The sequence below is a fragment of the Trichomycterus rosablanca genome, chromosome 17 (assembly GCF_030014385.1).
Source record: "Trichomycterus rosablanca isolate fTriRos1 chromosome 17, fTriRos1.hap1, whole genome shotgun sequence".
NCBI classification, from domain to species: Eukaryota; Metazoa; Chordata; class Actinopteri; order Siluriformes; family Trichomycteridae; genus Trichomycterus; species Trichomycterus rosablanca.
Window position 1 is genome coordinate 7645307 of NC_086004.1, and position 111370 is coordinate 7756676.

Genomic DNA, 111370 nt, shown 5'->3' on the forward strand with positions numbered 1-111370 from the left:
CCTGAAACAGGGAAAAGCCTTCCCTACACAGTAGCCACAAAGTATAGTGTTAGAAATAGTTGTTTTTTTAGATAAAACTTCTGGAAAGAATACTTGATAGGGGCATATATTGTTCCCATTTACTGTAATGCCTCAATCCTTCTGTCCACATTACTGGTTTTGTTTACGTAGTCCGTTCACTTTACTGTTAGTTCTCCTCGTTTTGTTTATGAAGGGCTTTCTTAACCAATCAGCTTCCTCATTTGGAAGCGCAGCAGGTGTCTCACCCAATCAGAATTCAGCTCGGTGTAAGGACGCGCTGTCAGAACTGTTCCGCTAACAAAGAATGAGGGCGCTCCGAGTACAGGAGGGCGTGTGTTCTCTCCGTCTGTGTTGCCAGATTGTGTTGATTTAAGAGCGATTGTAATTCATATTCGATTGGCAGAATCAGTTTGGTTGTTTGCATATGGCTTGAAAATTTGATTTCTAATTTATCGTTCCTCTGAATCGCACAGAAGTGGACAGGTCCGACTGGGATTAGACCGCAAGATAAGGAAACAACCTGGCAACACCGCGCTTTCCGAGCTCTCTGCAGACGGGTTACTGGAGATACACGCTGCTGCACGCGTTAAGCTCTGTGGGTTAAACTGAACGAGACGTTCATTCCCCGCAGTCTTGTTTACAGAGCAGGGAGTGAAACATGTCGCGGATGGAGGAGTACACAGATGAGGAGTATGAACGTGCACCGAAGCGGCTGAAAACTGACGAGGTGGAGGAGGGAGAGGAGCTGGAGGAAGGCGAGGACTCGGACTCAGCATCCGCCGGGCTGCTAGGAGACGATGAGGAGGACACACGGCGCTCCGGGGGGCAGGACCGGGCCTGCTGGACCCCTTCATACACCTCCAAACCGGCCAAGAAGGTAAGAGCGAGTGTGGCTTTAAATAGATGAATGAACCTTTAACTACTTACAACATTCACATATTTCTGATAATTAAAAATTAATGAGTGATAATAATAATCTGGCTGATAACGACACAACACGATGTTATAATACAGTACATAAGTAATAGCCATATTATATCTCAATATAATATTATACACACAATTCCACAATACGTAGCATTCCTAAAGTTTTAAAGAATATCCACTTTTAGATTTCTCTTTTTGTCACCTGTCCACTTTCTTATGCAACATTTTGCTAATACACATGGCATTTAGAATTGTACTTGAATATATAAGAGTTGAAGGGCTCTGCTCAAGGGTCGGGCGGCATGGTGGCTCGGTGGGTAGCACTGTCAACTCACAGCAAGAAGGTCCTGGGTTCGATCCCCAGGCGGGGCGGTCCAGGTCCTTTCTGTGTGGAGTTTGCATGTTCTCCCCGTGTCTGTGTGGGTTTCCTCCGGGAGCTCTGGTTTCCTCCCACAGTCCAAAAACATGCAGTCAGGTTAATTGGAGACAATTGCAATTTACAATTGCGCCCATTGAAAAGCTGGGATAGGCTCCAGCACCCACCTGTGACCCTAATTGAATAAGCTAGTGAGTGAGTGAGTGCTCAAGGGCCCAACAATAGCAACCTGGCAGACCTTCTGATTACTAGGCCAGTACCTTTACCGCTGAGCTACCACTCAATACTTTGATCAAATATAGTCAAACTTCATCTTTAGGGAAAAAACATCTGCATTTTAATGCACAATTACTGGTTCTGTACAACAAATCCACCTCCAGTTGTTGGGACTGTAGGTAAAATGCCAAAAACAATTGAAAGCAATGGTTTGTAAGCAGTCTTCACAGGTATTTAACTAAAACAGCAATTACTTTAATAGATTTATGTAAATATGTGGGAATTTCTAATTTTATGCTAGCAAAACATTCCAAAAAATGCAAATTATGATCAGGAATGTTAAAATTTTTTTTACATCACTGAAGGCGATGTACTACAGCAGTTTAAGAATGTTTCTCAATGCACGATTGCGAGGAATTTAAGGATATCATCATCATCAAGGTCATCTAACCTCCATAACATTGATAAAAGATTCAAAGAATTTGTAAAAATCTTAGTGCTGTGATCTCTGAGTGTCTGTGATTCTCCGTATCTCACTAGAAATGGCTGTTTTCCTGATTTGTAATGAATCTAACCACATGGTCCTGATAATATATAATTTACCATTGCTACTAACACAAAGATCAGATGTCAGCAGTGGCATGGTATGAGGAATAGTCCTGATAGCATGGGTAACTTGGACTGTAAAGGCACCGTTAATGCGGTGGGGTACATACGTACACGTTTTAAAGGAGCGTATTCTTCAGTTTAGACAATGTATTTTTTAAAGAAGTACAAGCTTGTTTCGGCAAAACAATGCCAAACCACATTCTACAGGTGTTACATCAGAGTGGCAAGAGAAGGCAAGTGCTAGGCCGGCCTTCATTAAAAATGTAATATATAATATTTAATTTGAATTTAAAGCATTTTAATCTTGTGCTGTGTGACCCTTGAATATAAGTTTTGCAAAACTATGTTATATAATAATAATGATAATGATAATAATAACTGTACATTAAAGTTTACAGAATTCCTCTTCTGTAAAGAACGCACATAAATAAACGAAAGAAAAAGTTAAATAAAGAGAAATATCTTATTGTACACGATATTTGAATTAGTGAATAATTATTATTATTTTTTTCAGAATTTAATTTAATTTTAAAGACAAATATAGGATATATTTTGTACCTATCTATTCTATCTACTTGTGCACGGATTAATTTCAAGAGTCAAGTCAAGAGTCAAGAGAGGCTTTATTGTCATTTCAGCTATATACAAGTACATATTGAAACGAAACAACATTCCTCCAGAACCAGGGTGCAACATAGAACAAAGAGTGCAAGACAATACAGTACACAGTGCAGATAGTATAGCATTATTCAAACCAAATTTTTACTAGAACTGTCCCTTTTAACTTTTTAAATCAGCAAGCATCTTTATCTATATGTTAAACATATTTCCCAGTGATTATTTGTTAAACATAAAACGATTATGGGTTGGGAAGTCAGTTTATGCAGAAGAGTCTGCTATTGAATTAGGGCCCTAATTTACATTAAGGGATTGTGCATGATTTTATGGGCAAATAAGAAGGTTTGTGTACTTTAGGGACCTTGTGTTTCATAGCAGATATAACTAAACTTTTTTTGCTATACAGTTTATCTACTATGTACAATGCTTTTGCTGAAGCTATGCAGAAATCCTTTTTACTGCATGGCACACAAGTCAAGTTTCTGAATTATGTGATGGTATTTATGTAGATGGCACCTACCCAGCATGCAGAAATCTAAAGAGAAACTGGTAGAAAAGAAGTAAAAAATAGATGCATGTACAAACTGAAGACCAATAAAGGAAAAACCAACATAGTATCTAATTAAAGTGTTGTGCTGCTACACGCTGTCAGAACAACCAACTATGGGACTGTAGAACATTCTTCCAGAACATATTCCCTCAGTTAATGCTGAAAAGCCCTGTCCAACAAGATCTAGAATCTTCCATATAGGTGTTCAGTTGAGTTACCACAAAAGCTATAGCATGTTTTTTACATGATTTTTATACTCAAATTATTTAGTGAACCCTTATGATGTTGCTCTTCTGAACCAACATGGATCATTTGCCAATACCTTTGACAGGGTGACATTCTCAGTCACCTGAAGGACAGTTGCCCATATTTTTTTTACAGTCATTAAATGTGCAATTTTTTCTGTTGTTTTTGGTGTAGGTGCAGATGTGACCTACGTTACTGTTCATTTTAAGCCGTCTGTTTAACTGAAGCTCTTACCATTTGTGTTCTAATAGTATACCCTCTTTCAAAGTCACGTGGAGGTCAAGTTTGTAAATGTAGCATGTTTTCCATGTTACACAGCATGGCAGGATGTTGATTGAATCATGCAGTACATTGTCTGAAAGCATCTGATCTCACTATGTTTCATATGTGTTCAGTCCGTATATGACTCATTTATGTGAGGCTGATGATCTGCAGAGGTGCTGCAAAAACTGTGCAAATAAAACGTGGACGAACTTAAAGAGACACTTTTGTCTCATTACATACCACCCAGCACCGGTAAATCAGCAGTGGACACAGCCATTTTCTAATTCCATTTTTATTATTTAAGGAAAATGTCATTACATTTCATCATATACCTTCTGGCCACTTTGATAGGAACAGCATACTAATACAAGAAAAAACATCTATTGCTCAGTTATATGAGAACAGACTCAGTTCTTTGTGACATGTATTCCACAAGGTTGTAAAAAACATTCCTTTGAGATTTTGGTACATCTTCATTATGCACGGTGCAGAACTGTCAGTGGTACGTTAGTGCTGCAGGTCTTTCATTCTACCGCATCCCAAATGTGCTCTATTAAACTGGTTCTGGTTACTGGGGCAGCTATTGAAATTCACTGAACCTATTGCCATGTACATGGAAACAGATTAGGATGATTTGTGCTTTGTGACGTAGACATTATAATTAGTAAACTGCATGTGGCCAGGAGAAGCACTCACATAATACTCCAGTTGTGGAATTTAAACATTGCTCATTTGATAATGTGGAACCAAGTGTGTACCAAGAAAACATTTCTCATATTGTTACACCACCAGCTGCTGAAACAGTTGACACAACACAAGTTGGGTCCTGAATTCATTCTGTTTATTGCAAATTCTGACCTGATTGTTTGTGTGTTGCCACAGAAATCAAGATTCTTGATTTGACCAGGCGTTGTTTTTCCAACTCTAAATAGTTTCGTTTTGGTGAGCCTGTGCCCACTGTATTCTTAGATTTGTCTTAATGGCCGACAAGAGTGGAACCAAATGTGTTGTTCTGCTGTTGTAGCTAAGGTTTGACAAGTTGTGTATTTTTAATTGCTTTTTAAAATTTACCATGGTGGAAATTTTTCATCAGTAAGGTGTTTTGGCCCACAGAACTGCAGCTTGATAGATGACACCCAGCCCCCCACCACACACACACACACACACACACCACTATTTGTAAACTGGGAGATCAGCAGTTTGTAAAATAATCAGATTAGCCCGTCTGACACCAACAACTATGGCATAACCAAAGTCAATTAAATTATGTATTCTTATTATGTTTCTATCACATTATCAATAGCATAGTCATATCGCCCAGTGATTGTTTTGGGAGCGTAGTTATTATAGAGGTATTACAAAGCATAAAGGTTTGCATTTAAGATAATCATCCACATCCTCATTTACTCTCAGCCGTAACCAAACAGAGAAGAAATAAAACATAGGTCATTTTACTCCTTATAAAGAACTGAGAAACAAGACAAGCTGATTTATGATTAGTGACACTGTAGGTCATGAGTTCCACGAATAGGACGCAACTAGATTACTGCCTAATCAAATCGTCCATTGTCTGCCCCTGCCGACCCAGGACGTTTATGCTTCTCTTGGCAGCTAAAAAAGAAAGTACAGCAGATAAAGGATCAGGACGTGTGGTTTAAATTTTACATTAGACTTTGCATAGATTGTGGTCCTTGACATAAAGTTCAATAGATGTCATGTGATGTCTGTTCAAGGGCTCTATAGACAAAATGTGAGGGACACAAGGTGGGATGAGGCTGCTAGGCCTTGTTTCGGGTGAAGGCACTGACATGATCCATTGCTTATCAGTGAAAAGAAGCAACTGGTGAATTTACATGTGTTGAAGGAGGCGCGTGCTGCCCCTGCTTCACCAGCGTGGGTGTTGTGCATGCTGCAGAGGACGTGAGTGCAATGGGAAATTGGAAATGGCTACATGAAAAAATATATTTGTGATTTAAAAGGGCAAGCCCTGTTTTAATCATGTATTTCAATGAAATGAAACCAAATGTATTTATTCTGAAGCAAAAACGGACAAAAAAAATTAGAGGCACAGAAATTATTTTTTTGGATGACGTAAAGAAATTTAGGTACAGAGTTATATTTGGACTACATGTATTTCTATGTGTGTCTTCCAACAGAGACTGAGAGTCCAATTTTAATTAAGAGATGTATGTATTATTATGTGTCGACCACAATGGACAGTATGATAAACAGCATAGGGAAATGTGTGTGTGTGTTTTCATCTGTTTGTTAATTCCTACATGGCCCACAAATATAAAACTTGTCTTTTATAACAAACGTAATACACTTTTCCCTGTTTCCCTGTTCAGGACTCAAATCATGTTCGAACCCCTCCTGTTTTATCCTTGGTGGGAGCTTTCACCTTAACACTCGTCATTTCCTCTCCACCAACCTTGACATCTGCCAAAGTTACATTCCCGAAACTCAAGATAGGTAGTGGTCCTCACATCACTCCCGCCCATGCTTGGCATTGTGTGTGATCTTAGGTTTTAATGCACTGCTTAACCATGGGAACCCAATTCATCCTGAGGACCAATAATTGTGCTAATGTTGCTTTCAGAGGCAGTTTGGGATTCAGTAGTGAGTGTTGCAGAGTTGACCTAGTTTATGCACCTGCGATTGATGGTGCTGAATACACCAAAACACTAGTTAGAAAGAAGGTTTATATTGTGGCGAGCGGCCGGCAGACGTTCCTCCTGTTTACGTCATCGGCTGTGGGAGCGCGGTATCCCATGATGCAGTGCACCTGCGGCCGAAACATTGATAAGGGTTAAACGGGATTAATGGTCAAGTTGTGTTAGAAGTATTTGTGTTTATAGTTGTGTTCAAAATGAGGTACCGCATAGCGCATTTTCCTCCCAATCTAGTCATATCCAGTTACCCGATTGCATTATGCACCCTCTCTACTGATGCTGATCTTCACCCTCCGACGTGTGCATTAGCCGACTGCATCTTTTCACCTGCACTATGCGAGTTCATACGTGGATCAGCTTTGTGTACGGAGAGTCACACCCTGTCCACATTATCCCTTGTCTCTGTGCAGGCTTCATCAATCAGCCAGCAGAGGTCGTAATTGCATCAGTTAAGAGGAATCCCCTCTGGCGAACGAGCCAATCATTGTTCGTGTAGGCAAAGCTGAGATTCAACTCGACGAGTGCGAGATGTCAGCTGTGGTGTGCTAGCATGTTTTACAGCTGCGCCACCTAAGTGCCCCGTGTTCATGTTTATGTTGAATTTATAAAGTTACTGTTTTCATTAATTGTGTTGTTTTTGTTGATTGCATGTTAATTTTGCACTTTTCTGTTTAGTGGGAGGGATCTGCCGTATATCAGATCTGGTAAATCACACAAGAGTAATTCCAAATAAAAGAGATGCCTCTTACAGTAAAAGAGCAGAAATATTTCCTTACATCTCACTGACACCACAATATATTTAATCCATGTCACATGTTATCCATGTTAGACTTTAGATTGACAGTTCGAATGATAAATGGAGTCATTCACACATATTTTCTTTCACTCGTCTACAAGCACAGCAGAATGAAATCCATGCATACTGGAGAGCCAGTGATGGAACATGGCTTTGCTTAGGATTTACATCCTTTGTCTCCTTTCTTGCTTTAACTTTTTGAGACCCTGCTGTCACATATGAGGACATTACATTTTGGCTTTGTTATGCCTTATATCTCATTCTGCTTAACTTAGACCTGTTGTCCCCATAAGTAGACACTTTTGTCTGCCATCTAATGGTAGTAAATGTACTAGACAATAAATAAAGTAAAAACGAGAAGAAAAATGCATTTAAAAATCAAAGCTTGGGTCTCAAGAGGTTAACTCGATTTGTATTGTGCCCAGAGCATGGTACTTTAGCCTTTTTTAATGTCGTATTTATTGTCACTGAGGAAGAAAGCAAGAAGTTCAGGAGCAGAAATGCACATTTGTAAATCTATGTCAGACTGTATTCAAACAGACAACATTTTAAATGTATAATAAACTATTTAATTTTAATATAACTTGGTATAAATTAAAAAAAGTAGTTGATTTTAGATCTGATGCCTGCAACGTGTTCCAAACAGTTGGTGGTGGTGTAGTATGTCCTTCTATTTAAGATAAGGCAGACTTAAGGAAGGCGTAAGGAAGACTTCTGTTCATGCTGATAAAGTAGTACAGATGTCTGTCTATTCTAGTAACATTTTACACATATATGTTTAACTCCTCAGCAGAATTAAGTGGCTGATGTAGCCTATTGGTTAAGGTACTAGACTAGTAATCAGAATGTTGCTGGTTCAAGCCCCACCACTGCCAGATTGCTGCTGTTGGGCTCTTGAGCAAGGCCCTTAACCCTCAATTGCTCAGACTGTTTACTGTCACTGTACTGTAAGTTGCTTTGAATAAAGGCGTCTGCATAGTGGTTGTTGAAGATGACTCAGTAAAGTGTGTAAACAGGGAAATTTCTTTCTTAGTGGGTCAGTGAGTGCAGAAAGCACTAGGCTCAAGGACTGGACTGGACACAGTGGAAATGTAAAAATACACTACATCACTAACATACTCAAGGAAGAAAGGAAGCTCAAGGGAACTGGAAGTGTCAAAGCCATAATGTTGAACTACATTGTATTCATGTGCCAAAAGTACATTGTGAGACCATGAGAATTATGAGAATTATGACCATTAATATAGAGCCAGCCCCAAACAATGCATGAGAAGGCCTGGCTCACAATGGACATTCCAATTCATCCCATAGGCATTCCATGGAGTCAAGGTCAAAGCTTTCTGCTACACCAATTAAGTGTCTTTATGAACCGTCCACAGGGGCGCAGTCATGCTGGAACAAAACAGGCCTTTTCCAAAATGTTGCTACAAACTTAGAAGCATATTATTTATTTTATAGAATTGATTTCATGCACCTGTTGTCAATTGGTGTGGCTAAAACACCTAAACTGAATAATTAGGATGGGTGTCAAAATTAACCCACGACCGTATGTGATGTCATGTTCAATCTGCCTCAAAATAGCAGTAAAACAAATAAAACAGACAGCACGACCGTCTGCTTTAAGCTACATGAACTGGAATCTGCAAAACCAGAATGAATGAGATGTGGTTTAATGTACCAACACTATAAAGCACAGGAACCTGTAATAAGTCTGCACATACGCTGAAAGAAACAGGGCTGGACGGCCTAAGAAATTACCTATTGATTTTAATCCAGCGGCGTGTTTACATCAGATCCACGGATATGAGAAGCTGCGATGGGCTTTGACAGCTTTGCGACCTCGCTTTTCTGAGCAGCTTGTTATTGATTTTATGGTAAAAAATGAAATAATTTTAGTTTAGCTTGCAGTAGCAACTGGACTGAAATCAAATCCTGGGTAATATAGTTTTGCTTTGTACAAACACGATATTTTGGTCGTACTGTCTGATTAGGGGAGTGCACCAACATCAATAATACAAAACTATTATTTTTGACACACCATCCCTACACACACACACACACACACACACACTCAATATCAGGAAAAATAGTATTATAATATGATTATTTTTCATCTATGTTTGGCCTGCACCTTAACATTGCTTCAGGTTGTTTAAAATAAGACTGAAGATATGTGAGTGCACACTTCCACACATCCTGTTTAAGATATGTTATGTCAAGGGAACTGCTCTCGTGGTTTGCACGTGTGTGTTTTGCAAAAGCCATACACTTGCTACTGTACTGCTCATCTTCATGCACTTGCTTTGAGTTTTGAGTTTTGCTCATGTTTGGAAGCGTGTGTTTTATGTCGTGTACATGTGCTTTCATTTACATTCATTTTCATCACAGGAAGTCCTTTCAAATGATAAGCTTGAAGCACTGTGAGGCAGCAACATTTTAATATGTAAACATAACACTGTTATCACTGCTGATCTTAACATTCGTACTATCAGTGATTACTGACCTAACACCATCACACATGGTGGTGTTAAGTAATTCCTCAGTCATTTTTAACACTTATTATGATTACTGTCATAACACCATTGCTAGTTATAGTTATGTCATCAAGAGTGATGATTATGATCATTTTTATAACGAGAATGTCCTCAGTAGCAACAATTATGATCATGTTGCTAATATTTATTTAACTGAGCGCTCACACACAATGGCAGCTACTTTAAACTGAACCATTCTCTCTTTAATGTTATTACTAATAAATAATCTGTTTATCTACATGTGCTGCACTAGAATGTCAGTAAACAGTAAAATAGATTTGAAAAACATGAAAAATTTGAATCTTTAAATGAGAAAATTACATAGCTGATAATCTTGTGGATTATGTAATTCTGGTTTTAGATTTTTTGGATGGTCCGGGCAGGATAAAAGGGGGTGGTCTTGGCAGGAGTAGAGAGAAAGAGAGAGAGAGAGAGATGTGCTTTAGTGTTTTTTTTTCTGCAGGGCTGAAGCGGGACTGTAGCTTTACTATAGCTTTACTGTAGCTTTACTGTAGCTTTACTATAGCTTTACTGTAGCTGTAGTTGTTCACCCTCGGCTTGCTCAACAGGGGTTTTTGTGTCTGTTGGTCCTGGATTTTGTAAAGTTGCTTTGAGACAATGTCTATTGTAAAAAGCGCTATATAAATAAAGTTGACTTGACTTGACTTCTCCTTTAAGTGCAGTTTGCCAAAAGCCCAACTTTTACTCATGTTATCACACCTTGCATATTGGTATTACTTCCAGACATTTCTCCATTCATGCAATTATGGCTATGTTTTAACTGGATTATTAATTGCACTTATGTTGTCTTTAAAAGCTAAGTGATATTCAATAAGTAGACTACATAGTATACACAGAGAATAACACTATCATTAATTACTATCATGGTAAAAACCTTTGATAATTACAACAATATTGTGATTATTATTAGTAGTATGGTCATATAATTACACTGCTACTAATTATAGTAATGTTATCCCACTGTTACTCATTCATGGTAACATAGTCATGTTGTATTGCTGTTATTCATTATGGTGGTGTAACACTACTTTTATTAAGAACAGTGCAACATTACCATAGTTCTTACTAATGTTGTAATATATTCTTAGTAATCAATAGCACAAATTACACTGTTAATAATTATGGTAATGTAACACTGTTACTACTTATAGCAATGTCGTAACACTGTTACTACTTATAGCAATGTTATAACACTGTTACTACTTATAGCAATGTTATCACACTGTTACTACTTATAGCAATGTTATAACACTGTTACTGCTTATAGCAATGTCATAACACTGTTACTACTTATAGCAATTTCAAAACACTGTTACTACTTATAGCAATGTTATAACACTGTTACTGCTTATAGCAATGTCGAAACACTGTTACTACTTGTAGCAATTTCAAAACACTGTTACTATGTATAGCAATGTTTTAACACTGTTACTACTTATAGCAATGTTATAACACTGTTACTACTTATAGCAATGTTATAACACTGTTACTACTTATAGCAATGTTATAACACTGTTACTAATTATTGCAATGTTATAACATATAACTGCTACCAATTATTATCCCATTAGTATTATGGTCATATTGTAACACTATCACTTGTTATGGTCATGTTCTAACAGTATCAGTATGATCAAGCAGAACACAACTCAATTTCAGGAATCAAAACTAGTTGCGTGCAGTAACATATTTCTGGTAAACAGTTCGCTAAATGTTCTGTTGTCAAAATCCCACTCTCTCAGTAATAATGTAAAATAAATTAAATTGAAAGTAAATATGTGACTAGATATCCATGTGTAATGCCTTTTTGGCTGAAGTAACTTTCCTGCTGGATGTTTTTATATCACTCTTATCTCAATTATTTTTATTTGCCCTTCAAACACCATGTTACTAAAATGCACCATCAGCTGCCTCCAGCCAACGTTGAGTATCTCAACAGATTAGACTACAGATAAATGCTCTGCTTTTAGGGACACATACAAACCCCAAGTGGGCAGCACCTAAACAGTCCAAAACAGGCTTCATTAACTTATTTTGCCCTTAAACAATGTCAATATCAGGTTCTAATAAATCTGAGGGAAAAATAAATGGAGTGATTGCAAAAATCCAGTGGTTTTAAACAGCAACCACAGATTATAACACTTTAAAACCACAAACAGGGATTTCTGTAGCAGAAATGTGTGTGAAGCAGCAAAGGAAGGGTGGTGTATAGTCTAGCGTTGGCTTGGTGGTCTCCTAGTGTGCAGTGACATGGTTCAGATGCTATATACTAAAAATAACATTTATTTTTAAATGCTTTTTAAAAATAGCATAGTATAACTCAATAACTCAACGTCCCTCTGAACTCAAAATCTTTGAAACTCAACGCCCTTCATCGAAAAACTTGTACCCTTAAACTCGACATACCTTAAACTTGATGTGTGTGCGACCGCTGCTTTGCCCAGCGCTCGGCTTGAGCGGTGCGGTAAAACGTCAAGTGAACATAAGACAAATCAGCATTTGTGTAGAATAACCATCAAATCCAATCTGAAAGCTCCACATGTATCTGTGTTTATCTGGATTTTTCTCCTATTTCACTTTTAAACTTGTGTTATACCTCGAGGTGCTGAGAAATTGTGAGAATCAGCTCTTCCGAGAGAGTCTAAGATGCTTATCGTTAAAAAAATAATGTAATTTAATGTGTTAAAAGAACAACATAGAAACATTAAACCTCTCTTTTTAATTATTACTGCTCCTAAGTTATCTCCACTAATTAAGAAGCATAAGAAAACAATAAAGAAGTTAAAGGTAAATTGCAGGTTTTATTGTATTTTCGATTGATTTGAACTGTTTTTAATTGTATTTCAGTGTGTTTTATATTATACTTGTGTTATTTTTAGTGTATAAGTGTCAAAAACAACCCCATTTTTTACATTAGCCTAAAATATATGCTGTTCCACAGGACCATGGAACGCATTAACAGGTTTTTCACACATCCTTATGGGAAAAAATACCTTAAAACTCAACGCCTTTGAAACTCAGCGCCACTGCCAGAACCAATTGTCGTTGAGAACTGCTTTGTTTGTTACTTTTAAAACCACTTTTCTCTTGAAATTCTTCACTTCAACAAAAGGTACTCTGTTGTGTAGTTCAACTGAAAAAAGTATGTATGTCATGGTATGGTATTAAATTTATCCTTGTTCCTCATATGACTGGAAATGTATTACGAACAGACCCTACATAGTATATAAAACCATTCCAGACAGCTGCGTAATTGTCTGGAAACATTTTTAGAATTTATTGACTAGCGTGTGGCTGTGTAGTTCACATCACAACGTCTGGATTATTTAATGAATGCGCTGTACTGTCTGCAGTCATGACAGAGCCGTAAAAATACTACATACGAATGTAATTGAGTTTCGAGTGTCTGTATATAGTGCTGCGTTCGGACTAAAAAGAGCTATCGTGCATTCTAAAGTACTGATCTGCAGGAAATGTGCAGTGCGTCTGCAAACTGTGCTGTTATACAGAGTACAAGAATGCTTTTGAGTCATATATATAATATAAATATATATTTCTGCTTACTAGTTCAGTACCTTAACCTCTAGGCTACAACTGCTCTTATGAAGTCATACAGTTCAGGTATCGGCAATACCTGATAATCTACCTGTATTTTACCTCTACTGCTACAAATCCTCATTCCTGACCAGAGGAGGGTCGTAACTAACACACATTTCTCCGGCACGTGTAGCCGACCGCTTCTTTTCACTGTTACTAGGCGGGTTCACATAGAGATCCGTATCGCACACTGAGAGTCATGGTGGTGTATTGAAAAAAATTGATTGTTGCTTTTTAACTTTACATTCATTAATAGACTTGAAATGTAAAGCATTGTATTTGTAGCCCAACACCTGAACAAATAACATTATGTTCAGGTATAATGTTAGTATAATGTTTAATATTTAAAGCTTGGGTAGGGATTAAATGAAGTATATGGATGTTTTTCCTTTGATTTGATTTATCACCATAAATTTGTGAATATTTAGGTCTATGTAGCACATATAGGGTTCATTACCTATTATTACCTATTAAAACACATTTACTGTATGTGACTTGACACTCTGTATATAACAGTAACAACTCCTGACTGTATATTTTTGGTGTTAGGTACTTGTGTCTCTTGTCTCTCATACACTGGGTGGCATGGTGGCTAAGTGGGTAGCACTGTTGCCTCACAGCAAGAAGGTCCTGGGTTTGATCCCCAGGTGGGGCGGTCCGGGTCCTTTTTGTGTGAAGTTTGCATGTTCTCCCCGTGTCCCCGTAGGTTTCCTCCAGGTGCTCCGGTTTCCTCCCACAGTGAGGTGAATTGGAGACACAGAATTGTCCATGACTATGTTTGATATAACCTTGTGAACTGATAAACCGAGTAAGTACATGTCCTGGCATGAATGTAACCAAAAGTGTAAAACATGACGTTAAAATCCTAATAAACAAACTGTCATACACCTGTACACCAGGGCTTTAGCCTATCCAGACATGTTGGTATTAACCACCAGTGTCAGCGTAACTTCAATGTTTAATGATCCTGCTGCACTGACTCACAGCACAGGGACACACCGCATCAAATATTAGCTCTGATCTTAATAACTTTCTTCATGCAAGAATCTTGAAATCACAAAAGTCTGTTTGAAGATCTGAAGGCTCGGTGCCTACAGACTGCCCCACTTAGCTGCGATTTCTCAGACGGCTGCTATCGCTCAAACGGAATACGACATCAGAAGAATGACAGAGGCGTCGCGAAGTATTCTTCAGCTTTCATGAAGCGTCTGAGGAATTAAGGCAAACGGGCAAATATTTATACTTCTGTTGATTACATGAACTGAGTTGCTTGTTAGCCACACTGAAAACACAAACTATTTATTGGATTTATTTTTTAGGATTATTAAACTTTATTGGATTGTGGATTTGATTTTGAGTACATTTCAATGTTTATCCATTAATCCACAGTTAATCCCATAATGATGAGTTGTTTTTTAAATAATCGCTTATTCACAAAAATATTTAGACCCTTTATTCAGTACTTTTATTCAGCTCATTTGGCTGCAAGTCTTCATAGATCAGCTCCACAAACTTCACACACCTGAATTTCGGCAGTTTATTTCATTCTTAATGGCAGATTAGATTGGATGGTGAACATCTGTAAATGGCTATCTTGAGGTCTCTCAAGGCTTGTTTAGCCCAGTTTCTGCCAGCATGTCCACTTTGGCCAGACTGTCACTTTTATGAAGGCTCATAATTTTTTAGATCACTGTAGTTCTGGAAATACCTCAAAACCTTAGATCAGTGGTCCCCAACCACCAGGATGTGGACCGGTACCAGGTACTATTTATTACCAGGCTGCACAGAAAGAATAAATAATTTAAGTTTGCTACATCAGCAATGAAAACACTTCTTTTTTACGGGTGTTATTGTCTCTAAATCCCCCCACCCCTGCCGGTCTATAAAATTATATCTTATATGAAACCGGTCCGTGGTGCAAAAAAGGTTGGGGACCGCTACCTTAGATAATATTTTATATCTAAGTCCTGATCTATGCTTTGCCATTATTTAAATACACAGGTATATACATAAGTGTATTGGACTTCCTGGCTTGTTTTTTGTCCTTACAATGCGGTGTAAATTTTGGGTTCTTATAGGCTCTTTTGGGTTTCCTAACTATCCCATCCATCTCAGGATTCAATGTGTTGTGAGTTCTGAGATGCTTTTTGATTATAACACTTGTTAAAATTGTTTTGTAAAGAGTTATCTTAGCCTTACTGACTGGCCATTCACCTTAGGATTGTTCATCACCAGTGTATTTCTACCTGCAGAACTGCTGCTCACTGGATGCTTTTTACACTTAATCTAGGGCAGGGGTGTCAAACTGATTTTCACAGAGGGCCACATCTGCATTATGGTGGCCCTCAAAGGACTGATTGTAACGTGTCCTGCTGTGATTGCAGTCTGCCTTTTAAGTGTTGGACAATTTGTGGTTTTTCTTGGAGGCTAAATTCTGTGTTTGGTTTCAAAATGCATTTATAATGTATCTACATTTATATTGTACTCCTTTACTACAGACACGGCCTCATAACACAAGAGACGTACCGGTTTTTCTTCATGAAGCATAAACTTACATTTTGGGATTTTGTACATTTTGGGATTATTTGTAAATATTTCTCAATATCACTTGTTGGAAAACCCTCTCAGTTAAACGCTGATGTAGAAACACCACCATCTAGTGGCGGGATGCGATCATTTTGCGGGTCACAAAATCGGCATGCATTGTGGGAGATGCAGTTTACGTATGATTTTACAATGTATTTTAAGACAATTATATGTCTTTAAGCTCTCACCTGCGGGATTTGAGTTTGACACAGTTTTTAAATAATTGGTCTTGTCAATACAAATTCATTCTCCTTGACCTTTTGAAAACTGTTTATTTAATGATGTGGACAGTCCAACAGCAAAAGCAGCTAAATCAGCATTCCAAAGAGCAAAGATGTAAACTTCTAGCCTAGCCGACAAATGCAGCATCCCAAATTAACAAAACTCTAAAAAAGACATCTGTTAGGCAGAAGGAAATGAGGATGATTTGCGGCTTATGTTATGGCTCTGCAGTCATGAAATTAAAAATGTAATCTGTTGATTTGCTGCTTAGGTGAATCCCAGCCAGAAATCAAATATTCGGTCCTCCAGGTATGGATGATCATTTGCTTAATGCGCAAAAGAATAAAAATGTCGACATGTGGTCACAACACATTAAAAACTTGAGCATGCTCAAATGAAAAAAGAAACATCACTTAAATGAGTCTATTTGTAAATGTATGATTAGCTACAGAAACAAAATGATATTTAAGAGAGAAAACAGCTCACCAGATGGTCGTGCGATGGAACACTCCTTCACAAATAATTATGTATTATGAATATTTATAATCACATGAACGTAGAACAGCCAAATCAAGCTTATAGCAGTGGACCAAGTGCCGTCATTCTTATGACACTAAACACATTATGATTAATCAGAAATAAATCTTGAACACAAAGAAACACACAACTTAGCAATGAGACCAGAATGAACTCCAGCTTAGATTGATGTTTTTTTTTTTTTGCAGGACAAAAACATTAGCTGTGCTCAGATTGTAATTCAATCAGCCTCCACCAGACATCAATTAGATTAGTAAAATTACTGAAATTAATTATGGAGATTGGCACATTTCAAGCAGCGCTGTGCCGGCTTTGCCAGAGGGTTTTCATCTGCCCGGCCCTATGGAGTGCATCAGGATTGAAGGTGCACCCCAAAAGGCCAGTCGCCAAACTATGGGCAACTGACCATGAGCTTGTCAAACCTGTGTGCATTAATTTGGAGTTGCATCCCCTCACCTTCTTACAGCTCTGTTAAAGCTTTCTACAGAATGTTATAGTGTGATATCAAGTGTTGATGCTTTGATGAGAAGGCTTGGCTTGCAATCAAAGTTCCAGTTCATCCTAAAGTTGCTCAGTGTGGTTAAGTTTAGTGGTCAGGGTTCTGTGCAGGCCACTGGAGTTTCCTCACTCCAAACTTATACTGCACAGTCATGTTCAAACAGGAAATGGCCCAATACCCAAACTGTTGCCACATGGTTGATAGGAAGTGCTTCAAAAATCATTTGTTTTTGATGTTTTTTTTTGTTCGCTTTTCTTTTCTCTTAATTGCCCCTGTTGTTATTTAACATTATTCAACACTATTGTCAACCTTTTGAAAAAGTAATAATTGGTAAAAAAATTGACAAGTTAACAAACAATCAGGCTTGATTCCAGTGTGTTTCCATCAACTGTACTATCAAGCAGTCTCCTTAAAGTTTACACAGGAACACTATGCATTAATCTCAGGATAAAGAGAAGTTAAGGAGTTAAGGGACAAGTCACAAAAGATCAGAGGAAAACATCTAAAGAACTGCAGACGTCACTGTCTTCTGCTAATGTCAGTGTTCATGAATTCACAAAATTAAAAAAATGGCATAGACAAAAATGAATGGGAGAGTAACAAGAAGACAACTAATGTTAACCAAGAAAGAAACATCACTGACTATGTGACATTTGTAAAAAGCAGTGAGATAAACTCACAACCTTTTATCTAACATTCTATAAACAAAACAATCCAAGTTTTGTCTCACATGTCTAGTGAACAGTTTGATAAATTGTAAAATAATGGAATTCATATGCTGTGGCTTTTGCAGCCACCAGATTTAAACCTGGTTAATCACCTGTGGGAGATTTTGAACTGGAGTGTTAGACAACTCTCACATGACCTCAACATCAATTTCTGAAACTAAAGGGATGGAGTACAAGTCCTTTGAAAGATTTTTTCTTAATTGGTCTCGTCTTATAACAGAGCCACTGGGACCCTCACTCACTTATTCAGCTGTACCTGTTTTGTATTTCATAAATGCCCACATGACCACTTCTTGAAAATATGGTAAATGAGGACTCATTTGATCATATTACTTACTCTATGAACTAAAGTATTGATCACACCTCTTGAATAAAATTAAGCACATAGCCAAGGAGGCTTCCTTTACAATATTTGTGAAAGGATGGGTCATTCTGAAGACTTTTTTTCCCTTCTAGATGTTCCACAATCAACCGTGAGTGGTTTCATTGAAAACTGGAAGCGTTTAGGAACCACAGCAACTCAGCCATGAAGTGTCAGAGCATGTAAAGTCACAGACCGGGGTCGCATAGTGCTGACTCAATACCTGCAGAGTTCCAAACCTCCTCTGGCATTAACAGGAGCTTCATGGCATGGGTTTCCATGGCCAAGCAGCTGCATGTAAACTTTACATGACCAAGCATGATGCCAAGTGTAAAGTGCACTGCCAGTGGACTCTGGAGCAATCTAAATATGTTCTGTAGAGTGAGGAATTACTTTTCTCTGTCTGGTAGTCTAATGGACAAGTCTGGCTTTATGTTCTGTAGAGTGAGGAAGGACTTTTCTCTGTCTGGTAGTCTAATGGACGAGTCTGGCTTTGTGTGGGCCTAGAACTAGAGATTGCAAGCAAGTCGTTTTTTGTCCACCATCAGCATCTGACCTCAGAAATGCTCTTCTGAATGAATGGGCAAACATTCTAACAGAAACAAGCCAAACTCTTGTAGAAAGACTTCGCTGAAGAGTGAAAACTGTTTTAGCTGCAAACGGGGGACCAAACCCATATTAATGCCTATGGATTTAAAATATGACATCATTAAAGCTCAGGTTTCATGGTGGCTCTGTGGGTCTCCTTACAGCAAGAAGGTCCTAGATAGATAAAATCCTAATAAATAGATCAATAAATCATAAAAAAGCTCCTGTATGTCTAATGTGTAGGTGCCCCAATACTTTTGTTAATATCAAGTACTTATATTATTTAAACCTTTGTGGACCCGTTGGTGTGGTTTTCTAAGCTCTCTGGCTATCTTGATTTGAAAGCAGGGTCAAAAAGTCAGCGTTGTTGTCCATGTCTCAGGGCATAGTGGCACAGTAGAAGGTCAGCTCTTAATCATATCATACAAAACATCTGACTGAAACCATCTGTACATTTCTTTACTCCTTTATTTAGAGTTTTTTTTTGGTTTACCCTAAAATCTTTGTCTTAGATAACAAGCCGTCTGAAATTATCTTGACAGCATAAACTATATGGTCTAAACCGTAATATCCTTTTTTTAATATTTACACTGACAAGAGAGGATATTACAGTCTCTTCAGCAAGTATTACACAGTAGCATGAATAGAAAATCACTTATTAATATTTGATTTGAATAGTCTGTAAGATTTATGAAGCATTTCCTGTTTCAGAAATTTTTAACATGCTGTCTAAATTCTTTCGAAAGGTATTTCGAAATGATTCTTTCACTTACATTCATACGGCTTAATAGTGTCTGAATGTTAATAAGTGATGAACAGCAGAAAAGAACCGTTATTTCTTAATGCATGTGCAGTCACAGATACCTATTGTGGTTGTACTGTAAGCCGGTAAAGCAGTTTCATTCAACACGCCATCATCATCTCGGTTCAAAGTGTGGTTGAGCGCTGCTAAAATGAAGCTCGTCTTTAAAAAGCCAGTGAGCTTTGGGTGTACATTATGGCTTCAGTTGAAAGAGTGAATGGAAAAGAGACAGAAAAAATGTGCAGGTAAGAACTATATTGTGAGAACGCAAAGCTCAGGAAGTTAGAAGGTAAATGTGTGATTATAAAAGTAGGGCGGATAGTTCCGTTAATTCTTTTTTTTATATATATATATTTTTTTCTTTATGCATTTTCTCCCCTTTTCTCCCTTTTTAGCACGTCCAATTGCCCGATTGCATCATGCTTCCTCTCCACCAATGCCGATCCCTGCTCTGATTGAGGAGAACGAAGCTAACCCACGCCCCCTCCGACACGTGGGCAGCATGCCGTATGCATCTTATCACCTACACTTTAACGAGTGCAGTGAGCAGTGTGTACGGAGAGACACACCCTGAGAGCACTCTTTCTCATCCCTGTGCAGACGCCATCAATCAGCCAGCAGAGGTCGTAATTGCACCAGTCATGAGAGAGACCCCATCTGGCTTAGTCCCGCCCATCTGAACAACAGGCCAATCGTTGTTCATGTGGCCGCTTAGCCTTAGCCAGCAGGCAGAGCTGAGATTCGACACGATGTATTCGAGATCACAGCTCTGGTTCCAGCGTGTGTTTTTACCACTGCGCCACCTGAGCGGCTTTCAGTTCATTCTAATAACGACTTTCTCCGCTTTCTTACAGCTTTTACACATGCATGTTTACCACTAATTATGCTACTATGGGCTTATATTGTCTGTTTTATCACCGCTTTATCTTGTTCAGGGTCACAGGGTATACAGTTCACTGGCCAAAAAGTTGGAAACACCCCGGACAGGTTGCCAGTCCATCATAGGGCAAACACACATATTACACACTTAGGGCAATTTTGTATCTCCAATCAACATGCAACAGGGAGAACATGCAAACTCCACACAAAAAGGTCCCAGACCGCTTCACAGGGAAATCAAACCCAGGACCTTCTTGCTGTGGGGCGACAGTGCTACCCACCAAGCCACCGTGCCCAAAGGCGAGATTTTATGATTAATAATGCTGATATTGCTTTTATTAATTTAACTGTTTAATGATTAACATATGCCTAATTCTAACCATCTGTAATAATGATAAGGTGGCACCTTGGTATGGATGGTGGAATGGTGCTGCTCAGCTGTAAGGGTCTTGGACACCTGGGTTTCAATTCTTGTCAATGCCTGCAAGATTGAGTGCTTGAAATTGCCTCTGGCTGTGAGTGAATGAATAAAACAGCATACAACAGCATGTCCACAGAAGGAGAGAGTACGAACAAGTGCTGGCATTCTAAATGTCTCCTGTATAAAAGGGTGGTGCATTATGGAGTGCAGTAGGGTTCAAAACTAGATTAATTATTCTCTTTAATCCCCAAATCATTATTAATTCATTTGTTTATTGTCAGTTTTACTACTGCTTTATCATGGTCATGGTAGCGGTGGGTTCGTTTCTCTGGGGGAAAGGCAGGAAACACCCTGGACAGGTCGCCAGTTCATCACAGGACAAACTAACAATTAACCTCACTTGCATGTCTTTGGACTGTGGGAGGAAACCGGAGCACCCGGAGGAAACCCACACAGACACAGGGAGAACATGCAGACTCCACACAGAAAGGACCCAGACGGCTCAACCTGGGAATCAAACCCAGGACCTTCTTGCTGCAACATGACAGCACTACCCATTACGAAAATAAAAATGTTGTAGCTACGTGTTCATGCTTTTATACCCCCCCTCTTTTTTGCTTCTGTAAAGTGACCCTGTGTCTGAAAGGCACTATATTAATTAATCTTATTATAAATATTATAATTACTGTAATTATTATTAACTATAGTAATTAAAATGACCTTTATAAGAATTATTATTATAAGACAGTAGTAGCCTAGTAGGTAGAGCTTTGGTCTACCAATCTAAAGCTTGAGAGTTTAAATCTTAGCTGTGTCATGCAGCCACTGTTGGGCCCTTGAGCAAGGCCCTTAATCCTCTCTGCTCCAGGGGCACCTTACAAAGGCTGACCCTGCTTTTGAACAAGCTGAGATATGCAGAAAAAGAATTTCATTGTACTGTACTCGTGTATATGTATATATGACAAATTAAGGCATTCTGTTCTATTCTCAATTTTTTGTTTTCAATTTATTGCAAGATTTGCAAGTTAATTGCAAGGAATTACCACCTTCTATATTTATTAGCATTTTATGAACTGTCCCAACACTACTGCAGTGGATGGTTGTAAGATCTTTAATTGACTAGGACCCTAAATAGGATCTGTAGAGTGCGTTCGAAAGTCCTGGCCAGACTGCAGCTCCCTGCTGCTGTGAAGAATTGTGCCCTGCTCAGTATAAGTCATGAATGTTTCTTAAAGGTTTGGGTATTTTCGACAGCAGCCTTTAATCAATTTCTAGCACTTCGACTGCCCAGCGCGGCCTTCACTTTTTAAAAGACTTTGGAGAGATTCTGCCCGCTTCACCTTAAGCTGAGTTTGTTATCTGAGATTGAGATTGATGAACTGAGCATTTTTGTATCCCTCCCGGCCAGTGATGTCAGAATCCTTCAGCCGCCTCCCTTTAGTAGAGACGGATAGCTTGGCACCAGTGTTTACCAGCCAGCGGCACGTCAGGCCCTGTTGGCTTGATGCTGATACGGTCTGAACCGTGTTAGCTCTGATGACTGAGGTCATATTAGGGCCGGCTTTGAAGGCGGTTGTGTCCCGGGCGGGGTTTGTCAGCTCGGAGCTGCATTACTGCACTTCCCTGGGCATTGTGGCCCACTTTGATGTATCAGGGGAAATATTGCAGTGGCCAGTTCACTCACTGTGTTCACTGGGTTGAAGACTGTATAAGGATTTGGCCTCATTTATCAAGAATGAAATCAACAGATTTCTGTGTAGCTGCTGTAAGTGTAATACAGTGAAACAGTTCTTTCTTCTCTCTAGACTTTAATGAGTACCTCTGGGAGCATGATGTAGAAATGAGCTGATGAATCTTTTCTTGTAAACCACTTTAAAAGTGAGTGTGAAGATACTGGAAGCAATTTAAATTAAACCTTTGTTTTCCTTTAACTTTTGAGTTGAATTATCTCATGTATAAATACACTTTGTGTGTTTATTACAGCACTAACACATCATCACAAGGCGTTTAGAGCATAATCAGTGGAGTACAAGTACAGAGTTTAAAGTAGAGAACTTTATGAAAGTATAAAAGAAGATGTGAGAGCTATGTAGGTGTGTGCTTCTCGTCCAACTGTAGCATTAATCCTAACAAACGCTGCCATTAAGTATTGGTCAGCTTCCTTCAGCTTCCATCATTCTTGGAAGCTGACAATGAAATATGCATTGCATCAATGCACCAGTTGAACTGGGACAGGACAGAGTCCCTGACATCAGTCCCATTATACGCCTTTGGAATGCCAATTGCAAGCCAAGCCTTCTGGTAAACCAATAACCACCTATTAAATGTAAAAAAAGGGCCGCTCAGGTGGCGCAGCAATAAAAACACACGCTGGAACCAGAGCTGGGATCTCGAATACATTGTATCGAATCTCAGCTCTGCCTACCGGCTTAGGCTGAGCGGCCACATGAACAACAATTGGCCTATTGTTCAGATGGGCGGGACTAAGCCGGATGGGGTCTCTCTCTCATGACTGGTGCAATTATTACCTCTGCTGGCTGATTGATGGCGCCTGCACAAAGATGAGTAAAGAGTGCTCTCAGGGTGTTTTACTCCGTACACAATGCTAAGCTGCACTACACTCGTCAAAGTGTAGGTGATAAGATGCATACGGCATGCTGCCCACGTGTCAGAGGGGGTGTGGGTTAGCTTCGTTCTCCTCAATCAGAGCAGAGAAGCATGATGCAATCGGACAGTTGGTCTCCCTAAAAAGGGAGAAAAGGGGGAGAAAATGCATTAAAATTTTTTAAAAAAAAAGTTCTACAACCCCAAATCAGAAAAAGTTGGGACAGTATGGCAAAGTTTCTTTCCTTTTCTCACACATTTGTTGAAAAACTAGAGATCATCTGCCCATTTCTGCTATTTGCAATTTTTGTAAATACTGCTTTCATTACAAATCATGATTACAATCACCAGTTGACATCACCTTTTTGAAATCACATCATTATTTAAATTATTTTTGTTTTTTTCCCCTTATTACTAGGCCTAAATTTCCCCCATTCCAACTTTTTTGGAATGTGTTCCAGGCCTGAAATGCAGGAATGGAGGTATATTAACACATTAAATAAAGTTAACCAGACAAAACATGAAATATCCTGGGTTCATACTGTCTGCAATGAAAAAATGTCAAAGTAAATGTAGGAAACACATATCTCAAACTCAACTCTCGTGAGTTTGAATCTCAGCTCTGCTACTGTCAGGCTGGGCACCTACACGAACAATGATTGGCTCGTTCGTAGGGAGGGTGCCGGAGGGGATTCCTCACAGTCACAGCTCTCCACAGTTAGGAGTCAGGAGTCAGCATCAGTATAGAGGAAGCGTAATGAAATCAGGTAATTGGATATGGAGGACAATTTTGAAATTTTTAAAAAAAAATTGCATTGCTCTAATTTGGGGTTGTGCATCTGTTAGAATTTCCGAAAGGTGTTATATAGCTTTGTGGGCTGTGGGCAGCCTGCAGAAAGAAATGTTCTGCAACGTGTGAGAAGAGTAAATGTCGAGCGTCGGCACTTTATATACGAGGAAGAAAATGCAGGAACTTGTAAGAACAGTGCATGAGAAAACAGTCAACAAACTGTAAAAAGGGTGACAGTTGTGGAACCAGTTAAGATTGTCTGTGGATGGAACAGCATATATAATATATAATGATAAGTATATAATAACATCATAATAAGCTAATATAATGTATAACAATACACATTTAATCGGTAATAGTAATCCTAGCTAAAGTCATGTCATAACCAAACATTATTTTCTTTATTTGACTGCATTTAATCTCTGTTTATTTGGTATATATATATATATATTTTAATTTTTTATCAACATTGTGTGATGACGTTGATGATGAAGTCTAATTAAATTAAAAAAATAACGGCGCCCAGGTGGCGCAGTGGGATATTCAACAAACTAGCACACCAGTGCCGAGATTCTGAACTCCTCAGTTGCACTCTGCGTTGCCACTGGTCGGCCGGGCACCATCTAGTGGGATGACTGCCTGCAGCAGACATGTTTCTGCTATGGTGGGATGACCGGACTGGGTGGGGTCTTCAAACGCTGTGTAAGGACCCAGATTAGTAGATAGAGAGGCGCCTGTGCAGAGTGCATGGGTGAAAAAGGGTTCCGCTAAGGGCTGCACGCGGGTTGGAGGAGGCGTGAGCAGCAATATACCCACCTCAACTGCAATCAGGGATCCCCCAGCAGCGGAAGACAAATTGACTACGCTAAATTGGGAGAAATGGGAAGAAAATGCATAAATAAATAAATAGAAAAAAAAAACAAGCTTATGTACTGTATTGCTTATTTTAGCTTTAGTTTAGCTGTTAGTATGTTTTTACTTATTTAACTATAAATCATAAAGCTTTTTGATTTCACTGCTCATAACTTTGCCTAGAATTCCAGATTTTCATCTCTGTATCTTGTATCTCATGACTGTTTATTCAGAAAGCTCCAGAATTACACATTTTATGTAGTAATCAAGGACAAGCGCTCTGAAAAACCATTAAAAAGAATTCCAATTTACACTTGAAACCTCTCCTGATTTACCTTTCTTTGTATCGCACCTTCCCAATCTTGTAATATATGAAATAAATGGTAATTAATCCTGTAGCTGTGTTGCTCGTGCCCCCAGAACGAATTACCAGCTAATCTGTTTTTCTGACTCCTTACTGAAACGGTTCTATTATAAGCACTGAACATGAGTCATGGTGGTTGCAGTCCACACTCTTTCTTTAGAAGGATAAATATGTTTGCCATGTTTTTTTCTGGTTTGATGTAGGCGAGGTAAGACTGGGTAAGACTAATTACAATTGTCCAGCCTTATAATACCACCCACCTACACCACCCACACTGTCCTGTAGTCGATGCACTTTAGATGAAACACATGATGGAATAAAATAATGTATTTGGTACCTTTAGTGGGTTTGGTCTGTTTAGCCATACCAATTTCTAAAATGTACATAAAGGCATGTATACAGCTGTTTACTCAACAGATAATCACTGGCAGTATATGGTTCATAATAAAGATTATTTTAGTACTTCCAACGTGGAGCTGTTATAGGATGCCACTTATCCAACCATTCATTTTTTGGTATATGTAGAGAAGCACGGGTGGCTGACAAGGTTCAGCAGTCTTAAAAACTGATTACCAATTTTACTTCTGCGTTTAGGTTATGGCATACAACTTAGTAATGCAAAGTATTAGGAAATAGCTTTATGCCCAGTGAATTGTACCCACTGCTTCCCTGAATAGGTGGTACATCGGTGGTAAAACAGACAGTGAATGAATGAATGAAGTTTGGAGTCAAATAAAAAATACAAAGAGTCATAGAGCCTTTATTGCAAGTGATGAATGATACAAAAATTTGATTATTTGTCATGTTTAAAACCTGATACTTGCTGTGCAAGGCTACATCTAATTAGTAATTAACATTCTTACCAAGACCAAGTTATTAAATATAGAAAATTAGAGGAATAACTCAATTCAGTCACTTCATTTTAAGTGGGTCCTCCGGCAGCCCCTCATCCTTCTTCCTTAGTCACCCATCCTCTATCATTCTTTCCTTAAAGTCAGAAAGCTCTGTTTCCATAGTGACAAAAAATAAGTGGGGGTACTGGTGCCCTTTTGAGTGCTGGTGCCCTGAGTGCTTAACTGGAAGAGGCTGGGAAGACAATTTTGGGACAGGGCATGACTTCACACAGTTGTCAGATAGCCGTCACACATACACACGGCTGTCAGAACCTGCGTTGTTGATGATGAATGAAATTGAAAATTAAATTTTAAATTCTAAACCAAAGCTGGAAATACAATCAGAATTTGGCTGATTTACTTGTATGTTGTGAAAATAAAGCTTTCTTTATTTAAATATGTCATACATGTCTGAATTTATAAAATAAATCTATTAAAAATCTATTAAACATAAATATCAGAAACAGATCTTTATATAAACAACATATATCAACTTAATTTTACTGTACGTTTTTTGATTTATTGTGCTATCCAAGAGATTCACTGTATGCACATTTAAGCACAGAATTCAACTTATTGCTTTTAACTGCTAGAGCAGCTTGTTTGTTTACACCCCTCCTTTCGAACAGAAGTGGAATTTCTTTGCATTTGTTTGGTGTACAGAGTTGATTGGCAGATCAAGTGTAGAGTGTAGACTCTAATCTGTAGGTGTAGACTCAGTGGCTTGGTGGGTGTTGGTACTTAATGTAATATTGAATGGGCAGCACGGTGGCTCGGTGGGTAGCACTGTCACCTCACAGCCAGAAGGTCTTGGGTTCGATTCCCAGGCGGGGCCGTCCGGGTCCTTTCTGTGCTGGGTTTGCATGTTCTCCCCGTGGGTTTCCTCCGGGAGCTCCGGTTTGCTCCCACCATCCATGAACATACAGTCAGGTTAATTGGAGACACTGAATTGCCCTATAGGTGAATCGGTGTGTTTATGTTTGTCTGTGTGTGTGTGTGTGTCTGCCCTGCGATGGACTGGCGCCCCGTATGTGTGCCTTGCGCCCATTGAAAAGCTGGGAAAGGCTCCAGCACCCCCCTGCGACCCTCATGTGGCTTCTTAACTTCTTAAGGTCATTAAACATGGTCACAATTACACATTTAATGTTTTTTTCTTCTGGTGTCCCTAAAATTTGCAGGTGTAGTGGTGCCCAGTGGCAGGATCAAGTTACAATACTAATGCCCATCTAAAGATGGCATGACCTGCATTTCTTGTAGGTTATTTTTCTTTAGTGTTGAGAGTGTAGACTGACATGATGGACAGGATAAAAACCACCCTACACCCATTACCACTTACATCCTGTTAGTCATCTGTCAGTATTGCATAAACACACACACACACACACACACACACACACACACACACATACACACATCCTCTTTGAATTTATGAGTTTCCCTTTAACCTGACTATGTGACAGTAAAGGGGCTAAACTTTTTGGGCTCTTATGTAGGATCACATATTTATTGAGAATGTGTCGACACACGTCTTCCCTGAGCGCAGGAGAATTTCAGCACATTCGGTAGCGCGTTTGCTGGAAATAAGTTGACCTGTGTGCTGGTGCATGTCTGGTTTTGAAGCTTGCTATTGTCATTTTAGACTACAGTGAAATTCCCAACCACAACACGCCGCCATGATTCTGATTTAGCTATGCAGAGTAGCGAGCTGGTGTGACGTTTGCTGATTACTTTTGAATTCCCCAGAAGCTGAAATGCATAGAAACATCTCCACATCTTTTTTTCGTTTTTAACACCGGGAGCTATAAATATTAATGAACATGCATTTTGAAAATGCTTTTATGTTGTTGTCTGGTCATCAGTGACAGCAGGCTGGCGGGCTACTTTTCAGTGTCTTGAGTTTTATAGGCAACACAAATATGCAGCTAAAACTGTCACAATATGTTTACATTGATTTTTTTTCTGTTTTATTTATGCATTTTCTCCCATTTTTCTCCCAGTTTAGTGTAGTCAATTTGTCTTCTGCTGCTGGGGGATCCCTGATTGCAGTCGAGGTGGGTATATTGCTGCTCACGTCTTCTCCTACCCGCCTGCGGCCCTTTTTCACCTATGCACTCTGCACAGGCGCCTTTCTATCTGCCAGTCAGGGTCCTTACACAGCGTTTGACCCCACCCACATAGTCTGGTCAACCTGCCCTAGCAGAACCATGTCTGCTGCAGGCACTGGCAATTATGCTCGCTATATGGCGTCCAGCTGACCAGCTGACCAGTAGGAGTTCAGAATCTCGGCGCTGGTGTGCTAGCTCAATATCCTGCTGCGACACCTGGGCGCCTATATGTTTACATTTATAATAATTATTGACTCTTATTCATGTACACAAAGGTGACTGAAAAAACCAGAACAGACCATTTTTTTTAGATCAGTATGTTCAAATAAATCTTAAGCCACAGTTTAATAGTGGCCTCACATGTAAAAATCAAACATTATAATCATGACATCTTATGAATATTTGCATACAGCAGTTGCATTAGCAGGCTAGCCTAATGCTCTTATAAACTACTTCCTAATTTGTCACAAGTAAACATGAGTGGAATGTTAAGGCCAAAATCTTGATTTATATTTTTTCATGCTGTCCTTTGATAATGAAAATATTATATAAGAAATATAATGCTCACAACGGCCCTACCTAATTCATAGCCGTGAAAATCACAGCCGTTTTCCCTGTAATATGCAATTTGCTGTCAAATTAAAAATTCAAGGTTTGTGTTTTAGCGATTAAAAATTTTTTTATTCAAGTAGCATTCAAGAGCCTCACGTTAACTGGTTAATTTGCACTGTGAGGTGGTTCTAGCAATCCTACGGCAATTCAGTTAGCATTTGTTTTGTCAAAATGTACAAGATGTCGAAGTGTAAAGCAGCTAAAAACACTCGGCTGACTAAGTTTGGGAAACTCCCAACTAATACTGTGGATGCAGAGGGGGGTGTTAAAACACGGATGCGAATTTTGGATGTTCTAGGTTTATAATCAACTATTAAGGTACATTTTTTCATGAATTTAGTAGGGCCCTAGTCATAACATTGTTTTTTTAATCTATTAGTATTTGCTTTGTAAGCCTTGATATCAGCCAACCAAGATGAATAAAGCTGTGCTGCATAAACAAGTACAGAATATAATATTTACATTTATTTGGGGTATTGGGCAGTACATGAAGCCATTGCGTGTTGTACCGCAGAGGTTTTGAAGCCAGCTGCTGTTTGGAGTGTGGAGCAAGAGTGCTCATTTCTGTTTTTCCCATGTATCTTATTTATTGTGTTGTGTCACGTCAGACACACAGCGACAGAGGAAGTGAAACAGTAAGGAGTCATCTTAAGCCACAAGCTTTACAAACTTCCCTTTACTAATGCTCTTGAATTTGCCGTAGCTTATTACTTAGCAACTGACCGTGTTTTAACTTGTAATTTAGTGTTACAGGCTTCATTAATGCAATTTAAAGTCCCCAAATTAACTTACAGGACAGATCAGATCAGGTCCTACATGTACAATACAGAAAGTAAAAGTGGTGCAGTGCCTCGTCTGTCTAAGTCACTGTTAGCAAGATAAGCTAACAGCCCGAAACAACAAAATACATTTACACATTGTAATTCATTTACTTCAGCCTCCCAACTGAAAACAAATCATGTTGCTACATTTATATTGGATTTGTAGTTGGGTTGTTTAATTTTGTATTTAATTTTAGTGCACACACACACACACACCCTCACTCACAAGCACTTTATTAGGTACATATACACCGATCAGCCATAACATTAAAACCACCTCCTTGTTTCTACACTCACTGTCCATTTTATCAGCTCCACTTTCCATATAGAAGCACTTTGTAGTTCTACAATTACTGACTGTAGTCCATCTGTTTCAATGCATGCTTTTTTAGCCTGCTTTCCCCCTGTTCTTCTATGGTCAGGACCCCCACAGGACCACCACAGAGCAGGTAATATTTGGGTGGTGGATCATTCTCAGCACTGCAGTGACAATGACATGGTGGTGGTGTGTTTGTGTGTGCTGTGCTGGTATGAGTGGATCGACACAGCAGCGCTGCTGGAGTTTTTAAATACCGTGTCCACTCACTGTCCACTCCTACCTAGCTGGCCCACCTTGTAGATGTAAAGTCAGAGACTATCGCTTATCTATTGCTGCTGTTTGAGTTGGTCATCTTCTAGACCTTCATCAGTGGTCACAGGACGCTGCCCATGGGGCACTGTTGGCTGAATATTTTTGGTTGGTGGACTATTCTCAGTCCAGCAGTGACAGTGAGGTGTTTAAAAACTCCATCAGTGCTGCTGTGTTTTATCCACTCATACCAGCACAACACAACACGAATCTCACTGGTGGTGGGCTAGCGTAATAGACAGCGAAATAGAATAATTTAAAAGATATACATAATATAAGATAAAATTAGTTGGTATACAATCACTGATTGTAGTCCACCTGTTGCTCTATACACTTTAAAAGATGTTACAGTGGTCCCCACTGAGCAGATGTTATATGGGTGGTGGAATGTTCTCAGTACTGCAATGACACTAACACGATAACATGGTCTAAAAAATCAGTAATCTTTCGTTAAATCTGCTACCTTGTGCAGATGATGTTTACTTCCTGTCCTGATGTGCTGCAGGTTGTACTGTGGTTTGTTCTACATCACAGCCTGTTTCATATGGCCTTCTTTATACATTCTGTTGTACTTTATCAAACACAGAATGGAGCTAGAATACATTACCCACACCAGTACACCTCCACCAGCAGCCTGAACTGCCTACACAAGGTAGACTGGGTTCAAGGATTAGGCCAAAGTCTAATCGTAACATTTGCATGTCACAGCAACTGACCAGCTTGATGATTCCATGCCCACTGTGCCCCCAGATTTCTGTTCTTAGTTGACAGTAATGGAACTTGATGTGATCCTCCAGCCCATCAGCCTCAAAGTTCAACAAATTGTGTTTTTTCAGAGGACCTGACCGGGGTTTTAAACAGTGGGTTGACCAAGCTTTATTGGTTCTGTTCAAATAAAACCTCTGCTGTCTGGATATTCGGAGGGTTCACAGCATGTCTCTCCATATGTGGCAGGTTTCAACCAGCAATCTGTATCTGTATGATTTTTATGCATTGTACTGCTACCACAATGACGTATGGACTGGATGATTACTTAAATAAGGTGCTTTTTTTTTAAAGTGGCCGCCGAGTGTATGTTATGGATACCAGGATTTCAATTCAAGTGACTCAGTCAAGGTTTCAGTCAAAAAGATTGATGGATTTAGTCATTTTTACACTCTGAGTTATATAAAGTCGCAATTGATTTTCTCTACCCAGCAGAAAAAAAGTGTGTACATACTGCTGAAAAAGAAAATAATAATAAAAATAGGCAGTCAGGCAAAAAAATGTCAGGGAAAAATGCATTTGTAATTATTAGCTCAATTCCACACTGGAAATATTAATCTAACCTTTAATTCAGTTACATTTATTTATATCATTATTATAACATTGTCTTAGTAGTTGTACTTAGTTTTTTGTGCAACTGTTTTGGTCAGCATAGCAGCACTAAGAGCACATTTACATGAGAAGCAGCAAGTCTTAGCGCAAACCAGAGATGGGGACTCGAGTCTGCGACGTGTGCACGTAAGTCGCACACAACGACATCAGACTCGACTCTGACTCGTTTCAAATGACTCAGACTCGACTTGTGACTCACAAAAAAATGACTCGTAAACAACAAGAGTCCCTAGCATCAGCATGTGTTAACATTAGTTGCGTGTGACAATTATATATATTTTGAAGTTCACTTCATTTGAACATTTTCGTTACCTTTGAATTTTTAGTAAGAAATTCTGTTATTTGCATTTATTCAGTTTGCATCACACAGATGATGTGTCAATAAAACACTTGATTAGCTTTTTAACGAGTTAGCATTTTACTTCACAACAGGAAGAAAGTTTAGAGGTTTTTAATTATAAACACACATTTACAAAATAATGGATTATATTTCTTATGGGACAACACATGGTTATAAATTTAATAGCATCTGGAAGAAACAGTGGTTATAATTTTTTTTTGCTGTGTTTTGTGATTTGCTGTGCCGTGATTTATCGCGCATTTTTGTTTTGCGGTGAAAACCGGTGCGGTGTTTTGTGTCAGCTTTTCTGAGAGAGTCTAAAATGCTTATTGTTAACTTGGTTTAATTTATCTAATGAACAACATACGAACACTGAACCTCTTATTATTATTACTGCTCATAAGTTCTCTTCACTAATTTAATTCTTTGTGCATTGTTTGTACTGCCAAAATCACTTTTACTGTCATATCAAACAGGTCATCTCATTGGAGGCACTTTGAAAAGGTCAGAGCCAAACTGGGTCAAAGTTCAATCAGACAGCAAGCGCAAAAATCTTAAGCCAAACGTGGCAAAGCGGCGCTCAGGGAAGCTCAGTGGCAAGCTAAGCAGCACCGCCACACTCCATAGGAAACAACGGCAAAAGCGGTTATGCCTTTACATTTCCTTCACATTTCTCCATAGATCTACATTTCAATCCAACATTTACTGACTAGACATAAAAGCCTCTATCTGTTTGGTAGAAGATTTGTAATTTTAACACTTGATGCTGCCATCAGCCAAGTAGCGTTTCATAGTTCATAGTAAAATAGCATTCATGCTGTTAGCTTAAAAAACAATTTAAATTAAACTCTGCAGTGTACAGTGTGCCAGTGTGTAAACTCCATTTAAAAAGGGAGAAGTGATGCATTTCTCTTTACTGACGGCCCTTCAGCTGCAGCGGAACAGGCTGTTTGAGACTGTAGGAATAAATAACAGTGCTCGTAAAAACCAGAGGCGGCTGAAAAGATCTACTTGACTAGTGCACTGCTAAAATATAATTGGGCTATAGGCTTTGCATTAAACTGAAATGTTAAATGTCATTCTGCTATTGCACCACTGTCCACTTCTTTCCTCTCAGATTACACATTAAACTTGCTCTCTGAATATGTTCATAAAAGATGCTCAAAAATTAATGCATTAACATTTTATTTCTTGTCATTTTCAGTTGCAACACTTTAATCTGGTGCACATTTGCAGCAGTTCAGGTTTATATATATATACACTATAAATATATATATTTACACACATTTACACTATAACCATTATATATTATGTATAATTACAAATATAATTAATATATATGTATATATTGACATTTAGAATGTAACCATTATATGTTATATATAATTACAAATATAATTAATAGCTAATATATATATATATATATATATATATATATATATATATATATATACAGCATATGCATATACACACATTTAGACTATAACCATTCTATATTATATATAATTACAAATATAATTAATTACTGATATATATATATATATATATGTATATATATGTGTGTGTGTGTGTGTGTATATATATATATACAGTGTATCACAAAAGTGAGTACACCCCTCACATTTCTGCAGATATTTAAGTATATCTTTTCATGGGACAACACTGACAAAATGACACTTTGACACAATGAAAAGTAGTCTGTGTGCAGCTTATATAACAGTGTAAATTTATTCTTCCCTCAAAATAACTCAATATACAGCCATTAATGTCTAAACCACCGGCAACAAAAGTGAGTACACCCCTAAGAGACTACACCCCTAAATGTCCAAATTGAGCACTGCTTGTCATTTTCCCTCCAAAATGTCATGTGACTCGTTAGTGTTACTAGGTCTCAGGTGTGCATAGGGAGCAGGTGTGTTCAATTTAGTAGTACAGCTCTCACACTCTCTCATACTGGTCACTGAAAGTTCCAACATGGCACCTCATGGCAAAGTACTCTCTGAGGATCTTAAAAGACGAATTGTTGCGCTACATGAAGATGGCCAAGGCTACAAGAAGATTGCCAACACCCTGAAACTGAGCTGCAGCACAGTGGCCAAGATCATCCAGCGTTTTAAAAGAGCAGGGTCCACTCAGAAAAGACCTCACGTTGGTCGTCCAAAGAAGCTGAGTGCACGTGCTCAGCGTCACATCCAACTGCTGTCTTTGAAAGATAGGCGCAGGAGTGCTGTCAGCATTGCTGCAGAGATTGAAAAGGTGGGGGGTCAGCCTGTCAGTGCTCAGACCATACGCCGCACACTACATCAAATTGGTCTGCATGGCTTTCACCCCAGAAGGAAGCCTCTTCGGAAGTCTCTACACAAGAAAGCCCGCAAACAGTTTGCTAAAGACATGTCAACAAAGGACATGGATTACTGGAACCATGTCCTATGGTCTGATGAGACCAAGATTAATTTGTTTGGTTCAGATGGTCTCAAGCATGTGTGGCGGCAATCAGGTGAGGAGTACAAAGATAAGTGTGTCATGCCTACAGTCAAGCATGGTGGTGGGAATGCCATGGTCTGGGGCTGCATGAGTGCAGCAGGTGTTGGGGAGTTACATTTCATTGAAGGACACATGAACTCCAATATGTACTGTGAAATACTGAAGCAGAGCATGATCCCCTCCCTCCGGAAACTGGGTCGCAGGGCAGTGTTCCAGCATGATAATGACCCCAAACACACCTCTAAGACGACCACTGCTTTACTGAAGAGGCTGAGGGTAAAGGTGATGGACTGGCCAAGCATGTCTCCAGACCTAAACCCAATAGAACATCTTTGGGGCATCCTCAAGCGGAAGGTGGAGGAGCGCAAAGTCTCGAATATCCGCCAGCTCCGTGATGTTGTCATGGAGGAATGGAAAAGCATTCCAGTGGCAACCTGTGAAGCTCTGGTAAACTCCATGCCCAGGAGAGTTAAGGCAGTTCTGGGAAATAATGGTGGCCACACAAAATATTGACACTTCAGGAACTTTCACTAAGGGGTGTACTCACTTTTGTTGCCGGTGGTTTAGACATTAATGGCTGTATATTGAGTTATTTTGAGGGAAGAATAAATTTACACTGTTATATAAGCTGCACACAGACTACTTTTCATTGTGTCAAAGTGTCATTTTGTCAGTGTTGTCCCATGAAAAGATATACTTAAATATCTGCAGAAATGTGAGGGGTGTACTCACTTTTGTGATACACTGTATATATACAATATATATATATATATATAAAAAAATATATATATATATATATATATATATATATATATATATATATATATATATATATATATATATATATATATATATGTACACACATTTAGATTATAACCATTATATGTTATATATAATTACAAACATAATTAATAACTAATATATATATATAAGTATATTTTTCAAGAAAATAATAAATATAGCACATTTAGACTATGATCCCCATTACTGTTACTAGAAGAAGAGGAACTATATTTAATTCTATTTATATAAGGGCCAGTGATAGCTCAGTGGTTAAGGTACTGGACTAGTAAACAAAAGGTTGCCGGTTCAAGCCCCGCCACCACCAAGTTGCCACTGTTGGGTCCCTGAGCAAGGCCCTTAACCCTCAATTGCTCATTGTGTTCAGCTCATTGTGTAAGTCGCTTTGGATAAAAGCGACTACATATCACCCTCGTCGACATTCCCTCCACCCATCCCTCTTCCCCCTCCACCCTCATCCCTTCATCTCCTGCTCCAATTTGCAGGGGTAAAGCATTGAGGGAGGGTCTGTTAACCTCCTCTGACATTGCGCTTTATTGCTCATGTGGGCTGCAGTGGATTATATGGTGGATTAATAGGAAGAAACCCAGCGCTCACAGTGAGACGGCTAAAAAGAAAATATATAGATAGATATAAAAGGAAGCAAAGAGATTAATAAAGGTGTCAGTGGTACATAATCACTCGGTTCCTGATGTGGCAGTTTGGAAAGAAAATGTTAACACGGTGAGGTGCACCAAGATTCAAGGCGAGCATGGCACAGAATAACAAGACTGCGGTTTCCAGCTGCACAGGGATGCATGCATGCTTTTGCAAGCAAATATGCAAAGGATGCACTAAAAAACACGGGTATACAGCAGTGACATGAGAATACCAGTTTGTTTGGTACCATAGATGATAAAAAAGTGTTTCAGTATTACAGTATAATAATCAAAGAGCTCATAAAGTGGAAATGCTGACAACAATAGACCACAGACAAAAAATATCTATCCAACAGAATCGTGTGTTTTAGAGACTGATGAACACTGGGGATGATTTGTTATACATATGTAGTGAGGAGTTCCTAGTGAAATCACAGAGCTATATTTAGACTGCAGCTCTACTTAATGTTATGCATGGGTTAAATGTACTGGACAGGTTTTTTTCCCCCCAAAAATACTGGAAGGAATGCAGACAAACACAAATATCTAAACAACAGCGTTCTATGGTCATAAATTAAAACTGATAAAGTCTGGAAAAGGATTATCACACTATTTACTGTATTTAGAGTTACCAGCATGACTGGTTTTTAATCTACCCAAGCGCTGGCACAATATCCCTCTGCTGTGCCCTAATTACTGACTTTAAAACCAAGCTGCTCAAAACCATGATGCTTGTCTGAAGCCAAAAATAGACAAGCCCTTATGTACCTAAAAGCAATTATCATACTCAGTTTAGTTTCTCATAGTGTTTGAACCATTAGGCGATTTGTATAGACTTAGCCTCTAGGACTCAAGGAAAACAAGCATCAAAGCACTTATTTGTACTAGCATCCAACCTTTTTTGCTGAGTACTTAAGAAAGACTAACCTTGCACTTACGGTCACCAAAAACTCCACAAAAACACTTATCTTCACTTCCACTACTTATATTGTATTTCAGCAGACTTTTATCTAATGTAATAATGTATTGAAATGTCTGCCTAAACAAGTATTAGATATAATAATTTCCACATTAATTTAAGCTCTTTAAACTATCATGGGATCCTTCTCCAGTATTTACTTAGTACTTACATTAACACAATTTTATAAATCTACTCCTAACAATTATGGCACCAGTGAAAAACAGCATATACTTAAACGTAATATGTAGTATTACATATTATCTATCCATTGGGATAGAACAGCAGGGTATCACATTAAGCAACTGGCCTCACTTATTTGTTATTATTATTTACTGCCATGTGGATAGAAATAGGAAAAACTTGCCGCAGGTGGTGCAGCGGTAAAATACGCTAGCACACTGGGCTAAGCGGCTATACAAACGTTTGGCTGTTGTTCATCCAGGGAGGGAGCCAGATAGGGACCTCATCACTGATGCAGTTGCGACCTTTCCTGGCTGATTGATGCCGCCTGCACAGAGTCGAGGAATAATTCTGATCAGGGTGTGGCTCTCCGTGCACAAGGCTGATCCGCATATGAACTCACATTGTGCAGGTAAAGATGCAGTGGGCTACTGCACATGTGTCGGAGGAGATGTGTGTCAGTTTGCTCTCCTTAATCATGGCAGGGGTCAGCACCAGTAGAGAGGAAGCATAACACAATTGGGTAAAAATCGGACGCGCAAAAAATTGGGAGAAAAAGGGAGAAAATGCATTAAAAAAAATAAAAAATGAATAAATGGGAAAACTGTAATGTTACTGTAGCTATATATCTCTCCAACATAGAGCTTTAAATCTGCCACCCTAAGAATCATTTCATTAAAATCTTACATAAGGATATCACATTTAGCAAACTAGCTTTAAATTTATGTAATGTGGATATTTTAGACTATAGAATATGTATTACAGGCAAATAGACAGAATAACAGTGCGAGGCTGCTAGGTGACAGGGAGACAGAAACATAAAAGAATATTCAGATTTTGCCAGGCTTTTTTTAATGGGATCTCTGAGCTGTGGATGCTTATTTAAAACAGTAGGTATGTGATATTTGACTGAGAGAATTGGATGAAGCTGAACGAGATACATGCAATACTGAGAGTAACTTCTCCTCTACATAACAGAATTCAACTAGCATTTCAGACCCGGGAGTATGTTAAATGCATTTTTAAGAGAATCCTGTCCCTTTTGGCTATGAAAAAGCCCTTCAGGTTTATCTGTCTTAAAATCCCTAAACGAACAACATACAAAGCAGAAAAGCATCACAACATCCTAAATGTTTGCCTGCTAACTATGAAACTATGAACCAAACAGGGCCCTTTTACTAAATTCATTGTATTGCAGTGCATCCTGTTCTCCATCAGCTCTTCAATGTTTCACCTTCATGTGAATACAAAATGTTTTACTGGTTATAAAATTATGTTTCCAATCATGTTGCCACCATAAAACTCGCATATTATAGAAATGAAAATTCAGCCTCATTACAGGGGAGAGACCAGGTTATTATTTTAGGAAAGTAGGTGAACTATTTCCTCTTTCTCTAAATAGCACTCTGCATCAAATAAACTAGGTTCTTGTAACGGTTAGAAGATTAAATTAAATGTTCATATTCTGCAGAAATAAATGCCCCAAAAATAAATTCTCCATTACTCTTACATTGTGTACCTTTAACAGGAGTTCATATAGAAATGGGTCCCCATACCCACTGTGTTATTTGTTCTCTCTCCCTCTTCAACATGGGGACAGTACAAAAAACCCCAAATTTCTACAGGTTTCAACAACTTTATATCATGATTTATGACTGGATGTCTATATCTGTCTGTCTGTCTATGTTTTTTGTCTTTCTGTCTGTCTGTCTGTGTTTGTTTGTCTTTCTGTCTGTCTGTCTGTCTGTCTGTCTGTCTGTCTGTCTGTCTGTCTGTGTCCGTCTGTGTTTGTCTTTCTGTCTGTGTCCGTCTGTGTTTGTTTGTCTTTCTGTCTGTCTATCTGTGTTTGTTTGTCTTTTTGTCTGTGTCTGTCTGTCCGTTTGTCTTCCTGTCCATCTGTGTCTGTCTGTCTTTCTCTCTGTGCCTGTCTGTCTGTGTTTGTGTGTCTTATTGTCTGTGTTTTTCTGTCTGTTTGTGTCTGTGTCTTGCTGCCTGACTGGTTGGTCGTGCCTGTCTGTCTGTGTTTGTGTGTTTTTCTGTCTGTGTCTTTCTGTCTGTTTGTGTCTGCCTGTCTGTCTGTGTCTGTCAGTGTATTGCTGGCTGACTGGCTGGCCGTGTCTTTCTGTCTGTGTCTTTCTGTCTGTGTCTTTCTGTCTGTTTGTGTCTGTTGTATCTGTCTGGCTGTTTGCCTGACTGAATCTCTGTCTACCAGATTTTCTGTCTGCCTGTCTGATTGGCTGGCTGCATGTCTGTCTGTCAGTTGTTCCAATATGATTGGTCAAGAAAAGATTACAATGACACTCAACTTTGTGCCAGTGTCTCCTAATAACTTGTTTTTGAATGACTGTACATAACTGCTTTGTACCATATAAATACGGCTAGTTTGATTGCACCCTTTAAAATCACTGAGTTGCGAAAAGATAACTGGATTATGTAACTTACAGTAGCTGTTTAAGTCCAAAAATCTTGGTATGACAGCTTATGGTGAGGCAATGGGGCCCACAGCTTAAATTGTTACAAATAGAACTGATGAGGAACAGTAATGCATGGAATGAGTTTGTATCAATCAGCTGGTGTGAGCTCTCATTTGCAAACTCCTGATGTTAATCATGTAGCTTTGCCACGAGCTTGTAAATAACATAACATAAGGTGAGTGGAACTGGCTGAAACAGATTGTCTACATAAAATAGCATTAAAATCGTATTGATCCTGAAACACATCACCATCAGACCATCATCTATTTGCTTACTGTTGGTTGTCACTATTAGATCAGTATCAGTTAAAGAAACAAAATAGGATCAGGATTCCTCATTAGATTTTGCACAATCAGTTAAATAACAAACCTGTCATTTAATTTAGAAGCTGCACATATTTTCTACAACTAAATCATGTACAAAAATTGTTTACTGTGATTCAGAGATATAAATGAAGGACTAACATTGAATAGATTTTCTCTGTTTGCTTTTTCAGAACACTTAGTGTTATTTTGTCTGTTATTGACCTTTAGTTTTATTCGTCTGTGTGACTACAATTGTCTGTATTTTGTACTAGTTAAATTTATTGCAGCATCAAATTAAACTAATTGTTTCTTTACACACTATAAATGTGGATTTTGGCACATTCATGGTGTGTAAAAACTTTTTTTTCTGAGTTCTAAACCCAATAAAGGCTGGAACATTATTAATTTAGTATTATTTTAATCTTTCTTGTCCTCCTTTGATTTAGATTATTAGCACACTGGAGGCTGTTCTGTCCTCATCAATTTTCTGTCTCATCCTGTGCGGTCCAAATCATTTTAGTGGTTTTGACTTTTCCTTGCCCTTTAATAATGGCGGGATAATAACTTGAATCAATCATTTATGAAGCGCCATTTTTATATATCAGAATTATTAAAACGAATGGGTGCAGGTGGCACAGCCATAAATTACATCAGTCCACTATCGCTGGGATCCAGGGTTTAAATCCCTAACTGTGCTATTGGCCGGTCAGGGGAAGGGAGGTTGTTATGGGAGAGGATTGGCATCCTGAACCCTGTATGTTACTGCACTGTGCCCATTGAGTCAAACCAAACCCACAGTGACCCTGACCGAGATAAAGGTGGTAAAACAAAGATTTCCCTTACTTATTAGATGATTTTTTGATGATCTAAAGGCAGTTTAATGCAAAATCTCACACCGGTCAGTAGTTTAAAAACATTACAATATTAAAACTGGTCAGTGGCCGCTCAGGTGGCACAGCGGTAAAAAAAAATTACGCTGGAACCAGAGCTCGGATCTCAAATACATTGTATCAAATCTCAGCTCTGCTTGCCGTCTAAGGCTAAGCGGCCACATCAACAACGATTGGCCTGTTGTTCAGATATGGGCGGAATTAAGCCGGGTGGGGTCTCTCTCTCATGACTGGTGCAATTACGACTCTGCTGGCTGATTGATGGCACCTGCACAGAGATGAGAAAAGAGTGCTGTCAGGGTGTGTCCCTCCGTACACAATGCTGAGCTGCACTTCACTCATCAAAGTGTAGGTGATAAGATGCATATGGCATGCTGCCCACGTATCGGAGGGGGCGTGGGTTAGCTTCTTTCTCCTCAATCAGATCAGGGATCGGCATTGGTGGAGAGGAAACATGACGCAATCGGGCAATTACACGCGCCAAAACAGAGAAGAAGGGGAGAAAATGCATAAACAAACAAAAAAAAGCCTGGTACCTCGTTTGGTTTTGTTTTTAATTTTTTTAAACAATGTTTAAATGATTAATGGTCAACCTCAGTTGTCAAAAATACTTCCAAAAAGTACTTTTTGGAAGTCAAATCGTAAATATCTTTAGTGATCTCTGAACCTTTGGACTTTTAACTGAACCTTTCCCCTGTAATCTCTATGGTGTTATGATTTGATGAATACATATGCAGCAGTTGTCATTTACATAATGTGAGAGCTGTCAGTGGAGTAATGCCAAGTTCACACTACACAACTTTTCAAGTCGTCAGGTCGCTGTATAGTTCACACTACACAACTGGATCTCTTGTAATCAGTAATCTTTCAAGTCGGTGTGGTTTTCACACTATCGGCGATAGGGGGTTTCACACTACACTATCTATCACCAACTGGAATCGCAGACGAGATTCTCTGTTCTCCCAAACTACGTTTTTTTACGAAAACAAACACGAGAAGTGATGAAAGGTTTAATGATACCACGTCCAAAAATGCACGTCAACAAGTAGCGAGCAATCAAAGTTTGTGCGCTGATGTGCAGCGTAAAATCAAGGGAAAAAAATTAATGAATCTGATTGGATTTGGCTTGGATTGGAGAGCCGAGTTTTGATTGCCGAGCGAACGCCGAGTTGCTCCCGAGCCGGCAAATCTAGCGCCAACCAGCCGCCGAGCGAAAATCAGGGCAAAAATGTGTGAACTAGGCATAAATTGCATAGGATTGAAAACAAAATTAAGATTTTTTTATCTGGTCTTTTCAAATTTACTAGCTTTTGCTGGGTAACAGGTCAGATTTTACATAGTATTACCCAACCTGACTATAAAATATTTCAGAAAATGCAGTGATGTGGTGTGCCACACAACAAGCAACATGGTCCTGGTACGGTCCTGGTAATCTGGCTTTGATCCTCACCTCTGGTCAGTCTATGTGTGGATTGGGCATGTTGTCTTACTGACATGAGATTTCCTCCTAAAAAATTGCTACTGTTTAATGCTCCTAGATGTGACTAAAGACTGGGGACAGTGGTAGCCTAGTGGTTAGAGCTGTGGCTTACCAACTGTAAAGTTGTGGGTTTAAATCCCAGCTCTGCCATGCAGCTACTTTTGGGTCCTTCAGCAAGACCATTAATCATTTTTAACTCTACGGATGTTGTACAATGGCGTCTTCTGTGGCTATGCGAGTAAAGTATTTCATTGTACTATACTGTGTATGTGTATATATATGACAAATGAATGTGACCCATCTGCCCTAGAATATCATTATCCTTATTAATATGATGGGCTGGCCTCCAGTTCAGGCTGTGTTCCTGCTCAGTGTCTAGTTTTTCCAGGTTACCAGGATGAAGCGGTTAGTAAACCTAAAAAAAACTGAATAAATGACCCTCCTAGGTCAAAAATTCTCCGAATGCTCATTACTAGTCCTCTCTGTATATGTGGGTTAAATGTTCTTGTTGTGAAGTGTTTCTTCTCTGGCCACTGAGTCAGTGTTGTGTTGTTTAATAGCATGTGATGTGTGGGTGTTTCAGGATGGTGGTGGAGGGGGCAGGGGTATTGAGTGCTGACTAATTTAAGGCATGCAGGACTGTGTAGCTTATAGTGACAGAAATGGTGTGATGGTGCACTTCGCTCCTCTCTTAACTTGATGCTGCTTGTCCACAGATGATGGCTACAGAGCCTCTCATGTTTTTTTTGGCTGGGTAGAGAGTTGAAAGATGCTCTCGATGCCCTGTTTTTATTATGGAAACTGAGATACAGTCAGCTTCAGAATGTTTGGCGCCCTTTGTGAGGATGTGTACTATTAATAATGTGTATGTGATGTAATTGGGTTAATCTTACTCCGACATATTTTAATTTAACCAATAAATAATTACAATCCTAAAGTCACAATTATTGGGACTCTTGTATTTATGACATATGAGTCTTTTCTGCTAATCTTTGTTTAGATTAAGATCTAATCAAAGAGTTGAGGTCAGGACTAAGAAATCTAAAAGTTTCGCTCTACAGAATCCAGATCATTCAGGTTTCTCGGTCCATTCCAAGCAATACAGCTTATTAGAGGAGCTTATTAGAGGAGTTTGGGTCAGGGAGCTGGGATATTCACAGCAAAAGATAGATTTTCTGCTCATCAAGCAAATGCATTTGAGTTGATTTGGACATACGTTTCGGATCACTGTCCTGCTAAAAGATAAATGACACTGGTAGCCTAGTGGATAGAGCTTTGGTCTATCAGTTGGAAGATTGTCAGTTATTATCCAGGCTCTGCTATGCAGCCAGTTTTGGAGCTGTACAATAGCTGACCCTGCGCTCTGACTCCAGCTTCTAAACAAGCTGGGATATGTGGACAACATGTTTTGGGACAGTGGAAGTCTAGTGGGTAGAGCTTTGGGGCATCAATTGAAAGGTTGAGCGTTTGAATCCCAGCGTTTGAATCCTTTTGGCTCCAGGGGTGCTGTACAATGGCTGACCCTGCGCTCTGACCCCAGCTTCCAAACAAGCTTGGATATGCGGGGGAAAATAATTTTGTTGTACTGTACACCTGTATATGTCTAAATGACAAATAAAGGCATTCTATTCTTCTATTCTATTCTGTATGAGTGACCCAGTTAAGCTTCTTGACAGGGGCAGAAAGATTTACATTTAGAATTGTTTGGTACCATGGTGTCCGTGATGTCATGCATCCTAGCATGACATCATGCATCCTAGCATGACTGGCATGGGTGCCAGTCAAAGTTTTAGCAGCATCAGGTGAACTACAGACACTTGTACTTCTGGCACATTGTTGTATAGTTTGTTGGCATTGTGGTGATATTTAATTATAGATTTAGAGATGTGGTGATGCCAAAAATGCTGCCATTTTTTATTACAGATTTTCACCAGGTGCTTTGGTTTCCACCCACTTTGGAAAAACATGTAGAGGGTTTACTGGCTCTTAGTTTGCCCTAGGTCTGAGTATGTGTGTAAATGTGTGTGTTTGATGCCTGTGATTGATTGCTAGGGCGTATTTTCTTTTTGTGCCCAGACCCACAGTGAACTGGACCAGGTTAAATAGTTTAGTAGGAAGAAATATATGAACACATTATTTAAATGATATTTTGTGTAATTGACAAATGCAATCTTGTAGTGCTTGATGAAAAAACTAGTAAAATGGTAAAGTGCAGTGGGTAGTGGGGTGCTGCATAGCTCGAGGGGCTTGGAGACGGGTTTGATCCTTGCTTCCGGTCACTGTTTGTAAGAAGCTGTTCTTGTTTGGTTCTTTCCACCTCTCAGAACATGCCTGTAGGTAGGCTGGCATCACTACATTGCCTCTAGGTACATGTATGTGAGTAATATTGATGCCCTTGTGCCTAGTGTTATGAGTAGCCTGAAGATATCAAGACCCAAATCAGTAGGAGATGATCACTGAAGATAAATTTAGTTTGTGTTTTATCTGATGCCCATGTTTTTCGTTTCTTCCCTACTTGTTTACATAACCAGCTTTGAATCCCAGCAGTCTGCATGCCTAGGTGCTTGGTTTTATACACCTGTGACCATGGAAGTGATTGGAACACCTGAATTCAAATATTTGGATGGGTGAGTGAATACTTTTGGCAATATAGTGTAGCTTGAGGGGCTTGGAGACGGGTTTGATCCTTGCTTCTGGTCACTGTTTGCAAGAAGCTGTTCTAGTTTGGTTCTCTCCACCTCTCAGAACATGCCTGTAGGTAGGCTCGCATCACTGCATTGCCTGTAGGTACGTGTATGTGAGTAATATTGATGCCCTTGTGCCTAGTGTTCTGAGTAGCCTGAAGATACCAAGACCCTAATCAGTAGGAGATGATCACTGAAGATAAAGAATTGGCTGAATGCCTTTTTCCAGAGTTTGGTTTGTGTTTTATCTGATGTCCATGTCCTTCTTTTCTTCCCTACTTGTTTACATAACCAGATACTTTGCATTGCTTGAAAGGCTTCACACAACTGCCTGCACAGTCGTTCTTGCTTTGATCCCACTGCTGTGAGCTCGGCTCAGCTTAAATCCAAAATGTCTTTCCTACATGATGGTATTAAAGTTCTAAGTATTAGAAAGCGCCCGTCCTTAGGCTAGACAAGGCAAAAACTTATGTAAGGGATTTGGCGTGTGCACAGAACTGAATAAACATAAATTCAGCTACTTATGGCTGTAGTCCCCAAAATTCTTGATATTCTTTTGTGCCAAGTTACAACATGAATGGGTAAATGGCTGTAATATGATGTGTTCTTTATTATTTTTTACCTATATAAAGTTACAGGTGAATAAATGTAGGGTAGTAATATAATAAAAAAACAATGATAGAAGCTGACGGTGAGGTAACAGTTGCATCATACAATGTGACTCACCCAGTTATTGTCATTCCATGTCAGGTTTACTGTGAAAAGGAGTTTTTCAACCAATAAAATAAACTAAAATACACTGATCAGCCATAACATTAAAACCATCCTTGTTTCTACACTCACTGTCCATTTTATCAGCTCCACTTACCATATAGAAGCACTTTGTAGTTCTACAATTACTGACTGTAATCCATCTGTTTCTCTACATACTTTTTTAGCCTGCTTTCATGCTGTTCTTTAATGGTCAGGACCCCCACAGGACCATCACAGAGCAGGTATTATTTGGGTGTTGGATTATTCTCAGCCCTGCAGTGACACTGACATGGTGGTGGTGTATTAGTGTGTGTTGTTCTGGTATGAGTGGATCAGACACAGCATTGCTGCTGTTGTTTTTAAATACAATGTCCACTTACTGTCCACTCTATTAGACACTCCTACCTAGTTGGTCCACGTTGTAGATGTAAAGTCAGAGACGATCGCTCATCTATTGCTGCTGTTTGAGTTGGTCATCTTCTAGACCTTCATCAGTGGTCCCAGGACGCTGCCCACAGGGCGCTGTTGGCTGGGTATTTTTGATTGGTGTACTATTCTCATTCCAGCAGTGACAGTGAGGTGTTTAAAAACTCCATCAGCGCTGCTGTGTCTGATCCACTCATACCAGCACAACACACACTAACACACCACCACCATGTCAGTGTCACTGCAGTGCTGAGAATGACCCACCATTCAAATAATACCTGCTCTGTAGTGGTCCTGGGAGAGTCCTGACCATTGAAGAACAGCATGAAAGGGGGTTATCAAAGCATGCAGAGAAACAGATGGACTACAGTCAGTAATTGTAGAACCACAAAGTGCTTCTATATGGTAAGTGGAGCTGATAAAATGTAGAAACAAGGAGGTGGTTTTAATGATATGTCGGTGTATAAAACATAAAATATAATATACCATAATAACTGTGATACTCCTTTATAGCAGCATAAAAGACTAAACTTTAGTTACCTTCCAGATCTTGAAAGCATTTAGTTGCGGTTGTTGCAGTGTTGTCGAGGGCAATTACTTTTTTTGTAAACGGCCAGTTGTTGTTGCATCTGTCCAAAGTTTACCTTCCATTTTTTAAAGAATTTAACATGTTTTACCCTTTTGTTACATGACAGAAATGATAGTTACTCAATACACCACATTAATCAGTTTACAAGTTTACCTTGGACTGTGGGAGAAAACCCACACAGAAAGGACCCAGACCACCCCAAGTAGGGTTTGAACCCAGGACCTTCTTGCTGTGAGGCAACAGTGCTACCCACTGAGCCACTTTGCACAGCAATTACCTGTACTGTATGTAGTAGGGCAGCGGTAACTCAGCAGTTAAGAACTGGACTAGCAACCGATAGGTTTCTGGTTGAAGATCCACCCTTAACTGCTTGGATTGCATTTGATCACATAAATAATTGTTTTTTTTCATAGAGTTATACATTTACTTTAAATTTTCCTGACCTAAACTATTCTATTTTGGGCTTACAGGACAATGGCGATGAGACCCACAGGATTGCCCCCTCCCCCGTGGTGCATGTTCGGGGACTCTGTGAATCGGTGGTGGAAGCAGATCTGGTGGAGGCCTTGGAGAAGTTCGGAAACATCTGGTAAAACTAATATTTTATAAATAGGTACTATATTGGACTATGTGAATGTCAGAAGCTCCAGTGGTGCAATCGGTTAGCACGTGGTACTTATATAGCAGTACTTGTTAAGCAATGCCGAGGTTGTGAGTTCGAGCCTCACCTGGAGCACAGCTTTTAATAGTACAACATTAAGCACGACTCTAATCATGAGGCGATTAGAAGCTTGAACACAAAGCTTTGCTGAAGAATGTAGACTAAATGATTAAATGTCCATTGTTAATGCATATTGAGGTTTATCTGTTGTTAGGTAGAGGTAGCTCAGTGGTTAAGGTACTGCATTAGTAATCAGAGAATTGGCAGTTCAAGCCCCACCGCCACCAAGTTGCCACTGTACAAAGCACATAGAATGGTGGCCTCTCTTTTAGAAAAAAAAATCCTAGTCACCATGTGCTGAAAGGAAAGTTGTCTGGATGGCCAGGTTTTATCCAAAAAAACTGTAAAAAGGGTCTGCCATGAAGTACAAGCTGCTCGGACATGTGTGCTGAATTGAGCTCACATAAAGAAGCTCCAGTGGCGCAATAGGTTAGCGCGCGGTACTTATAAGGCAGTACTTGTTAAGCAATGCCGAGGTTGTGAGTTCGAGCCTCACCTGGAGCACAGCTTTTAATAGTACAACATTAAGCACGACTCTAATCATGAGGCGATTAGAAGCTTGAACACAAAGCTTTGCTGAAGAATGTAGACTAAATGATTAAATGTCCATTGTTAATGCATATTGAGGTTTATCTGTTGTTAGGTAGAGGTAGCTCAGTGGTTAAGGTACTGCACTAGTAATCAGAGAATTGGCAGTTCAAGCCCCACCGCCACCAAGTTGCCACTGTACAAAGCACATAGAGTGGTGGCCTCTCTTTTAGAAAAAAAAGTCCTAGTCACCATGTGCTGAAAGGAAAGTTATCTGGATGGCCAGGTTTTATCCAAAAAAACTGTAAAAAGGATCTGCCATGAAGTACAAGCTGCTCGGACATGTGTGCTGAATTGAGCTCACATAAAGAAGCTCCAGTGGCGCAATCGGTTAGCGCGCGGTACTTATAAGGCAGTACTTGTTAAGCAATGCCGAGGTTGTGAGTTCGAGCCTCACCTGGAGCACAGCTTTTAAGAGTACAACATTAAGCACGACTCTAATCATGAGGCGATTAGAAGCTTGAACACAAAGGTTTGCTTAACAAAATAGACTAAATGCTTAAATGTCCACTGTTAATGCACATTGAGGTTTACTGGTTGTAAGTTAGTGGTAGCTTGAGGGATAAGGAACTGCACTAGTAATCTGAAGGTTGCTAGTTCAAGCCCCACCACCACTGTTGGGTCACTGAGCTTTTGTAAATCACTTTGGATAAAAAGCATTTGTTTAATGCTGTGAATGTAAATAAAGAACAGATTTCACAAATCAGGATTGATGCTTTTTTAAGCAGCACTTCAGTACAAACAACTGACGACAAGTACAAAGTACACAGAGTAGTGGTCTCTTTTAAAAAAAAAAAAAAAAATGAACAAAGACAGCGCTGTCTGAATAGAGTTTTGGTCAGCTCACATAAAGAAGCTCCAGTAGCGTAATCGGTTAGCATGCGGTACTTATATAGCAGTACTTGTTAAGCAATGCCGAGGTTGTGAGTTCGACCTCACCTGGAGCACAGCTTTTAAAAGAAATACATTCAGAAACACTATAATTATGAAGTGATTAGAAGTTATGCATATTGAGGTTTAGCTAATGTAAGGCACTGGTAGTTCAGTGGTTAATGTACAGGCCTGGTAATCAGAAGATTACCGGTTCAAGCCCCACCACTGCCAAGTTGCAACTGGTCCTTGAAATTTTGTAAGTCGCTTTGGATAAAAAGCATTTGTTAAATGCTGCGAATGTAAATGAATGAATGTAAGATTGACCTATTTGGCCAAAATGATCAGAAGTGTAATGCATTTAAACCCAACAACTATGTACCTACTGTTAACATGGTGATTGTAATATTATGATACACTGCAATTAAGATCTGAAAAATATGAGGGATCCTCACTTTTATATTTTGGTTATAAACAGTGAGGGATTATAGCTAATGGTCCGGATTAAGCGTAATTTAATTTCCACCTTTGTGGACGCTCAAAGAAGCTTTAAGGGGAAGAAGATTTTCATGTGATGATGTTGTGAAAGCAGCGGTGCATCAGTGGCTACACGCTCAACCAAAAAGTTGGTACGACGCTGGGAAAAATGCATCGGAAGAAGACCATGTAGAAAAGTGATGTCATTTGTTTTTTTAATTCCTAATAAATAGAGTTAAAAATAGTGCGGAAACTTTTTAAAGGACCTCAAGGACCAATTCGTATTTCATCAGGACATGGTCCAAAAGTGCATTTTGGAATGGTTAAATTAGGCTAAAATGTTTGTAAAGTGACTGACACAAGTATGTGTCCCAATCATTCAAACACACATGAAGAACAATTGTAGAAATCATTAAAATTTGTTATTGACTGTTATAAATTACATGTCCTGTATTAGTAAGCGTTTGACTTCAGCTTTAAGTCCTCTGAGAAGCTGTATCATAAGACACTATAATCTTTCTCCAGCTGCCATCAGATATGCTGAAAAAGGTCAGTGTGGTATAGCGATGGTTGGAGGATATCAGATGGCACGGGATTGGACTTGGTGCTTCTTTCCGGTGCAGCTGAGTGGAAATAGACTAGAACATTAGGATATTTTTAGACCAACAGCAACATCCAAGGACTCTCCGAGAACATCACATGAGAGGCGTGATGTGACATTGCATTAAAGCCATAGTACATCCTTCCCAGAAGTGTATGTTGTGTTAGCTTGGGTAAGATTAAAACATGCCAGTTAAATAGGCCAAGGTTGGAGTGACCGAATTCAATATAGGATAAAGTGTCAGCTGGCAGTGAACAGGGTTAGTCTTGGGTGATACACTTGTGTTAAAAACTGTGGCTAATTAGATTATTTACAGTGTTGATTACGTATTAAATCCACCCTCGTTAACATGACCGAAAGCACCTTGAGTTCTCTTCTAACACAAGCTCACAAAACCAGACTGCAGTATGCTGAATCTCCTAACAAAAATCATCTGTCCACATTGTTTGTCCTTGGTTGCATCTTTCACTTCCATGAGCCTCATGGAAGGGTTTTCTATGGGTGAGGTCATGCTCAGTGCTTGGTCAATAGTTTCAAAAAGATTTTTTGGGGAGCAGTCCACTAGCACACCAGTGCTGATATTCTGAACTCCCTGAGGTCAAAACTCAGCACTGCTACCGGTAGGCTGGGAGCCCCCTAATGGGCATAATTGGCAATTTCAGCAGCAGACAAAAAGTCTGCCGGGTGAGAAAAACTGGACCGAAAAAGTGGGTGGGGACTTCGAAGCTATGCAAGGACTCTGGTTGGTAGCCCGAGGCATCTGTACAGGAAGTGGAGAAGCCTGGAGATCAAAGCAAGGCTCTTCATACAAATTCTGGCCTCAAGCGCAAATTCACTGGAAGTGTGGGCAAGTAAGAAGGGTTAGGGATGCACATGCATCAGAGGGAGCTTGAGGCAAGCAACCCTACTCGGACATGACCGGAGTCTCCAGCAGCGGAAGACAAATTGAATACGCTAACTTGGGAGAAAGTACATAAATAGAATAGCAAAGAAAAAAAAGATTGTTTTGCCGTTTCAGCCTGCGAAAAGCTTTGTAATGAATTGGAATGCCAACAGAGAGCCAGGACCTTACTTGTTAAACATCGATGCCTGATCTCAGTCATTTGTGACTAAATTGAATCCCTTCAATCATGTACAAAATCAAGTACAAACCTATTATAAGTAGGGAGAGACCAAATATGTAATATTGCTTTTTTGACCCTCTTAATCTGGACATGTTCAGTATCATACTCATGTGCTCAAGACACCTAAACTGGCAAAGAAGGGCTGCATACTAGCACATGCTTCCTGTAATAAATTTAAAGCTGCTTCTTTTTACCAGCCATCAGTTGATTCCTGGTCTTTCTTCCCTCAGACATGGCCTTTAAAGAGCATGATTATCTCATCGATCACAGAATTCTGTGTATTAATATACACTGCTTTCAAAAGCCAAAACATGAGCATGTACTTGATATCACATGGAGAAAGTTTGCTTCTGAGAATTATTATACATAAGGGTGACCAATGCAAATTGTATGATCATAACGATTTGATGCAAATCTTTTGATGTGCACCATGCAAAGCAACTTCCTGACCCTTATTTGAAAGTTACAAGGGCAACAAGTACAACAGAGAGGCACTTAAGCTCTGGATGTGTTGTGAGCCTTATGTTATCTCATATTAGCCAATAAAACTTATGCCAAGAGCTCACGGGTGGATGATAGCCACTTGAGACCAGGGAGTTCTACTGACCTAACCGAGCGCCTAACTTTGGCCATGCCTGAGGGAGAGAAGTTTAGATAGAGTTTGTCTCCATTGATGCTGCAACAGCGTCTCCTGCTGTCTGGTCAAGGTGGTAGCATAAGTCATGGAGATCTTTTTGAGAATTCCCAGCTGGCTGGTGTAAAGAACTGTCAGATGGGGGTGGGTGCTAGTCCGTGGCCCTTCTAAGCCACATAGGGGTAAAAAGGAGTTGTTATTGACTAGATTGGGAGAAAAGGGGGAACAAGTGCAAAAGAATTTCCAAAGTGTGTTGGCCCTCCCAGTCTAAAAACCATGGGCATTGCTATTCTATTTTGTCAAAATTTGTGCCCGTTCTTTCAAAAAATGCATTTGTGAGGTTAGGTACTGATGTTGGACAGGAAGGCCAGGGTTCTGTGTAGGCTGCTGGAGTTCCACCCAACCAAACTTGACAAATTATGTAGGGATTCAAAAATTCCACTATTCAAATCGACTTGACATGTAAAATGAATCGATATTCACTTTAAACAGCAGAGGGCACTGGCGCTATACGCCTCGCCTGGTTGACGTCACTGGCGCTATACGCTAAAATTGTTTTGCATAGTTTGTACCTACCTCAGAAATAAAAGGACATTCATTATTTAGATAAATAAAAGATAAGCACAAAAACAGTATTTTTTTTAAAAAGAAATAATAAAAGGAAACTTTGTCATAATTTGTCTTAAATTTCAGTTAAAAAAAATCGGGAAAAAAAGCTTATCATTAACCCAGTATCGTGAATCGCATCGCATCATGGGTAGAGTGTATTGTTACATCCCTAAAATTATGTCTTCATGGAGCAGGAACAGGAATTTACTTTCCCAAACTGTTGCCACAAAGTTAAAAGTTCACCACTGATTGTATATAAGTGATTTTTTGTACCCGTTAGCAGTGATTGTGGCTGAAACACTTGCACTTTTTACTATAACTATATACTTTGGGCCATATAGTGTTTGTTTGTTCACTTGTAAAACCCAGAACTGAGCCACATCTCCTCTTACAGCTATGTGATGATGATGCCATTCAAGAGGCAGGCGCTGGTGGAGTTCGAGGATGTGGAGAGTGCTGACCGCTGCGTGTCTTCTGGTTCCCACGAGGCCGTGTACATTGCGGGACAGCAGGCCTATTTCAACTACTCTACCAGCAAGCGCATCACCCGGCCCACCAACGCCGATGACCCCAACAGTGGAAACAAAGTGCTGCTGCTCTCCATTCAGAACCCACTCTACCCCATCACTACAGTAAGTTCCAGCGACGTCATTCCAGCAGTGTGCTAGGTGCAACCTATTACACAGCGACTGTAATATAACCAATGCAAATTGTATAATCATAACGATCTACTGCACAAATGTGGAATTGTTCTGTTCACTATGCACTAGCAGTAGTGAGTTATACTGTAGTAATAATGTGTAAGGGGGTTGGTTGTGTCTCGCTCCTGGATTGCGATGTGAAGCTCTGAACCTGCAACACCAAAAAAGAACCCAAGTGTAAGATATTTAGCCAAGGTAGAACAAAAAAGGGGACAATCGCAAATAAATAGGGTAGTTAAAATAACGGAAACAAAGCAACAAATGAAAGACACAAAGCATCCGCAGCCCACAATGGAGAAAGTGGATAGAACAAGGATAGCGGGATAACAGTGATAGATCTGGTTGTCACAACATCAAGTGTAGTTTTCACATTGTTCTCTATTTAGTCATATCCAGTTGCTCACTTTTGGGCCCTTTAGCAAGGCCCTTAACCCTGTCTGCTATATGGGTGCCGTACAATAGCTGACCCTGTGCTCTGACCCCAGCTCCCGAAAAAGCTGGGATGTGCGGAAAAATGTCATTGTACTGTACACGTGTATCTGTATTTATAGCAGATAAAGACATTCTATTCTATTCTATCTTCTCACTTCTAGACAGTGATCAGAGGTAAAAATTGAAACTACATTCTTAGGACTCATGCTGTGTGACACCCAATTTACCAGCAGTGGCCTAAATCAAAACAAGACCCTTAAAATGTGCTTCAGACCCCCTTTACTGCAAGTGAAAAGTGAAAGAAAAGAACAAAACAGTGACAGTTCAGTGCATTCTTCTCATTAATGGCTAGTCAGCCGAAAACAGCCGAACTCATTGATCATATTTATGGGAGTTCAGGTTTCAGTCCTGACCTGCAGAACCCCCTGGAGGACTCCCTTATAGATCTGTGTCCTTAGCTGAAACAATTAAGACTAGTAAATGAGTCTGTGTGTGCCACTAGGTTTTGTGGCAGGGCTTAATTACAGGTGAATAGATCCACATTTCAAAGTCACTTAGCTTCTTTAACGAGCTAATGAGTAACTTCCCTGTTTTCTCAACTCAGCTAAACTCAGTAAATAGTGCCTAATGAATTTTACATATATGACAAGCAGCTTTTTATAGACACTAGATGGCCGAATGTATGAGGACACCCCCTTACAATATTGATTTTAGGTGTTTTAGCCATACCACACAGTTAGTTTTGACTTATTGCTTTGTAGCAACAGTTTGTGGAAGGCTCTTTCCTGTTTCAGCATAATGTAAGATCCTGTCAAAGTCATGGTCGAAGGAGTTGGGTATAAAGAAAATCTAATGGCCTGGAGTGGGACATTTGGGCTAAATTGGAAAGTCAATAGTGTACCAGGCCTTCTTGTCCAACTTCAGCGCCTGACCACGCAAATACTGTTTTGACTAAATGGGCAGAAAATCCCACAGACATACTCCAAAAGTCCACAGTTTGGGAATGGAATGTCCAAAAACTAATGGTGAGGTGTCCACATACTTTTTGTCATATAATGTAAACTGACAATATAAAATTAATAGGTTATTAACAGTCCATTATTAAAAAATAATTATAAAGATTGATACTATTAATAATAACAATATTTACCACCACAGTAATAATAATTAATTATTATAATTATAATCATGCCATAATAATTATTATTAATAATAATAACCTCAACAGTCATAATAATTAATATTATTATAATTATAATCATGCCATCATGAATAATAATAACCTCAACAGTAATAATAATTAATGTTATTATAATTATAATCGTAATAATCGTAATCATAATAATTAATAGCAACAACAACAGCAACAATAATAATAATATAAATATATAAATCAGTGCAATAAAATAAAGTAATATTAATCATATTATAAATATTCACTTTGACTTGCTTGTATTTCCTTCGGGTTATCCGGTTTCCTTCAAGCTCTAAAAGATGTTTTTACCTCATCATTATGGGTAATATAGTGTAAATTGAATATAAGTGAAGATTATTTTCATTCAAAATCAATGGTGTGTGTGACTGTACCATATTTCTATCATTATTAAATAAATATTATGTAATGCTGATTCACTGTTCAGTTCACTGTTCTGTTTTACATTACAGGATGTTCTATACACAGTGTGCAACCCGATCGGCAATGTGTTACGGATTGTCATCTTCAAGCGCAATGGAATCCAGGCCATGGTGGAATATCCTTACTGCCTCTTACTTTCTTACTGTTACCTCAGTGCTGCAAATGGATCAGATCCAGTATTTACACTATATGGCCAACAGTATGTTCACGCCTGACCATAAGTTTGTTTACCATCCCACTCCAAAAGCACGGGTATTTATATTTAGTTGCACTCCCCTCTGTCTTTGTAGCAGCCTTTACTCTTCTAGAAGGGCTTTTCATATGGGTTTGGAGTGTGTCTGTGGGATTTGTCCTATTTGTCCATTCAAACACATTTGTGAGGTACCATTTACAGTTCCAATGTAGCCCAAAGGTGTTTATTGGGGTTTAGGGCTCTGTGTGAGCTGTGTGAGTTCCTTGAGTTTTGCTGGAACAGAAAAAGGCCTTCCCCAATCTTTTGCCACAAAATGAAACCATTAGACATCTTTTAGCAATGGGTGTGGCTGAACAGCTAAAATTATTAATTAAAGGGGCTGTCTACATATTTTCAGTGTCCACAGTCACCTAATGCTTTATTAATGTGGTTCAAAAAAGGGGAACCGGCCAAGGCACCTGTTTTAAGTTTTTACAGTAACAGATCACACTGAGAATACAGAAACAGCCACCCATGGACCAGAGTTTCTTTTTAACTGTGGGGAGGGGGGGGAAGGGGGGGTTGTTAGAACTAATTAGATGATACGTTATTTAGGTTTAAATGTTCATGTCTATGGTTCATTTACCAGAGTGAGGAAGATTAAGGCTGCAGGAATATTACCCCTGCGGTCATCATTAACAATCCATTATTCATCTGCTAATGTAAGCATACAGTACTTATTTTCAACCATTACATTTAGTTATTAATACTGAAAGCTGTGTTTCTACTGGTCGGATTAGGAGGATGTTTATGCAGCACAGATTTATTGTTTGCTGTATGTAGGATAAAAGTACCGGTTTAGTGTTAAAACTAGGCAAGTCCCACCAGGCCAACCACCATTGTTTAAACCCGATTAGAGTCTGGGAAATGTCATTAAATATTTGGGCTATTACTATTACACATGCATATTACACAGGAAATGGCTTATTTCACAGCCCAGGGTGCAATGTTCACGACCGTGAATTAGGTAAAGCTTTACGTATGACATGTTTACATCTAACTGTATGATCCTAAATGCCCTGTTGAACCAAAATAATAAAGCATTTGTCATCATTTCCCTTGACCCGCCATCCACATTTGAATCAGTCCAGAATGCCCAGAAGGCCAAAGCGGCCCTGAACGGAGCCGACATATACGCAGGCTGCTGCACCCTGAAAATCGAGTACGCTCGGGTAAATCTGCCGCCCTGTCTCACGCACACACACAAACAAACACACACACATACTGACACTCCTGCACACACTTACACACAGCCTAACACACATGCATCGCCGCTGTGCTCTCTATCTGCCTCCCTCATTCTAGCCCTCACGCCTCAACGTCATCAGAAATGACAACGACAGTTGGGACTACACCAAACCCTTCTTGGTTAGACGAGGTAAGCTATGTGTGTAAACCATGTTTGTAAATGATTCTCTGTCTGTATGTGTGTGTGTTCTGTTTTATTTTTTTATCTCGCCTCAGAGCAAAGATGAAATCAATATACATGACTTTTTATCATTTGTTTTTTGGAAGGCAGTTGGGACAGTGGTAGCCTAGTGGGTAGAGCTTTGGGTTATCAATCAAAAGGTTGAGAGGTCGAACCCCGGCTCTACCGTTCATCCACTGTTGGGCCCTTGAGCAAGGCCTTTAACCCTCTCTGCTCCAGGGGCGCCATACAATAGCTGACCTGTGTTCTGTCCAAGAATTTCGTATTGTACTCCTGATGTTGTATTGTACACTGAGATGTTAAATGAGCAGACAGTGATACTAGTGCTCATTCATTCATTCATTATTATTCACTTTATCCTAGTCTGGGTCATGGTGAGTCCAGCACCTCTGAGAAACACTGGGTACAGTTAAGAAAGCCTAGAAATGACAACAGTCACACATTTACTCAGTCATTTGCTAATGGCATTTTAAAGCCACCAGTTTACCCTCTCTCCCTGTTTTTTATGGTTGGAGGAACCCCGAGTACCAGTGACCGAAATTGAATATCAAACCCAGCTCTCTAGAGTCCATGTTGCTGTGTGCAAATCACTCATCTTCACCACAATTGTTAAAAAGCAAAATTTTGACTGGAAGCAAGCACAAGTACAAACTACTGCTTTACAGCAACATGGTGATGCTGATCACTGTCTGTAGGTTTTATACACCAATCAGACATAACATTAAAACCATCCTTGTTTCTACACTCACTGTCCATTTGATCAGCTCCACTTACCATATAGAAGCACTTTGTAGTTCTACAATTACTGACTGTAGTCCATCTGTTTCTCTACATAATTTTTAGCTTGCTTTCACCCTGTTCTTCAATAGTCAGGACCCCCACAGGGCCACTACAGAGCAGGTATTTTTTAGAGTGGTGGATCATTCTCAGCACTGCAGTGACACTGACATGGTGGTGGTGTGTTAGTGTGTGTTTTGCTGGTATGAGTGGATCAGACACAGCAGCGCTGCTGGACTTTTTAAATACCGTGTCCACTTACTGTCCACTCTATTAGACACTCCTACCTAGTTGGTCCACCTTGTAGATGTAAAGTCAGAGACAATCACTCATCTATTGCTGCTGTTTGAGTTGGTCATCTTCTAGACCTTCATCAGTGGTCACAGGACGCTGCCCACGGGGTGCTGTTGGCTATATATTTTTGGTCGGTGGACTGTTCTCAGTCCAGCAGTGACAGTGAGGTGTTTAAAAACCCCATCAGCATTTCTGTGTCCTATCCACTCATACCAGCACAACACACACTAACACACCACCACCATGTCAGTGTCACTGCAGTGCTGAGAATGATCCACCACCCAAATAATACCTGCTCTGTAGTGGTCCTGGGAAAGTCCTGACCATTGAAGAACATCATGAAAGGGGGCTAACAAAACATGTGAAACAGATGCACTACAGTCAGTAATTGTAGAACTATATCGTAAGTGGAGCTGATAAAATGGACAGTGAGTGTAGAAACAAGGAGGTTGTTTTAATGTTATGGCTGATCTGTGTATAGGTGTCATGGGTGTACTCCTGCGCCCATTTTTTTATTGCGCCCATTTTTTAGCTTGCAGCAAGGGATCTACGACCTGCGACCCTGATTAGCAAAAAGCAGCGGAGAAAAAGTAGTTGGAAGATTAAACCCTGTGTTCACACCAGTCTTTCCACCAGCCAGCAGTGGATTCCTACAGAGGACCACACTACTCTTTACATATTCTACATATTCTTTTGCTGCCTGTATAGATGCCTTAACCAGACAGTTAGAGTAGATGTTGCTGCAATTAGGAGACTATACCCTTATGCCTTTCCTTCCTCAGACACAGCCATTTGTGCCTGTTAGACACCCGACCAAGCTGGTAGCACCACCAAGACTAAAACTCGAGACTCAGGTCTCAAAAGTGCTAGGCTAATGTGATAGACTGCTGCGCCACCCAAGCGCTATCAAGTTATTACATTTTTAAATGAGAGCTGGTAATGCACAGTGACAGTAAGCTGAGAGACTGTTGGAAACAAGACATGGGCAGAGTCCTGATGACATTTTGTTGTGTTTTCCCTCCCAGTCAATTGAGTCTAGTACGCGTCCCATCTGACACACGTGCATTTGTTAACTACTTCTTTTTATGTGCCAGGGGAAGGGTCTGTCAGAGAGCAGTACTGCTTATGGAGAGTCACTCAGTTATTTATGTAGTTGCAGTGGTAATGATGCACCTGATCGCTGAAAATCAAGTTCAAATCTTAGCTGTGCTATAAACTGACCACACAAGACACCATTGGCTGTTTCTTTCCACCAGCAAATGGTGTCTTGTGTGGTCAGTTTATAGCAGTGGTGGGCCAATGCGTTAGACCATTGCATTGAGCACCCAAGACATCATACTAGCACAAACATTTCAGGATGTATGAGAGCATTCCATGAATGATATAAGACATTCTGACAATAAAAAATGGTACTACTCTTTTTGAGGCCTTGGAAATTAATAAACCTATAATCTACTGGTTTTTATTACTTGAACTTAAAGTCATCTGGAACAATTGCAATGGCAAACCTTCACATAGACACAAAAGCTCTCAAATACACACACCACTGACAATGAATCAAGGTCCTTACATAACTGTCCAGACTTGTGGCATCAAAAGGCCTTTTTTAAATCGAAACCTGCAAGCGAGAGCAAAATAAACCACCCTTGTCATTGCAGATCAAAAAGAAACTTGCTTGCTAAGAACTGAAACTGGAGGAATACATCACAGAGGCAGCAAAGCGTGTTATTAGCCAGATTATGGATGGCCTGGGTCACAACACCAAGCCTGCAGCTGCCCCTAACCTCTGCTCACTTTCCGCAAATAGAGACTAACCAGTCTGCGATGTTTAACAATCGATCACCATCTTTTCAATGGGATTCGAAGGTCTGTTTAAGTTTGTTTGTGGTTCTGCCATGTTGGTGATGCAGTACGTGTACGTGCAGTATGCTGTCAGCCCGCGTTATTTTGCTGGAAAGACAAAGGGCTGTGTGTTCAGCAGAGGCCGCCGTGCTGGAATTTGAATGCTAATTGATTCATAGCGTGCAGGACTAAATAAAAGCATATTAATGGAGCTGCCAGGAATAAAAATAAGGGCTTGGTGCATCTCCTTCTTCTTCCTTTCGCTTTTTTTCTTTTTTTGCTTTGCCGTGACATCTGATTCCGTTTTCAGTCAGCATTTTTTGAAATTAGAAATGTCATAAAGTTGTATAAGAGTGGCTCCTTTGAGGCTGGCAAATAATAAATTCCATCTGGTCAGAAGTACCAAGAGAAATCAACCTCAAGGCCATTCGAAAAACCTCCTTTTATTTTCAGTTTGCCCAGGTAATATTATTTCATTAACACAGCCATCATGATTGTCCAGGGATTATACAGGGATTATATTTCACATCTGTGAGTCCCTTTGGATACTTTTCATTTCACTTTAGTGCACCATTACCCCCACAACAGCTGTTTCTCCCCACAACAAGGCCAGCTGGTGCTTGACCATTTTAGAGCCACTGTACCAGATTTAATGGCACTGTTGGATGCTACACTGGCCCGGGTGATAAATGAGCTCATGATACAGCAGGATGGGTAACAGGTATTTTGGGAAACACTCGGTAGTCTTAAATGAGATACACTTGGTAGGAAAAATTATAAAGAGAGAAATAGTGCTATGTACAGAAGCACATCTGCTGGACAGCTAAGGCAGGTAACTATCAGGGTCCTTAAGCATCGAGTGGGATCCTTAGGGCCTGGTCACCTAAATCCATGGAAATAGAGAATGGCAAAATATAAGGAATCATCATAGGAATCATGGGAGTAAAAAAGTCTAACTGTCCTTGCTCTTGGGGTGTAAGAGGGAGTCCTAAGTATCCTACTTTAACTGTGGGACTTCTACAACAGTGATCCCCAACATGGGTCCTTTATTACCTGGCTGCACATCTACATCCCCAAATTAGAAAAAGTTGGGACAGTATGAAAAATGCAAATAAAATAAAAATGCAGTGTCCCTTACATTTACTTTGACTTTTATTTGATTGCAGACAGTTTGAACCCAAGATATTTCATTTTTTGTCTGCTCAACTTCATTTTGTTTGTTAATTAACCTCCATTCCTGCATTTTAGGCCTGCAACACTTAAAAAAAAAAAGAAGTTGGCACAGGGGCAATTTAGAGCTAGTAATGGGGTGACAAAAACTAAATAATGATGTGATTTCAAACAGGTGATTTCAACAGGTGATTGTAATCATGGTTTGGTCCAAAAGCAGAATCCAGGAAAGGCTTTGATGAGCAAAGATGATCAGAGGATCTCCAGTTTGTCAACAAATGTGTGAGAAAATGGTTGAAATGTTTAAAAACAATGAACCTCACTGAAAGATTGGAAGGGATTTGCATATTTCTCCCTCTACAGTGCATAATATCATTAAACCGTTCAAGGAATCAGGAGGAATATCAGTGAGTAAAGGCCAAAGCGCAAGCTTAAGCTGAACACCCGTGATCTTCAATCCCTCAGACGGCACTGCATCAAGAACCGCCACTCAACAATAGCTGATATAACCACATGGGCGAGGGATTACTTTGGCAAACCTTTGTCAGGCACTACAATACAGAGTTACATGCACAAATGCCACTTAAAACTTTACTGTGCAAAAAAGAAGCCTTATGTTAACCATGTCCAGAAGCGGCGTCGACTTCTCTGGGCTTGGAGGCATCTAGGATGGACCATCACACAGTGGAAACGTGTATTGTGGTCAGATGAATGAGCATTCCAGGTCTTTTTTGGAAAAAATGGACGCCGTGTGCTCCGGACCAAAGACGAAAAGGACCATCCAGACTGTTATCAGCAACAAGTCCAAATGCCAGGGTCTGTCATGGTATGGGGCTGTGTCAGTGCCCTTGGCAAAGGTCATTTACACTTCTGTGATGGCAGCATTAATGCAGAAAAGTACATTGAGATCTTAGAGCAACATATTCTGCTTTCAAGATGTCATCTTTTTCAGGGACATCCATGCATTTTTCAACAAGACAATGCAAAACCACCTGCTGCACACATTACAAAGCCATGGCTGCGGAAGAACAGGGTTCGGGTACTGGACTGGCCTGCCAAAAAGAACAATGGTCTTGCCAAGGTGGGAAAAAACCCAAACTGTCACTTTATGCTGAGAGGAAGTTCATCCAGATGGTCATTCTGAACCACCAAAATGAATTAGAAGCTGCTGAAACATGAGTGTCACCATTTCCAAAGCCAAACAAGATTTGCATGGCAATTGGCTTAGAGTGGAAAAAAAACCCTCCTGCTCCTATTCTTTTGTCCATGTGATCAGCCAAAACCTTCAGTCGAACTTTAAGTTGCCCATTTTAAAGCAGGAGATTCGTACAGGCCTAGCAGCTTCTAAACCCACCGCACCGTAAATCTAAAGAAAACCTTTTCAGAAGAGTGAAGACAGAAGGGAAGGTTGATGTAAACATTCCAGGCATCAAAAATGTCAGATAGTCCCCGTGTCCGTTCCTTTATGAATCACTTCTCTCAGCATGAAAAAACAAGAAGCAAAAGCTCTGAAACGTGCAGTGTGAAGGTCACCTCCAGCTTTAATTCCCCCCTGATTCCTGTGTGTAAAATAGAGAGCATTAGTGGCCGCGGGTTCCCAGCGCTAACCGCTCATTTTGTAGCAATTAGCATTACCCTGCATGACTTCTCCCTGTAGATTTAGAAGAGAACAGAAACAAAGAGAGATAGGAAAGAAGGAGTGAGATGCTCCTTTCTCCCTCAGTTCTGCTTCTGACAGTTTTGAGGAAAGATGTCTGAAGTTTTCATGCTTTAGCTTACTTTGAAGATACGAAACTCTGGTTGGCGTGTTGCATCATCGTGAGAGGCTCATTTCATTTTTCTGTGTCAAGTCGGTGCTGAATAACAAGTAACTGAGATTGTAGATGACAAGTTTTTTCCTGCATTGATGGAAGAAATGCTCAGACGAGTCTGGTTGATCTAACTATAGAATTTTTTATTTCATGTCGTTTTTACCTGTCGTTTTCCGTGCTGTTGGATTTTCTGTGGTTTGAAAAATAGCTGTTGTTCTTATTTTGCTTTGCCCTTTCAACAAACTCTCAAAATTGATGGAACACATTTATTTTCTGAGCCTGGCTTTCTGAGCACAGCTGGATTCTCAGCTCTGTGTATCTGTGGTCCATCACCAGCAGCACAGCTGGTTGTAAATATATTTTTATTGCATGTTTCAGCATTGATGGCCTTTTATGCCAACCCCATCACATCATACAACTGATCATATCACCTGTATATGAGCCTCTTGGTCATCCAATCTCAAAACCATGGGCAGATGGTCTTTTCCTGTGTTATGGGCTGTGGGGGGAACTCCCTACATATGTAACCATATGCCAATGCTTTTGGCCCTTACCATGTATAGGTTTTAATAGACTACCTTTCAGTAATTTACTGGGATTTTTGTCGGGGAGAAGTGTAATTTTTTTTATTGGGTGGATAAAGATTTACTGAGCACAGCTGGATTCTCAGCTCAGTGTATCTGTGGTCCATCACCAGCAGCACAGCTGGTTATAAATATATTTTTATTGTATGTTTCAGCTCATAATTACATGTAGCTCCAGTACACTTTAAATGCGTTATACATATTTTATGTTCTCCTCACTTTTCTGAAGCTCTACAATACAAACCATGACCAAAAGTATGTAGACAACTGATTATAACACCTATATGAGCCTCTTATTAACATTTTCCTGTCTTACGACCTGTGGGGGGAACTCCCTACATATTTATCAAAAGACTACCTTTCAGTAATTTACTGGGATTTCTGTAGGGAAGGGGCATACATTTTTTATTGGATGGATAAAAGTTAATATGGAGGTCTTTGGAACTCCAGTTTGGAAGATACTTCGATTTCCTGACACCTTTCCATTGCCAGCAGGATTCACTCTGTAATGCTCCCAGATTTAAGTGAATGTTGACTGTAACTTAAGTTGCCTTGCCTTGCATTTTGTGTCCAGGTGGCTCCAGACCCTGATCAGGACAAAGCGATTAGAGAAAAATGAATAAATTAATGAATAATAAAAAAAAAATTACAGTATAAGATGATGAATGTATGGGCAACAAAGTGGCACAGCTGGAGGAGTGATTGGGCACAGCAACATGTGTCCTGGAGATTTTGGCTTAATCCTAATATTCTGTCCTTTTCGGATTCCTTCTAACTATCAGAAACATTCAGACGGTGGATTGGCTGCTCTAAATAGTCCTTCTATTGAGGAAATGTGCAACTGAACCACTGCAACCTTAACCAAGATGTTGGAGTGGTTAGCACAAATGTTTAAACTAATCAATTAAAAGAAATGTAATTTGACTGAAGGGGCAGGAACTGGAAGGATCAGGACTGCACAGCCACAGGGTCCTGGGGAGCTTGGTCCGCTGGCTCATATCTGGTCTGCTGCCCTGTATGGACTGGCACCTTGTCCACCTGACCATGTGTTCATGCCGTGCACCCAGTGTTTGTTTGTAGGCTCAACTTTGGCTCTAATCAGGAACAAGATGATTGAATGAATTTTTTCCACTTAGAAAAAGCTAATGTGACTTAGCGTAACACAACTAATTGACTTCCTAAGCTAATTAGCAAACCCTAATGTGTTGGTATGCCAATTTTAGCACATCAAGAGCTCGATAATGAGCTGATAAGGTACAACAGATGTGTGGATGGGGTGAAAACACAAACATTTGCACCAGTGGGACTTCAGCAGTAGAACTGGAAAACACCTCAGTGAAATGAAAATGTTTTGCTGGTTTTAATTTGGCTCAATACGATTAAAGGGAAGGTCATAAAGAGCCAGACGTCTGGAGACCACTTGATTTAAAAAATTGGTAGTCAAATAAATGCAGGATAAATTCCTTATGAATATTTTACCATTAAACACAGTAAAATTACAGAGTATGTATCATAGCCATCTGTATAGTCAAATAAATGTGGACACTTCACCACATCTCAAAGCTGAACTTCTTGTTTCAAAACCATGGACGTTCATATGGAGTTGCCCCTTTGTTTGCATTCCTCCATTATTCCAGAAAGGTCTTTCACAAGAGTTTGGAGTAAGTCAGTGTGAATTTGTCTCTATTCAGTCAAAAAAAGCATTTGTGTGGTCAGGCATTTGTTAGACTGTCCAACGGTGGATTCTTTCACATACAGAGGACCTGCTGTACTTCCTGTACTGATCTGCTGCTCCTGTTGGCACCCAAACTTAGTATTTAGGAGGGGTATTCATATACTTTTGGCAATGTAGTGTATTTCTTTCTTAGAACTCTGCACAGGTGGTGCTCAGGTGGTGCAGCGGTAAAACACGCTAGCACACCAGAGCTGACTTCTCGAACTCGTCGGTTTGAATCTCAGCTCTGCCACCTGGCAGGCTGGGCGCCTACACGAATGATTGGCTGTTGTTCAAGGGGGTTGCCGGAGGAGATTCCTCTGCTGGCTGATTGAGGGCGCCTGCACAGAGTCGAGGGATATTGAGGATCAGGGTGTGTCTCTCAGTACACAAAACTGATCCACGTATGAACTCACCTCGTGGAGGTGAAACGATGCAGTCGGCTACTGCACACATGTCGGAGTTAGTCACGGCTCTCCTCAGTCAGAGTGAAGGTCAACATCGCTAGAGAGGAAGCATAATGCCAGCTGACAGCTCAAAACTGAACTGCTAGCATATCTGTCTCAAGCTGGATAGACAAATTTAGGCCACAAATTTACAGTGGTTTCGAAACTCAGCTTAGCTGAATTATTTTCAACCTCGACTTGACCACAGTGTTATTTTCACATAGCCTTTGCAACCGGCACAGTCGACGTTCTCTCTCTCTCTCTCGAAATAAAAATGAAAGGGCCCATATGCAAAACCACAAAACTGTTTGTAGTATTTAATATATAATAATAATTTTATATTAAAATAGGTGCGTAACTGACACAGTTGGCTGTGTCTGAGGAAGGGAGGGTCAGATGGTGTTTTTCCAAATTGTTTTTTATTTATTTATTAGGATTTTAGCGTCATATTTTACACACTTGGTTACATTCATGACAGGACAGGTAGTTACTCGTTACACAAGATTTATCAGTTCACAAGTTTGTCCAACACAGTTGGACAATGTATCTCCAATTCACCTCACTTGCATGTCTTTGATGATCTAGTCTTTTACCCTCCTGGCAGACTTTGAATGGCCAATTTAGTCTTCTGCAGGCATTGCCAATTATGCCTTCTAGGGGGCGCCCAGCTGACCGGTAAGAGAGCTGAGGTTCGAACTCGGGAGTGACTGATACAGTTAGAGCGATTAAGTGTTAAGGGCCTTGCTCAGGGACCCAGTGACAACTTTGTTTGGCACCGGTGAGGCTTGAACTGGCAACTTTCTTACTGATGGTCCAGTACCCTAATCACTGAGCTTTACACGACCCAGGCAACACAAAAAATGCATCTCTGTACATTCTGGTTCCACTGTGGTTTACAAGATGTAACACCAAGCCTCCACAAGGGGGCACTCGTGTACAAATTAATTTAATTTGTAGTACAGTGAAGTAGACACAGTCCAAGGATACAAATCTGTTAGAACAAAGGTTAGTACATGTTATTGTAAGTGCTTAGGAAAGAGGTGGGTCTTTTGTTCAGGGTGCATTCCTGCCGTGTGCCCGGTGTGCCCAGTGTGTCCTGTGTGTCCAGTGCCAGGCTCACGACCACCATGACCAGGATAAAGCATTTACAAAATACGAATGATGAATGAATAATAATAATAATCACAGTGCACTGGCACATGTAGTTAAGTGTTCAGCTAAATCACAGAACCTTAAAATCTCAGGATATTTTGCAGTGAGTGCAGAAAAATCATTGCTGCCATTTAGTCATCAAATGTTTTTAAGGCTCATAAAAGCTCATTTTTGTGGGTATTCCCTAGCAGCTGCCAGACACTACATCACAGGATTCATTACTGCAATGTTATCATAACAAGCAATCTGGATCTACTTCAATCCAAACTGACAAATCAGATCTGATCACGTGTAATTTGAAATGTGGACACAACTGGATTTGAGAAATAAATAGATTTGCCCTGCAGTCTGAACACCAGCAGGCTGATTTCTTTTCTTTATAGTTCCTGTCTTGGTAATTTATATGCTTCAGTTTTCTGTTTTTTCCCCTGGTTTTGATTGTATGGCTGATCTATGTGTGAGTGTGTGTGTACTTGTTTGACTTCAGATGTCCATCACGTTTCTTCTGTGAATGTGTGCTCTGATTACAGAACGTGTTAAAGGTCGACAGCGGCAGGCCATTCTGGGGGAGCATCCGTCTTCCTACAGCGACAACGGATACGGTCAGTCTCTATCTCTGTCACACATAATTTATTTATTTATTAAGATTTTAATGTCATGTTTTACACTTTGGTTACATTCATGACAGAAACGGTAGTTACTCATTACACAAGATTCATCAGTTCACAAGTTCAATGTCAAACACAGTCATGGACAATTTTGTATCTCCAGTTCACCTGACTGCATGTTTTTGGACTGTGGGAGGAAATCAGAGCTTCTGGAGGAAACCCACACAGACACTGGGAGAACATGCAAACTCCACACAGAAAGGACCCTGGACCGTCCCACCTGGGGATCAAATCTAAGTAGTGCGTTTGAATAATCTGACTTTTAAGTAGTCAGTAGTAGACTTATTAGAATCCTCTCTACTCTACTATGTAGGCACTAAGAGAGCAAGGTAGTTCACTAGGTTTTCGAACACACCCAGGATGTCAGAGGATGACCTGAAAACAGCGGGAACAACAGTTACACAGTAATTTTTAAATATTATACTGCACTGCAATCACCGCTGTTCTTCCGACACTTTGCTAAAAAGGAAAATCCAAATTTGCACCCAAGATTACATTCAGGTGCTTGGGTGGCGCTGTGATCTAACACGCTAGCACACCACTGCGGAGTGTTTGAACTTGCAAGTTTGAATCCGAGCATGGCATGAATGACTGACCTGGCACAAACAAAATTGGTCATGTTTGAAGATTGGACAGGGTCTCTTTGCGATCATGTGATCATAAAAAAATAAGCATAGTTGGCAAGTAAACATCTCCACTAAAGATGAGTATGTTTTTTTCTCTAGGAAATAATTTTAATAATAATTCCTGTAATTTTAAGGGAGTTTTTCCTTGTCACTGTCGCCCTCGGCTTGCTCAATAGGGGTTTTGGGTCTGTTGTTCCTGGATTCTGTAAAGTTGCTTTGAGACAATGTCCATTGTAAAAAGCGCTATATGAATAAATTTGACTTGACTTGACTAAATCTTATTATGATATGACCTATGTGCTTATGAACCTTAATGATGATTTTTTTGTTATAGGAGTAAATGTCTTTTGATATTGCAAAAAAAATATGCACTTGATTGTTCTGTACATTTAAACACACACACACAATGATGTTTAAATCTGTTTTTTGGGAAAACCACAAAAGCTCTCCAGTACAACAATCTTTGCACAAAAATCATGAAGCTAAAGTAGTTTTGACAGCTTTGTGGTGGCCCAGCAACCAGCTAAGACACTTAATTTGACATGTGTATATGTGACTGTATGTACATACAGTACATGCGTGACTGTGTGTATAAAAAAATCAAGATTTTTCCCCCCTCCCGTTTTATTCTGTCACTCAGCAGCTGTTTCTAGGTTTAGATTATTAGGAATGCCAGGCAGAAAAGTGGGAGGTGGGAGAGACGGATGTAGGGAGGAAGGAAAGGAGAGTTGGAGGATAGATGAAGGAGAAAGATGATGTGATGTGTATAGGAATGGCGGAATGAGACGCCATCCTGCTCAGCACAGTGTAATTAGCGACACCTCGGCGAACCGAGGTGCATCAGACTAGAAAATAGTGTGTAATGTCTCTCACTCGTTCTGTCTTTTCCTTTTTGTATTCCTGAAGCATTGCACCAGAATCTAAACTGCTGCAACTGACAGGTCCTCCTTTCACTGTTTCAACCCCCCCTTTTCTTCCTTCACCTCCATGACTCTCCAGGGTCACACTGCCCCCTGCTGCCTCTGCCCAGCAATACCAGGTTTAAGAGGAGCTCCCACGACATTCCTGATGTGGTGGCGTACCCTCTGCCCCAGACCTCCTCCTACGTCGGCCACTCCTCCAGCTCAGTTGCCATGGTGAGCGGCCTGCATTCCGACAAGATGAACTGCACCCGCATCTTCAACCTCTTCTGTCTCTATGGTAACATTGAGAAGGTAAGCGAGTCTAGAGAGGAACACTGTAGCAGTGTTTTGTCACATGGTGTTGTGTCAGGTTTCCCTTTTAGAAGTGGAGCTGAAAGTAGGCTCTCCAGAAATTGACTACTAGTTGCTGTAAAGTAAAGCTATGAGCCATAATGAATTGCACCGGGATCGCGACCGCATCTGAGGAGGGTATATTTGCCTGCCCTTTGCCCGCTATGACGTGCGCACAGTCCCTTGACCCCTTCTTGTTCCCCCATACTTGGGTGCGTCTTGCACACGAAGAGTCACGCACCGATCTCCATGTTCCTCCACTTCTGTAGAGACGCCTCGGGCTGCTAACCAGGGTCCTTGCACAGTGTTTGAATACCCCACGCACTTACTTGTGTGGTCTTTCCCACCCAGCAGACTGATGGGCGATTTTGTGTGCTACAGGCACTACCAATTTATTTTTTTGAGCAATTGAGGGTCAAGAGCCTTGCTCATGGGTCCAACAGTGGCAACTTGCTTGAACTGGCAACCTTTTGCAAAAAAAGGTGGACAAAACAGCATTTTTTGCTAATTGTTGTTGACTGTGCCAAGTTTGGATAATATAAAGGTTCAGGTTCACAATAATGGGCAACATCTAGAAGCACCATGCAGATGATGCATGGTACGGCTCAGAAACAAATCCCACTGGTCTGTCTAAACTGGCATATACACCGATCAGCCATAAGATTAAAACCACCTACTTGTTTCTACACTCATTGTCCATTTTATCAGCTCCACTTACCATATAGAAGCACTTTGTGGTTCTACAGTTACTGACTGTAATCCATCTGTTTCTCTGCATACTTTTTTACCTGCTGTTCTTTAATGGTCATGACTCTCCCAGGACCACTACAGAGTAGGTATTATTTGGGTGGTGGATTATTCTCAACACTGCAGTGACACTGACATGGTGGTGGTGTGTTAGTGTGTGTGTGGGCAGCATCCTGTGACCACTGATGAAGGTCTAGAAGATGACCAACTCAAACAGCAGCAATAGATGAGCGATCGTCTCTGACTTTACATCTACAAGGTGCACCAACTAGGTAGGAGTGTCTAATAGAGTGGACAGTAAGTGGACACAGTATTTAAAAACTCCAGCAGCGCTGCTGTGTCTGATCCACTTATACCAGCACAACACACACTAACACACCACCACCATGTCATTGTCACTGCAGTGCTGAGAATCATCCACCACCTAAATAATACCTGCTCTGTGGTGGTCCTGTGGGAGTCCTGACCATTGAAGAACAGGGTGAAAGCAGGTAAAAAGTATGTAGAGAAACAGATGGACTACAGTCAGTAATTGTAGAACTACTTCTATATGTTAAGTAGAGCTGATAAAATGGACAGTGAGTGTAGAAACAAGGAGGTGGTTTTAATGTTATGGCTGATCGGTGTACACTGTTCTTTTGTATATGTGTAATTAAATATGTACATTTACAGCATTTAGCAGGAGCTTTTATCCAAAGCGACTTACAATTGTGAGTAAATACAATTAAGCAATTAAGGGTTAGGGCCTTGCTCAGGGCCCAACAGTGGCAACATGTTGGTCTTGATGGCCTTGAACCAGAAACCTCCTGATTACTAGTCCAGTACCACAACCATAACAAATAAATACAATAAGAACAAAGAAAATGTGTTTTTATTCAGTAGGTAAAAAAGAGAGTTCTAGGTGGTAAAATCTCCCCTGTCACACTAGACTGCTGAAATAAATAGCTGTCATCTACATTCTAAAAATCTGGAAGACACACGGCCCTCTGATATCCCTGCATTAAAAGAAAGAAAACTATTCATGACCAAGTACAGTTTTTATTAGCATTTTTTTCTTTTCCCTCCACTTAGTTCCACTATGGCTTGTATCAAGGTTCCGGCCATGGACAGTCACAGACTATCACAAAAGCAGACCAATCTCTTTTTTCTTCTGTTTTTTTTTTTTCTTTTAACGGTCACAGTAGCATTAAATTGGTCTAAGAAATAAAATATCACAGCAAACAGATTTTAAACCAGATTTTTTTGTGGTTAAGCAGTTTGGATGGTTAGAAGTACAGAAGTTCTCTGAAGGTGGGGGGACACCCCATGACCCATGTCTAGGAAATAGGATTTGTGTTTGTAGAGAAGACTATGGCTAATAGGGTTTATTTTTTATACAGGTAAAATTCATGAAAAGTGTACCTGGCACAGCGCTGGTGGAGATGGGTGATGAGTATGCAGTGGATCGTGCTATTACACACCTTAACAGTATCAAGGTCTTCAGCAAGAGGCTTAACGTATGGTACAGACACTTTTACTACCTACAAAACACCATGTTTAAGCCAAATCAATTAGACACTGGAACATTATGCGATTTGAGTGACTATAAGCTTGTATTTTGTTGTCAGCCTTGGCCAAACTTTGTTAAACCATGTCTTTATGGATCTCACTTTGAGACTAGTGCCACAGTAAGGCGGAAAGGAAAAAGACCCTTCCCCAAACTGTTGTTACAATGCTGGAAGCATATAATTCTTTTTATGTGATTGATTTACACACCTGTTAGCAATGGGTGTGACTAAAGCGTCTAAACTCAATAATTAGAAAGTGTCCACATACTTTTGACCTGACTCATATTTGTTTTTTACCAGAATGAAGCAGCATATAAATCAGCTATTAAAGTCAGTAGTCTTTCCAATAGGTCTTAGTTATTATGAGCAATTTGGTTACAATTTAGTTTTTTGATTAATGGTTTTAAATTGATTTTGGATGCTGCTGAATTATGTCTGCATATCTGGCAACCCTGATCACACCAGCACTTAAAAGTTAGAAGTTGAAAGAGAAGCTTAGGAAATATTGATGCAATTTTAAAAATCAGGACTCGCCATTAAGGTGGCGCAGCGGTAAAGTACGCTAGCGCACCCCGAGTTGGGGATTCGAATACATCGTATCGAATATGAGCTCTGCCTTCCGAGTGAGCTGGGCGGCAGCATGAACAACAATTGGCTGTTGTTCAGGGTTAGGGGTAAAAAGTCGGATCATTGGTCCTCATAACTGGTGCAACTGCGGCCCCTGCTGGCTGACTGATGGCCCCTGCACAGGCTGAAGAATAATGCTAATGGGGGTGTGGCCCTCCGTACACAGTGCCCGTCGGTGTATGAACTCGACTCCTGCAGGTGAAAAATGCAGTCTGTACTGACTGTACGTGTCGGAGGGGGTGTCAGTTGAGAGGCGTCCTCAGTCAGCGGTGAAGGGTCGAATCAGTATAGAGGACGCATTCAGGGTAATTGGACACGGGGGAGAAAATTGGGGGAAAAAAGTGGGGAAACAAAAAAAATCAGGACTCACAATTACCACAAACATGAAAAACAAGAATTTTTATATTTTTAACAGCTTTTTAACTCTGAGCCTTAAGCAAAGTGCAATAAGTAGATGATACAAGCATGATGACCTACAGTTTCAGTAAACAGAACATTAATATGAGCTGCACAGTGACTAACCCTCATACAATCTGTTATTTTTATTTCTTTATTTCTTTCTTTCTGTCTCTTGTCCCTGCTTCCTCTAATTTTCTCACCCTTTCTCTTTCGCTTTTTCTCAATTCAGCGTGTCTAAGCAACATGCTGTAATCCCAAGCCAGGTCTTCGAGCTGGAGGACGGTTCCACCAGCTACAAAGACTTTGCCATGACACGTAACAACCGTTTCACCAGCGCAGGGCAGGCATCCAAAAACATCATCCAGCCTCCGTCTTGTGTTCTGCACTTCTACAACGTCCCTCCGTGCATCACTGAAGACGACCTGCTGAGGGTCAGTAATGGTTTGGACAAAATACAAGAGAATGCAGGAAAATTGATAAACGAATTAAAGCAGAATAAATTAAGAATTTCAGTCTATACTGCAGCTGTTGGGCTTTCGTTTCACCCACTCAGTGCCTGTCACAAACTGCTGTCAGTACACAGCTTCTGGCAAGCACTGACAGCACTTAGTCAGCAGTGTTGAACGAATCAACTCGTTGCACCCAGTCAACATGACAAATGGACTGAATCATTGCTTGTACCCCACAATCAGAGATGTTTAACCAGTCCATGTCAAGTCCCATTTATCTAATACAACCATACTGCTACACATACAGTAGTCAGTCCTATATGGGCCCTTGATTTAACCTTCTGTGGACCTGTAGATGTCTAGGACACTGCTTCTAGGACAGGTTTTCAGAGCCCCGTGAATATATTTTTTTAGGACATTTTTTTTCTATTTATTTGCATTTTCTCCCTTTTTCTCCCGATTTAGCGTAGCCAATACCCCAGTCTTCCACTGCTGGGGATCGCGATTGTGTTCGAGGAGGGTATATTTGCTTGTTGTGTGCTCCCTCCGACACGTGCGCACTCCCTTCTTTTTTGCCCGTTCCTTGGTGGATTCGTACATGAGGCTCATCCACTTCTGCATAGACGCCTCAGTCTGCTAACCAGGGTCCTGACCCCACCCACTTAGTCTAGTCTTCTTCCACCCAGCAGACTCTGTGGCCAATTTGGTCTGCTGCAGGCACTCCTAATTGTGCTCGCTATATGGCGCCCAGCCGACCGGTATCAAAGCCGAGATTCTAACTCCTATAATTTTTTGATAGATTGCAGATAATGCTGACCAAAACACTGTTGCATCTGGTACAACTAACCCTACATTTATACTAGAACATAAGCTGCTGAGTACTTTTATGAAATTTGAGTTCTTTCATGTTTGTTGTAGGTTTTCTTAAAAATGACATAATCTACATGTACATACAGCAACTTATGTTATCAATTTGGTGGAGTAGACATCTTTAACATTATAATTGCCACTTTGTCACATGGCTTCTCAATACCTAATTCACAAAATTATAGCTGGTGACCATGTTTGTGCCAATATCATTTGAGCTACTCAGATGCACTAAACATTATCATCTGTACATATTTCCTCATAGTACTGTATAATATTTTAACCTTGTCCAGAGACCACAGTTCAGTGTACATGGTACTTATAGACAGTATTTCCATAGATTATCTTGGGAATTAAAGTTGCTTAAAGTAGTAATGCTCAGTGTTTAACACCACCAAATTAATAATCACAGTTGCTGTATGTATATATTTTCTTTAAAAAAACACATAATAGATTTATTTTGACAAAAAGGTATGTATGTTTCAAAAAGACAGTTGTCTCTTAAACATGTACTTTTTAACTTCAACTGTAAGTCTTTGTGCTGCATCAGAATTTCTGTCCTGTTGTTGCTTTGTTATTAAACTTATACATAATTGATTTTTTTGCAGTTATGCACCGAGCATGACGTGCCAGGTTTCATCAAGTTCAAAGTGTTTGATGCCAAACGTAAGTGTGTATATGAGATTGCATATGATTGTGTATATGAGCTTGTAAATGAGGTTCTTCGATAATGTAAAAAGTAATTCTTTCCAATTTACTCTGTCACACTAAATAATTTCATATTTACAAAATTGCCCAAGATGCAAAAAATTAGGGCTAGCAATATGTCAACGTCTATCAATGTCTCAGAAAAAAACATTCAAAGCCCTTGACACTAACTAATCTCTTGCCTCTTGATTAATGTACTTATTAAGTAGTTACTGTTTCAGAAATTTGCTATTGAAAAATGTTGAGTCTTTGTAACACTACATTGCCAAAAGTATGTGGACACCTGACTGTGCATCTTATACATGCCATTCCAAAACTATGGATATATTCCTCTACATACACACACATAACAACCTTCATTATAATGTAGTTGAGATCAGTGCTATGTGCAGGCCACTTGAGTTTCCTCAGTGCAAATTCAGTCATGCTGGAAAGGAAAAGTGCCAGCATCAAATTGTTCAACAAATTTGGAAGCACATAATTGATTATTATTTAATTGATGTATAATACATTTTAGCAATGTGTCTGGCTGAATCAAATTATTAGTGTATGTGTGATGACTGGCAGCAGTCTGCCTTGAAAAAAACAAGCACATTTCCTTATTTGTCCCAAATAAACATTTAATTGAATGAATCAAAATTAAAAATGCATAATAATTATCCTGAGTGAGCTCATTAAAATGATATTTTTACCAAACCGGTTTCAAGCTCCTCTTTTTCATTGTATTGTAAAATCCCGGGACACAGAGAGCCGTCATCGTCCATATTGTGTGATATTTTATGAATGTGATATTTACCTGATGTGTAATGTTTAATGTTTTAAAATCTTTACAGCCAGCTCCAAAACCATCTCAGGCCTTCTGGAGTTTGACAGTAAAACCCATGCAGTGGAAGTACTGACAGTCCTGAATCATTATCAGATCAGAATACCCAGTGAGTACAGCTGCTTCTTTAATGACACATGGGTGCAGTGGAATGTAATGGGCCTCACTGTTTAATTGAATACGTTCCATTCTACCCTGCATTCACATTTAAAGATGCCGAGTCGTTCTTGTCACCGACACAAACATGCAATCAACAACATGCAAATCAACTTGTTCAGGGAGGGTGCCGGAGGGGATTCCTCATAACTGATGCAATTACGACCTCCGCTGGCTGATTGAGTCAGGGAAAATGGGATCATGGTGTGTCTGTGCGCAATGCTGATTCACATATGAACTCACCTCCTGCAGGTGAAAAGATGCAGTCGGCTACTGCACACATGTCGAAGGGGGCATGTGTTAGTCACAGCTCTCCTCGGTCAGGAATGGAAGTCAACATCAATAGAGTGGAAGTGTAATGCATAAGGGTGATCGGATACAACTAGATTGGGATAATTAGCTAAAAAATTAGCTAATTAAAGACAAACAAGGTTAATTTCAACCAATGTTCAGCTATACAATATAAATCTAAACCTTACAATTAAAGTCAAGCAGTCACCTTAAAGTTTCTACTGGAAAACTATGCCATGAGCAAGAAAAAAGAAATCCATATATGAGTCTAAGGTTACAAAGACATTGGAAGAATCATTACCATTATCTAAAAGTGGCAAATCTGCCTCCAAGGGCTTAATGACAACTTATCCAGGAAGCTACAAAAAAATCTCATAAAGACATTTCTGTATGTGACACCAGATTTTGGAGAGGTATAGTAGTATAATACTACTAAAATACACCTGGATTATGTGGTGAAATATGATGTGAGAATGAACAGTTAATGCCTGATAATCTTCTGCAAGTATAACTGGATTTTTCTACACCTCCACAGACGGCTCCAACCCCTACACCCTGAAGCTGTGCTTCTCCACGTCCTCCCACCTCTGAGATGGAGCTGTGGACACACTTCAGACCACTGCGCTGTTTACACTGGACAGAGAATAAAGGAAAGTTAGATGAAATTAGAGCAGCGGATTGAAGGGGTGAAACATGCTGTCATGACCGATAGCCAGAAGACTCTAAGCGCAAAACACTTCGTTTTCAGATCTACAGACTTTTATGTGTTTTTTCCGTCATCGTTTTTTTCAGATTCTGGTCTAACCAGACACCTAATCAACTTTTCAATAACAAGACATCATGATGTCACACTCAGACATTACTGGCCAGGGTCACTGACATTTCCCATGGCAAAATGAAGTGAACATTGTTGACTTTGGGTTTGTGCTTTCTTGATCTCTGGCTAATTGTTATATCTGAAGTGTGCAAAGCCCAAATGGACAATGGTGTCTATGATTTCTGCTCTGCTAATAATACTGACATGGATGACGTGGACATTATGGATGTCTTTAGAACTGGTCAACTGCTGAATTTAAATGAAGCTGACTGTGTAATAATAAGGGTGGGTGAATACAACTGTGGTCAAAGGTTTACATACATTTTACAGGGCATATAAGTCATGGCACTGAAAAGTGATTTATGCAAAGAATAGTTGCATAAATCATTTTAAATCCCGAACATGCCAGGACACACATTCTTAACAAGTGTCTGTAAATTTTGACTTTAGCTGTAGCTCTAGAGAAAGACAGAGGTGCCTGGAGGAAAAAAACTGTTACGGGCGTGTAATTTTGACACTTTTGTAATATTATGTACAGATACTGAGTGAGTCCTGAAGTCTTTTGAGAATGGTGCACAGGGGCCCCGAATTAAAGAAGCCTTTAGGTTTACATTCGCAGCAGCGTGAGATATGATTGGATATTCTGTTCTGCCTGGTTCAGTCTGTACGTTACCATATTTGCAGCAAGATTTAGGAAATATTAAGGTTTTATTAGATTTAGGCTCCTGGGTGTCACAACCTTAAAGGAAATAACCACCCTAGTACACATATAACTTATTTACATTGAAATATTGTTGATGTACTCTGTCGTATCAACAAGTCATTCAGTTATTAATGTTAGTATTCACATGTCCACACACAGCTCTCGTCAGCCAAACATCTAAACAATTCTATAAGATTAATTATGTGCTTAAAACACTGTGGTACAGTTTGAGAAAGGCGTATGGTGTATGTACTGCTTTGTCTACAGTGACACATTTGGGCTAAACAGGAAAGATAGTTCCCCAATTAATTGTTACAAATTTGAAAGCATATCATTTATTTTATCCAGTTGATTTTGTACACCTGTTAGCAACTAATGTGGCTTTTAAGCTGTTAAGTTCACACATGAAGTTATGCAACCACTAAAACCCAATTACAAGTATTGGTATCAGAAGGTAAAACTACAGTATGTTGCATCTTTAACTGTTACAATACAAAATGTACAAAGATTAAAGATTAAACCTAATACTGACAAGACAAATTTTATTGATTTATGAAACTAGCTAATTTAATTGAAGTCCAATGTAACTTAACAATCCAACAAAAGTCTTTGGCACAGTGGCACAAGTGGATGCCCCCCAACAATGTAGGGGAATATAAGAGACCTATATTTCATCTTTTTTTTTGCAGTCATTGCCTGTAAGTACTCCAAAATGATAAAATGTTTAAATGTGTGGCACTCCGGTGATGGACTGGTGGTCTGTTCTGGGTGCGCTCCTTCATTGTGAGTGTAAGTAAGCATACAGTGTGTAACTGAAGTGTTCACAATAATAATACAGCTCTGTCAAACCAGTAAAATATAGAATGTCTCAGCAGTGCTAATGTCTTAATATGGTTGGCTATGTGTGAAGGTGTGGAGGTTGTACAATGTTTCTCCTTGCTGTCAAAGCTACAGCAAGTCCTACTGTCTGGTCAAGGAAACGAACATATGGGAATCCATACGGGAAATTCCAACTTCTGTCTTAATACTGAGGTGCATACATGGCTTTAAAAGATATCAGACTATCCATGTCAGAGAAGAAATAACCTGCAGCCTCGACCCAGATCGATAATGCTGATATGCAGTAGCAAGTCCCACTGGCTTTACTGAATGCTAAATGTTACATGCTGTTACTAGCTGTCTAGCTGTGGAGCACTGTGTATTAGCGGGATTCATGTATGAACGAGTGTCCAGTATTCTCAGTTTACTTGTCTCTTTGTAAAATTGGCCCTTCACATCATCTGCGAGTCACTGTGAGCATGGTCCAGCCATTAAAATATTTGACACTTAACGTCTGTCATTTATTGTTCTGGAGGTCACTACACGATCACCACAGACTTGTTTAAATTGTCTTAATGAATAAGTCAATTAAAGCCAAATGTGCACTTGTTTAGCCTGTTCAGTCATGTGTCTCCATATATAAAAATGGGGCAGACAATCAAAAATTGCCAATACACCTACTGTTATGTCAATACCTGGAGAAAGGCAGTGCAGACACAAATGAAGGAACTTTTCTTTGCTTCCTGTACAGTCTGGTACAGTGAGATTTGTATATCAAAATATTTCATGTTTAGTTATTTAAACAGTAGGTTGGCCAATCAAGGGCATTTGTGCTTTAAATGACCTAAAGGGTGCCAGATTCTTGACACTGTGTTGCATTCACAATCCAGACTTTTATACCCCATTCACAGATGTCAGACTTTAACTTAAAAGTGCTAAGATAAAAAATATGTTGTCACACCTAATTGTAATGTAGTTGCACCATGTACATTAGGAACAATTTGGATGTAACATCCCTTTTTGAAAGCTTCATCACAGCAGAACGTCAAAATGGCAATTATTTTAATCTCATTGGGCAAAAAATTAAATTACAATCTTTGAACAAGAGAACAACATCAAACATAAAACCAAAGTAACTCAGTACTAGGTTTTTACATAAAGAGGTGAGGGCACTTACATGGCCTAGCCATTCTGACTCTAATTCCAGTTTGCCAACATGAATCAGGAATGGGTTAAAACTGAATCACAGTTCCTTCACCATATACAGTATGTCTTGAAGCCTATATATAAACCTATATACAAGGCCTATATACAATGTCCTGGGTTTGATTCCCAGTTAGAGCGGCCCGCGTCCTTTCTGTGTGAAGTTTGCATGTTCTCCCTGTGTCTGCGTAGACTAATTGAAACTACTAAAAACTGAGCTAGGTGTGACTGTGTGGGTAAATGTGGATGTGTATGTTTGCCCTGGTGACCTGTCTGAGGTGTTTTCTAACTTTTGCCCAGTGAACTTGACCCACCACGACTCTGAATAGGTTAAAGCGATGGTAAAACAAACAAATTAATTTATATAAATTTATTCAGGTGGGACAGGTCGCCAGGACAGGGAAAACATGTGAACTCCACTAAATTTATGAGTATTGGCTGCTGGTAGCTTAAAGTTAACTATATTGTAGCTCATTTCACCCTCACTGCTGTGCGAGCCTGCATGTTGGAACACTGTGGCCTAGTTTTGTCAAAGCTTATTCGGCCCCTCAGGATTTTACAAAAAGGCAGGAGGTTAACTCCAGTAGCTGGAGTTTAAAAGATCATTCAAATTCTGTCTCCCCTCACTATCCTTTTCTCTTCCACCTTTTGACTGTTACCTGTCCATTGGCACATTACCCAAATGTGTACCTACTTCAATTTTGGTAAAAAATTTCCCTTTTGCAAAAAATAATCAATAAAAAACACAGTGCTGCATCTACTACTGCATTTCCACAGTGTACTTGCAGTAATTGTCTGAACCTACTCTTATACACATATATTGTTTTCTACAATTCATTTTATTTCAGTTTAATATTTTTATCAACTGCTTTATCCTGGTCGGGTCTGTGGTGTCCCCAGACAGGGAGCCAATTCATCACAGGGCCTTGGCCAAGATGCCCCACACACACATAATCAATCGTATAAATTCGTATAGACCTTGATGTTGTCTGCAAGTTTCCCAGGTCCTGAGGTGGCAAACAAGCCAAAATCACCATCTGTCCATCACTATGCCTGACAGCTGGTAAAAGGTATTTTGATGTGATGTTCTGTTTTTGGTTTTCTGCATAATGAACAAACATCTCCACGTTAGGCTCATCAGTCCAAACAAGGTTGTTTCTGAATTTTATAGTTCGTTCAGATTTTTTGGGAGAAAAGAGGATTTTTGCATCCACCCTTTGATTGAAGCCATACTTGTTGATTCTATTTTTTAATAGTGCTGTAATGAACATAAGCCTGTAGATCATGTGATGAAGCTCTTGGGTTTTACTTTATGTCTTAGAGCCTTAATAGTCTGATGTACTTTCTTCTTGGCACAAGGTAACACACTTGAGTGCTTAAGAATACCAAACTGCCAAAGGCATTGCTTGCACAGGGGTTGGTTGTCACACTTTTAGTTGATTAACTAAGCATGTGCATTTGATTAGTAATAAGTGGCCATTTTCTTAATAGTTGTGGAAGGAAGAAGGCATGTACTTCTGTACCACCTGGTTTCTATTGGTTTTCTTTTGGGAAAAATTGACTACACATTGAAATCTATTGTAATTTTGTTGTTGTTTGTTTGTTTATAAATAAGGTATAAAAGTTGATTAAGATACAATTGTTATTTAGGAATTGATAAAAAAAATGTAAGACTGAAGAAGTGTGTGTTTTGTACACAGCAAGTTTAATAAGTCCTGACCTGACCAAACCAAATGTTGCTTCGTTCCTATTCATTACAACAACAGAACTAAAAATGTGGGTGTACATACCCCGTCAGCATAAACTGACACATTGCTCCAGCTTGTAAAAGTAATTACTAACTAAATAATAAATAACTCTGCCATGAAACTATAGCTCAAGCAAAGTGGAAGTGGGTAAAAAGCACGGTAAGGTACATGAGACCCCCAGTGAGAAACAAAACATTTTAAGCGGAGTAAACTGGTGATCTCAGATCCCCAGTAGCCTTGTTACAGGGGTGCTAAATTAGTAAGCAGTAAGCACCACATGCAGAAAATAAAAAGCAGAACCTGAATAGCATGTGGGTTTTATTGGTTCAGAGTTGCTTCCATTGATCCCACTGCAGCACTTTGCTTCAGATTACTTTTCTAATAAACCTTACTTTCACAGCTCATAGCTCAGATATACAGTACCTGCTTTTAAATAAAAAGCAGATTATTTTGGACTGTGTGTTATCAGTGTGGAGGTTGCTGAGGGTGAAGATAATGGTACACTGTAAGACCAAATATATGTGTACACCTACACAAGAGCTTGACTGAAATCTCATTCCAAATCCATGGCGTAACACATTTAGTTGTGTTTTTTTAGTGGCTATAACAACCTCATTCTTTTCTGAAAAGACTTTACACATGACTATGGAATAAATCTGTGGGAGTCTGTGAGGTCAGGCACTGATGTTGGATGCTTTCTCTGAGCATCGACCAGATATTATTAGCCACTGTTGCAGCAGCAGGAAGGTTATTCTCCATGGGGTGTTCTCTTCTTTATATACAGTCAGTTGTATTTGCTAAGCCAGGCCTGCTAAGACTCGAACTGGAGAATTGAGACTTGTTAGTTGTGGGTTAGCAAATTAGGCTGCTGTGCCACTCAAGCACAAAAATGCAATTTGTAATAACAGTTTTAACATTCTGGGCACTAATAGTCTACAGATTAATCTATCTGTTTGGTGTAATGTCCTCCAAGGTCATTTATTCACCAAATAACAAAATGTCACAACTTGCCTCTCAGCACTTTGGCTGAATGCTGCCTTATCAGCTAAAATATCTGCTGACAGCATTAAGTCACTAAATGCAGTCCAAGTTCAATTGACCTTTCTTTTCTCACCATGAAAACATTTAATATCATTTTAATTGAGTTTGACACTGACAATAATATATGAGAAACAATCCATGTGTTGATTGCTAGACCTTCTTGCCTGAGCTCAATAATGCTTATTCAAATAATTGGACACACATTTCCAAAACACCTCAAACTCTTTTGGAACGTCTTTCTAAAAGGGTGGAGGTAGGAGTTGTATGTGGGAGGAATTCTGAAGTACAAGTTAGCCTATGCCAAAGGTTCATAGTCTACACTAAGAATTAGGGCTAGGAGGCTACAGTGCAGTGTGAAAAGAAGACCTTGTGCTTTTTTTTGTCCATTTGTTCAACAACAAACATCAGTCCAGCTTTAAGGTGCCATTTTTGAAGCAGGGGACTTTTTTTTACTGTGTGTTAGCCTCTATGCCAGTAAAGATGTAAAACCTGCTTGACAGTGGACAGTGTCACCTGTGTTCGAAAAGTTTATGGAAAACCTCTTAACCACGTTTTACCTAGAGCCTCTGCCTTAAATAAAAATACAACATGCAAAGTATTGCAAGCCGTCTATAAATGTATGACATATAAATGAATAAGGGACAGTGGTAGCTCAGTGGTTAGGGTACTAGACTGGTAATCAGAAGGATGCTGGTTCCAGCCCCACCATTGACAAGTTTCCACTGTTGGGCCCCTTAACCATCAATTGCTCGAATTGTATTTAGTGAGATTTGTAAAAGTGTCTGTTGAATGCTGCAAATGTAAATGTGTCCCAAGATCTGACCAAGGCCAGACATTAAACATCTGATTTAGGAAGTTACTTTACTTTATTGATAATCTGAACTTTATTGCCACCTAGTGTTGATTATTACATAAAACGTACGAATATCAGTTTCATATTATGTTATTGTAATATACTGTATGTAATGAAGCCAAAAAATAAGATTTTAAAAAAAAATTTAAATAAGAAAAATGTCCATGCTTGAAGCATCTACATACATCTTATGTATGTATTTTTTTCCAGAAAACAAACTAAAATGTGGACCCATCTGACAGCACATTTTCACTGTCTTTCGGTCCATCGGAGGTAACTTTAGGCTTGGAGAACTCGGTGACATTTCTGCTATAATGATGTATGGCTTTATCTTTTTATAACATCTGCCTCCCCTCTTCTCCCGATTTTTAGCACGTCCAGTTTTTACCCAAGTGCGTTATGCTTCCTCTCTACTGATGCTGATCTCCTCCCTGGTTGAGGAGAGCCGAGAGTGACACATGCCCCCTCCGACATGTGTGCAGTAGCCGACTGCATCTTTTTACCTGCACAAAGCGAGTTCATTTATGGATCAGCTTTGTGCACGGACAGCCACACCCTGATCAACGCATTATTCCTCGTCTCTGTGCAGACGCCATCAGTAAGCCAGCAGAGGTCATAATTGCATCAGTTATGCACCCCCCTTGAACAACAGCCAATCGTTGTTTGTGTAGGCGCCCAGCATTTCTGCTATAATGATGTATGGCTTTATCTTTTTATAACATCTGTCTCACAGCAAGAAGGTCCTGGGTTTGATCGCCAGGTGGGGTGGTCCGGTTTCTTTCTGTGTGGAGTTTGCATGTTCTCTCTGTGTCTGCGTGGGTTTTCTCCAGGAGCTCCAGTTTTTTCCCACAGTCCAAAAACATGCAGAATTGCCCTATAGGTGAATGGGTGTGTGTGTGTGTGTGTGTGTGTGTCTGCTCTGCACCTGCACTGGCACCTCACATGTCCTGGGTGTTATTCTGGTTTGCACCTAATATTTCCAGTTAACGCAGGACCCACCACGTTCCTGACCAGAAAAACATGCCACACAAAAACTCTCACAGGTAAATCTGAGCGCACCTGAAGGCACCATTAGCGCGCGGGAGTTTCCCCGGTGAGCTGTTGTTTCCATATAGACACCCGTGTGACGTCAGACGTCACGAGAGAAGTCGCGTTGAACGCGGAAGCGAATTCAGGAAAAGAAAGACTCGCATCGCCTCTTATTACAAAATAACAGAAGCTACTCGCTGTTAAGAGGGAATTAAAAGGTAAGTATGACAAGTTCACTTTATTTAAAAGTCAGTAACGTAAGTTTAGCAATGCGTGGGTTGTTTAACGGTGTTTTCATGTATAAAGTCGTATTTGTTTACTTTCTTCAGTTGACGTTGCTAGCAATAGTTAGCCAGCCGGTCTCCTCCTATAATGGGTTGCTATAATGAGTTTCCACCCGTTTTCCGACTAAATTTACTTATTTTAAAATATACATTAGGTCTAGAAAATAAAAATCGTTTAGAGAGTAGACTTGTATATTATTATATACAATTATGTTGTATATTATTTTTTTGCTTTAAGGCAAGTTTTAAAACCATAATAAATGTACAAAATATTCAGATATTAACAGATTTTGGTACATTAATGTTTTCTTGTTTTATTAAACATCTCGAGCATCTCGAGCATGTTTGATTTTGTTGGTAATCTACAGTAAAAAAAAAAACGTTACTGTACTGGTAGTTTATTGGTGAAAGCACTGGACTAGTAATTGAAGGTTGCTGGTTCAAGCCCCATCACTGCCAAGTTGCCACTGAGATTTGTATGTGTTTCATTTGGTAAATCATGGACATTCTGTAATTATGCACTAATTTTGTGTGGAGTGGGGCTGTGGTGTGGTGTGGAGTGGAGTGGGGCTGTGGTGTGGTGTGGTGTGGTGTGGTGTGGTGTGGAGTGGAGTGGAGTGGAGTGGTGCTGTGGTGTGGTGTGGTGTGGTGTGGTGTGGAGTGGAGTGGAGTGGGGCTGTGGTGTGGAGTGGAGTGGAGTGGGGCTGTGGTGTGGAGTGGAGTGGAGTGGGGCTGTGGTGTGGAGTGGAGTGGGGCTGTGGTGTGGAGTGGAGTGGGGCTGTGGTGTGGAGTGGAGTGGAGTGGGGCTGTGGTGTGGAGTGGAGTGGGGCTGTGGTGTGGAGTGGAGTGGGGCTGTGGTGTGGAGTGGAGTGGAGTGGAGTGGGGCTGTGGTGTGGAGTGGAGTGGGGCTGTGGTGTGGAGTGGAGTGGGGCTGTGGTGTGGTGTGGAGTGGAGTGGGGCTGTGGTGTGGAGTGGAGTGGAGTGGGGCTGTGGTGTGGAGTGGTGTGGAGTGGAGTGGGGGTGTGGAGTGGGGGTGTGGAGTGGGGCTGTGGTGTGGAGTGGAGTGGGGCTGTGGTGTGGTGTGGAGTGGAGTGGGGCTGTGGTGTGGAGTGGAGTGGAGTGGGGCTGTGGTGTGGAGTGGGGCTGTGGTGTGGAGTGGGGCTGTGGTGTGGAGTGGAGTGGGGGTGTGGAGTGGGGCTGTGGTGTGGTGTGGAGTGGGGCTGTGGTGGAGCCTTAAGAAAGGTATCGCTGGACAGAAAGATCGAAAACTCACTGCACTAGATTAATTTAAGTTAATTTAGGTTGAACAGATGTTGAAACACACCGTATCTTTAAGATTATACGGATAAGACGCTGATCTGTAAGGTGTGTATGTATGTAGTTACTGATTGGACAGCTGATCTGTCTGTTTGAACTGCTGTCCAATTCTAGTACAGGGGCGGGATTTGTCGGAATACAGGTTGAGCTACGCGTTTCCTGGTATCTGCCTTGCTATATGCTAACTTGTTTGTTTACATCTAGTTTCACAACCATTCTGAGTTATTTGTTTCCAAATGGTCAATTTTTAATCAGAATAAACAGTGATATAGAAACGTAAGTTTATTACGTATTTATTTGACAATTATTCGACAAGGTAGCCACTTATAAATAAATCGATAACTAGCCGTACTAGCGTTATGACTGGCCGTGTAGAAATAGGTGCTGCTATTTCATTTCTATTTTATCTTTACTCACATTTATGTTGCTACCAACTTGATCGTACTCCAAAAGTTTGTAATGCTGTAACCTATTGTTGACTATTAAATTATATGTTTAAATGCCAATGTCTACAGAAATTGTCTTCCAAACTTAGCATTGCCTCTTTAAAATCAAAACAAAACCCATTAAAATCTCACAAAAAACATCAGTTCTAATAATAATAATAGTAATAACAACAACAGTTATATGTCCCTTGATTTAATACTTTCTTGTGCCACCAATTGCTTAAGTCACAGCAATCAGTCCGTTTGGATATTTCTCTATAAAATATTTCTCTATAAAATATTTCTCTATAAAATCAGACCAGAACAGATTTTCTATCACATGTAGGTCAGAGTCGATTTGCTCTCTGGATATAACGTTGCCTCAACTATGCTTTACAGTAAGATGTACTTTGCTGTGCTGTGTTTGAACTTTTGGGCTGAACTTAAAGTGCTACATTTGGCGAAAATCAGTCATGGTATTAACATTAACATTTTCGGCATTTAGCAGAAACTTTTATCCAAAGCGACTTACAGTACCGTGAAAGCATATTTTTTAAGCAATTGAGGGTTAAGGGCCTTGCTCCATGGCCCAACAGAGGCAACCTAGCAGTGGTGGGGCTTAAACCAGCAACCTCGGAATTACTAGTCCAGTACTTTACCCACTAGGCTCCAACTGCCCTGTTACCATAAAACGTTAGTTTCCATTGCATCACAGTCTTCCAAATGTTTCTTCTCAAAGTGCCAAAGAGATTCAGTGTGGCAGTTTTTCAAAAGCAACTTTTCAATACAGTCCAGCCTTTTAAGATTGTTGTCACATGTACAGAAAGACTAATCTTAGCTAAAAAAAAAAAAGACTTAAGTTATTAAAAGCTGCCACTGGCCTTTTCCTGATTAATATCACACAATTGCACATTTACTCGCGCATCTTACTCACTTAGCTTCAACTTGTTTAGTAGGCTCAATAATATGTTGGATTTCTTCACGCTGTATAGAACACTTGCCATATGTTGTGCTTTTTGTGTCCTGTAATCTACAGTGATCTGTCCGTCATGCTTGGTGGTGGATTCAAAGCAGAGAGACTGCGGGTCAATCTCAGACTTGTCATCAATCGCCTTAAACTCCTAGAGAAGAAGAAAAGTAAGTCTTTTCTTAGCTAATTTTCTTAAGTTTATGTATTGTAGTCTATAGATAGTTACACTGGTGTTGTTGTTTGCAGCTGAACTAGCTCAAAAGTCACGGAAGGAGATTGCAGACTACTTGTCAGCAGGTAAAGATGAGCGAGCACGTATCAGGGTGGAGCACATCATCAGAGAAGATTATTTGGTGGAGGCCATGGAGATCCTGGAGTTATACTGTGATCTGTTGCTGGCACGCTTCGGCCTTATTCAGTCCATGAAGTAAGTTTTAGTAATAGGCAAATAATTAACTAACAATCTCCAATATTCTGCCACAATTCTCTTTCTCAGTGCTAATTTTTAAAGATGGATTCCTCTGAGAACTCATCTAGTTCTGAGTTTTTCTTGGTCCATTTGCATGCTCAACATGTTTAAAATCTACCCAACCAATTATTTATTTATATCTGCTGCTGTGTCACTGTTGCTCTGTTGCTTAGCTACCTAGCCAACCTTGAAATCAATCTGCTGTTTATATTTTAGTCATAACAGTGACAACTCATGCATAATATTGTTGTTTTGAGCTGTCTTTATTGATCCAAATATCGATACAAGACAAGCGTACTAACTAGTTGTTAGAATAGCTCAATTGGTGATGTTCCAAAACTAGTTTTTCTTTTTCACAGAGAACTTGACCCTGGTCTCCAGGAAGCAGTGTCCACACTCATCTGGGCTGCACCACGATTGCAGTCAGAAGTCTCAGAGCTCAAAATTGTGAGGAGCCTAAATCATGCTGTATTTTATGTTTGGTTGCTGATATATGTGAAGGTGAAATTTACTAGCATTTATTGTCCTTGACTCAATTCTGTTGTTTCTTTTTAAGGTTTCAGACCAGCTGTGTGCCAAATACAGCAAGGAGTACGGAAAGCTTTGTAGGACAAACCAGATTGGAACAGTCAATGATAGAGTAGGATTCCTCCAAAGATCTGCTTGATTGTTCACTGTGGATATACAACACAATTTAATTCAGACTTTTTTTTATTCCTTGTATATTTTCCCAGCTAATGCACAAACTAAGTGTGGAGGCCCCACCCAAGATCCTGGTGGAGCGTTACCTTATTGAAATAGCCAAAAACTACAATGTTCCATATGAACCTGATGCTATGGTCCGGGTAAGGCTTCCACTTTGGAGTTGTGGTCATTTTCATATCTTGTTTTGTATTTAACTTAGCTGACTTCCTGTGCTTCATTTTGCCTTTACAGCCAGAAGTGTGTCAAGGGGAGGAGGCCGACCTCATCGATGTGGATAGTGACTTCAAAAAGTTTGGCGGTGGAGGCGGAGGTGGAGGTGGAGGAGGCTTTACTGCACCTGCTGCTGCTGTGGCGATGCCTATGCCTATGCCTATGCCTATGTCCATGCCAACACCCTCAGCCTTTAACTATCCTGTACCCAAAGGAGCTGTAAGATAGTCCTCTCTTGCAGTCATCAGTAATCATATGTTAAATCTAGTAGCAGGGCTCTAGACTAACTTTTTGCACTGGTTGCACTGGTGCGCCTAACTTTTTTTCTTAGGTGCACCAGCACAAAAGTTAGGTGCACCCAAATTTTCGACCGCACCGCATTTAACACTGCAGTTTTACAGGTTCACTTTTTGACTTGTAAATGATTAACTAACAATCTGGTCAACATAAAGTTCTTTATTTGAAGCACAATTCTACAAGAAAGGTAACTTACTGAAAAAGTGAAATAAAAAGAAAATCTGAATTAACAGTGCAAGTGTTTTAAGGGCTTCAAACTGCACATCTCATTTAATGATAAGAATATTACATATGGTTAATGCAGTAACGAGACGCATATTATTGACATAGGCTACATGACATTATTACATTTTTAGTCAGTTTGCTGCTGATATTTTTAAAGTGCCCTAAAAAAAAGATGAACTTTGTGATATGACGCGGTAAAAGTGACCCGGACAGAACTAACAACGTTTAACATGAAATATAAACAGCACACGTGAAGTAAATCCAGCTAAACACAGATACATGTGGAGCTGTTAGACTGGATTTGATGGTTATTTCACACAGATGTTTGTTTGTATCGTGGAACTTTAATGATGTTTCATCTCTCGAGTCGAGCGCTGATCAAATCGGTTATTTGCGCCGAGAGTCGCGGTGAAAGCGAAGCGCAAAACTCTTCTCACGTCAATGAACTAAAGAAAACAACAACTGAGACAAACACGTCACGTCTTCTAATCACCGATATTTGATTAATGTTTTTACATTAAAACCAACATCTGTAACAGCAGCACAGATGCTCACACATATTCTACACACTCCACCATGATATTACCACTCTTAACTTTCGCTGTGTAACGCCCACCGTTGATGATGCTGGTCCCGCCCTTCACTATCTCTGATTGGTTTAGACATATGGATATGATTAGATATGATTAGATATGGATCTAATGTGTGTCTGTTATTGCACCGGAGACTTTCAGAGTCACAGAGACTTTTTTCCCCTCGAACGGCTGGTCGCACCGGTGCGACCTCAGATTTTTTTCAGTCGCACCATTGAGAAATTAGGTCGCATGTGCGACCAAATTGGTCGCACCCTAGAGCCCTGAGTAGACTAAAAAGCTATTTAATTAACTTGTGTTTTGTTTGTAGGAGCCTTTCAATAGTCCTATTGGCACCTATGACGGTGGCTTTAGCAACTTCCAGCCTCCGGTGAGAGGAGGGCAGCCCCCTCAGCTTCCCAGCTGCCCCCCAACCTACGAGTCTGTAAGTTCAAGTGCCCCTGTCCCTGCCCCCCAACCCTTCCAGGCAGAGTTGGATGACCTGTTCACCTTTCAGGAAAGAGGAGTTTGTTCTAGATTATATCCACTGTTGCTTGGGCCTGTTGCTCTGCTTTATTATTGTCCTTACTCAAAGAGTGAAAGGAATTTGTAGACTAATCCGTAGGATTTATATACACTGATGAGCCAAAACATTAGAACCACCTGTAAATGTGCATTGTTGTTTGGTAACAGTTGTACAAGTCAAGTTCAGAGATATTGTCAGCATAAAGACCTCAATAATGGCCAGATGACTGGGTCAAAGAATTGCTGAAACAACAGGGGGTGCTTACAGACAGCTGTGGTTATTATCCACCAACGCTGGTCTTAAGAGGGACAAGGTGTCCAAGTCTGGGCACGCAGACATCACAACTATACATCTGAGCTACGGAAGGAGGTCAGCTGGTTCATCCATTCCTATCTGCTTTTGAATGGGCGCATGTGCATCTTTTCTTGCTAAGAGGTGTCACCAGGATTCATTGCTGGAAGATCCACCTTACAATGTACACAACTTGAAGGACCTGCTGTTAATGGCCTGGTACCAGTCTTGTGGAATCCATGTCTTGGCAGTTCTGAGCTGTTTTGAAAGCATATTAGGTGGACGGTCTTAATGTTTTAGCTCATTGGTGTATGTGGTGTTCAAAAATGTAAAAAGTCTTTTTTGGGATGAAAAGTTTATATATAAAATGGAACAATTACATTATGTTACTTTTTGCGGAATAACTGACTGACAAAATATGGTGGCTGTTTTAGGATTGTGCAATTCAAAGCAGTGCATTCCATTCCAATGGCAGCTCTCTTATAAGCTGCAACATTCAAAGGTAGCTGTCTCATTCATCAGCATTTTAAACAAACACTGGTCGACATTCAGTCTGATTTTCAGTGAACATGCTGTTTTTCTTAGGTAAGTCAAATGAAAAGATGGTTCTTACCCCTTACTCCTGTTAGAGCAGGTGTCTACTAAAAGTAAGCATTTGTATAATAAAATAAACATTTTGCAAAAAGCCCCAGGCTAAAAGCAACACCACTATACTTTATTTAAGCTCCTGTTGTCTTTAATAAGTCAAATAATAACCCATGTTATTGAACTAAGTGGGTAGCACTGTCACCTCACAGCAAGAAGGTCCTGGGTTCGATCCCCAGGTGGGGCGGCCCGGGATCCTGTGTGGAGTTTGCATGTTCTCCTCGTGTCTGCGTGGGTTTCCTCCGAGTGCTCCGGTTTCCTCCCACATTCCAAAGAAATGCAGGTTAATTGGAGACACTAAAATTGTCCATGACTGTGTTCGATATAACCTTGAGAAGTGATGAACCTTGTGTCATGAGTAACTACTGTTCCTGTCATGAATCTTACCAAAAGTGTGAAACATGACGTTAAAATCCTAATAAACAAACAAACAATAACCCATGTTCTTACAACGCACTACATGGCCAAGTAGCATTGGACAGCTGCCTTCTGATTGGGACAGCCCTTTTTACTTAAGTGGAGCAAATGTGGCACTAAAATGGTGCCTAGCTATGATGCTGCTATAGGACTAGAATGCACTGTTTGTCTTTTTCCTATAAACGTGTTTAAAAGCAAGTCTCCAGGTGAACGGTGTTTGTTGCTAATAATAAGCTTTTCCATGTCGGCTATTAACACACTAACACTAATGGCTATTAAACGTAGCATTCAGTACAGTAGCATAGATTTGACATGTTTTTCATTCATTTATTTATGTATTTTTACATATTTTGAAGATTGATGACATGGCAATCAATTCACCTGTTCCTTCCCAGGTTGTCCCAGGTATGTTTTATCATTATCCTAAACATTATACTGATTCCTCACATGATCCCGTTATCGTTCCCTGCAACCTACTGATTGGGCTTTCTCTCGACAGGCCCTGAGCCTTCTGCTAAGATCTACGATAACAACATGCTTCCAGAGCTGCCCTCCGTTCCTGATACACTCCCCAACTCTTCTCTGGGTGGAAACAGCGCCACTACCGATGACATTGACTTTGATGACCTGTCACGGCGCTTTGAAGAGCTGAAGAAGAAGACCTAAATGCTAAGCTTGCCTGCCGTGTGTGCTGTTGGTGGATTCAGGAGAAGGAACTGGTTAGATAGCTATCCAAATCTTTCTTATAACTACAGACATCTGTGTTCAATTTACCTCGTGCAAAGAAAACCCTGATGTCTTTCTGGTGGAGGTTCAGTATTTTAATCTAAACATTGCAGCATAAAGGATTTGATGGAATTTGTGCCCAGGTAGATTTGGACAAAATGACTCGGCCTTTTCATTAAACTGTTACTATAATAGAAACATGTACTCCCTTTTTTTAAGCACTTTGACTGTATGGCCTTTCTAACAAAGACATTGATATAGTCATCTGTTATGTAATATAGCTGAACATTGAGGTTTCAAAGATGAAATTGCCATTTATTTGTTTAAGTGAGAGAATTTGACCTGTCAAAAGCGAATTACCCTAAGCGACCTAATGCATATGATTAAATGATTGTACACATTACTGTATAACTCATAACCCTGTTTCATTTCAACTTTATTCAACCATATAGCAAAATCCTGGTGAGGACTGCATTATGCACAATCCCAGAGCAAAACCAATAAGAGCTGCCATTGTTTTCATTGAAGTACAGCTGAATTTTGACCAACCATAGTTGTAGACCCACCCACAATCCCAAACCACAACCTGCCTTTGAAATAAGTGTGAGTACAGAATGCCTACATTTTAATTGCAAGTGAAGTACTACCACTCAGAGATGTTGTAACCATAGTAATAGAGCTTCATAGTAGATGCCCAGTTTTCTCAGCCACCACTGAGCCACTTTCCCAAAATAAAACCCACCAGTTGTCTCATTGTTGTAATCACAGAAACAGCGCTGATTTGTGCTCACGCACTTTGGCAACCCAGTGCACTAATACATTACCCACAATCCCAAGGTTAAATCCACTGACAGGATGTACTTGTCCATGAGTTATGAGTTCATGATTCATCCTGTTGTTTCCAAAATTGTTTAAAAATGATATATTAGTGACTGGAACCAAAAATTGGTGGAACTCTTATGTGTAGTTCATTTCATAGTGACATAAGTGGGTGATTTTTATTACAAAATAACAGTGTGGTTGAATTAAATAGAAAGAGATACTGCTGGTTCCGGTGTGCGTTTCAGTCGTCAGTTGTTGTTTTGAATATCTAAAGTACAGACCAGTTTAACCTGTTGCTGTAATTACACAGTGTTAAGGTGGAGACTTACCCAGATTCATCATTAGTCAGCAGGGCTTATCTGATGTCATGTTTAAATGTCTGTTGAATGACGTAGCTACCATTTATAGAGGGCAGTCACACACATATTTTTGTGATTAGTTGTCCACCCAAAGAAACCAAATTTCCAAAAAATAACACATATTTTAGCCTTAGCTTTAAAGATATCACGCTGTTGTATTACAGATTTCCTACATTTCTTAATCTGCCTTTACCCTGACAAAGCATGCTTGAAAATAATTGTAGTTTTCTTAAAAAATTCAGTACTGAACAGGCTAAGATAAGCTTGCTAGTCAAAAAGCTCTTTTTGACCACATTAGTGTAGTTATTTTATGCCACACTGAACTGCTTCTATCTGTGATTGTAACAGTCCTCTCATTCATGATTTAAATAATTTAAAAGCATAAAACAATTCTTTCTGTTTGGGTTAGAATGGCTGTGCTCTAATTTTTAATGAGTATGTAAACAGTCAGCTGGCTCATGCGCACTGAGGGTGGGTGAGGGTGAGACACAAATCAGCACTTTTTGAGATCTGTAGCTCAGTTTTCAAATGAAATCAAACTTCAACTTTTTTGGCATTCCTAACCACCACATTAATTAATGGGAGTTAGGCTCTTTTCCTATTTGGTATAGTTTACTAAATGAGCAAATAAAAATTCTCTCTTAGTTTTAAAGCCTTAATTAGTGTGTAATTTGGGTGTAGAATAAAGGGTGAGAATGCAGAGAGATTCATTAAGACTGATTTAGGTTCTGCCCACTATCCAAGTCCCATATAAACACATTTTATACAAGTACTAATGTCAAACATGCATTGACTTCACTTTAGTCCTTATTATTTTTAGTGTGGCATTTTTCCTTATACACACCTACAGCTAGAAGTAAAATAACTAAAACTGAAAACTAAACTTACAATGCAACACTAAATACTAAACATACTAAAAGTAAACAATTTATATTAAATGTTAAAATGAAAAAAAAATCTGAACTATATACTGACTCTCAGTGACATCTCTGGTAGTTGTATTATTTCTGTAGTTATGACATCTTCTGTGGCTATTTGTACATTCATAGTTTTGAGATCATAAAGTATGTTTTTTTAAGACTTTAAGGCCAAATTGCTCTTCCCCAGTTTAGATAGGATGAAATTTGCTTAGTGGTGGAGCTACTAGCATTTCATACATAAGTCATTGGCTTATGATCCTGTGGCATTTTTTACTAAAATGTTTTTGAAAAATAATAATGCTTTCAATTTTCAAGTTTTCCAAATACGGCATTACAACAGCTTTTATTTAATTACAAAATAACCCAACATGATTGTTGCCATTCAAAGAGAAAAAGTGTGCATTACAAATAGTATGGCAAGCTATTATTTCATATTCTTACACTCCTTTTGATATATTTTTCATTTCCTTGGCTGGCCGCCTTGTCTCTCTGGGACATGACTACATGGATAAAAGTATTAGGACACCCCTTTGAATTTCAATTTTTTAATTCATGCTCTTTAGATTAAATAGGCACAAATTCCCATATACATACTTTTGTTTTGTGAGAGACCTTCACAGAAGAGTGGCTGCTATTGTTATAGCTGAAAGAATCACGTAGAGGTCACTCTATTTTAGTACCATTTGTTTTTTAAATGGGATGTCCAACAAGAGTCAGGTGTCCAAATACTTTTGACCATATAGTGTGTGTGTATTTTTGTTTATGTTATTGTTATTTTCTCTGTGCTCTAATAATCAACTTCTGAATAGTGTTTATTGTCCTACTTTATTTTTGAATTTTTGTTTTCTAAAATTGAAGCCTGTAACACTACTGTGCTGCCTTGTTTCTCCTTAAGATCAGTTACAGGAGCAATATAGGGGATTTAAGGATGCTTTGAATTAGTTTCAATATATGGTGAAGACATATCTGATGATCACATAATAAAATATGTTTGCTCATGAATTTGATCACCCTTCATTCTTTTGTTTCCATGAACTGTTACATCTTGCCTGATTTTGTGATGGGTGATGGGTCTGGTGCCACCTGTAAACAAACACCAGGCACAAAGCAGGAAAACGAGTTTGTTGCTCTTACTTATGCATAGTTGTAATTTGGAGTAACAATCTATTCAGATTTGGAAAAGTGGAACATAATCTAACATAGCTGACAGTTCCACTTACTTAAAACCATCTAGCTTGGCACCTGCAAGGTTGCAAATATGCTCTTTATTAAAAAAAAAAACCTAATATTGGCACAATCAAGTTAAAGTGCACTAATTTATACACTAGTCCTCTACCAGAGAAATCCGGAGTACTAGTGATTCTGCTGACCTGGTGTGTCAGGATAAATAAAAATATCATTTTTTTTAAAGCTGCAACAACTCTGTCTGGTTTAGCTGCCCACATAAGCAGGGAAGAACCTGGCCATGCCACTTAAACCCTGATATGAGAACTCGAAAATTTAAAATCTGTAAACTCTGGTGGTAGAAAAAATCATTTAGCTTTGACCCAACAGGGTGTTTAAATTGATCACTGGACTCAAAATCAGATATAAGGCATTTATTTCTGAATGTTTGATACAGAGGTACATTAGTGCTCACCATGAGCAGAAACATAAACCGATCTGGTCACATGCGACCTTCGGAGCTATTATTAATAAGAATCGGAGTATTTATAACGATACATTTAAAACAAAAAATACCACACACTCCCCTAAATATTGTCTGCTGTTGTCGACATAGAAACTGTGGAAATGTTGAAAATTTCTGCAACAGTAAAATCAAAAATAGACATAAAAACCAGCAACGATGAAAAACGGTCCAACTATGCCAAATTTCTGACTTGCCACAGAGGGAAAATATAAAGTGTAATTATATTAAAATCCAGTGTTCCTGAAAAACAGAACTAAGAAGTGATGCAGTATTTAACATAATATATAAACATTCTAGGCTTAAATAGATTTAAACTTTTGTACAATTGTTACATTTTACTAAAGCTAAATATATAGTAAATATACAGGTACATGTTGTGTAACTGGACAGTTATACAATGTATTGAAGCATTAGAATAACTTTAATTCCTGAGTTGTTTAACTCCTGAATCAAAACGTACAAGATACACTATAACCTGGTTCATTAATCAGTTTTTTGGTTCAATCAAATTCTCTGTGCTGTAGGTAATCCAAAATGTTAACTGTATCACTGTCCACTTACTTACAGACTTATGTCATTCTGCAGTAAACAATAAATAATATCATTTAGGAGGTAGAGAGAAATTTATAGAAAATTCATATTGTACAAAAATAGAACCACCACCCTTAGTTTACTTCAGCTCAGGATTTTTGGCTTGGTTGTTTTCATGTCATCAAAAAAAAGTTCTTCAGCTTGGTTCCGGTGCTGAATGTATTAGTGCATCTCACGTCCAGTAAATGTCTCACATTTTTCCTTTTGTTCTGCAAGAAGAAACACTCAATTCAGTAAGACAATGAACTTACTTGTTCAAGACAGAAACAATATAGATAAATAGGGATTCTATATTTTTTTCCCTGGTTAGTGCTCCCTTTAAAGGTGAAAAAGTCTGTTGAACTACAGCCTTACCCCCAATTTTTAATGCATTAAAAAGGATTAGGGTTCTATCGCAACACAATGGATGACAACCTTTCAGCTCTCACTGCTGCTGACTGGACCTTAAACCCACCCATAAACACTTATGAACCTATGAATACACCTCAATCTGATTTATATAAAAATAATATGAAATAAACAATAAATCATAATGACTTCACTGGGTCTGTGGCTTAAATATTTCTTAGCTCGCAACAGTTCTTTGTAAGAACAGTTGTACGAATTGAGAGTACAAGCTTCATTTTATGATGCAGTTACAGTTTTCCAGCACCAGATCATTAAATTACAATGTAAATGATCCACAAAAATCTACCATGAAAGCACTGGAATTGCAAACATTATATAATATTATATAAACCTCTGATTCTATTTTAAAACCTTGATTCGGTGAAAATGTTCTCAATCATGAAATTGTAGCATACCCAATTCAAGTCAACTGTTAGCTCAAATTTATGACCTACTTCAGTCCTGGACACCTCCCATCCTGCACAGTTTAAATGTTTCCCTACATCCAATAAAGATGAAACATCTAATTGATCACCAAATTGATTTTCTTACCATCTAGCAAGATCTCAACCTCCTCACTGTCATCTATGTTCACTGGCCTCAGGACAAGGGCAAAGAAGATAGCCAGACCAACAATCTGCCAATTCAAAAACACTTTGTTACACAACATTCACCAGAACTAGTAGTACAATTTTATTTGATAGAATTTCTGTCATTTTCTTGCTTACCTTCAGAGGCTGAATGATGAAAATACTCTGGAATAGGGACAGTGTGAGGGTGATGACCCACCGAATGGAAGACTCCTTTCCATACTGGAAGCCATAGAGCAGGGTGAAGAAGGTACAGATACCGCTGATAGTAACAAGAAGAGCCCAGCCAATGAACACAAACCACCAGGGCAGCTTGCAGCCAGGTTTTTTCTTCTTTTGCTCTTCTGGAGAAGGTGCAATGCTAAAAAGTGGAAATATATGAATAGATGTTATCCAAGGAATGAGCACTAACATACAGCAGTCAGAATACATAACCAGGAAATTAATCCTATCTACTTTGTCTAATCTTATATTTATTGGTGTGTTCTTCTTTGATAGCTGCTAATCAGGTTACTAATTACTAATGAATTTATTAATTAGGATTACTAATTAATCTTTAAAATTAGCTTAGTCAGGCACAAATATTGTTTCTAAGACATGTTTATGTCCTCTGAAGTGAACTCTTCTAGAAATCTGATACCACTAATAAATAAAGCAGAAATCTCACATCTGAATCGGGTTGCTGTTGGTCACCATCTCGGTCTTCTTAAGCATCATGTTCACAGTGTTCTTGGCAAGTTCCAGATCCTCTGGGTGAGGGGACACTTTATCTCCACCACGCTCAAACATCAGAGATAGATGACACAGAGAGTAATAGACAAATCGACTACAGTAAGCCCAGTGCTGGTCCCCATCTGTCTGAGCTATGTGGACACAGAGTTAAAAGTCAAAAGTTTACATTCGTTTGTAGTGGAATTGTAATTATAGCCTGTCCAATCTATACCAATTTTGGTATAAAATGAAAAACAAAGTAAGCAGGAGAATGGATAAGTTTGATGATTACCTTGCATAAGGCTGACAAAGTCATGCATTTGGTTTAGAGCTGAAAACAGGTCTGCAGTGGTCTCCGGATTTTGCTGCATTGGCGTCACCTGATTTTTAGGGCTCTTGCTCAGATGATTAATAATGTCCTGGGAATCCTGGATGAAGAAAAATCAGAAGGTATGTAAGATATCTTTAAACCTTAAATGGCAAAAATTATTTTACAACGTATTATTTTGTATGCTTTTTAAAATAATAATAATAAAAATATTATTGATAATAATAAATATATCAACTTGCAAAATATATGTAAAATATATGAACTTGGTTTAACCTTAAGAACAGACTGCATGTTAGCAGCAGGAGGTTGGCTGCTAGTTTCCGACTTAAACTTTTCTTTATTAGGGATGCGAGGTGTGATGCTGCGGAATATGGTGACAATGAGGATGTTGATGGGGAACATGAGCAAGGCACTCTCGACCGCAACCATGATCTGATGCCATGTGAGTTCAAATGTTCCTGTAAAAAAAAAAAAAATACAGTTTTACTTGTATAGCTTAAAAAGAAAAAGATGCTTCTGCAAAGTCTGCAAAGGTCTTTTTAACTACAGTACCAAGAGCTGTGTGTGTGTGTGTGTAAGTGATTAAATGAGTTACAAGCCAGGTTTATGATGTGGGATAAAATCTTCACCAGTCTCAGTTACTATATTTTTATTTGAATTGCATAACACTGACTCAGTTAAACACCTCAACAGTGTAACACTTCTTGCCTCTTACACCATCTTTAACTCATTTAATTTCATTCTTACATAAAAATAGATAAAAATGGGAGAACCTCTTATGTGTCCTTTCACCTCTCAAAAACATGTAGATGATGGGTTAGCTGCTCTGAATTGTATCTGAGTGGAACATTCACGCTACAGACATGCAATTCTGCTGCTCTAACGGTTGATTTCGCCTAAATTGTTTTTGCTACCATCTGGTGGTTAAGCGGTGGAATTACATGTCCTACATTTCTGTAGAACTCAAAAGCTAACCTGTCCTCTGTGGTAAAGCATTCACATTTACACAACTACGATAAACCAAATGGTAGAATGCTTATGAAGTCACGAAGGAAAACTTAATACCAGTTTTAAGTAGCTTCAGGCTGGCACACTGACCTAATTTGACGATGACAGGAGACGTTCCATCGTTTGGAATATTCCAGAACATGATGTTGATTGCCATAGTACACAGCAGCAGGCACATACAGCAGGAGACTCTCTGCACTCGGGTAAAAGGACTGTGGCGTGGTGGGTCCACAATAGACATCCAGATGTGCTCGTCTCGGAATCCAGTGGATGTACGAGCATGGAAAAGGTTGCTGGTTGAGGAGGCAATCATAGAGAAAACATTAGTAACTAATAACCATAATGAATGACATTCATTTTAATAGTGGTTTTGGATTATTTTCTATCAGTGCACTTTTTCACCCTATCACATCCACCGCAGTTACTCAAATAAGTAATTTGTTAGGTTGAATAAGTTGGCAAATAGGATTTAAAGCTGCAGTACATAATTCACTACACTGATCTTGTCAGTCAAAAGTTCTGCATTGTTTAAACTCCTACCCAAAACTGGAAACTTCATTCTTCTTTGCTGGGTTGAAGGTCCTTTTGCAGGGTACATCACCAGTGGAAGTCAGCCAGCTGTTACAAAAGAAGTGCCAGATTTGCTTTGTCTGACAGTCCTTGACTGTCACTTTCTGCAAGAACCTGGCAGGGGGAAATGTACTTGGTTAATTTGGCAATGACAAAGACCAACAATTGAGTAGGTTTTGGTCTGAAAATGACAGAATTGAAAGGCTTGTATGACAACAACCCGCTCAAAGGTTTCTGATCATGTTAAAAAGGAAGATCAAACAAAGAATAATTACCAGTCGGGATGGCCTCCTGTGTTATCATGCCAAAGTTTGATGCTTTGCAGCTCTCCCAGAGGACTTGGGATGCTGAGCATGAACATGTCCACTCCTCCCTTCTCAAACACTGGCTGGTCTGGGTCAGTCAAGTGATGGGTCTCACTTTCGCCATTGCTACCCTCGAGAGTTATCATAACCTGTCCAAATGAATTGAAAGCAAAAAAAAAGTTCTGAATTCATGCATTCATTCCTAAACACTGTGGCAGGAACCTAAACAGTTAATGTTAATGTTCAAAAGCCCTTCATTAAAAGATGTCAAAATTCCTTCACAGTGCCATACCTTGGCTGAGGTGCCTGCTCCTTTCCGATTGCCCGTCTGTAAATTCAGCAGGTAGTTGTAGTGAGCACATGGATGATTGTCCTCCAGGAGGGTTATCTTGCGCTACAAAAGGACACAAAAGGTACTCAGATTTCTTGCTCTGGTTAGCATTAGCATGAATAAAATAAAAAGAAATGAAGATATAACATAGTGATAGATCTGTACCGTTCTAAGAGCTCGGCGGTCTGCATACCATGCCCACAGCACGACTAATAGATACACGAAGAAGAAGCAGCTGAGGACAACCACGACCACATAGTTCTCTTTGACAGTGGCGAAGAGAGCAACTGTACGTGTCAGGTCCACTTTATTGGGCATCACGAAGAAGGAACTTCCGTAAAATGTATTGTGGTTACACATACAGTGGGTCATATTGGCTGATGTTTGAGGACCAACCTGTGTGATAAAGAGTACATGCAGATACAAACTTAAAATCTGGAAACACATGACCCCAGGACTTGGGGTAAGCAAATGAGTCAATCACCTTTGTCACAATATTATAATTATTAGGTATTTATTGTCAGTGTTGGGAGTTTAGTAATTGGAACATTCACTCCTTTGTCCAGAAATAAATATATAGCAACAACAAAAAACTGGTCTGCCAGCCCACAGTCAAGCAAGCATTACATGACTATGAACTATGCACAGAAGCTGCTGTGCTAGAAAAAAAAATGCTTGGCTGAAGTTTGTTGCTGATTACCATAACCAAAAACAGTAGCACAAGCTTTCATCTTGTACAGCAACCTGTAAACCCATGTCAGTGCTCACTTGACTGTGGACAGATGTTCTCACAGCATAAGGTTGCAGTTTTTTTAATCCCAAGGCAGCATGACTTGAATGACCCCTACAAGTGAGACTAGTACTTACCCAGCAGCCCTCTTTGCTCCAGTCGTTGAGGTCATTGTCCCAATACACACACTTAAAGCTTGATGTGGAAATTCTTATCTGCAGTGGTTCACTAGAAGTGTAGTTGATTGGTGTGATGTTCACAAACCAGGTCCCGTTACTACTGCGCAGCATCTCAGGGTGAATCAGCCAACGGTAACTGTCTGTTCCACAGATTTCAGGGGAAAGAGGGAGGGGAAAGAACGGGACATGAGGTTAGACTACTTAACCACAATTACATTTTAACCCATGTCACTTTACACACATCATGACCAAAACTATGTAGATGCTTCTGCTTAATGTAAACTTAGTGTAGAAAATTGATGATATGCTTGCTTATGTGTGCTGAGAGTTTGGGGAAGGCCTAAAAAAACGCTGGGTCCATAAAGATATGGTTTTGCTAGTTTAGTTTAGTGGGTAGGAACTCCAGTTGTCTGCAGACAGCCGATTGGTATAAATTAAAACATTGATTGGGAGGAAGGCCTTTAATACCTGACCTTGCAAATGCTCCTTTGACTGATTAATGACAAATTTTCATAGACAAAAGGCTGTAATAGATCCATATTAATGCCAGCAGTTTTAAATGAGATGAGAATTCTCATTTAACAATACATAACAATTGTTACCTTTTTTGGACACAATAGCACTCAGACTTTTGTTGTTTGCTTGGTATGTCTGAGACAGCATGAACCTGAGAGAAACATTCACACTGGGCTCAGCTGAAATGACGACTGTTGCGTTGACATCAGTGATGTTGAAGGACGTGATGAGAGAAAAGCCGCTCTTGACAGACATATTAGCAGCCGTGGGTTCGACAGCATCAGGACGTGGCAGATAGATCTGGACAGAAATGAGAGATGTCCATTTCATCCACCATTCTCTTTTGTTCTCAGCTTGACCATATATGTGCTATTTTAAAGACTTCATGTGAAATTGGAGTTTTGCTTAAAAAAAGAAAAGAATTAGCTGACCGTACCTGAATTAAACTGCTGAGATTTTTTAATTTGACGTCAGATGTGGAACTGGACAGTGACAGACTGCAAACTGTCCCAGTAATGCTCTGGTTGGTGGTTGAATTCAGTGGGTTTACTTTAAAGCTGAACATCTGTACAGAAATAGGGAAACAAAAAAACAACATTTTACAAATAAAAATGAGTTGGTTGACTGAATGCCTGGAACACACTTTCATTGTCCCAGAATTATTGTACAAACTTGAGTTGTTTCATATTTTAAAATTACACTGGATCAAAGATATACATGCAAATAAGGATCTATAACACTTTTCTTTTGTGATATAACAGTGGTGCAGTGGGTAGCGCTGTGGCCTCACAGCAAGAAGGCCCTGGGTTTGATTTTACCGGCTGGGTGGCCAGGGTCCTTTTTGTGTGCATATTCTCCCTGTGTCAATGTGGGTTCTATATGGCTGCTTGGTTTCCTTCCAAAGACATGCAGTCACGCCAACTAGAACTACTAAAAACTGCCCTAAGTGTGTGTGTGTGTGTGTGTGTGTGTGTGTGTGTGTGTCTGCCCTGTGATGAACTGGCAACCCGTCTTGGTGTTTCCTGCCTTTCGTCCAATGAATCAGACCCACCCTGACCAGGATAAAGCAGTGGTAAAACAAGCAATGTATGAATGAATGAATAAGTGAGTATAGAATTAGCTAAATAGGTAATTTGGCCAGGGCTGTTGCATACGAATGGAAATATTGGTACATTTGCTATGTTCTTTAAGGGAGCTACACATATGGATGTTAATAATTCATTAAACAGAGGAATGATCTTAGCCATGTCAGACCTGAACATTGACAGGGGCATTTGAGAGCTGTGACTTCATTGCTGAAAAAGTTGGCATCTGGATATAGCCAGTCGTTGTTGTCCCAAGTGTCATATTTTCCAAACTTTGTGGATCATTTACTCTGTAGAAGAAGAAAGTACATTATTCATATATAAAATTAATTTGTATTTGCCACTAAACCTATTTAATGCTGGTAAATAATAAAATAGTAAAATAGTAAAATAATAAAAGTTGGGTGCTCGGGTGGCACAACAACACTGCTGATACACTCAGACCAGAACAAAACACACTACCATATCATAACCATGTTAGTGTCATCACCCAAACATTATCTGGTCAGTTAGGGTCCCAAAAAGGAGTCCTTTTTAATTGATAAATGGGGTTCATGGGGGAGACAAAGTATACAAAGCAACAGATGTACCACAGTCAGTAATTGTATACCAACAAATCTGTATGGTTTGTTAGCTTATGAAGTAATGAATAAACCTACACATCAGATACGTCTATCTAACAAGGAGTGTATATGCATAACAGTGTCTGTCTAGAGTTTATATATCAGCATTTTAGGTAAAGATGAACATACTTGGTGGCGTAAAGGGTGCCTGATATGAGCTCCATGACAAACGTAGAAGCTGTTAACTCACTGTAGATCTTGGCAGCCTCGAAAATCAGAGCCTCAAGCTGTTTACACACACACACACACACACACACACACGGTTGGATATTATATAGGGGTTGTAAATATGTATTGTTCATTACAAATTTCTTTTTTTGCTTACAGCTCTGACTTACATTAGCTGGGGTTTCATCATCATTACACATCTGGAGGGAGTGCAGCAGGAGGCCGTTGGTGCAGTTTGCAGTGAGGTTCTTCTTTGCATTATCAGGATTGGATGATTTGGCACTTTGATAAGTGCTCAAAATTTTTGAAAAGTATTTGAGCTGGCGGTTAAAAAAAAAAGAAGAAAATTAGATCACAAAATGTTCAGATAATAATAAAAATAAATTGTATTTTTTAATTATGGAATTATAAAATTTCTTACTGTTTCAGTTAAATTAATGTAGCAAATAAACAGCAATTATGTTAAATGTGTGCAATACCTAGTTAAGGGTGTGTTCACTTATTTTAAAAAATTTTGAAAATTAACAAAACATGGACTTTGACCAGGGGTGTCTAATCTTTTTTAAAGACCGAATTGCAAAAATGACTTTTAAAAGGCCCCTGAATTCAGTACCAAATTTTTAAATGTGAAAAACCACATGGACTTGGCTTGTAACTCCACAAGGGGGAGCTGTTGGTACTGTAGTAGTTGTTGTGAGCATCAGGCCAAGTCAAACTGGTGCGTCACATTAGAAAATAGGCAGTCTTGTTAAGTGATAAAACATCATTTGTACGGCTGATTTTCTAATACATGGACATGGCTATAGGTTTAGAAACAAACCAGTCATCAATGTGTAAAACTTAAAAATGAATAAATAAATAAAACAAATAAATACAGAGTACTTTTGACAAATTGTGGAGGTGCAATTTTATGCATACATCACAGGGCACACACATTTACTCATTCAGTCACTCCCATGGAAAATTTAGAGCAGCCAGTCTACCTTTTGCATGTTCTCGAAAGGCAACAAATGCAGTACCGAGAAATATTTGCTTGAACAAGAAGAGAACATGGCAAATGTCTCGACAGACGTTGACTGTTAAGGGTCAAACCCAGGTACTGATGACCCATGTTGCTGTGTGAGACCCACTTTGCCTGTTAAAACCTTGTGATGTCCTGTACCGAAATATTTTTTATTTCCTTTAGGCTTAATATAAAAATCTTAGCAGTGTCCATTGCTATTACATAGGTTTTAAATGCTTTGGAATGAGCAATACAAAAGCTTTAACAGTTCTGACTCAGTGATAATGCATTTTAATGAAAGGATGTTAAAATGAAGTTACCTTGTTATCATGTGAGATTGCCACATCATCTAGTTCAAGAAATTTTATTATATTTGAAGCATTCTAAAAACACATCAAAAGAAATTAAATTATCAGCAATACCCACATATTGTAAACTATGTAGAAAGAGAAAAGTGTTTAAATTAAAAATCTGAAGTCACTAACCCCAAGAGCAAAATCTAAAGTTGTTGTTGTTGATGCTAACATAGTATTAATGGTTTGTGTTACTGAAAAAGTCAAAGAAATAACATGCACATTTAGCATATACAGAATACAGTTACTAACAGAGATATGAAATAGCATGTATGATTACATGGTTATTAAAAAACAAACAAATTACACACACATACACATATATATACACATATACATATATACACACATATACATATATAGTTGTAAAAAAAGGGCTTTTTTACCAATGACTGGCTTATTATTTTTGAGCTAACAAACAAAATCATAACAGTATAGATAGTACACATTTAATAGTATATATATATATATATATATATATATATATATATACTGACAATTTCAAAACTCCTCTATTAATATTTAGTACTTTACATTTTATGTAATCATTCTAGGGGGTGCTTGGGTGGCGCAGGGGTACATTATGCCAGCCCAGCCCACTACCACTGGAATCTAGGGTTTAAATCCCGGGTGTCCACATACAGACCTGATAGGTTATGTCTGTGTTTGTGTGTGTATGTTTGTGTGTGTGTATAATTGATCAAATTTGCTCTCACAGTCGTCCTGTGGAGTCCTCCTGACTCGTGCTCCTCTGGGTTTTCTGTTTTGATCTGTAAGAGAACAGATTTTCAGATATTTTATTGCATTTTGGGGTGGTTAAAATGTTTTTAGTATAAGCTAAACCTTTTTGTACATTTTACATGAATAATCTGGCATGCATAGCTTTTATTCAACACGTTTAGTAATAACAAATGTGTAGGTTTTTGTTCTTTAACAAATGCTGTAATTTTTTCTGTATATTTTAATATGATAAAAATGTCATTTTTGTCTGTTTGAAACTGTAATGTTTACTCTATCATGTTAATAGACAGTATTGATTCATTTTCATGAAAGATAATTTGTTAGGCATTTAAGATGATTCTCAGTTTTGTTAAAAAAGTCATTATTGTCTAGCTGTTGTTACACTACCTGTCTGTAACACCAGTGACACAGATGTTGACATATAACATATACTTCAGCATGTAAACGTATAAATGAAACATAAATGGTGGTTTGACTGCTGTCACTGGTGTTATTTTATTGTTAGAATAAATAAATTTTTGCTTTATACCACTCTATACACCACCTTGTTAACAAAAAACCTAAGCACATACAAAAGTGCACACAGTGTATTTACTATTTGCAATGACTCAAAGTCCATGTAAAAAACAGGATTTATGTAAATGTGTTTTTTACCCAGAGCACACAAGTAACCCAAGGTCATGTTGCAGTTGGGTGTGGTCACCAGCTGGAATGGCTCCATGTTCAGGTAGGTGCATGTACGTGAACTTGGTCCATTAGCTTGAGCAGGTTCAGGAATGGGCAGACCTGTGAAATTAACAAGGCATATAAATAAGTAATAAATAAGTAAGGCAAAAATACTTTACAATTGTGTAAAAGTTTATAAATCAAAAATAGATAAATAAATAAGAATGGAGAAATGTGCATTATAAGATTTATAAGACAAGTAATGAAAATGCCTAATTGCTAAATGTTATGATATCAATAGTTAATTATAATAACCAATGTGTATTGTGCATGTCTACAATAATAAATCATCATTTATAGCCTATTTCCCTAAATTTTGCCTTAATAACTCCTTTTACTAGGTCAATTTTCCTCATACAGTATTTATATTCCATATATGATAAAACTTTTTTCAGTTATTAAAAATGTAATAAATAAATAATTGTAATAACATTATTATTGTTATTGTTATTATAAAACTTAATATAAAATATTATTTAATATTATATATTATTATTACTATATTATTATTTCTTTTTTTACTGGTAAAAAATCTTTTCTGTGACTTTTACAATATTCTGTGAATTGTAGCCTACAATAAATGGAGACACTGGCATTTAAAAAAATTAGATAAGCCATAAAGCAGCTGCTGATCCTATATGTTCTATTTTTACAATTTTGTAAAAGTGATGCTTGTTATTTGATTAACTTTTGTATAGAACTTTAAAAACATCTAAAAGATGATGAAGATTACAGTATTTTAAAACATGTACTGACAATTAGTTTAGTGTTTAAATGTAAAAAAATGGTGAATGAAAACTACAATTTTACAACAATCGTCCTGTAGCAGAAACTTAGCAAATTAATTTGACACGTAATTCACTTAAAATCAAGGAATCCACTTTTAGAATATTTAGATAATATTTTGTGCCTAATGCTGTTTACATGTTTTGAAATTAAGCTGACTGTTATTATGTTGTAGAGTAAAATCTATATTGAAAGGGTTCGGTACATACATCTAAACCATTACAGTCTTCCAGACATTTAAACCAAGAAGTTGCTTTTTAAACCTGTTAGCATTTTATTTACTTTTTACTGACACTGACATTTGTAGTGTAGGTTTCATTTCAAACTGTTATATGTGTAAATGTGAAATTGGTAGATAGATAAATACAGCCGGTTTACTCTAATAGAAATAAAATCTATCTAAAATGTAAAATGTACAACAATGCAAATTTTCGAAATGTACTGTCCACAATCAAAACAATAAAACAACATGATAATCCCATCTACACTGTAATACAATACAATTGAATTTAGTCATTTCAGTACAGCTACAGCACCATAGGTTTCCTGTACAATTCTCATGTTGATGATAAAATGCAGTATTTCTATTCAAACATTTTAAACAGTTAAATTACTTAATTAGTAATTACATATGCTTAAGCCATTTTTATTTGATTTGTACAACATACTGAAATAAAAATAAACAATAATGACATTAGATAAGCCAGAATGCTGTTCCTAAGCCTATAATTACTGTTTTACCCATAAATAAAATAATTAGAATCAGTGATTTTAATTTCCTAAAATATTATTTTACAACAGAGAAAACATTTTAAAAAATTCCCATCTGAATTGAGCTACCAGGGTAACACATTTTAGTTCACACAAACACTGCATCCAATTACAGCTCACCAACCTCTTGATTTGCAGACAAAACATATATGTGTGTAGTTATTATAGTTACATACAATAATATATACATGGTTAGTACTATATATATGTACTGTTTGGGAAAGCAAAAGAAAGAAGAAAAGGGCAACATGGACTGAGATTTCATACTCACCATTGATGTGTGACTGACTGTGAAATTCATCCGATCCCCCACCAACCCACCAGGCTGGACCTGAAAGATCTGCAGAAAGTTTCTTTAAGAAATCCTTGGTTTCAGAGTCCTTGACCAGGGCAAGTTCCCCTCTGTTCTCCGCACATGCTCTCAGTGCCTGGACCCAGGTGTTTTGAGTTTCAGAAAATTTGTAGGTCACGTTCCTGAACACTTGTTTGGTCTCATAAATGTTTGTAATTTTGTTACTGGCCCAGATAGGTAAAAGAAAAAACAGTGAAATCCAACAGTAAACACAAAGTTGCCTTACAGGCATTGTGGAAAGAGCTGAAAGGATCTAACTTCACTCCTGGTCAAGATTGCTGAGACTGAAAAACAGGGAGCTTCTGTCCATCTTAGGTAAATGAGGAAATTCTGTGAAAACAGTGGATGTGAGCTAACTTCCTAATTTTCATTAGGAAAATGATGGCAGACACTCAAACTACATGCAAAGTTTGATTCAAGCTTTGGAGCTACTTTATCTGGGCTATACAGTCAAGAAAAAATAAAATAGACTTTTTTTCTTACAGATTCAATGGTCTACTTTTATGAGCAAAGATGATTTAAAGTGATTTTATATACAACACTTCAACGTTTCATTTCTTTATTTAAGTTCCAGAAAATCTATGCTGAGGCACACTGCAGCCTTTATTTTGTCTTATATTTTCTTAAACACACTGTCTCAATGTTTTATTAATGGTTTGTGAAAAGCTTTGTCTAAAACATTGGTCCAGATTTCCCATTAGTGTGCAGCTAGGTTGTGTTTTGGTGACAGCCGAGGCTGTGACATACTTTAGTACATACACAGTTTTTACACTTGGACGCCCATTGGGGTGTAATCACTGTCATCCTAAAAAAACTACTGCTTTAGATGAAAGCACGTATTAATCAATCATGATTTTGTAATCAGTCAGAGTAAAAATGATGGGCTCCAAACTGCTGTAAACGACGTAAGAAGCCACCAGACCACCAAGAGGTTAAGTATGTAGGTCTGTACCACAGTGTTCAGCAAACATGTAATCACTCAGTTGTCAAGACTATGAGAAGAATATGGAAGGTTTACTTATCCAGTGATGTTACCTTTTTTCAATTTAGTTTGTAGACCAGTGTGTTTAGTATAAAGTGGACCATCTTAATGCAAAATAGAGTTGAACATGTACCTATTTAACAATTTTATCCATAATCCAGTGCATTCCATATTTTACAATTGTCATGCTGTACACCTAACTGAAATCATCTGCACTTATTTCTTAACTCACTGATTATTATTTATTCTATGACTACAACTGACAAGTTCTTATTTCAACACAACAGTGGTCTATTACTAAGGCTGGGGAAAAAAATCATCTTTTGTTAGGTAAAGATTTGTTAGATTAATCAGAAATCATCTTAGAACCTTCTTAAGTCATGTATCCCATGAATCAAGGGCAAATGTAAGCTATGTGTCACTGTCCACAGTCAAGCAAGCTTTACATCACAGTGGTTGCCATGCAGAGTGAGTGAAGTCTTTGTAAATACATTATATATAAACTCTATGGCCGAAAGTGTAAAAACGCCTCTCTCAGTTATTGGGTTAAGGTATTTGAGCCAAACCATTGTTAAAAAGTGTATAAATATTAGTTATACATATAGTAATTTTTATGCTTCCAATATTTTATAAATGTATATATTTTTATTTGTTAGGCCAATTATATACATAAATAAGTCTAAGTGTTTTTTGTGGTATAAAAAGTTCGATAATGTCATTTATTCTTGCGGCATGGCTGATTATTACTTAGTGGTTATGATTGGCTATGGATGGAGACTTCTAAACAATAATTTAAATTGTTTTAATTTTACTTCATCCATTACAAACTATTGCAAACATTTGCTTATTACTAAGGGTGGGAAGAAAACCCGAGCTATCATTTTATGCTAAGAGAAAAATTGGTCAGGGGGTCAAATTCTTTTCTAGAATACTGCTTTTGTCATCATCTGTGCTGCATATGACGTATCTGACTACGCACCTCTCACACTTGTATTATACACTCATGTATAATATTTAAATTAATACTGTATACGTTCACTTTCCAGTTCATCAGCATCAACTACCTTGTGGGTAGAAGTCACTGGTCAGTTTATCAGGTTCACCTACCCATATGCCCACTTTCATTCTACCTGGTATGGGAAAGTGACCACCACAGAGCCATTAGAGAGTACATATTATGTGACCTAACAATATAATGTTGTTTTAACTGGTCCTATTGTTGGCAATTGTACATTAGTCTCATATACAGATACTATAATTCAAAGTTTGTCTTGGTCATCCCCTAACCCTACCTACACCAGTATCAGCTTTTGACCACATGA

At 39.2% G+C, this 111370-nt stretch overlaps 2 protein-coding genes and 3 non-coding genes across 7 annotated transcripts; all 5 read left to right on the forward strand.

The window, feature by feature from the left end:
* The first annotated feature begins 387 nt into the window (after window positions 1-387).
* LOC134331612 (heterogeneous nuclear ribonucleoprotein L-like) lies at window positions 388-76933 on the forward strand. The gene is made up of 13 exons (XM_063013092.1): window positions 388-898; window positions 47592-47710; window positions 53140-53377; window positions 55544-55629; window positions 56822-56918; window positions 57052-57124; window positions 67496-67567; window positions 69259-69473; window positions 71639-71760; window positions 73062-73263; window positions 74757-74814; window positions 75690-75788; window positions 76662-76933. Exons 1-13 carry the CDS (start codon window positions 680-682, stop codon window positions 76715-76717), a joined length of 1656 nt encoding a protein of 551 aa, XP_062869162.1. The 5' UTR covers window positions 388-679; the 3' UTR covers window positions 76718-76933.
* On the forward strand, window positions 47765-47857 carry trnai-uau (transfer RNA isoleucine (anticodon UAU)). Its single transcript is given in 2 exon segments — window positions 47765-47802; window positions 47822-47857. It is a non-coding gene; the product is annotated as a tRNA-Ile (tRNA).
* Window positions 48254-48346, forward strand: trnai-uau (transfer RNA isoleucine (anticodon UAU)). The gene is given in 2 exon segments: window positions 48254-48291; window positions 48311-48346. It is a non-coding gene; the product is annotated as a tRNA-Ile (tRNA).
* Window positions 48743-48835, forward strand: trnai-uau (transfer RNA isoleucine (anticodon UAU)). The gene is given in 2 exon segments: window positions 48743-48780; window positions 48800-48835. It is a non-coding gene; the product is annotated as a tRNA-Ile (tRNA).
* A 7534-nt stretch (window positions 76934-84467) lies between the features above and the next one.
* ist1 (IST1 factor associated with ESCRT-III) lies at window positions 84468-97965 on the forward strand. 3 transcript variants are annotated; one of them, XR_010015127.1, is made up of 11 exons: window positions 86113-86216; window positions 87402-87502; window positions 87582-87762; window positions 88164-88251; window positions 88361-88444; window positions 88539-88649; window positions 88741-88938; window positions 90145-90258; window positions 92049-92097; window positions 92192-92411; window positions 97922-97965. XR_010015127.1 is itself a non-coding variant. In XM_063012895.1 (10 exons), the coding sequence occupies exons 2-10, from the start codon at window positions 87415-87417 to the stop codon at window positions 92356-92358; spliced, it is 1080 nt and encodes a 359-aa protein (XP_062868965.1). In that variant the 5' UTR covers window positions 84468-84557; window positions 87402-87414; the 3' UTR covers window positions 92359-95521. The 3 variants fall into 3 exon arrangements, 2 of the variants coding, with proteins under 2 accessions (XP_062868965.1, XP_062868963.1); XM_063012895.1 differs by lacking the exons at window positions 86113-86216; window positions 97922-97965 and adding an exon at window positions 84468-84557 and having other exon boundaries at window positions 92192-95521; XM_063012893.1 differs by lacking the exon at window positions 97922-97965 and having other exon boundaries at window positions 92192-95521.
* Window positions 97966-111370: the final 13405 nt, after the last annotated feature.

Coding starts and splice junctions, on each gene's coding strand:
- LOC134331612 (XM_063013092.1), top strand. CDS start 680: ATGTCGCGGATGGAGGAGTACACAGATGAGGAGTATGAACGTGCACCG. Junction 56,919..57,051: donor TGAAAATCGAGTACGCTCGG/GTAAATCTGCCG, acceptor CCCTCATTCTAG/CCCTCACGCCTCAACGTCAT. Junction 57,125..67,495: donor ACCCTTCTTGGTTAGACGAG/GTAAGCTATGTG, acceptor CTCTGATTACAG/AACGTGTTAAAGGTCGACAG.
- ist1 (XM_063012893.1), top strand. CDS start 86,119: ATGCTAACTTGTTTGTTTACATCTAGTTTCACAACCATTCTGAGTTAT. Junction 87,763..88,163: donor GGCCTTATTCAGTCCATGAA/GTAAGTTTTAGT, acceptor TCTTTTTCACAG/AGAACTTGACCCTGGTCTCC. Junction 88,939..90,144: donor ATCCTGTACCCAAAGGAGCT/GTAAGATAGTCC, acceptor TTTTGTTTGTAG/GAGCCTTTCAATAGTCCTAT.